Below are 142,757 nucleotides of genomic sequence, written 5' to 3' on the forward strand. Positions count from 1 at the left end.
TGGCCGTAGGGCTTCAGTTTGGGGACGCGGGTGAGATGGTTGGATTGGGGTAGTGACGTACACCACTCGCATAACTCGTTCACACAAATGAACTGTAGTTTTCCGGTGGTGTTTCAGGTATTCGGGAAAGCCGGGACTGTAGATAGAAATTGGTTCCTGTCACGTGAAGGGTGATTGTTTAGAAGGTAATGAACTCAGAGGTCAAGTGGGGGCTGTGAGCAGCAGATGGAAATTGGGGAAAATAATAGTAATGATGATGATGCCTATTAAACGCTCACCAAGTGCCGAGCACTGTTCTAAGCGCTGGGGTAGATACAAGGAAATCACAGAGTCTCACAGTCTTAATCCCCGTTTTACAGTTGAGGTAACTGAGGCCTAGAGAAGTGAAGTGGCTTGCCCAAGGACACACAGCAGATAAGTGGTGGAGCTGGGATTAGAACCCACGTCCTCTGACTCCCAAGTCTGGGTTCTTTCCACTAAACCATGCTGCTGCTTACATTAATTGTTCATATTAATGCCCGTCTCCCCCTTTAGACTATAAGCTCCTTACGGGCAGGGAACGTCTTCCAACTCTGTCGTAGTGAACTTGCCCAGGTGTTCAGTATAGCGCTCTGCACACAGTAAGCACTCAATAAATATCATTGGTGATTGATGATGAATCCCCATCTGCGTGGTTCTGCCCCCACGACAGCCGAATTAGCACTTGCGTGTACTTCTGGTTTTGTGTATATTAAATTCCTTTCCTCTGTCCTCTAGGCTCTGACTCCACCTCTAGACCGTAAACGCGTAATGGGCAGGGAACATGTCTGCTAATTCAGTTGGATTGTACTTTCCCAAGCGCTTAGTACAGTGCTCTGCACATAGTAAGCGCTCAGTAAATACCGCTGATTCAGTGATTTTGATTTATTCAATTATGTCTTCTCTCTGTGTCTTTTACCTAGGGTCCATGTCCCATTAATAATAATAATAATAATAATAATGTTGGTATTGGTTAAGCGCTTACTATGTGCAGAGCACTGTTCTAAGCGCTGGAGTAGATACAGGGTCATCAGGTGATCCCACGTGAGGCTCACAGTTAACCCCCATTTTCCAGATGAGGTCACTGAGGCACAGAGAAGTTAAGTGACTTGCCCACGGTCGCACAGCTGACAAGTGGCAGAGCTGGGATTCGAACCCATGACCTCTGACTCCCAAGCCCGGGCTCTTTCCACTGAGCCACGCTGCTTCGCTCCTTAGGGAGTAGACTCCTTGAAGTCAGTAACCGTATCCTTTACTTCTAATGTACATTGGCAGAGCCACGATTAGAACCCAAGTCTTCTGACTCCCACGTCTGTGTTCTTTCCTCTAGACCATAACGCTTCTCGTTGGATTCCTCCTCAATAGGATTACCTACTGGTCAATGCTTATTTGTTGTTTGTTTTTACCTGTGGTTCTGGTACAACAGTTTTATCTCGTTGTATGGAGTTATAAGTCTAGGCGTTTTGGAGTCTGGATGTCCACGTCCCGGTTGGGATCACGCTCCCAAGGGCGGAGACAAGTGCTCTCCTGGTGGGCTTTCTCTCTTTCCAGTCACGAGGCAGGGCTAGCTAGTGAAACCTGCGCTAGCCCTGGGAGATTTCTTTTGCCACGTTAGGGAGCCGAGATGACCTTCGCTTTTTCCTGATGGGTCGTTCTGAGGCCAGGCCTCAGTGACGTGAGAAATCTGAAGCCCGGGGTCGGTGCGGGGAATTGGGCTCCATCTGTTGCTCGCCCCCACGAAGGGGTTTGCTGGGCGATGCAGGAATCACCGTCCCGGCTGCCCCGCGTATTAGAATGCCGCGTCCGGCACCGGCCCACCACGGCTGAAGAGAAACGGGACGAAAACGATCACGGGAAGATACGTCCCAAGAGGAGAGGAGACTGAATTAAGGCCGTTTGGCTTAGAGAAGTGGAGGCTGTGGAGGTGAGCGGGGTTGGGATGGGAGAGAGATAGGGATAGATCGAATGACTGTTTTCAGGGCTCTGACGGGTTTTTAAGTGAGGGTATTCTGAGCAAGCAAGAGGAAGCGGGGTAAGACGAAACATATCCAAGTCTTGGCTTTGAGTACGATCGATGCTGGAATGGGCTAGCAGGGAGGCTGAAAAGTCTCCATCCTGATTGTCATTTTTTTAGAAAAGAACAGACCCTCTTTGTCCTGGGGACGCTAATCATTCACCCCTAGAGGCAGGGGGCTGGACCTGTTGACCTCATGAGGTTTCTACCAGTTCCAGGATTCCAGGAGTCTCTTGCTTGTGACTTCAGGTTCCAGATTGTTACAGTGCCAACTGTTCTTTGGGACTTGAGGCAGGCTGCTGTCCACCAAGGGAAAAGCAAAAGTGGACCGATTCATTCCTTGCATGAATATTTTGGGGTGTCCCTTCCCCAAGAGGGCAGCTGGCCGTCCTGGGCGTGACAGCCCCTCGCCGCTGATGCTTTCACTCGTCCCGCCCGAAGATGAAAATCTAGGCCTCCCTGGCCAAGGGGGCAAGTGAGTTGGTTGGGAAAGAAATCAACGCTGCCTTCTCCTAGGGCTCGGGAAATCTAGTGTTGCCAGTAGAGCTGGGGAAAGAAAGGCCCTGCCTGTTAGAGGGAAAGATCCTCCCTGTCTGTGGAAACGGGATCTTCCCCGGGCGGGGGGGGGCTGACTGGTCCCCGAGGGTCTGGTTGGTGGGAAAGAAAGAATTCTGGGATGAGTGTGGTGGGAGTCAAAGGTTCTTCACTGAAAATGTTGAATTTTGAGTCCTGCCCATGTGCTCCGATCAGTTCGAGTCTATCTGAGGGACTCCCTCTTCAGGAGAGTCTGAAATCCTGGAGAGTCTGGATTCTAATTCCGGCTCGGCTGCTTGTCTGCTGCGTGACCTTGAGCAAGTCACTTCACTTCTCTGGGCCTCAGTGACTTTATAAAATGTGGATTAAGACTGTGAGTCCCATGTGGGAGGTGGACATGGACTGTGTCCAACCCTAGTAGCTTGTATTTACCCCAACGCTTAATGCAATTCAAAAAAATAGAACCCATTTGCCCTCTGCCGGTCTCACTGGGGTCACGATGAAAGGGCAAGAGCTGGGTTGTGGAAGTTACCCATGGCCAGCCTAAACCTGCAGGATCACCCCACTTCTGACCCTGTCCTGCTCTCCGATCCACAGGATCCAGGATCTCGGGGAGCCAGTGGTGACTCAGCCTTCCAGAGGGAACAGCCGCCAGCCCCTCATTGTCACCCTCGCTCAGTCCGGCGGGAACTGGAACTCTGGCCTCTTCGGGGTCTGCGGAGATAAGCGAGTCTGTAAGAATGCCCCGTTTCCCATCTGTATCGTCAGTAGTGTTGACTTAACCCTCGCCGACCGCTGAACGCCGTAGTAGGAGCTTAGGAGAGAAGTCAGAGAAAGTGACCCGGTTCTTACCCTCATGAAGTTTGCAATTAGGTGGATTAACTCGCCTTTCAATCACCTTGCCCCCTTCTACCTCAGCTTGCTACTGTCTTACCGCAACCCGGTCCACGTACTTCGCTCCTCTAATTCTAACCTTCTCATCGCGTCTCGAGCTCGTCTATCTCACCGCCGATCCCTCTCCCACGTCCCGCCTCTGGCCTGGAACACCCTCCCTCCTCAAATCCATCAGACGATGACTCTCCCCCCGTTCAAAGACTTATTGAAGGCACATCTCTTCCAAGAGGCCTTCCCCGACTAAACCCCCCTCTTTCCCACTCTCTTCTGCTTCGCCCTGACTTGCTCCATTTGTTCTTCCCCTGTCCCAGCCCCACAGCACTTATGGACAAATCTGTAATTTCTTTATGTGTCTCTCTCATACCCCCTTTAAGCACGTTGTGGGCAGGGAATAATAATAGTAATAGTAATAATAATGGTATTTGTTAAGCACTTATGTGCCAAGCACTGTTCGAAGCACTGGGTTAGGTACAAGGTAATTAGGTTGTCCCAAGTGGGGTTCACAGTCTTAATCCCCATTTTGCAGGTGAGGTAACTAAGGCACAGAGAAGTGGTTTGCCCAAGGTCACACAGTAGACGATTGGCGGAGCCGGGATTAGAACCCACGTCCTCCGACTCCCAAGCCCAGCCACGCTGCTTCTCTGTGTCTGTTATCTTGTTATATGGTACTCTTCCAGAGGCTTAGTACAGTGCTTTGCACACAGTAAGCACTCAATAAATGCTACTGAATGAATAAAGTTGCCTTAAGCCACACTAGGAGAGCAATTTGGATTTCAACTCTGCCAATAGTTAACCCAAGGAAGAAAGGGGTGACATGAGATTCAGGATTATCTGGACAGGCAATTTTTTAGACAATAGATTTTGGACTTGTTCTCCTATTCTCTGTCCCCGTTCAGGGTGGGGATGACGGCTGCCTCGGTTTGTTCCTGCTCGGGGTGAATTACTGGGAAATGATCTCGCTTTCTGGGTTTACCCGAGTCAACCGCGTCTCTCATCCTGGGGGCCCCTGACAGGTTTCTGTGGTCTGTGCTGTCTCCTCTGTCTGGAGTGTGACCTGGCTCGACATTACGGGGAATGCCTGTGCTGGCCACTGCTGCCAGGTTCCACCCTGGCATTAAGAGTTGGCACCAGGGAGAGGCACAGAATAAAGGTAAGTGTGTTCGTGCTCTGTCTTTGGCTCTTAAAGGTGAGAGTCGTCGATACCTTCCCTTTACTTTTCTGTGCCTCAGTTACCTCATTTGGAAAATGGGGATTAAGACTTTGAGCCCCATGTGGGTTTCCAACCCGATGTGCTTGTATCTGTCCCAGCGCTTAGTATTTCATTCATTCAGTTGCATGTACTGAGCTCTTACTGTGTGCAGAGCACTGTACTAAGCGCTTGGAAAGTAAATTCAGCAACGTATAGAGACAATCCCTGCCCAACAACGGGCTCACAGTCTTGAAGTCTAGTATAGTATAGTTCCTGGCACGTAGTAAATGCTTAACAAATACCATAATTATTATTATTACCTTTTTATTTTGAAGAAGGGCAGGAGCCAGGGGAGCCAGAAAGGTTTAAAAATTTTTTTTTTTTTACAGATTCATTTTGGTGGCCCTGGGCTGAAGCGTCAAGCTTCTCAAACTGGGAAGTTGCAATCGTGAAGGCCGGAGTCCTGGCCGGAGGGCCAAGACCTGACCCAATCACTCTCAATCAATGATTTTTTTTAATGCGATTAGTTATGCTCTCACTGTGTACCAAGGCCCTGTACTAAGCGCGGGGGTAGATACCAGATAATCAGGTTTTACACAGTTCCCGTCCCACATGGGGCTCAGAGTCTTAATCCCCACGTTACAGATGAGGGAATCGAGGCCCAGAGAAATGCAGCGAATCTCAAGGTCAAAAAGCAGACGAGTGGCGGCGTCTGGATTAGAACGCAGCTCCTTTTGCTCTATTCGCTAGGCCACGCTGCTTCTCACGCAATTTACTGAGCACTCACCGTGGCCGACTTCTCGTCACGGTCTTAAGCTCCTCGGTTTGGGCCAGAAATAGTCTGAGGAAGGCATTTTCTTCTGGCTCCGAGGAAATCTGGCCAGGGCTTTATATCGGGGAAGTTTGTTCGCCCCTAGCCACCTTCCCCAGAGTGACTGACCTCGGGCCGGAATGGATATTATTCCCCTGGGAGTGCAGATGGAGGGGGTGGAGTAACCCAGAGTCACTGCCCCCACTGCTGCGAAGCACTGGGGGAGTTGAGATCCGGTATGCTTGTGCCAGCTGGGCTGATGCCGTCTATGTCGCCCTAGGGAACGCTGTGCGAAGACTGGATGGTCGTACATTGCTGCTGGCCTTTCGCTGTCTGTCAAATGGCCCGCGAGCTGACCTCAAGGGCGGCCCCCAAGCTGTATGAAGTCTGCTCCGCCCAGAGTTTAAAAAAGAGTCACCGCAGGAGCTGCAACTGGGCCACCTCTGAGGCCCTCTGAGAATGGGCATTAAAGAGATTTTTTTTTCAACACAGCTTGCGTGTAGCTCCTTTGTGTTGGAAGGGTGTTCCCACCTCTTTCCACCTTGATCTGCAAATTGGCATTAAATATTTTATTTTTCTCAACCCAGCTCGGGTGTAGCTCCTTTGTGCTGGAAGAGTTTTCCCGCCGTTTCCCCCTTTCGTCTGACCTTGAGGGGCAGGGTGGCGGTCGATCACAGGGAATCGGCAGACAAGCGGCACGGCCGAGCGGAAAGAGCTCGGGCCTGGGAGTCAGAGGACCTGGGTTCTAATTCCAGCTCCGTTGCTTGTCTGCTGTGTGACCTTGGACAAATCACTTTACTTCTCTGGACTTCGGTTGCCTCATCTATGAAATGGGGATTACAACTGTGAGCCCCATGAGGGACGTGGAGTGTAACCAAGCCTGATTAACTTGTATCTGTCCCAGCACTTAGAACAGTGCCTGGCACTTAGTAAGCGCTTAACAATTACCATAAAAAAACCTCTGAAATACCATTACTTGAAGCAACCTGGTGACGGTGTTGAGGCGGAGTCCTGAGAGGGATGGAAAAGGGGCTGGACCCGGGAATAGTGTTACTCAAGTACAGTAGAGATGATCTCGGGCCAGGGGACTCATTGGATGTGTCAGTGTCGGGTTGAAATAAATGGAAAGTTCCCAGATTCTCCAAACTCTCACTGACTCTCCGACAACCAGTTTGAGTGGGCGAGGTGAGGCTAGCAATGTGCGACTTCTCTAATGGTAATTTGGCACCGGGAATATTAGAAGGCTCTTAGTGTTGGATTTTCCCTGTGCTTCGGGACACGATTTCTATTAAAACTTCACCCACATCTCCTTGCCTTTCATAGGAGTTTCACAGAGGGTAATGAACGGGAGTTTGGTTCAGACTCGACACCGACCCAGACCATTTCGGTGGTGGCGAATTGGGCCTTGACCCGCCTCTCCCACTCCATTCCACCCTTTCCCCCCGGTCCCCGATCCCTTTCCCACAGAAGTCTGTTCCAGATTTCCTAAAGAGAGGGAGAGGCCAATCCTAGCAGGGGCATCAATATTTGACCCAAAAAAAGATGGGTCCATTCATACAACACATATCCTACTTAAGTACCAGACACCTCGTTGAGCAGGATTAAATGAAAATAAACCTTGTTTTATTGTTTCATGCTGAGACAGATTCCGTGGCCGCGCAAGCTTACAGTATGGAATAATGTACATTTTTGGCACCAGAGACTAGGCAGTTGCCTCCATCTTAGTTTCACTGACCCCACCGTATTGACAGACAGATATTTTGGTACACTGTTTTCTCCGGGACAGCTAGGGCAACCAGATTGGAGCGGGGAAGGAAGCTCTTCCCTGAAACTGTGCGGTAATAAACAAACCTACCATTTCATTAAGGTCCACAATCCCAAGCATTGGAATACAAGACCCTATAAGCACTTGGACCAACGGAGACCTGTAGATTATCAGAGAACACAGATGCTCTGTTGCTCGCCGTCTAGACCCTAAGTTCCTTGTGGTCGGGGATTGTGTCTACCGATTCTACCGTACGGAACTCCCCCAAGTGCTCGATACAGTGCTCTGCCCGCAGTAAGTACTCCAAGAATACCACTGATCGATTCCAAAACACAAAGCTTCTCAGCTTTGAAGGAAGGTGAATTGGAGGTGGCTTCTTTTTCTACCCGAAGGTAGTAATATTAATTGTGGTATTTGTTAAGCGCTCACTGTGTGCTATACACTGTACTCAGGACTGGGGCCGATACAAGATTATCAGATCTCACATGGAGCTCACAGTCCAAGTAGGAGGGAGAACAGGTATTAGATCCTCGTTGTGCAGATGAGGAAACTGAGGCAAAGAGATAAGTGACTTGTCCAAGATCACACAGCAGGTAAGTGGGAGAGCCAGGATTAGGACCCAGGTCCTCTGACTCAAACCTTGCTCTTTCCACTAGGCCATACCGCTTCTATTTAGGTGAGTTGGTGGCACAGAGTCGGAAGTGGAAGCTGGAGGAAATAAAGGTGGGGAGATATGAGAATACTTGGAGGAAGTCCTCCTAGAGAAGATGTGGCTTTCAGATTGGCTTTGAAGATGGGGCGAGCTGTGATCTGTCAGATTGGGAGGTGAGGAGGGAGTCCCAGCCGATCTAAATATGAGAGGACGGGAGCAACAGATCGCCAGTAGGATGGGTGAGAGGGAGGCACGTTAAGAAGCGTTTCTTCAGAGGAACTGAGTGTGAGCTGGGGGGTTGTGGGCGAAGAGAGGGGCTAAGTAGCAGGGAGAGGGGTGATCAGTGTATTAAAAGCCGTGGTTAGATGCAAGGGGAACGACTAGCCACCGGAGGTTTTTGAGAAATGGGAAGATGTGTGCAGAATGGCATTTTAGAAAAATGATCTAGGCAGCAGAGTGAGGGATGGACCGCAGAGAGGAGAGACTAGAGAGAGGGAGCTCAGCGAAGAGGCTGATGCAGCAGGCAAGCCGGGTCATGACAAGTTCAAACTGGGATATGACAAGTCGCAAAATTTCTCTCACTCATTCTCTTTCTCTGACTATCTAAAGCCATTTGTCTAGCTATACAGAGATAGATATACAATTTAGCTGTTTCGAAAGCAACCGGAGGGTCTGTTTTACAGTCGTCTGTGCCCACGTGAAGATCCCCTGAAGACCCACAGAAGCGTGCCGTTCGTTCAGTCGACCGAAGGGTCCAATTCCCAAAGTTGAGAGCCCTGATAAATGAGATCCTCTATCCCGGTCTTGAGAGACTAGGAACCTCTTTTGAACAGCTAAGATACGAAAGATTGTGTGAGCGAGTGTTTTCAAACTGTCCACTGCATTTGTGTCATAACACCTTCCCTCAGAAAGTCTCTTTTTTCTTCCAAATCTTAGTATTTACACATGAATCCATAATGTGATCCATGACCCCCTTTTTACAAACATTACACATATACATGTTAACTTGCTAAGTGTCTGCTCTGCTTACTCAAACGCCCAAGGCTTCTTACAAGTCCAGAGTAGAGCAGAGGTCCAGTTACTACTAAATTTTGGACGTTGCTGAGTTGTGTTGCCAAACTAATCTTTTGTGAGGAGATGGTTTTTTTTCCTCTCTTTCCTCTTTCTCTTTTCCTTTGGTTGGACCTCCTCTAAAGCAGTACTGGAAAAAGAGGAATCAAGCCCAGGTCTCTGAAACGCAGAGACGCAAGCCGGGAGATTCCGGCTGCCCTTGGCCAAACTCCAGTCCCAGCCCCGGCCCGGCCGACCACTCTCCTGGGCGGTTCTGGGATTTGGGAGGAGGCTGCCGGGGGCACCCCGGAGACAGCCCTCGGTGAATCTATTTGCCGGACTGCTGGAGGACCAGGTAGACTTGGTGTTTTGTTATTTCCAGTATTTTTTAAATGAAATTTCTGGGGAGAGCGAATAGAACCTGTGAAACCATTTTTTTTTTCCCAGCAGAGCCAAGCAAACTCACAGTACCACATCTGTGAGAGCAAACGACGCTCTCAAGCATTCCTCCCCACAGCCCTGTGGTTGAACTGGGAAATGGTGCCATCATGTTAGGAATGGCCAGGTGTCTCTGGGCCTCAAATGCCTTAGCCTTCCTTCCAGGTGCTGCCGCTGACTACTTGGGATCTGGAATAGGAGCCCACAGCCCCCTCCCCGGGCTGTGTGGGTGCACTGGGTGGGGGTGAGGGGAGCGGGGTTGTCTGGGAGGCTCTCTGAAGGCTGAGTCTGAAGCCTTTACACTGTCCAGCCGGTCACTGACTGGCAGGGCTCCTCGACTGAGGCGAGAGGCTGCCAAACACCGGAGACAAAAAGAGCTAGATGCTGTTTATGCCATTACCCAGGGAGAACCTCAAACTCCTAGAGATTCACAGACCACTTTCTCTTCCTCTTCCTCCTCCCCCTTCTTCTCCTCCTCCTCCTCTCTTCAAGTGTTTCCTCCTTTCTAGCCTTCACCGAAAGGGGACCTCAAGGTAAGGAGATGGGGTGAAAAGCCACTCAACCTTTGAGACGATTCTCTGGAGGGAAGATCAGAATAGAAGTAATGGCCGGAATGAGGGCTACACCTCCCTGCTGGGTCTCTCCTCATTTGCCCTGATTTCCACCATGGGTCCCAGAGCCCGCTTCCGGTCAAGTTCTCTCCCTTCTCGTAACCACGCTTGCTCTCAACTTCTGAACCTCAACTGGCAGGATTTCCCATGGTATTGGCTGGACCTCCTCATCTTAGGCCTGCAGCCTCCAGTTCCCCAAAGTGGGAGACCTCCGAGGCCCGGGGGGGCCAGGGGAGAGGGAGACCAGACCCGTGAGTGGGGCCAGATGGAGGAGGATAGGGAAGAGGGATGGAGGGCTGCAAAATGAAAGGGCGTTAGGGCTAAGGAACAGGGCTCGGGGAATCCGTGGTGGGGAGACGGCACAGACCCGGAACGTGGGTACCCTGGGAGTAAAATGGCGGGGGTGAGGGCATTCCAACGTTGAGGGACAGTTGGCAGAGCCAACCTGGCTCCCTGAAAGTCTCCCATGTTGTTTCTGGAAGGAAGGACAGGCTGATGAGTTGGCAGGATAAAAATGACCTTCCTCTCTTTGTGTCAGACTCAAAAGCCCAAAACAGAGCCGGGGGGGTGGTTCTTGGATAGTTCTTAATCTGAGCCGGGGGGACAGGTCGGAGGGGTTGGAGGGGACTTGAGGCTCAACCCCTTCCTCAATGGCAGAGTGCAGGAAGAGCAAATCCAGGGATGTTGGTTTGGCATCGAAAGTGGAGCTGGTGGGTGTCATAACGGGACCTCGTCCTTGTGGTTCCCACTTCTGAGGCCCAGGAATATTGGATCTCCTCTAGGATCTGCTCCCCTGGGTTCACCATCATCTCTGGCCTTCCTGGAGCATCACAAGGTCCCTTGTCCAGCCTGCTGCCTCCTCTGGCCACTATCCACTCCAGCTGAGAGCTTTTCTTCTCAGACTTCTTGCCGTTCACTAGTCTGTCGTTGGAAGAAGGTGGCAGATGCCCTTTAAGAGGAAAGAAAAGTTTTGAGCCAGTACGAGGCAGACTTGTAAATTATTTCCAAAAATCATTAGCTGGTAACAATTCAATCCCCACCCTGCTCCCACCAAAAAATCCGCAAAGGCCCCATCCACAAAGCCTATGATTCCGGGCACCCTTCTTATCTGTCAGCTCAGCTCGGCCTTCTGTTTTGTTGTTACAGGATAAAAGAAAAGAAGAACATCGACTTGCGGCCAGCACGTGAAAATGAAATAAAGGAAGGACATTGGACTTCAATTTTTTTAAGTTACAGTCTGATTTTATTTAGCCCGATGTCTTCCTTGCCCCAATCTCATGGGCGCATGAAATTTCTGCCAATGTAGGGTTTTTTTAGGGTAGGGTTGGACCGAGACATAGCCCTGTTGCCCCCTCCATCGTCTCCTCTTTCTCCCTTGCCGGAGATGGGAATAGTGGGATCTTCCAAAGGAAACGTGTGAACTGGACCAGAGAACACTTTGGAGTCTTCCTGGAACTTCCTTCCTTTCATCCTAAAATATAGGTGGGATTTTGATTCCCAAAGAGACATCTTTGGACTCCAAATTTGGGCTTCAAAATGATTTTACTCTAATGCCTCACATCTGGACAGCAGCAATGATCCATCTTAAGGGAATGGAGAAAGAAGGACAGGGAGGGCGAGAAAGAGGAAAAGAAACAGAGAGGATAATGGGGGAATGTGTGAGAATGAGGAGACAGAAGGGGAGGGAGAAATGAAGAGGAAGAGGGAAGGTATGAAAGAGGACAGGAAGGGAAATGTGTGAGAACGACAGGAGAGAAGGGGAGGGGGAGGGAGGAGGGAGAGGAAGAGAAAGGGAAAGAATCGGCGAGGACAAAATGTGTGAGTGAGGGGAGAGAGAATGTGTGAATGAAGGAGAAGGTGAAAGAGAGAGGGAGAGAGAATGAGGGAAGGAGAATCAGGCCCCCGAGCGGCAGGGTCCAAGGAAACTTGGATTGTCTGCGTGGAGTAACGTGGGTGTTCACAGTGCCTCTGTGTGATTAAAATCCACTAGAGCAGATCGTTAATCTTCTGAACGGTGACTGCCCCTGTGACTTTTACTGTCTGCCCATGGGCACCTGGGAGAGGGGATTAGTGGATGAGAGCAAAGGCCTGGGAGTCAGAAGAACCTGGGTTCTAATCCTCGCTCTGCCACATAGCGGCTGTGTGATCTTGGGCAAGTGACTTCACTTCTCTATGCCTCAGTTCCCTCATCCGTAAAATGGGGATTAAGACTAGGAGTCCTGTGGGGGCCTGAGTCCAATCTGATGAGTTTATATCTACCCCAGGGCTTAGTACAGTGCCTGGCACATAGTAAGTGCTTAACAAGTACCATAAAAAAGTGCTTGTGCAAGGTGGGAAGGGATGGCGTGGGGATGAGGTGGCCTGTCTACCTCCTCGTTGCACTGTGGTCCCAAGAGGGACTGCGCTCAGCAGAGTATCGTCACAACCCTAGGACAACCACCAGACTCATCTCCCAATTCTGGTGGGATTCTCCGTCTTGGGAAAAAGTTGTTGTAGGGCTCATGGGCCCTGGCTTGTGGGTGGGTCCCAACAAGAGGGCAGTTTGGGTGGCCAAATGCCCCTGAGATCTGAATGCTCCCCAGGCTAGAATGATTGATGAGAGGGTGGTCCCTCACCCCCTTTTCAGCACCCCCATCCACGTCCGACTATCATGCAGGTTGCCCCGCGAGAGTTGCTTCCATGCAGTCTGCAGAAAGGGAAGCAGGGTGGCCTAGTGGAAAGGGCATGGGCCAGGGAGTCAGAGGATCTGGTTTCTAATTCCGACTCGGCTGCTTGTCTTCTGTGTAACACTAAGCAGGTCACTTCATTTCTCTGGGCCCCTCTTTCCTCATCTGTAAAATTAGACCGTAAGCCCGTCAAACGGCAGGGACTGTCTCTATCCGTTGCCGACTTGTTCATCCCAAGCGCTTAGTACAGTGCTCTGCACATAGTAAGCGCTCAATAAATACTATTGAATGAATGAATAAAATGAGGATTAAATCCTCCCCCTCGCTGTGAGCCCCATGTGGGAAAAGGACTGTGTCCAACCTGATTATTTTGTACCTACCCCAGCACTTAGTACAGTGCCTGGCACAGAGTAAGCGCTTAGCAAGTACCATATTAAAAAAAAAGAAAAGAAAGGACGCTCTTTGCTAGGTTTGGGTCTCTAAAAGACAAGGGCAGTTTGAACTGTCATGGCACTTTTCATCAGAGAATCTGCCAGGCCTCCACTAATTTAGACTGTAGGTCCAAAGATTGGAATTGAGCCTAATTCTAGGTTCCGCATCAACTGCAGTGAAGTGCTCACACGATGAGGCTAGTAAATGTTGAATAATAATAATTAAACCTAGTGTTCATTCATATTAAGCCTCCAAACCTTCAATGTATCAGATTTTGCCACCTCATCCTAATTTACAAGGCCGCCGGTCTGTCTCTGGTGGCATATATCATTCTTTTTTTATGGTATTTGTTAAGCGCCTATTAAGCGCTAGGCACTGAACTAAGTCCTGGGGTAGATACAAGCTAATCAGATTGGACACGGTCCCCGTCCCGCATAGGACTCCCAGTCTTAATCCCCATTTTAGAGATGCGGCATAGAGAAGTTAAGTGACTTGCTCGAGGTCACACAGCAGACAGGTAGCAGAGCCGGGATCGGAACCAAGGTCCTTCTGACTCCTTCTGCACTAGGCCGTGCATCTTCATTGTACTCTGCATCCCCCGTTGATCTACTGGCAAAATGCCCCCAGACTAACTGCTCTGGCCCCCTCTCTTCCCTCAGAGGCCAAGCTCTGGCCAGCGAGGACTGTGCCATCTCAGCCTGCGCCCTCAGGGCCAGGGCCAAGGGAAAAGCCGCTCCCATCCCCGCCGACCCAGGACTTCCGGTGCCTTCCACGGATCCCCTTGACCAGACAGGAGCCTCGGGACTTCCGCTCTCCTGGACGGACCTCTGGGATCCCAACGCACACGAGTTGGCCGTGCTGGAGGCAAACCCCTCCCCTCCAGCTCTGGCCGGCAGCTCACCCTTCCCCTCCCTAGACCGATTCACCCACTGGGCCACCAGAGCGACCGCACGGCCTCAGGGCAGGCAGGCCACGCTCAGCCAGGGTGACTCACGGCTCAGGTAATTCACCTTTCTTGGCTTCCGAAAGCAGGGGCGGATTTATTTGCCGGGGAAGATCGGCTGGATGACCGGGATGGGGAGGGTCAGGGACGCGGCCTTCGCGTACGTGGGTTTTCTCCTGGGCTCCGTCTGGCCGGAGTGGGTGCCCCCTCGGTGAACAAACAGAGTGGTCATCTCCGCGGATGGCAGGCCGGCCTCTAGCTGGGAGGCCTCGGGGGAGGCGGGTAGGTCGAGCTTGCTGAGGGCGGTGTGGGAGCCGGACTGTTTTGGCGGGGGAGGGCTGTAGTTCTGGAATCTCACCGTTTTCACCTGCTGCAAGAAGGACAGAGAAGGAAGAGTGATGAGTTGGGGGAGGCGGGGGGGTGGTGAAGTTGTCTCTGGCTGCGTCTGAGCCCGGCGGCGGAGCCCTCTCGGGTCCCCTGGGCGGTGGCCGGTCAGCCCAGAGATGAATCACGTCTTTCCCGGACGTGGAGGGATGCTCGGGCTCCCACTGTCTGTGATACCCTTCTCACTGTACTTCGTCTATCTCACAGCTGACCTCTCACCCACGTCCTTCCTCTGGCCTGAAGCGCCTTTCCTCCTCGTATCCGACAAATACACCCCTTTTTCAAAACCTTATTGAAGATTATAAGCCCGTGATTAGACCGTGAGCCCGTCGTTGGGCAGGGATCGTCTCTATCTGTTGCCGAATTGTACGTTCCAAGCGCTTAGTACAGTGCTCTGCACCTAGTAAGCGCTCAATAAATACTATTGAAGGAATGAAGGCACACCTCCTCCAAGAGGCCTTCCCTCACTAAGCCCTCTTTTCCTCTTCTCCCACTCCCTCCTGCTCTGCTCTGACTCGCTCTCTTTATTCATTCCCTTTCCCAGCCCCACAGCACTTATTTATCTGTAATTTATTTATTTCTATTAATGTCTGTGTCCCCTCTGGACAGTAAGCTTGTTGTGAGCAGAGAACGTGTCTGTGATATTAGTTTATCGAATTCTCCCCAGTGTTTAGGACGGTGCTCTGCACACTTTAAGAGCTCAATATATATACAACCGATTGAAAGTTTTTGCCTGTCTCCCCCTGTAGCTTGCAAGCTCCTTGATGGCCCGCTTCTACTTCATTCTCCCCACTGTTTAATGGGTGTTCTGCCCTTAGAAGGCGTTCAGTAGCTACCACTGATTAAGGGGGTCTATTTGGGTTTGCTGCCAGTTTCTCCCCCTGGGAAGGAACGGTAATTGGCAAGTGCACAGGGACACACTCACACCTGCTCAATCGCTTCCTCAAACAGCTGAAAGCAATTTCCAGGGGAAGGCAATGGAGCATGTGTGGGGTTTCCACAGAGCATGAGAGAGGTGAGTGTGGGAAAGTTGCTCCCCTGCTCCGGTGGAGTCAGGTCTGGTTCAATCAGGCCTGGTCAGAAGAAAAGAGGAAGTTGGGCTGAGTAGGTTTGGGCCGGGCCCAGATATTAGTTCTTTCATTCATTCAGTCGTATTTATTGAGTGCTTACTGTGTGCAGGGCACTGTACTAAGCACTTGGAAGGGTTCAACAATAAACAGATTTATTCTCCGCCCACAGGTTTACAGTCTAGAGAGGGAGACAGACATTAACGGGGCTGAATGAAGGGAGCAAATCAGGGTGAAAGTAGAGGGAGAAGAGGAAAGGAGGGCTTAGGAAAGGCCTCTTGGAGGAGATGTGCCTTCAGTAAGGCTTTGAAGCGGGAGAGAGCGATTGTCTTAATTGTGCCGAGCCCCCCAGCGGAGCTGCTCGTTGCCCAGGCTACTCTGAATTGTGCTGCTTTTGCTCCGGGGAGCGGCTGTGGTCTTTATCCCACATCTGCAGTGGCTCAAACTGAATTCCACGGCTATTTTCAGCCCTCGGGCCAAGGGATGATGATGTCCCAGTGGGTGTTGGCTGCCATTTTATTCTCGCTTTCTCCCACCCTGCTCTGCCATGATCCAACACCGGACCGAAAGTTCCGGGGCCTCGGTCACTAGGAGCCACCCTCTGCAGAGCTCGGACCGGTCAGCCCGTCCCGGCAGCCTGCCCAGAAAGGTTGTTGCCACACCCGGGGGTGCGTGGAAAATGAAATGAGAGAAATCAGAATGTATCGCTCTTAGCCTAGTGGTTCCCGCCAAGGAGTCATTCATTCAATCGTATTTATTGAGCGCTTACTGTGTGCAGAGCACTGTGCTAAGCGATTGGAAAGTACAATTCAGCAACAAATGAAATAGAACAGCCAGCCCCACTAGGGAAGCAGCATGATCCAGTGGAAAGTTCACTAGAGGGCTAGAAGTCAGAGATTAGATTAGATTAGTCAGATTAGTATCCCAGCTCTGCCCCGGCCTGCTGCGTGATCTTGGACAACTCTCTCGGGGCCTCAGTTTCTTCGTCCATAAAACGGGGAGGAGATACCGGCTCCCTCTCCCTTTTAGACCGAGCTTCATCTGGGACAGATGATCTTGTGGATCTGCTCACCTCGTATCTACCCCAGCGCTTAGTACAGGGCTCGGCACCCGGTAAGGGCTCTCTAAATGTCACAGCGAAGAGATTCGCGAGGGGACGGGAGGCGGAATCCCAGTGTCGAGACTGGGGGAGGTCTCCGCGGCACCTACCTTCTCGCTGCTGTTTCTGGAGTTGTCCGGTTTCACCAGGATGGAGGGGGGCGCCGAGGCAGGGGGCTTTATGGGGGGCTCACTCTTGACCGGCGACCCTCTGGCTTCCAGGATGAGCGAATTGGCTGCAGAGTGGGTCCGGCTCTCGGGTCCTCTGGCCAGGAACCCGGCCACCAGCTCGCAGGGTAGAGAGAGCCTGGGGCCAACCTCGGCCATCGAAAGGCAGGGGGATGGCGAGGAGGCGTGCGGCCGGTACGGCTGGCACTGCTGGGGCCGCACGAGCACCGTGGGCTGGCGCCGCAGGGAGCCGGACACCTGGCTCACGGGCACGGAGGGCTGGACGGATCTCGGCAGCGACCCGGCTAAGGGAAGAATCACGACTCGTGTCAGGGACGCTGGGGCGCTTCCCGTTCTCAAGAAGGACCTGGCTTCTAATCCCAGCTCCGCCACTTGTTTGCTATTTGACCTTGGGCAGATCACTTAATGGCCTAGTGGTTAAGGCACAGGCCTGGGAGTCAGAAGGACCTGGGTCCCAGTTTCACCATTGGTCTGCTCTGTGGCCTTGGGCGAGTCACTTCACCTCTCTGGGCCTCAGTTACCTCATCTGTAAAATGGGGATTAAGACCGTGAACCCGTGTGGGACAGGGACGGTGTCCAACTGGATTACCTTGTATCTACCTCAGTGCTTAGAAAGGTAGAAAGCACTTCAGAAATACCCCCAAAAATAAAATAACGTGCCTCGGTACCTAAGACCGTGAGCCCTATGTGGGACAGGGGTTGTGTCCAACCTGATTAGCTTGGATCGAATCCAGCATTAGTACAGTGCTTGGCACATAGCCAGTGCTTAACAAATGCCATAAAAAAAAGAAAAACCTCATCTCTGACGCGGGGACTACTTGGTCAGCGGCTCAGCAGGTGCACTCGCCCTCAGCAGAAGCCCTTCCCCGCCTCTTTCTGCCGGACCCTCTCCAAGTCCCCGAGACCTAGAGGCCACTAGCAGAGGAAACTGCAAATCATCTCTCCAAGTTCTTCTGCATTCCTCCCACCCACCCCACCTTCACCCCCAGCAATGTCCAGGATCCTCCAAGCCTTCCCTGACCCTTCGTGATAGGAAGCAGGAGGAGGTTGAGAAATGGCTGGGGTGTGGCTGGGACATGGCAGGGACTCTCTCTGAAGGGCTGAGGCAGCACATCTCAACTCTAAACCAGTACCTGAATGGGAAAGTGCTGTGCTGTCCCAAGGAGAACTTCTTCCTTCCTCCTTCAGACAGGAACCAAGTTTTCCAGGGCCAAAGAAGGGACAGAATCTTAGGGCTGGGGCCTCCAGGCACGTAGCGATCAGGGATGGGTCGGCTTTGCACCCTGTCGCCATGCAAGTGTAAGCACAGTTGACTCAATGATAATTACGGTATTTAAGTGCTTACCATGTTCCAGGCACTTGTTTAAATGCTGGGGTAGATGGTAATAATAATGAGGGTATTTGTTAAGCGCTTACTATGTGCCATGCACTGTTCTAAGCGCTGAAGATACAAGGTTGGACACAGTCCCTGCCCTGTTCGAATCCCCGCTCTGCCAGTTAGCTGTGTGACTGTGGGCAAGTCACTTCACTTCTCTGGGCCTCAGTGACCTCATCTGTAAAATGGGGATTTACTGTGAGCCTCACGTGGGACAACCTGATGACCCTGTATCTATCCCAGTGCTTAGAACAGTGCTCTGCACATAGTAAGCGCTTAACAAATACCAACATTATTACATGGGGCTCAGAGACTTAATCCCCCTTTTACAGGTAAGGTAACCGAAGCACAGAGACATTAAGTGACTTATCCAAGGTCACAGAGCAGACAAATGGTGGAGTCGGGATTAGAACCCATGTCCTCTGATTCCCAAGCTCATGATCTTGCCTCTAGGCTAAACTGCTTCTCTAGCGGGGTGTCAGGTGGTGATTGCCCCTGGGAATTGTTCTCCGGGGGGCTAAGTCACTCAATCCCCCCAATTTCCTTTCCCTCTCCTCCCTCCCCTCCACCCTGGCATTTAGGCATGGTGGGAGTCATAACTAGTCCATACCACCCTGCTCTTGGGAGCCAGAACGGGGATCAGAGGTGGAGCCAAAATGTTGCTCTACCTTTGGCCTCCAGACAGCAGCGGCAGGAAGAGGAGGAGGAGGAGGGAGAAAAAGAGGGTGCTGACGGGGAGATTACAGTGGCTCCGCTTGGAGCTGAGCTCAAAGAGATCTGGGCGAGACTGGATATAAGACCACCCTGATAACGACGGTATCGTCGGCTCTGCTCCGTCGTACTTACCCTTCCTCATGCTGCTGCGCCCTCTCCGTAAGGACATCTGTGCTGGGGTTCTGGGCCCCGTCATGCTTCTCACCGGCGTCACCACGGCGGTCGGCACCAAGATGGACTTCGGGGCCCTGCTCTGCCTGGGGCCGCTGTCCGAGACGCTGCCCTGGGATGAAGCTGACGAGGCAGATAACGTCCAGGTGGCGTAGAGGGTGGGCGATCTGGAATCGGAAAAGCTAGACGTCTTCCTAGTTTCATCGGTTTATTTTTTTCAAGACGGAGAAGAGAAGGTTAGGGAAATAAAACTAAGTCCATTTATTCCCTCCCCACCCCCCCCCCATCAGCTAATCTTTAAACTCCTCAGGGAGGTTTTCTGCTTCATCCACTCTTGCCACACCCAGACCCATCCTGCCCATTCAGTCAAGATTTCAGGTTGGTCTAAGTCCATGTCCACAGAATGACCTAATCACTGTCCACCGTGTGGATTAGCCAGGGTCCACGGCTTAGTCTTGCACTGTCTAGAGCTTGGCTTCATCAGAGTCCCTAGCGTGGCCCAGCCAGGATCCGTAGCATGGCTTAGTCGGTGTCCGTAACACGGCTTGGTGCCCACAGCTCGGGCTTGTCGGCGTCCAGGCATGGACTGGCCAGTGTCTACGTTGTGGCCTAGCCAGGATCAGCAGCGGGGACTAGCCAGTGTCCACAGTGTGACCTAGCCAGTGTCCACAGCACAGCCTAACTAGGTCTCAGAGCACTGCCTGGCTGGGTGGTCTTTCCGGAAACCAGAAAGGGATGCCCCTGGAGGGAAATTAATGTAGCTCTGGGAGAATTGGCCTCTCCTGTGTTCCAAGCCAGTACCCAGTGCCCGTTCACGATGTCCCGTCACAGAGCCCACTCGCTGTATGGGCAGACACTGTTAGATTATTGCAGATCAGCATTTCGTTGGCAAGGAGGGAATTTGAAATCCTCTCCACCACCCAGCTGTTCACTGGGAGAGCGTGATCGTTCCCCCCTCCTTCCCCGGCCCATCCAGCAGCCGGCTGGAATGGTCTCAGCCTTCTCCGGGCCCCTCAGCCTCTGCTTGGCGTCTCTGGAATCACCTGTGGTGCTCAACCAACAGCCCTGGTGAAGCCAGTAGGACCGGGCTCTCTCCAAAGCAGCTCGGTCAGAAGCCTCTTGGACCACGAGATCTCTGTGAGAATGGGGAGTGCCTTGGCAGATGCTGAGGCCTGGGGGACTGCACGGCTCCTCGGAGCCTCCTTCCTGCTCTTGGGGGAGGGACAGAGGGAGAAGCAGATCCCAGACTGGCTCCAGGCTCACTGTCAAACGGTCGCGTGATCTCACTTTGGTCTCTCTGACACACTTGAGTGAGAATGGATATTTGTCGCTGATTGTCGGTGGTTTGCAATAGCCCAGACATCATCCCTAATGATCAGGGTTCTCAGTCTTGCATGCCGAGCCTTCCGGAAGGAGAAATCTGAGGCTTTCCCCAGTTCCTTCTCTTTGCTGTGGTTCTGCTGCTCTCTGTGCCAGGGGCAACCATTTCTTTCTGCATCTGCTTCTTGAGAAGATCCACAGGCTCCCACCTACCCCTGCCCAAGACCCCCAACAATCCTCTGTCCCCTGACCCGCTGGACTGTTCAATCCCCCACCTGCCAGGGAATCAAGGAGATGGGATCCTTCCTGTACAGGGCCTGCTGTAATAATAATAATAATAATAATGAAAATATCTGTCAAGTGCTTACTATGTGTCAAGCACTGCTCTAAACACTGGGGAAGATACAAGCTAATCAGGTTGGACACAGTCCCTGCCCCACATGAGACTCACAGTCTTAATCTCCATTTTAAAGATGAGGTAACTGAAGCGCAGAGAAGTTAAATAACATTCTAGCGTTCCGTGACGGGATTTGGATTGGAAAGTGAAGGGAAGGGCACCGAACTAACCGACTGAGTTGTATTGCAGTCTCCCAAGTGCTTAGTATGGCACTCTGCACACCGTAAGAGCTCAATAGATACCATTGTTGAATGATAGATTGAGGAAGAACTAGTCCCAGGGGCGCGGCCGAGGCACGGGTCGAGGAACGGAGCCGACTTGGGCCGGACCAACCAGCCCTCTCTCGGCCAAATGTCGATGCGGCTCTTAGGCGTGGTCTCATCGCCCCGAGCTCAGGGCCGGGCAGGATGCCAAGGAAAGCCCGAGTCGCCGGTCCGGTTCTGACACCGGTTCCCTTCCGTGTCCTTCGGCGAGTCGCTTCGTTTTCATAAAACTCAGCACTTAGCTGGCACTTTTTCGGTTTTGCCATCCAAGCACTTGGCCAAACTGCATTGAATAAGCCCCAGAGTCCCTGTACAAGGAGGCTTTTATCCTCCTCCTTTTCCAGGTGCAAAGGACAAGGAGACGGCGCATGCTCAAGGGTACGGGAGGGAAGGGTGTCCGGCCTACGATTCCAACCCGATTCCCCCCGGTGGCCCTCACAGAAGCCACGGGGCTGGCCCTTCCAGGAGAGAGTCGGGAGGGGGTCGGCCGGACCCGGGCTGGTGTGGGTTCAAAGCCACTGATTCCGAAACGGTCTTGGGGCAGCCAGATTGGTCATCCCCGAGCCCGGGTTTGGGAGTCAGAGGTCATGGGTACGAATCCCGGCTCTGCCACTTGTCAGCTGTGTGACTGTGGACAGGTCACTTCACTTCTCCGGGCCTCAGTTCTCTCATCTGTAAAATGGGGATTAAGACGGTGAGCCCCAGGTGGGACAACCTGATTACCTTGCATCTACTCCAGTGCTTAGAACAGTGCTCTGCACATAGTAAGGGCTTAACAAATACCAACATTATTATTATTATCCCTGTGGATCTGGGAGCTGCTAAACACACCGGTACTGAATCCGTCACCAGCCCAGCGGTTTAAGCATCCGGCCTCAGTCCACTCTGTTATATTTCATTCTCCCAAGTGCGTAACACAGTTCTCTGCGCACTCTAAGTGCTCAGTAAATCCCATTGATTGATTGAGAGCCAGTGAGAACCCGGGAGATCCTGTCCTGCTATTCCTTGGATCTTAGAGGTCCAGAGACCCCAGCGGGTCCAGCCGCATGAGGAAGGAGAGCAGAGAAGAAGGGAGACGGGAGAGGAAGATAGACGAGAGCACAAAACTGCTCCCGACCTAGCCCCGACCCAGCCAGGGTTCTCGACGCTCCTTCGGCTCAACGGCTCTGTCGCCAAGAGTCCGAGGGCACTGCCAGGGGCGCTTCTGGGTAGCGCGTTGCTCAGGGTGGAGTCTGCCCTTTTTCTCTGAGAGCCAGAGATTGCGTCAGGGACCGGGGCTGAGACGGCTTAGTCTGGGCAGCGGCGTTATTCAGTCTGTCGGCTCCTAGCACAGCTGGAGAACAGCAGGCTCAGCTGTTCCCCAGAGGGCAGCTGGATCACCGTGCACACACACGCACTGCGACCGTGGCAGATCCTTCCACAGACTAGATCATAATAATCATGGCATTTGTTAAGCCATTACCACGTGCCAGGCACTGTTCTAAGCGCTGGGGTAGATACAAGATAATCAGGTTGGACACAGTCCCCGTCCCACATAGGGCTCACCGTCTTAAACCCCATTTTACAGGTGAGGGAACTGAGGCACAGGGAAGTTAAGTGATTTGCCTTAGCAGACGAGTGGCGGAGCCAGGATTAGAACCCATGACCTTCCAGGCCCGTGCTCTACCCACTAGGCCGTCGATGGGCAGCCTTCTCGCCGACTAGAATCCAGCCCGCCCTCGGCAACCAGCGGACGTCGGTCTCTTGGAGAGGTCAAAACCGTCTCACCCACTGTTGGTGGTTGTCTGCAGAGTTGTTCTTTGGTTTGAAAGTGACACCTCTGATGGTGTGATTGTGAGTATCCCACTGCTGCTGCTGATGGTGAGATCCTTTGGTGTGACATACCGAGGATCTCTTGAACACCGTGCCCGCGGAAATATAATAGGGCCCTTTTCTGTCCCTTTGCATTGTTCGGACGCAAATGGTTAAGAGGGGCTAGGCATGTTCCATTATTGGCAGGAATTGCCATGGAGTTGTTTTGGCAATAGTGGTGAAGGCTCGACCTGAACCATTCACACTCTCTCGCCCAGGCCTTCGACGGCTCGTTCAATGGCCAGGCCCATGGCTAGTTCAATCAGTCAATCAATCAATCAGTCGTGTGCAGGGCATTGAACTACGCGCTTGGGAGAGTACAATATAACGATATAACAGAAACGTTCTCTGCCCACAATGAGTCTAAACAGGGAGACGGACATTAATATATATATAAGTAAATTGCAGATGTGAACATAAGGGGTGTGGAGGGGATCTCCCCATTTTGGGTGTCGGCTGATGTCATAGACAGTGGGGTTCTGCTTGAGGACTTGTTGTGGGCTCCCAGTAAAGAAGTAGCCTGGGCTCCCCAAGGGTCCAGTGACCTCCAGGGTGCCCTCCAGCCCCAGTGGTTTGAGGCATATTCCCCGAAGAGGCGTTACGGCGGCTACCCTGAGCAAAGAGGTGCTTCCCCTCATCCCTCTGGCACGAGCTAGGGTCAGAGGAGCTGGGTTAGTGACTGTAGACAGGGGTAGCACCTTTTGGGGCAGGTAGCAGAGCGTCGGGGGTGAGAAGCAGCGTGGCCTAGTGAGAAGCAGCACGGGCCTGGGAGTCAGAAGGACCTGGGTTCTAATCCCACTTGTCTGCCGTGTGACCGTGGGCAAATCACTTCTCTGGGCTTCAGTTCCCTCATCCGTAAAATGGGGACTAAGACTGTGAGCCCCATGTGGGACAGGGATGTGTCCAACCTGATTAGTTTGCATCTGGTGCTTAGAACAGGGTTTGGCATATAATAAGCGCTTAACAAATACCATCAGCATCATTATTATTATTATCAGGTAGAGCTAACCTGGACTGCCCCCCGTCCCTGGACATGGAGGGGTAAAGACCGCCCCTCGTTTCCGACGTTAGTGGGAGAGGCGGCCAAGACCCCCGTGCCTCCATCAGTACGGTCCAACTCTCAGAAGGTGAAGGGCACCACCACCGCCCCCCTCCCCTGTCACCGGTCACGGACATTCCTCCGGAAGCAAACCAACCTGAAAAGAGGGACGACGTAGTTTTGAGGGAAGATCCCGATTCTCCCGGTGACCAAGGACACACCCTTGAGCCAGCCCTCGTGGTACTTTCCTAGAACACGGATCCCTTCTCCTTTCTGCAGATCCAGCTCATCCGGGCCATGGGCCGAGAAGGAGTGCAGGGCCACGTACCTGGGGACAAACGGGATCCATCCTTCTCTGGGATTTATCGAGCGCTTACTCTGTGCAAAGCACGAGACTAGGCACTTGGGAGAATATAATAGAGTTAGTAGACACGGCCCCTTCCCTCAGGAGCTTACAATCTAGCTGGGGGAGACCGACAGCAGAATAAATCACAAGTTGGGGGAAACAAGTGAATTTAAAAGATTTGGACATGAGACCTGGGAGGTGGGGAGTGGTAGATCATTGCTTAGCGGGTTAAATGCATGGGTGCTGCAGTGGAGAGGGAAATAGGGTGGGGAGATAAAAGATTAGCCGGGGAAGGCCTCCTGGAGGAAATGTGGTGTGGGGTGGTACGGGTGAGAGGCAGGGCAGAGTATTTTAGCAAATCGAGAGCCCAAGAAGCACATTTTCAGGCTTAGTTCATGGATGCTGAGGGTCCCCCTGGTTTGTGATTGTACTCTATTCGTTTGTTATGGTTATTGTATTGTTACTTGTCTTATAAGCCACATGATTGACTTTAGTGTAGGGGAGCTGGGGAGGAGTGGACAGGTGATAGGTTGTTCCTGCAAGAACCTATATTTTTCAGAAGCTGGGAGCAGCCATCTCTGGAGGTGGAGTCCCCCAGTTCAAGATTTTTCAGGATTCCAGGAGGCTCCAAACTGTGCACTGTGAACAGCTGGCAGGGGTGAATTGGACAAGGCAGCTCCTTGCCACCCACCTCTAACGGTTCCTAAGTGACCGTCGTGGGTTTTCGCCTCCTGCCCGTTCCAGGAGGTAAGGGAGTTTGGTCTCCGTGACTTCCTGCCCCCCCACAGCCCCGCCGATCCGGGTCTCCAAGGGAGGCTGACCCAAGTCTTGCCCTGGAAATCTCTAAAAAAAAAAGTCGGAGGTGATGATCTGCCTCGGATGGCTTTGTTAAGCACAGGGGCAGGGGAATGGTTGAGATGACCCTAGCAGTCCTCCTTGGGGAGGGCCTCCTGAGGCTCTTCGCCTCCGCTTCCTACTCACATGTTAGCCGATATGTGTTGCTGGGAATAGGGGAGGGTGACGATTGCCGAAGAGGGTCCCAGGGGTCCGGAGGTGGAGTAGTACGCGGTGCCGACCTGTCAGAGAGCAACGGGGGAGAAGACGGTGAGGGCTGGCCTGGGACCCCCGGAGGGCTCGGTGCCCGCGTGGACCCAGCTGGAGGGCCACCCCAGGGACCCGCTGGTGTGGTAGTGGAACGGTCAGCGGGGAATCCAGGATGGGCAGCGAGGGGAGTCCGATCCATTGTTTCCCACCGAGAAAGGGCCACGCTCAGTCCCGATGGTCGCCGCCGATCAATCCATAGAGGATATTTATTGAGCATTTACTATGTGCGGAGCACTGTTCTAAGTCCTTGGGAGAGCACGATACAGGAGAATTAACGGACACGTTCCCTGCCCGTAATGACCGGTCCACACAATAAATGAGAATCGTGGTACTTGTTAAGCGCTATCTGCCGAGCACTGTACTAAGGACTCAGGAAGATACGATGCAGTCGCATTGGATACAGTTCCCTTCCCACGTGGGCCTCACGGTCTAAGGGGGAGAGAAAACGGGTATCGGATCACTGTTTTACGGATGAGGAAACGGAGACACGGAGAAGTTAGGGGCCCAAGGTCACCCGGTAGAGAGGTAGTGGGGCTGGCATTAGAACCCAGGTCTCTTGACTTCCAGGCCCATGCTCTTTCCACTAGGCAGTGTTGTTTGGCACTGTTTCCCCTTGCTCTTTGCTCCCAGCCCCCAGCTCTGGGATTAAAGGAAACCTGGTTGATGATCCCAATGGAGAAGAGAAGGACTGCAAGGGGGAAACAATTTTCTTTTCTCTCCACGGATACACCTGGCTGGGATACACCTTACGAAAGACCTCACGGTCGGCCTGTTTCTGATCGGCACTAACCAAACAAGGGTCCTCAGCCGGCTAAGATCAGGGGGATTCGCTGGACACCCTCTGCTGTGATCCACAGTTAGGCAGGAAGCTGGTGGGCCAGGATGGAATTCTCGTCCGTGCCTCCTGTTTGGCAGGGGAGTCCACCTGATTGACGGCAACTGCCCGGGGATGCCGGCTCCCCTTTCCACTCTGGGGCCTGCCCTGACGGTCACCCCCAGGGAGGAGAGAGGAGAGGGAGGGGACGACGACCTGCAACCCTGCGGGTGGGGTGGCCTAGTCACGGCAGGCCTCTTGGAGGAGATGTGCCTCCGGTAAGGCTCTGAAGGGAGGGAGAGTAATTGTCGGATACGTGGAGGGAGGGCGTTCCAGGCCGGAGGCGGGATGTGGGCGAGATAGATGAGATTGAGGTACGGCGAGAAGCTTGGCATTAGAGAATAGAAGTGTGTGGGATGGGTTGTAGTAAGAGAGTAGCAAAGTGAGGAAGTATCGGGAAGGGTGATTGAGTTTAAAGCCAATGGTTAGAACATCTGGAACAGACCTTGAGCGGGCCTTGAGCAGATCTTGGGCAGGCCTTGAGTGGCCACTCATCTCCCGACTGTGGCCACTCCAGCCAGAAGGGGACTGACCGCAATCTCTGACTTCAACTGGCCATCCATCCTCTGAGTGCTCCTTTGAACCCAAGCATTGGAGCGGAAGGCCAGAGCTCGGAGGAGCCGGAGACTCCCTCTGGGCCCCCTCCAGGGAAAGCCATTGGCAGGTGGGGTGTCATGCATTTTACATGACTTTCCTTGGCAACCACCACCCACCACTGAGTTCCAGCTGATTCTCAGGTGGGGGACTGCCCATGTTGGGCCAGATTTCAAAACCAGACTTTCCTGTGAAAGCAGCTCCTGAACCCCACCCTGCCCCGGGCATAAAGAGACCTTCCGTCCTCCTCGTTTCAGGGCTCCTTGTGTAGGGAGGGTCCATGGCCCTGGGGAGCAGGCCAGTTGGGGAAACCATAATGTTCATTACGTTCAGGCACAATTAAATATGCTCAGTAGGCTGTATGGGACCACAGGGACCGCAAGTTTGGTTTTTAGAAAGAACATCTGTGCCTGTACCGGGGTGATCCTGTCTATCCTCATCGTCATCCCCCTCGTCCCCTCAAGCACACTGAGGCTAGGTCAGGCTCAATAGGCTGATCTAATCTCTGGCTGGACTCTGGTCCTCCCTCCTGGGGCTTGACCGGGTCAGGCTGGACTCACGTCCAGGCTGCGAGGACCCAGTCCGTCAGTCCAAAATAGACACTTGCAGATGTGTCTATGGGGCTGGTGACTTCTGAGGGACAATTTGGCTAGTGAGCAGGTGAGTGAGGGGTAAGAGTAAGCTTGTGGGTGCTTCAATGTGCTGATGGATGCGTGTGTGTGTGTGTATGCTGGGTGTGAGTTCATGTTACCTTGCTACACAATGACCATGCTTGGCCTAGTGGAAAGAGCGAAAGACAGGGAGCCAGTAGATCTGGCCTTCTGTATGACCTTGGGCAAGTGCTTCATCTCTCTGGGTCTCGCTTTCCTCATTAAATCCCTGTTGTCCCTCCCCCTTAGACTGTGAACCCCATGTGGGACAGAGGCTGGGTCTGCTCTGACTATTCTTCCAGACTGTGAGCCCGTCTTCGACACTGTGAACCCGTTGTTGGGCAGGGATCGTCTCCGTTGCTGAACTGTACTTTCCAAGCGCTTAGTACAGTGCTCTGCGCACAGTAAGCCCTCAATAAATACGATTGAATGAATGAATGAACATTCTGCATCTATCCCAGCGCTTAGGGCAATGCAGGCGCTGAACAAATTTATGATTATTATTCTCTTTTGGCATGAATTCATAAGTCAAACCACACCAGACCCTCAATTCTGGATAGACTTCAACTGGGGAGTCGAAAGAGGGAGGGAGATGTGGCACTTTGCTCATTCGTTGGTAGATGGAGGTAGCCAGGGTGAGCGTTTGGGGTGCTGAGGGGACTTTCTGGCCCCAACAATGGCCATCTCGCTCATCTGACAATCCCTGCCGCTCCAGCTGGAAAGATGTCCCAAGGTTTGCATCTCGAGGCCGTGAAAGGAGCTCCCTCGACGTGACGGGAAAAGAGAAGGCGTCAGGCTTTGGGAGAAGCTGCCGCGGCTCTGCCGTGAGGAGGAGGGTGAGAGGAGAGCCTGGTGCCTTCTGGGGCCGGGCCAAGGAACAGCCTCATTAAATGGGTGACTAATCTCATGTTTGCAGAGATTATTGGAAAACTGATTAAACAGGATAAACTTCATTTAACACCTATAAATTTCAAAGGGTGTGTTTGAGCCTCAAATCCTCCCGATCCAGAATCTAAACTAATCTCTTAAAGAGAGGGGAGCTGTGGAAGGGCAGATAATACACATCCATCCTGCAGGTGTCCATCCTCTGCGTGCTCAGCCTCTTGGCCATCTGGCTAGCCCTGGGGAGAGATACTTGGGACCCTAAATGGCCCGAAGGAAGCCTGGGAGTTTCTGAATGGGCTTGTTTAAATTGCACACAGAAGCCAACTTTCCCCTTGCCCCTGTGCGGGAGAGAGAGGGAGACTGGCAAGGGGGAGAGAAGATGAAGAGCGGGAAAGAAAGACTTAGATCGGGAGCTCTATATGGGACAGAGACTCTGTCCATCTTTATATCTACCCCAGCGCTTAGAATGGTGCTTGAAACACAGTAAGCGTTTAAGAAATACCTTAAAATTTTCAAAAAAAAGGAGAGGGGAAGAGAGAGGAAGACAAGGAGAGAAAGAAAATAAGGGAGAGAAGGAATGAGAGAGAAAAGGAAAAGGTAAGAGAGACAGCTAGAGAGAAGGAAAAGGAAAGGGAGAAAGGACAGGGAAAGAGGGAGAAAGGGAGGAAAAGGGGCACCAGGTATGAAGTAGAAGTGAATGAGTAACAGATGGCAGAGTTTCTTCTGCCTGAGAACGTCTGTTTCTGTCCCAGGGATTAAAGCCAGGAAAAAGTGGTCATTTACTTGGAGCAAATGGGTCAAACAACTGGTTGTGCCCAACTCTGGGCTCACCCTGCTCTGGAGTCTCTGGGCTCACCCTGCTCTGGAGTCCCCCTGCTCCATCCCTGGGTGGATTTATCCGAGGGAGACTATGTCCGGCTCGCAGTCCGGAGGCAGGTCCCTTTGGAAAAGGGAGGACCCTGAAGTCTCTGACCCACAGTCTCCAGTCGACACCTACTGTGAGGGCGGGTACTGGGTATTCTACCTCTATTGCTCTCTTCTAAGCGCTTAGTACAGTAGTCATGTCATAAGCTCATCCCCCTAGACCCTAAGCTCATTGTGGGCAGAGAGCGTGTCTACCAATTCTGTTGAATTCTACGCTTCCAAGAGCTTAGGACAGTGCTCTGCACATAATAAGCTCTCAGTAAAACCCATCGATGATGATGATGAAATACTATTGATCGACTGATTGACTGAATTGACTTGCCACGTGGAGTTCCTGACGGGGCAGGAGGCTCTTTCTGAAACCACTGGGTTGTTTCCTGAAGCCATCAGAGGGTCGGGCCATTTTCCCTAAACCTTTTGAATGGTCTTTTCCGCAATGGTCTTTCTTTCAAAGGGGCCCAAACCCGGAATTCGTAAAGATCAACCATTTCTGATTGAGGGTTCCTGCTACTTCTAGTTTAGTGCTCATTGGAAAAACAAATCCATCAATCAATTGTATTTACTTAGCGCTTACCGTGTGCAGAGCACTGTACTAAGCTCTTGGGAGAGTACAGTAAAGCAATATTACAGACACATTCCCTGCCCATAATGAGCTTACAGTCTACCTGGGAAGACCATTCACAACCATCTTATTCTGGATCCAGCGGCCGGCTAGACCGGCAAGAGGAGAGATTGCTTGCCTACTCTTCCTTCTTTCCTAAGAATAATAATTATAGCATTTGTTAAGTACTTACTATATGCCAAGCACTATTCTAAGTGCAGGGGTAGATACAAGGTCATCGGGTCGACAGTCCCTGTCCCACATGAAGCTCAGAGTCTTATTCGCCATTTTATAGATAAGGTAACCGAGGCCCAGAGAAGTGAAATGACTTGCCCAAGGTCACACAGCAGACGAAGTGGTGGGGCGGGGATCAGAACCCGTGTCCTCTGACTCCCAAGCCCGTGCTGTCGCCACAAGGCCACGGTGCTTCCCATTCTTTAGGCCGAGCATAATGCCTGATTGCTGAGTCAACCCTGTAGCCCACCTGGGATTCAATAACTTGTTCTCCTTCCTAGTTAGACTGTGCACTCCATGTGGGAAGGACAGTTTCCGACCTGATTATCTCATATCTATCCCAGGGCTTAGTACAGTGCTCGGCCCAGAGTAAGCATTTAACATATACTATTGTTATTATTATTATTGTTATTATTATTATTGTTACCTGGCCCAGCAGTCTCATCGACGGTATTTATTGAGCATCTGCTGAGTCCGACCCATCAGCGTGGGGGAGTACAACAGAAATAAGATCTATCTTCCCGGTCCTCAAGGGGTTTTCGATCTAAAGTACTCTGGCTCTAGCAGGAGCACCACGCATTCTCTCTCTTGCTCTCTTACTTTCTCTTCCCCCGCCTTTCTACCTCTTTCTAAAATGTTTGGTTTGGAAGAGCAAAGCAAGGGTGAAGGAGTGGAAATGGGAAGGAAAGAAGTAAAAGAGGAAGGGAGAGGGAGGATGATTGTAGCAGGCCAGACGGGAGGTTTGAGCACTTATCCGGGAGGGCCAGGAAATGGGGAAAGTTAGAGACAGGGGAGAGAAACCGTGGTCATAATTGGGGGTTTAGTGGAAGGCTGCCTCCACCCAGTTGTCTTTGGTCATGGGGTCAGGGATCCGCCATTAATAAAGGGATGATCCCCACGGTCCTTTTAACCCTAGCTTATGTCCTCCTCTCCTTCCCCAGGTTCACTCTCTGGAGGAGCAGCAGAAGGCGCTTGAATAATCCACCTCCTGAATGATAGAGAGTCATCGTACGTAGAGATTTTCCTCCTTATACCCTGCCCTGACAGTCAAAGGAAGAGGCTTTTGGTCCAATCAATCCGCTGAATCCCCCAGTGATTCAGCAGGCCGGTGTTTTCCCCAGAAAACCGTTCTCCAGTGACATGGGGCTTCACAGGGCAACTCCTTCTCCCCAGGGGACCGTAGAGGACAGAAAGTCCTCATCAGAAGGAGGCGTGCACCCAGCTATCCTGAGAACGTCGAAGCGGCGACTGATCCCAAGAGGCTGGAGAAGTTAAATCAGGTGAAATGTTTCGGCGATTGCTACATCCGCCCCCACCTGGTGCTTTGCCAACTCAGTGGGTCATCTCAGTCTATATTGGGACCAGAGTAGCGGACCAGTCCACGGTTGGACTGTGCCTCTGGGGCCCATTCTGGGCTGGACCCCCGCACCCCCGGGACAGCCTACAGGGAATAACAATAATAATAATAATGATAATATTTGTTAAATAATGCTGGTATTTGTTAAGCGCTTACTATGTGCAGAGCACTGTTCTAAGCGCTGAGGTAGATACAGGGTAATCAAGTTGTCCCACGTGAGGCTCACAGTTAATCCCCGTTTTACAGATGAGGGAACTTAGGCCCGGAGAAGTTAAGTGACTTGCCCACAGTCACACAGCTGACAAGTGGAGGAGCTGGGATATGCTTACTAGGTGCCAGGCACTATACTAAACGCTGGGGTGAACGCAAGCAAATCGGGTCGGCCTGTGCCTCTGGGATCCACACGCTCCCAGGACAGCCCACGGGTAATAATAATAATGTAATAGTCGTTAAATGCTTACTCTGTGCCAGGCACTGAATTAAATGCTGGGGAGAATGCAAGCAAATTGGTTTGGACTGTGGCTCTGAGGTCCACTCTGGTCTGCTGGACCCAAATCCCCCAGGACAGTCCACAGGTGACAATAATAACAATAATAATAATAGTGATGATAATATGGAGAACTGTGGTGGTTGTTCAGCACTTACTATGTGACGAGAACATCAGGTTGGGCACAGTCCCTGTCCTACGGACTAAGAGGGGAGACCTTGTCTCTAGCCCCCATTGTAGAGATGAGGAAACTGAGGCATGGAGAATCGAAGTGACTCCGCTAAGAGCGTAGGCAAGTGGCAGAGCCGGGATTCCGAACCCAGGTCCCCTGACTTCCCAGCCCTGGGCTCTTTCCAAGGGCCCCGGGGACTAGGCCAGGCTCAGGAGGTGGGGCTCGCCAGGCCGGGCCGGATCGTTAGCGGTGCCAACTGGAACGGCCAACGGGGACCCACCCGACCATCCCGGCTCGCTCTCGCTTGTGTTCCCTCCCTGGTGGCTCGGGACCGTGAAACGGCTGTATTCTTCTCTCTTGCGATTTCATCAGCCTTGAGGTCAGATACGTCGTCGACTCGGTTTGTTGTGTCTAGGATCTCGGAGAAACGCAGACCTCGGGTGCAGCTTCCCAGGCGGGCCGTCCCAGGGGTGGGGTGGCTTCTTGGGGAGAGGGAGGCCTGCGTTCCAGCCGTGCTTTTACCACCCATTCGCTGCGGGTCACCAGGCGAGCTAACTCTCCCCTCTGGGACTCTGGGTCGACTATCACACCTACCTCCCCCCCCCCCCATCTCCCAGAGACGGTCCAACCATCGCCACTTCTTCAAACTTTGCCGAGGTGGCCTGCTGACCCCAGGTGTGTGGGCGAAGTGGGTAGCGAGAAGCAGCATAGTGTAGTGGATAGGGCACGGGCCTGGGAGTCAGAAGGACCTGGGTCCTAATCCCGGCTCCGCCACTTTGGGCAAGTCACTGCACTTCTCTGGGCCTCTGTTGTACTCTCCCAAGCGCTTAATCCGCAATCTGTAAAATGGGGATTGAGACTGTGAGCCCATGCGGGACCGGGACTGTGTCCAACCCAATTTGCTTGTATCCACCCCAGTGCTTAGTACAGTGCCTGGCACGTAGTAAGCGCTTAACGAATACCATAGTCATTATCATTACCCTATTCTCCCTCGGTGCTGTCTTTTCATTCGTTCATTCAGTCGTATTTACCGAGCGCTTACTGTGTGCAAAGCACTGTATTTAGCGCTTGGAATGACAATTCAGTAACAGATAGCGACAATCCCTGCCCAACAACGGGCTCGTGGGATGCAGTTCACGGAGAATCAAATCCGGTCTATTTTTTTTCCTTCCTCCTTAGAAGGTGTGAGGTCTGACCAGGGTCATCACACTAGACCGACTTCTTGGGGCCTTGTCCATCCTCGCCTCCCCGCCCCGGCCGGGTCTGGCAGTTGCGCCTGTCAGCCAGGACAGGCAGCTGGTCGGGTTTCCTGGCTCTCGGAGGCGGACGCTGGGAGAGCCGGTTCATTCGTCTTGACCGGTAAAGGGGGATGTTGAGATTAGAGAAGCAGTGTGGCTCGGTGGAAAGAGCCCGGGCTTGGGAGTCAGAGGTCATGAGTTCGAATCCCGGCTCTGCCACTCGTCAGCTGGGTGACTGTGGGCAAGTCACTTCACTTCTCTGGGCCCCAGTTACCTCATCTGTAAAATGGGGATTAACTGTGAGCCTCATGTGGGACGATCTGATTACCCTGTATCTACCCCAGTGCTTAGAACAGTGCTCGGCACACAGTAAGGGCTTAACAAATACCAACGTTATTATCTCTGTCGGTCCAGGGGCTGCCTGGGGTCACTCCCGGAAGTACCGTCTCTCAGAGCTGGAATTAAGGCAAGGATGGGGGAGGAATGCGCAGCTCAAGAGGCGTTTTACCCTCTGCTTCTTCCCTAAAGCAGAGCTACTTTCCTGCAGAACCTTGTGTGATGGTACTTGAGCACCTAGTACAGTGCTCTGTACACAGTAAGCGCTCGATAAATGCCACGGATTGATTGATGGGAAAGTCACGTTATAGTAATGCCGAACCAGAGGGGATTAATAGATCGGGGGTGGGTGGTTAGGAAGATTCCATCAGGGTGGACATTTCTCCATCCAGAGTCCTATATTATTGTGATATCTACCACTAGCAGAGTCACTCAGTGCTATCTTATAGTATTAATTCCTGAAAAGTAGCAAAAACACAAGGGAACCCAAAGTAGTATACAGCCCAGTTCAGTAAGGCTGAGGTAGAGGCCAGGGAAACCCACGCTCATTATCATTTCTTCCTACCCCTTGTCTGCTTGTGCATCGTGGGTGGATCGTGTTACTCAGAACAGGCTCATAATGAGGGAAGTACATTTCCTAATGCTTTCAGTCGTGACCATTGGTTAAGCGTTTACCCTATGCCAAACGCTGTGCTAAGCACGTCATCAGGCTAGACACAGTTCTGATCCCGGCTCCGCCCCCTGCCGGCTGTGTGTCTTTGGGTAAGTCACTAGGCCATGTTGCTTCTCACAGCGCCTGGCACATAGTAAGCACTTAACAATAAACCCATCAGTCATCTCTAAAAATTAATGAACTCCTCAGGACTCTTGTACATAAGGCTACTCAACTTTCCTCTTATTGATCAATCAACCAATCCATAGTATTTATTGATTTTTTTCTCTGTGCAGGGCACTGTACGCAGTGTCTGGGAAAGTACAATACACAGAGTTTGGTAGATGCAATCCCCGCCCCAAAGGACTTTTCATTCATCTATTCATGCATGCATTCATTCAGTTGTATTTATTGAGTGCTTACTCTGCGCAGAGTGCTGTACTAAAATAAATGAAATAAATGTTGGTATTTGTTAAGCGCTCACTATGTGCCGAGCACTGTTCTAAGCGCTGGGGTAGACGGGGGAATCAGGTCGTCCCACTTGGGGCTCACAATCTTAATCCCCATTTTGCAGATGAGGTAACTGAGGCACCGAGAAGTCAAGTGACTTGCCCAAATTCACACAGCTGACAAGGGGCCGAGCCGGGATTCGAACCCATGACCTCTGACTCCAGAGCCCGTGCTCTTTCCACTGAGCCACGCCGCTTCTCTAAGTCCTTAGGAGAGCACAGTCTATCGATAAACAGACACATTCCCTGCCCACAACAAGCTTACAGTCTACAGGAGGAGACGGACATGAAAATAGATTACCAAAGACCAGGGACCAGCTTTCTCTACCCCACGGCTCTCTCCCGACTCTCCGTCTCGGTATAGTGAGGGTGGGCTGGGGACAAGCCGCGGCCGGAAAGGGAAAAGGTTTCCCAGTCCCCCGAAGCTCTCTCTTGCCTTTGAAAGGTTGCCCAGTTCCCACTCTCCAGGAAGATTAACGGCAAAACCCCGTCACCCATACAAGGGACCTTGACAAGGGGTGGAATTCGCTTGGCTCTGGAAAGAGCTGGGGGCTTGGTGAGAGCCAGCAGGGGTGCAAGAGGGGATGACATCATTCGGACAGTTTTAGGCAGGCTATCAGGATAACTCTTTGGTAAACATAGGCTTTGCCCAGCCCCCGTTTTCTTTAGAGCTTTCATGTGATCCTGCACGGTAAGCCAGCTCCCTCAGAGGAAAATTATGTCAGTTATGTAAGGGTCGAGAGGATTTTTTTTAATGGGCTTCGTGTGGGGAGTTCAGATTGTGTTGAGCAGGGTATGGGGGTCCGGGCACCTGGCTTTTAGTTTCTCCTCACTCTCCTGCCCCATTCAATTGTAAGATCCTCCAGGGCCTGGAACTGGTCCTTTGCTTCTGCTGAACTCTCCATCGCGCTTTTACGGTGCTTTTGACTCAGAAGGGGCTCAGTAGATACCACTGATTGATTGCTTGACTGACTGACTGACTGAAGCCTCAGGGAGAGAACTCTGATTTCTTCATGAAGCCCAAGGCAGGATCACAAGTGGGGACCTTTGGAGTGGACCCAGGAGAGTTCTTGCCTCTGCTCTCACCCCAAGATGGCACCCCGTTCTCTACACTCTTGTTTGTCCAACCTTTTGGCGTAAGGTCACCGCACCCTAAACACCCCCATTATTGGACCGGACTAATGTCCTATCCATTCCTGAACTGCTTCTCCTCCAGCGGCACCCGGATGCTTAGAGGAACTGCGTGAGGGTCTAGCAGCGGTGTGGCCTAGTGGAATGTGACTCGGAGCCAGAGGACCTGGGTTCTAATCCCAGTTCTGCCTCTTGCCTGCTAGGTGACCTTGGGAAAGTCACTTCCATTCTCTGGTCCTCAGTTTCCTCAACCATAAAATGGAGATTAAATACCTGTTCTCCCTCCTACTTAGACTGGAAGCCTTCAGGTGGAACAGGGACTGTGTCTGACCAAATTAACTTGTACCTAGCCCAACCCTTAGAAAAACGTAAGACATATACTAAGTGCTTAACACAATACCATAAAAAAAGGTTGCCCTCCAGCCCGGACCTGGGAGTCAGAAGGTCATCTATTCTAATCCTGGCTCCATCACCTGTCTGATATGTGACCCTGGGCAAGACACCTCACTTCTCTTTGCCTCAGTTTCCTCGTCTGTAAAATGGGGATTGAGACTGTGAGCCCCACATGGGACAGGGCCTGTGTCCATCTCGATTTGCTTGAATCCATCCCAGCGTCTAATACAGTGCCTGACACACAGTAAGCATTTAACAAATGCCATTATTACTGTTATTATCATCTAACAACCTGATTTTCCCTCTAGGAACATATTAAGTATAATTGCAGTGGCCAACTTGTCTCTCTCTCTTTCTCTCTCTGTCTCTGTCTCACTTCTCATCTTGCCTTTCTCTTCCATAAGACTATAACCATCGCTACAAGATCACCTCAATGCACCATTCAGCCCAGTACAGGGCTTCAGCAGTGACACTGGGAGGCTTGGAGGAAGTGTACGATGTGTCCCCCTTGTTAAGGACGGCACATCCACCATCCCTAAGCTTTTCCTCTATGGTTGTAATTTTCTATCTAGCCACCCAGTCTTGACCACTCTTTCGTGAATTTATGCACATCTCTCTTTAAAGCGTTCGGCCTTTAAAGGATATTCTGGTTTCCAAGGCCCCAAGGGTCCTTCTCCAGGACCAGACTATGGACCTGCTTTTTACCCCACTCGGAACCTCTCCCGATGCGGCAGGGCAACCTGTTTTCTGCCGACGTGCTTTCTGAGTCTCAACCTTGGGTGAGCGAGATCTCATGTGGCATCAGAACAACTCTTCTCTTCTGTCTGGCCCTGCCTCTGGCTCTCCTTTCCTAGTAAACTCCAGAGAGACAAGGTTTGGCCTCTCCTTTCCTAGTAAACTCCCAAAGGATAAGGTTTGAGCTCTTCTTTCCTAGTAAACTCCAGAGAGACAGGGTTTGGGTTCTGCTACTCGTAGGGATCTGTGCCTTCCATATAAGGGAGGAAACTTCCCTTTCAACACTTGGGCCTCCAGGCAGGGAGGAGTGATAGGTTTCAGGCTTTGTGACAGAAGTCTAGACACCTAAGTGAGCTCTTTCCCTTACCCTCAGCAGGGGAAAAAAAATAACTGAGTCGCCAATCCCCAAATCTGGCAGAACAGGTGTCGAGGCTTTTACCTCATGGCTTCCCAGCTTATTCTCTCTCATCCAGGACCAAGCTGTGATGGCTATAAGCAATGCGGCTTAGTGGAACGACACAGGGCTGGGATTCAGAAGACTTGGGTTCTGATCCTAGTTCTGCCTCTTGTCTGTAGTGTGACCTTGGGCAAGTCACGTCACGTCTCTGTGTCTCAATTTCGTCATCTGTAAAATGTGGTTAACGTACCCGTTCTTCCTCTCCCTTAGACTGTGAGTCCCATCCGAGCTGATTGTAGTGTACCTACTCTGGTGCTTAGTACAAGGTTAAGCACATAGTAGGTACCATAATTATTAAATACCATAAAATACCATTAAATACCATAATTAAAATACCATAATTATTATTTTTAGTAGTAGTTATAGTAATCCACTTCTCAAGGTCGCATCTGGAAAGTTTCCAGTCCTGTACCAGTCACGACTACAGGAGGGAGAGTCAAGCAGAGGCCTACCCATTCCATTCCTAGCTTGGCCAGTGGCTAGCGAGTGGAAGGCAATCTGCTACTAGTCCAAACTCCCCTGTGCCGGGCAGCAGCGGCACGGGAGAGAGTCGAGGGCAGGGACTCGTTTACTGCGTGGAAGGAGGCAGTTGTCAACCACTTCCGTATTTTGACCAAGAAAACTCTAAGGGTATGCTACGAGAACAATTGCAGATGGAGGTGGGTTAAGCACTTTGTATCAAGAACCGTTCTAAGGGCTGGGGTCTACACAAGTTAATCAGGTCAGGCAGAGTTCCTGTCCCACGTGGGGCTCACAGTGGGCCAGTGGGTAAGCTTCTTTCGGGCAGGAAATAAGTCACTGCTTTCATCTGTATTCCTCAAACCCCTAGTAGAGTACACTGACCAAAAAGGGTGCTCAGTAAATGCTCCTATTACTATCGCTACTGCTACTATTATATACTATATATCGATCATTTATTTATATTATTGTCCACCTCCCCCTCTAGACTGTAAGCTCATTGTGGGCAGCGAATGTATCTGTTATACTGCTATATTGTACTTTATTGTCCAGCACTCTGCAAACAGTCAGCGCTCAATAAATACGATTTAATGATCCATTGAATGACTATTACTACTAGTGTTACTACAACTCTTCCCCTCTAGACAGTAAGCTAGTTGTGAGCAGGAAAGTGAGTCTACCAACTTTGTTGTATTTCTACTCTCCTAAGCACTTAATGTAGTACTCTGCACATAATAAGCACTTAATAAACCCCTGATAATGATGATGATATGACACAAAGGAAGAAGCTCCAAGGGGATTAAGTAAAGTTTTAGTGTTTTCCCAAATGCCCATCCTAGTTCCTGGACAATGGTTAGCTTGTGGATGCCAATCGCGGACTAGTGGAAAGAGCCCGGGCCTGAGAGTCAGAGAATCTGGGTTCATTCATTCAATCATATTTATTGGGCGCTTACTATGTGTAGAGCACTGTACTAAGCACTTGGAATGTACAATTTGGCAACATATTCTAATCTGGTCTAATCCCGGCTCTGTCACTTGTCTGCTTTGTGACTTTGGGCAACTCACTTCACTTCCCTGGGCCTCAGTTCCCCCATCTGTAAATGGGGATTAAGGCTGTCCCTATGGGACAGGGACTGTGTCCAACCTATCTTGTATCTACTCCAGCACTTAGTACAGTGTCTGACACACGGTAAGTGTTTAACAAATACCGTTAAAAAAATAAGGATCGTGCTATGTGTCCCCCAATACCTTTTCCCCACTCTGTCTCTTGCCTATATGGCCTGTGATGGAGAAGAATGAGAGCCAACTTTTGATAAGTTATTCTCCAATTCAGGTCTTCGATAGTGTGCATGTTGGTTTCTTGGCAAGACAACCCTGGAAGCAACCTGCTTCAGGGGGAATGACTTCTAAAATTGATGGAAGGGATTTTCCAGATGGGAGGGGAGCCAAGATCAGAGGGGTTGGCTAGCCTGGGGCCAGTAATTTCTTTGGAGAGGATTTTCTTCCTGATAAATTCATTTTAGGATCCAGTTCTGCTTGGGGCAAATTGAATACTTAGCAGTAGGCTTGCACGTGCGGGAAGAGGTTTGATGCGGGTGGCCACTTTCAATCAACCTGTCTATCAATCATATTTATCGATGGTTTACTGTATGCCCAGCACTGTCCTAAGCGCTTGGGAGAGTACGGTACAACGGAGTTGGTAGACGCATTTCCTGTCCACAGTGAGTTTACAGTCTAGAGGGGGAGACAGACATTTTTACAAATGAATAAATTATGGCTATGTACATAAGTGCTTTGGGGTCGAGGAAGGGGTGATTAAAGGGAGCAAATCAGGGTGATGGAGAAGGGAGTGCGAGAAGAGGAAATGAGGGCTTAGTCAGGGAAGGCCTCTTGGAGGACACGGGCCTTCAATAAGGTTTTGAAGGTGGGGAGAGTAATTGTAAACCTCCTGAGTAACTTTTCCATGGGACCCTGGTGACAGCTGGCATTTGGAGTTGCAGCCCCCCTCCCTTCCTCCACCGCTTCCCGGGCGATCTTATGACCAACCCCACAGCCCAGGCAACCAGGTGAGGAGAGCGACACGGAGCCATCGGAACCCCCGGATGGCAGCTGCCAGTCAGGCGAACTCCCCAGCCAATCAGGAAACTCACAAAAGCATGGAATCACATGGCCCAAATTCCTCGAGCCGATTCTGGAACGCTATGACTAATTTCTCTTTTCCCGACTTCTGATCGGTTGGAGTGAAAAGGGCTCAGAGTCACCATTAAGAACTGTGGGTTTGAGATTCCTTTACAGATAAGTGTGGGTTTGGGTCTGGGCAGGCTGGGTCACAGAGACCACCTCAGGGTCTGAGTCTGCAAAGGGCTGGCTGGAGAAGCCAAGACAAGTCTGATTCCTGTTGGCTTTGACCCTTCTTCAAAGCACGCAGTCACCTTGCCCCTTCCTCTGACTTCTTGCTACTCTCCTACTACAATGCAGCCCACATACTTCGCTCCTCTAATGCCAACCTTCTCACTGTGCCTCAATCTCGTCTATCCTGGCGCCGATCTCTTGCCCATGTCCTGCCTCTGACCTGGAACACCTTCCCTCCTCAGACCCTCAGATAATTGCTCTCCCTCCCTTCAAAACCTTATTGAAGGCCCATCTCGTCCAAAAGGTCTTCCCTGACTAAGCCCTCCTTTCCTCTTCTCCAACTCATTCATTCATTCATTCATTCATTCATTCAATAGTATTTACTGAGCGCTTACTATGTGCAGAGCACTGTACCAAGCGCTTGGAACGTACAAATCTGTAACAGATAGAGACAGTCCCGGCCCTTTGACGGGCTTACAGTCTAATCGCGGGAGACGGCCAGACAAGAACAATGGCAATAAATAGAATCAAGGGGAAGAACATCTCATTAAAACAATAGCAAAGACACTCCCTTCTTCACCCTCACCCTGACTTGCTCCTTTTATTCACCCTCCCGCCCAGCCCCACAACACTTATGTACGTATCTGTCATTTATTTATATTAATGTCTGTCTCCCCCTCCAGAGTGTAAACATCATTATTTTTATTATTAAACTTACTCTGGACAGAGAATTGTGTCTATTTATTGTTATAATGTACTCTCCCAAGTGCTTCCTATAGTGCTCTGCACATGGTAAGCTCTCAATTAATACGAATGAATGAGTGAATGAGTGAATTCTAGGGCCTACGCATCCTCTCCCTCCTTTTCTCCTTCCCTCCCTCCCTCTTTCCGTTCCTTCTTCCCTTCTTTATTTCAGTCATACTTCTCCACTTTCCTCCCTCTCTCCCTTCCATCCCTATCCCCTCTAAGTCCAAGCCCTCCCCAAGCCCCACGCCTGCTCTGCGTCACCTAGTCTGGTCCTCCTCTCTGAGGCTTCTTTCCACCCCTGAAGAGAGGTCAAAGAGGCTACCCAACCTGGGCTGTCCGGAAGCCACATCCATCGTGATGGCAGAAGCTCTGGCAATTGCTCTTGATGGGCTTTCTAGTGTTTACCCAAGAGTAATAAAAATGAATCAGCTGGAACCCTCCCCACGCAGAGAGGTTCACACAGTTCATCTGGCCCGGCCCCCGTGTTTCCCGGTTTATTCCTCCCAGTCACCTCAACGAGGTCTTCCAGACTTGAAAAACCAGGCCTGAGGGGCCGCTCCAGGCTGGATGTTTATGGCCCGAACCGTGCGTTCGAGTTGGATTCACCTCTTGGTCCTGTCTCGGGGCTGAACTCGGCGTGGAATTCCTTGGGGAACTCCCAACTGAGCCTGTGTACACCTGACAGCCCGCGCTCCGCTGCAGTCTGAGCGCTCGTGAGGATCCCTTGGGGTTTTTTTAAAGGTATTTCTTAAATGTTTACTCTATGCCAGACACTGCTGGGGTAGATAAAAGCTAGTCACATTGAGCACAGTCTCTGTCCCACATGGGGCTCCCAGTCTTAATCCCATTTTACAGATGAGGGAACTGAGACACAGAGAAGTGAAGTGACTTGCCTAAGGTCATGCAGCAGACAAGTGGCAGAGCTGGGATTAGAACCCAGGTCCTTCTGAATTCCAGGCCTCTGCTCTTTCTACTAGGCCACGCTCCTTCTCTGGTTAAAGTCCAGTTCCTCTCCTGGCACTTCCGGCTAGATTCAGAGTTCAACCCACCCAGGGGGCCGCCACTGACTCTAATATGTTGATAATTAAAAGCATAATGATGGCAGAGCTGGGTAAGCCGTTTCAGAGCTCACGATTGAGACCGAAAGTTTAATGAATCAAAGTAGTAACAATAATTAATGACAACACTTATTCTGTACTTACTATCTTCAAAGTGCATTATCAACATTAGCTAATTAATATACACAATAACCCTTGTTGGGTAAATATTCTTATCCCCATCTTTCAAATGAGGAAAACTAAAGCCCAGAGAGGTTAACTGTCTTACCCAAGGCCACACAGCTAGCTAAGTGGGTGATCTGGGATTGCGGTCTCTCAGACTAGTGTTTTACAAAGTGGTAAGCTCATTATGGCTGCGAGCCCGTCACTGGGCAGGGATGGTCTCTATCTGTTGCCAAATTGTCCATTCCAAGCGCTTAGTACAGTGCTCTGCATATAGTAAGCGCTCAATAAATGCAACTGAATGAATTAGGGGCAGGGAATGGGTCTGCTAATTCTGTTGTACTGTATTCTCTCAAAAGCTTAGTTCAGTGCTCTGCACACAGTGAGCACTCAATAAATACTATCGATCGGTTGGTTGATTCATATCGATGGCGGCCTCCTCATCTGAGTCCTAAGTCCGCGGGGGAGAACACCAGAAACTACTACTACTTGTCTTCGTCTTATGCCGTCGAGTCGTCTCCGACCCAAAGCGACGTCATAGATGCTCTCCTAGACCGCCCCACCTCCATCTGCAATCGTTCTGGTGGTGGATGCGTAGAGTTTCCACGGTAAAAATCCCAAAGTGGTTTACCACTGCCGTCTTCCGCACTGTAAACTTGAATCTCAGCCCTCGACTCTCTCCCGTGCCGCTGCTGCCCAGCGCGGGTGAGTTTTGACTAGTAGCAGATCGCCTTCCACTGGCTAGCCACTGTCCAAGCTAGGAATGGAATGAGTATAATAACAGTAATGATGTTGGTATTTGTTAAGCGCTTCTATGTGCCAAGCACTGTTCTAAGCTTTGGGGTAGATACAAGGTAATCGGGTTGTCCCACGGTGGGCTCACGGACTTAATCCCCATTTTCCAGATGGGGGAACTGAGGCACAGAGAAGTGGAGTGACTTGCCTAAAGTCCCACAGCTGATAAGTGGCGGAGCTGGGATTCGAACCCATGTCCTCTGACTCCCAAGCCCGAGCTCTTGCCACTAAGCCACGCTCTGCTAGGCTCTCCCTCCCGTAGTCGAGACTTACAGAGTGCTGGAAACTCTCCAGGTGCGACCCAGAGAGGGGCTACTGCTATTAGTAATAATAATAGTGGCATTTGTTAATCCCTTACTACGTATCAGGCCTGATAGCAGGCTAATCATGTTGGACGCGGTCCCTCTGCACACAGTAAGCACTCAATAAATGCTATTGAATGAATGAATGAATGAAATGCAGATTTTCCCAAGAATAATGATAATTAAGGTATCTGTTAAGTGCTTACTATGTGTCAGGCACTATTGTAAGTGCTGGGGTTGATGCAAGATAATTGGGTTGGACACAGTCCCTGTCCCTCAGAGGGTTCCCGGTCTTAATCCCCATTTTACGGATGAGGTAACTGAGTCACAGAGAAATGAAGTGACTTGGCCAGGATCACCCAGCAGACTAGGGGTGGAGTTGGGGCTAAAACCGAGGTCCTTCTGACTCCCAGGGCCGTGCTCTATCCACTAGGCCATGCTGCTTCTCTGGAGATGCCAGTCAGTCCCTTAGCTTGGCAGTCTGCATGGCACCGGAGTCTGCATGGCACCGGAGTCAGGAGGAATAGGTTCTAGTTTCAGCTCTTCCAATGGCCTGAGGTGCAGCGAGGCACTTCACCTCTCTGTGACTCAAGTTCCTCCTCCGCAAAGTGGAGTTAAGTTGTTCCTCTCTCTCGCTCTTAGATGTTGAGCCCCAGGTGGAACAGGGACTGCGTCCTCCTCAGCTTCTCAGTGTAGAAGCTGCCTTCGACACTGTAGACCACCTCCTTCTCCTAGAAACGTTATCCACCCTTGGCTTCGCTGATTCTTTCCTCTTCCGGTTCTCCTCATCTCTCTGGCCGTTCATTCTCAGTCTCCTCTGCAGGCTCCTCCTCTGCCTCCACCCCACTAACTGTGGGGTCCCTCAAGGTTCAGTGCTGGATCCCCTTCTATTCTCCATCTACACCCATTTGATCGGAGAACTCATTCGCTCCCATGGTTTCAACTACCACCTCTATGAGGATGATCCCCAAATCTACATCTCCAGGCCTGATCTCTCTCCCTCTCTCCGGTCTCGCATCTCCTCCTGCCTCCAAGACATCTCTACTTGGATGTTCTCCCGCCATCTCAAACTTAACGTGTCCAAAACGGAACTCCTTATCTTCCCATCCAAACCCTGCCCTCCCCCTGGCTTTTCCATCACTGTAGATGGCATCGCTGTCCTTCCTGTCTCATAAGCCCCTAACCTTGCCGTTATCCTCGACTCCTCTCTGTCCTTCAGTCCGTCATTAAATCCTGTCGGTCCCGCCTTCACAACATAGTCAAAATCCATCCTTTCCTCTCCATCCAGACTGTTTCCACATTAATACAATCACTCGTTCTATCCCTCCTGGATTACTGCATCAGCCTCCTTGCTGATCTTCTAGCCTCCTGTCTCTCCCCACTCCAGTGCCTACTTCACTCTGCTGCCCGGATCATTTTTCTACAAAAAGGTTCAGGGCATCTTACCTCTCTCCTCAGAAAACTCCAGTGGTTGCCCATCCACCTCCGCATCAAACAAAAACTCCTCATTATTGGCTTTAAAGCAGTCCACCATCTTGCCTCCTCCTACCTCACCTCACTTCTCTTCTTCTGTAACCCAACCCGCACACTTTGCTCCTCTAGTGCTAACCTTCTCACTGTGCCTCGACCTCACCTGACCCCTGGAGCACATCCTGCCTCTGGCCTGGAATGCCCTCCCTCCTCAAATCCGACAGAAAATTACCCTCCCCACTTCAAAGTCTTATTGAAGGCACATCTCCTCCAAGAAGGCTTCCTAGACTAAGCTCCCCATTTCCTCATCTCTCAGTCCCTTCTGCATTGCCCGGAATTTCTCCCTTTGCTCTCCCTGCCCCGGCCCCATGGCACTTGTGTAAATATCGGTAATTTATTTATTTGTATTGACGTGCCCCCTTCTACACTGTAATCCCGGTGTGGGCAGGGTTTGTCTCTCTTTATTGCCTAATTGTATTTTCCGAGCACTTAGTATAGCGTTCTACACGTAGTAAGCGCTCAATAAATACTATTGAATGAATGCATGAATGTCTCCTCTTCTCCGCTCCGAGAATGTAAGCTCATTGTGGGAAGGGAATGTGCCTATTTATTGTTGTATTGTACTCTTCCAAGTGCTTTGTCTAGTGCTCTGCACACAGCAAGTGCTCAGTAAATGTGATTGAATGAATGAATGAAAAGTTACTTTTTTTCAACCCAGAGCTTAGCACAATGCACTGACCCGCATTAGAAATGGCATTTTAACTACCATGACCCACATTAGAAATGGCATATCACTTCCATCACCAGTGTGGAAAGATGGGAGATGTTGTTCCATCATCAGTCAGGCACACATTTGGAAGACTCAATTCACAACATAGAGGGTGGGGACCCCAAGTGTGCACATTAAGGGGGTAGCTTCCTCAGGGTGGGAATTCTTTCAGTCAGGTGAAACATTGGTGGGCTTCGGTGCACTTTGAATCCAGCAGAGTTTCCCAATCTGGCAAAATTCTCAGAGACGAAGCAAACCCCTAGACAGCAGGATTTTGAAGTCTGACCGGGAAGAGGCTCTTTCTTTGCCTTGGGGAAATTCTTTGGAAACTAAAGCTCTACTTTAAAGCACTAGGGAATTTCTGCCAAAGGTTAAAACATAAGTTTCTCATGGAGGGGGGAGTGTGCTGTACTTTCCCGAATGTTTAGTACCGTCCACTCAGGAGGCATTCAGTAAATACCATTGCTAACTGCTTTAACTATCAATCAGGGGTATTTATTGAGCGCTGTGCCAAGCACTGTACTGGGAGAGTAACAGAGTTGGTAAACACATTTCCTGTCAACAACAAGCTTAAAGTCTAGAGGAGGCAGACATTAATATAAATAAATCACGGTGCCGCACGTATGTTCTGTGGGACTGAGGTACTATTAATCCAGCGCTTAGAACAGTGCTCCAGCGCTTAGAACAGTGCTCGGCACATACTAAGCGCTTAACAAATACCGTGATTATTATTATTATTACAATTAATACTATCACTACTTCTACTAGTAATAATTATGGTATTTGTTAAACGCTTACTGTATGCCGAGCACTGTTCTAAGCGCTGGGGTACATACAGGGTAATCAGATTGTCCCACATGGGGCTCACATTTTTTAATCCCCATTTTTACAGATGAGGTAATTGAGGCACAGAGAAGTTAAGTGGCTTGCCCAAGGTCACACAGCAGACAAGTGGTGGAGCCGGGATTAGAACCCACGACCTCCGACTCCCAAGCCCGGGCTCTTTCCCTTAAGCCACGCTGCTTCCACTCTTACTAATGTTGCTATTACTCTGACTGCTACTTCTAAGAGCGGGTTTAGTCTTTATTTTTTCTCGAGTTGCCCTAATAAAAAAAGTTTCATTTAAGTCTTCGTTGGGCATGTTTCTCCCTGATTGAATGACTCACCACGACTCCCTCCTCTGACTCAAGTGGAAGAACTTTCAATTTCAAAATGGGTGCAGGGGAGAGAGAGAGACTGAAAGAAAGATAGAGAGAGAGAGATGTGCATGTGGATGTGTGCTTATTTGGATCAAGTGTGTGTACGTGCGTGTTTATGTGTGTTTGTGTGTGTGTGAGATATGCACGAGAACGGGTGCCTACGTGGGCACGCATGTGTGTGAGCAGGCGTGTGTATTCCCCCCATTTTCACAGCGCTTAGGTCTTAAAGGGACTTTTAACTTTCTCCTCCTTGACTTGTTAAAAAAGGATTAAGAGCTCAATTAAGCTGCCTAATCCCGAGATACAGATTCATGTTTAAAAACAGGATTTATTACTTCTTAAAAAACCAGTCCCCACCAAGCTCTGGTCTTTCAAGTTTCTACCTGCGCTGCTAAAAATGTGCTTCCCCTGTGCAGTCTACCCAGCACACAATCCACTAATGACTCTGCTGCAGGCTCCGCTCTTCACTTCCTCCGAAGCACCTCCTGAGCCAAACCCTCTGCCCTAGTTCAGCTTCAGGCACAGTGGCAGGACTGTTCCTGTTTTCTTCATATCTTCATATCCCTCTTGGTAACCAACAGATGATCACTCTCCTCACCTTCAAGGATCTACTGAAGGCACATCTCCTCCAAGGGGCCTTCCCTGACTAAGTCCTTATTTCCTCTTCTTCCACTCCCTTCCGGCTCTGCCACTTGTCAGCTGTGTGACTGTGGGTAAGTCACTTCACTTCTCTGGGCCTCAGTTACCTCATCTGTAAAATGGGGATTAACTGTGAGCCTCCCGTGGGACAACCTGATTACCCTGTATCTACCCCAGCGCTTAGAACGGTACTCTGTACATAGTAAGCGCTTACCAAATACCCACATTATTAGTACCCTTACACTTGAATTTGCTCCCTTTTATTCACCCCTTCCCCAGCCCCACACTTGTGAACATATCCATAATTCATTTCCCCCTCTAGACTGTAAATTCGTTGTGGGCTGGGAATGTGCTAGCGACTCTGTTCCACTGTTATACTGTAGTCTTCCAAACGCTTAGTATCGTGCTCTGCGTAGAGTAAGTGCTCAATAAATATCATTGATTGGTTTCTGCAAGGGTCCTGCACATACCCTACCATCAGGATCACCTTCTCCTGTTTCCCTTCCTGCTCCCTCTTTCCAGGAAAGCAAATCGGTCCTGGCTTCCTACAAAATATATCTGTAACTTTATCCTGCTCCATCTCCTCTCTTTTACCCTCTCCCTCCCCTCCTTCGGGGAGCCCATCTCCTGCAGGGAGCCTTCCCTGATTGGGAATAAGGGAGAGATACTAATGATAATAATAATGACAATAATAACTCACTGTGGGCAGGGAACATGTCTGCCAACTCTGTTGTATTTTACTCTCCCAAGTGCTTAGTACAGTGCTCTGCAAGTAGTAAGCACTCAGTAAATATCGTTGATCGATAATAATAATAATGGTTTTTGGTAGGTACTTACTATGTCCCCCCTCAAGGTCGCACCTGGGGAGTTTTCAGTACTCTACCAGTCTCGACTACGGGAGGGAGAGTCAAGCAGAGGCATTTCCATTCCTAGCTTGGGCAGTGGCTAGTGAGCGGAAGGCAATCTGTTACAAATCAAAACTCCCGTGTGCCTGGCAGCGGTGGCAAGGGAGAGAGTAGAGGGTGGAGACTCAGGTTTACTGCGTGGAAGGAGACAGCGGTAAACCACTTCTTTATTTTCACCAAGAAGACTCTATGGATACACTACCAGAATGATTGCAGATGGAGGTGGGGCCGGGAGAGATGCGACCACGGTGTCGCTTTGGGTCGGAGACGACTCGACAGCATAAGACAAAACTTACCATGTGCCGAGCACTGTTGTAAGAGCTGGGGTAGCTACAAGATAATCAGGTGGACCAAGTCCCTGCCCCACGTGGAGCTCAAAGCTCAAGTTGGAGGGAGAACAAGAACTGAATCCCCATTTAAAAAATGAGGAAACTGAGGCACAGAAAAGTGAAGAGACTTGCCCATGGTCACACCGGAGACAAGAGGCAGATCCGGGATTAGAACACAGGTCCTCCTAACTTCCAGGCTCGTGTTCTTTCCACTAGCCCACACTGCTTCTGCCCCGAACCTCATCTAGCATTCTCTTCTCCCGAGATATCCCCGCTGAGTCTGACAGACGGGAAAAGGACAGAATCGGAAGCACAGATCCAAACAAAGAACTCCAGCCGATTAGAGAAAGAAACCGTGGTTATCCTGGGAGTGTGGTAGATGCCTGTGGCCAGAGACTGAACTATTTGAAGGCCAGGGGCTGGCCTTTCTGTGTGGGTGGAGGGGGGCACACCACCAATATTAAACAGCGACAAGCGACATCTGGGCGTTGTGCAAAACGTCTCCAAAGCAGAGTTCAAGGCCAGAGAAATGTCCTTACCTGCCCTGGAAGACTATTTGTGAAGTCCACCCTGTCTCCATTTTGGGCTGCCACAGACGGGTTACTGGAGCTGATGAGCACAGGCGAACTGATTTCCACGGAGTGGCGTCCTGGGGGTGAATGGACCATCCTGTTGAGGGTGTTTAAGGCTGTGGTGATGGAGAATTGCCTCGGGCTCTTCCTCCTTGACTCCACAGTGCCACAGAAAGTTGGCGATTCCACGACTTTGGCTCTGGGAGAAGAATGCCGTAGGGACATGCTCTTTGCGTGGGAAGATCGGGGGCTTTTGCCTTTCTCCAGCAGGTGTCTTGCGGTAAAGTTTGGCTGGGAAGAGAGAGTCCTGTGAGAAGTTTCGCTCATATCTGCCTCCGAGGAACTAAGGCAAGGCCTCCCTACCAGAGTTAGCTGAGTCGATCTGGTTTTTGTGCTTCTCCCCAGCTGGCAAGGGCAAGAGAGTTCAGCTCTGGGGAACTGCCTGAGGTAAACACGTGATTAACCCATCCACATCTCTCCGGGCACTTTCCACAACCCTGGGAAAGCGATTTTACCTACCTTCCGTTGCTACCTAGAACAACCGAGGGCAGATTGTGGTTCTCTGAGTGAAAATAATAATGACAGTAATCATGGCGTTTCTTAAGCCCTTACTATGTACCAAGCTCTGGGGTAGATAGCCAGAAAATCGTAGCAGTCACAGTGTCCCATGTGAGACGCACATTCTAAGAGGGCGTGAAAGACCTCGGCCCTGGAGGGCCCTTAGGATAGGAACACATGGAGGAAAAAACCCTCCCTCCGCAGTCACAGCCTGATGTTTTCCATCTTTTCACTCTGAATTGCAACAGAAAGTTCCCACATCACATCTCCTCAACACTGACTAGAATTTAGGATAGCCTTTGGGCCACTGAGAAACATTTGGATCCCCAGATAAGTTTTCTTCCTAATGCCTGGTTGGTCCCATGCCGACCTGGCCATTTTCTTAAGGGCCTATGTAACCGGCTGCTTTCAGCCAAAGGTCAAAGTGGAGTTGTGGTTTTAGTAAATCCTCCTTTGTTAGGATTCTGTCCAGACCTGGGCTTCGGCCCGTCCGGTTCTTTCGGGTTCTGAGGGAGGTGCCTACGTCTGTCTTTTACACAAGATGCCATGTTAAAGGCTCTTGGTGCCTGGGCACATAACATGAATCCTAAATGTATAATCAGGGTTTTAAGAGGATAGGAAATCTGGATGTTTTTGCCCACTTGTGGCCTGAACAATAACAATAATAATAATGATTGATAACTGTGGTTTTTGCTAAGTGCTTACTGTGTGCCAGGCACTGTACTAAACACCAGGGTAGATACAAGCAAATCGGGTAGTACACAGTCCCTGTCCCACGTGGGGCTCACAGTCTCCCTCCCCATTTTACATAGGAGGTAACTGAGGTATAGAGAAGTGAAATGATTTGCCCGAGGCCACACGGCAGACAAGTGGAGGACCTGGGATTAGAACCCATGACCTTCTGACTCAGAGGTCCCTGCTCTATCCACTACGCCATGCTGCTTCAGAAACAGCTCCTCGTTGGTTCCTGCCCCCAACTTCCCGATACAGCAGGTAGGGAAGTGCATAAGCTCCTATATTTGCCTTTTCAGCTTCTACCCAGGAGAAGTCCAAAAAAATCAAATTGCAATTTTTTTTTCTAAAAAGGGCAGAGTGGTTTAATGATAATATAATGATAATAATAATGATGGTATTTGTTAAGCGCTCTCTATGTGCAAAGCACTGTTCTAAGCACCGGGGGAGATACAAGGTGATCAGGTTGTCCCACGAGGGGCTCACAGTCTTAATCCTCATTTTACAGATAAAGGAACTGAGGCACAGAGAAGTGAAGTGCCCGAAGTCACACAGCTGACAAGTGGCAGAGCCGGGATTAGAACCCAAGACCTCTGACTCCCAAGCGCATGCTCTTTCCACTAAACGACGCTGCTTCTCTGGTTTAGGAGTAAGAGCCCAAGACTGGAAGTCGGAAGAGACATGTTCTAAACCTAGCTTGGCTCTTGGACGAGGTATTTATCCTTTCTGTAAAATGGGAACAAGATACCTGATCTTCCCCTTTCTCCGATTTCAAGACACGTGTGAGCAGGGAATGTGTTTACCATCTCGGTTGTATTGTAGTGTCCCAGACACTTAGTACAGTGCTCTGTACATGGTAAGAGCTCAATAATTACCCTTGATTGATTAATTGATTGGAACAGGGGACTCCATCCGATCTGATTATCTTGTGTCCAGCCTAGTGCTTCTCAAAGTGCCTGTCACGTAGTAAGTGCTTAATAAATACCATAATCGCATTTCTCAAAAGACAGTTTACCCGCTTAGAAAATAAATAGCTGGTTTTAATTACTTGACATGGCCTGGGTATTTCAAAAGTATATTTGTGGTTTTCAAGCCCATTCTCGTTTTAGCTCAATAATGACCGGAATCAAATTGAAGTCTTGATGTAGAACATTTTAGTTTTGAGTAATTTTTTAATTAGTCTCATGATGAAGCAACTACACAATTAACAGTAAATCTATCTTGTCATTTATGAGAACAAATGAGAGTTTTTTTAAATTGTTCTTTTAACCGTTGATGTGCCAGACAGTGTGGGGTATGGAAATGTCCAAAATGATACCAACCCAGGAAAACCCCGGGTGAGAGAGTTCAGGGGGCTGTTAACAAGCTGACATCTAGTGTCACTCTTCCAATTTCTGCAGAAATCTCGGGCATCCTTTTGATTTCCAAGGGCGAGCGAAACTGTCGCCATCATTGAAATCAGCGTTACGTGGGGCACCTTAAATATCTGTCATGATCAGTGTCCTGGGTATGTCTGCTTAGGGGTGGAGATCAGGGCCGGGTTCAAACAGTAAGCAAGCGGGGCAGTTGGCTCCGGGGCCTCATTAGAGAAGCAGCGTGGCCTGGTGGAAAGAGCCAGGGCCTGGGAGTCAGAGGGTCTGGGTTCTAATCCCGACCGCCACTTGTCTGCTGCGTGATCGCAGGAAAGTCACTAAAAATCTCTGTACCTCCGTTCCTTAATCTGCAGAATGGGGCTCTGATATCTGCTCTCCTTCCTACTTAGACTGTGAGCCCCTTGTGGCATCTGCTCGTCTTGTATCTACCCCAGTGCTTGGCACATAGTAAACGCTTAACAAATACCACAGTTAGTATTATCAGTTGGGGCAGTACTTAATAATAAAAAAACACGCACTTGTCAAAAGTGGCTCCCGTGTAAACAGCGACCTGGGATGGGAACCCAGTGACTTTGGAAGCGGTGTAGCTTAGTAGAAAGAGCACAGGATTGGGAGTCGATTAGGATTAGGATTGAAATGCCGGCTCCATCATTTGCCTGCTATGTGACCTTGAGTAAGTCACTTAGCTTCTCTGGGAGTTAGTTTCCCCATCAGTAGAATGAGGATTAAAGGCCTGTTCTCTTTTCCCCCTTAGTTGATGAGCCCTTTGTGGGACAAGGATTGTGTCAGATCTGTTAGGGTCATAATAAGCCCTTAACAAATACCCCAGTTAATGCTATTATTATCTGAATTGAATAGGATGAGACAGGGGTGCTCTGGAGAAACACTTTGTTTGAGAGGTCAAACGGATCTCCACCTGGTTTCCTGATTTTATACTGCTTAACCGTGCTGGATAACATAATGATGGCATGCAGAACATTGTATTTGCAGGCACTGTAACATAGTGATGTCATTTGGAATGCTGTGTACGCATTCAGCATAAATAGTAATAATAATGATGTTGGTATTTGTTAAGCGCTTACTATGTGCAGAGCACTGCTCTAAGTGCTGGGGGAGATACAGGGTCATCAGGTTGTCCCACGTGAGGTTCACGGTTAATCCCCATTTTACAGATGAAGTCACTGAGGCCCAGAGAAGTGAAGTGACTTGCCCACAGTCACACAGCTGCCAAGTGGCAGAGCCGGGATTCGAACCCATGACCTCTGACTCCCAAGCCCGGGCTCTTTCCACTGAGCCACGCTGCGTCTCTAAATCGAAGACACTGTAAGGAACCTGAGTGTGGGCAGGGAACGTGTCTACCAACTCTGTTGAATGTACTCTCCCAAGCGCTCAGTATAGTGCTCTGCGTATAGCGCTCAATGAATACTACTGATGATGAGGAGGTGGGGTATTTTTTCCCTGCTCATAGAAGCTGGCCCTAATGAAAACTGAATATGAATTTCCTTTTCACTCTTGGAACACTCTCCTACAAGCTGGAGCTGCATATGTGGCTAGAAGAGATGGCTTGTGAAAAGCAGTGTGGTTGAATGGATGGAACATGGCCTTGGGAGTCAGCAGGACCTGGGTTCTAATCCTGCCTCTGCCACTTGCCTGCTGTATGACCTTGGGTAAGTCACTTCGGTTCTCTGTGCCTCAGTTACCTCCTCTGTAAAATGGGGATTAAGACTGTGAGCCCCACGTGGGACAGGGACTGAGTCCAACCTGATTCGCTTGTATCTATCCCAGAGCTTAGTACAGCACCTGGTACATAGTAAGCACTTGGGAAAAACCACAGTTATCATCATTATTATTATTGTTACTGTTCAGTCCACAAGTGGGCAAAAACATCCAGATTTCCTATCCTCTTAAAACCCTGTTTATTCATTTAGGATTCATGTATCTACCCCAGGGCTTAGTACAGCACCTGGTACATAGTAAGTTCTTAACAAATTCCATTAAAAAAAAAGACAAGATGCCCGCAAAAGATTAACAGCTCGCTAGGGGAGGGGAACGTGTCTGCTAATTCTGTTGTATTGAACTCTCCCAAGTGCTTAGTAGAGTGCTCTGCACGTAGTAAGCATTAAATAAATACAAGTGATTGATTGACTGAGACTAGTTCAACACTCCAGAGGTCTATCCCGACTCTTCCTTGTCAGCTGTGTGACTGTGGGCAAGTCACTTCACTTCTCTGTGCCTCAGTGCCCTCATCTGTAAAATGGGGGTGAAGACTGTGAGCCTCACGTGGGACAACCTCATTCCCCTGTATCTCCCCCAGCGCTTAGAACAGTGCTCTGCGTGAAGTAAGCGCTTAACGAATACCAACATTATTATTATTATTATTATTATTAATGGCTATACGTCACACCCGGCCTCCAGTGCATCCCACAACAAGCAGAGACTCTCAAGGCTCTCTCTCCTCTGGAGAAAGGAGGTCCTGGGGCCTTGGCTGGCGGTCCAGCAATCTGCTGCACTTGGGGTTCTGTCGGCTGGCACTCACCTCCACAAACAGGATGGGGAAGATGCCCACTTTATCCCCGAGCTTGCCCTCGGCCCAGTTCTCATCAACTCGACTGATCACCGTGATGATGTCGTCCTGAAAGAGAGACGGGGTTGCTGTGGGAATCCCGTCGACTGGAAGCTCCTCGTGGGCAGACATCGTGTCGACCCACTCTGCCGCACTGAATTTTCCTGAGCACTTAGGCACTCAATAAGTGCCACTGATTGATTGATAGATGGACTGATCCTGCCTGATGGCCTGGTTTGGCTGGAACTTCCAGCAGATCAGCACCCGGGGAGCAGGTCGGCACTGGCACAGCCCACTGACCTCGCTGACCGTGGTGGGGAGATGAGAACGGGGAGGGACGAGGAAGCGGGAAGGACACGCACACAGCTTCCTGTGGTCCCCTTCTAAATTCACGGCTTATTTCTGGGGAAAAGCTGCCCTTCACAGAAAGTTCCAGAGAAGAAACTTTCTCCACAGGGAAATCGTTGAGAATGAACTTCATATTTAAGAAATACCCGCCCCACTCTACCTGTATACTGGAAATACCTCCAGTACATCTGTGTACTTGAAATATCCCCAATATCCCTGTATACCTGAAGTATGCCCGGTATGACCGTGTACCTGAAATACCCCTAATACACCCATATGCTTGAAGTACCAGGGGCCCGGCAAAGACCTGGGTTCTAATCCTGACTCTGCTACCCGTCTGCAGGGTGACCTTTGGCAAGTCACTTCACCTCTACGTGCCTCAGTTCCCTCATCTGTAAAATGGGGATTAAATCCTACTTCCTCCTACTTAGACTGTGAGCCCTGTTGGGACAGGGGCTGTGTCCAAGCTGATAATTATGTATCTACCTCAGGGCTTATTTCCGTGCCTGGCACATAGTAAGCACTTAGCTTGTACCGTGATAATGATGATAATAGCGACAATAAAGATAATGATAATAATAAGAAGAAGAATGATTATAGTATTTGTTGAGCATTTACTATGTGCCAGGCACTGAACTAAGCACTGGGGTAGGTATAAGGTAATTGGGTTGGACACAGTCCCTGTCCCTCTTAGGGCTCACGGTCTTAATCCTCATTTTCCAGATGAGGGACCTGAGGCACAGAGAAGTTAAGTGACTTGCCCAAGGTCACACAGCAGAAAAATGGCAGAACGAGGACGAGGACCCGGGTCCTTCTGACTCCTAGACCAGTGCTCTGTGTAATAGGCCTTGCTGACGATGCTTCTTCGAATAAGGCTCAATGTATGTAGGAAGGGATTGAGTATTTTGAAAGATGGTTATCTCCTTCTCAGTGACCCTTCATCTTGAAAATAACTGCACCTTTTGAAATTCAACCACAAAATAACCCATTTTAGATGCCCCAGCGGAGACGCCCTTAGATTGCTATTCAGATGCCAGGAAAGTCATGTAAACCCATATTTCATAGCATGAAGTACACTGATGTTATAAGATTTGAAGTGCCTCAAAAACTCAGGGGCAAAATTAGTTTCTATTGATGTCGGAATAAAAATCCTCTTTCAAACGAAACTCACAGTCTGAGGCACTAAGCTCCAGTGAGCTATTAGGAGTGTTTAATATTCTTTTATTTGATCTACTCAAAACACTTTGCAAAAAAAAAAAAGTACAAAAACCTGGGGGAAATAACTCAAGTTTTGATTTCTCCGAATGAATTTGAAAGTTTGGAGAATGAACACAATAAAGCCTAAATTTAGCCAGTGGAATATTCCGCATTCTGGGATAGAATTTCTGCTCCTGGGTTCTATGGGGAAATCCATGCTGTGGGCCCGGGGAAAAGCATTTTAGCATGCTCAAAATGCAGGCAGTCCTTGGACTTAGGCCTCAGTGGGTTTCTGTGAACCGTGCCTGAAATCCAAACGTTGCAATTTGGAACAGAATTGTTCAGGGGAATAGATTAGTTCCGATGAATTGGGGATTGATTCCTGAGCAGAGGTCGGATCCCTTATTTTTAGACGAATTTCCCAGAACTGTGTACTGAGTCAATTAGAGACGAGTAATATAGCAATGTATATGATTTGATATAGAGTACTATAATTAGCGTATTAATGTTGAGTCCGACCCTGGCCCAGCCTCTCTCACTCTGCACCCTACCAATCTCCATCCCAACCCTCCTGTAACTTTCCTTCCTTTTTCTCCCTCTATCTTAGCGTTTAGAACAGTGCTTCGCACATAGTAAGCGCTTAACAAATAACATCGTTATTATTATCTTGATTTTACAAATTATTTTCTCATTCCCTGCAACTCCTGTGAATCCCTCTCTGCCCTGTCCTTGGAGTTGGTGCCTCAGTGGAAGCCCTCCTACCCAGACTGTGAGCCCCACGTGGGACCTGGTGAGCTTGTATCTACCCCAGTGCTGGGCACCCGGTAAGCGCTTAACAAATACCACAGTTATTATTATTAGTGTTGCGAAACTGGAACCGACGTGTTGTAAAGCTGAAACTAGGTGCAGATATAGAAATGTGGTAAGTTCCGGTCTTCATAGCTCGAGACATTTCAAATTGAATCATCCCTTTACACCACTTAAATCCTGGATGATAGGATGAAGGAGATATGTTTCTTGTAAGAGACAGAAAGGTCATTTTAGCCTTATTCTCACTTTGTCTGCAGAGGGAGAGCGGGAGAATCGAGGGGAAGGGGGAGGGGGACTTGGCTGTTTAGGTGGCTACTGATCCTTTTTGTACCTGGCAAACCGGCTTTTAACTGGCCTGTCCCCTGCACTGGGTGACTTTACATCCTGTATTAAATCTCTCATCCCCGAGGCTCCTCCTCGGTGGTCCAGACATGATGGCTGTATTCAGAAGGAATTGGGAGGGTATTTGTTGGTATTTGTTAAGCGCTTACTATGTGCCGAGCACTGTTCTAAGCGCTGGAATGTGATGATTCTGGAGCAATTGGAGGAGGGCAGAGTACCCTGGAGTCTGGTGGAAAAATTGGGTGAAATTTGGCAAGATGACATCCATGTGGCATCTTCCCACTCTGTCGTGTGCTCTAGCCTATTGTGAGTAACGTCATGCGCATCCCAGAGGCCGGTTTTTCTGAGGAAGATTGCTAGTCACCCTACTTTCCATCAATCAATCAATGAATGGCATTTATTGAGCACTCACTGTGTGCTGAGCACTGTAGTAAGCCCTTGGGGGAGAGTACAATGTAACAGAGTTGGTAGACACACTTAGATCCTCTACTGTCAACCTTCTCGCTGTACCTTGATCTCATCTATCTCGCCCTCTCACCCACATCCTGCCTCTGGCCTGGAACACCCTCCCTCTTCATATCCGACGATTATTCTCCCCCACTTCAAAGCCTTATCGAGGGCACACCTCCTTCAAGAGGCTTTTTCTGACTAAGCCCTCTTTCCCTTTTCTGCAGGTCCCTCCCGTGTTGCCCTGACTTGCTCTCTTTGTTTGGACTGGATGAGATGGGTAGAAAGGGGATTTAGAAGGAGCTGGGAGGCTCAGGGAAAGCGAGACTTCCGTGTAAAATTCGGTGACTTTGAGAAGCGGCGTGGTCTAATGGACAGAGTACCAGCTTGGGAGTCAGAGGGTTAATCCCGGCTCCTCCACTTGTCTGCTGGATCGTCTCGGGCAAGTCACTTCTCTTCTCTGTGCCTCAGCTACCTCATCTCTAAAGTGGGGATTACAACAGTGAGCCCCATGTGGGATATAGACTGGAACCAACCTGATTACCTCGAATTTACCTCAGCGCTTAGAAACAATGCCTAGCACATCGTAAACACTTAACAAATACCTTAAAAACAAAAGAATCCCCATTTTGCAGAGGAGGGAACTGAGGCACAGAGAAGTGAAGTGACTTGCCCACGATCACACAGCAGACAAGTGGCAGAGCCGGGATCAGAACTCGGGTCTCCTGAATCCCAGGCCCGTGGTCTCTCCACCAGGCCTCACATCGCTTCCCGTGCAGGCCGTCAAGGAAACAGCCCTTCTCTTCTCCAGCGAACCCGCTCCGTGCAGTGAGTAAGCTGGATAACAAAGGCAACAAAGCCAGAAAGAAAACAAAACCAGATGGCTCGAAACCCAGGAGGGGCTTTGCGGAATAAAAACCTGTTTGCCGACAGAGGCTCCAGTGTTATTCCTGGGGATGTAAAAGCCTCCTTTGGAGAGTGATGGGGCGACGGATGGTGCAGGAGCAAACAGCACCAGATGCAGCGAGGAGAAGCATCGGGCTGCGGGGCTCATCCCTGAGTTAGGATGAGAGACTGTCTTGAAACTCTCAGCCTCTGGACGCCTTGGTTTTGAACTCTGTCCAGATGGCGTCTTTGGCTCTCCAACTGGGACACCCCTCAGTTCGACTGAAGGCCTGCTCTCTGCTTCTTTTCTGGTCCCTTTTCAAACAATTTATGCCCTAGAGGTCTGGGCGGGATGCCTCCAGGGAAAGAAACAAACTCCACAAAAAAACAACACATGGGGATTTTTCCTCAAGGAATCCTGCGCCTGAAGAGACTGGCTTTTTGGCAAGATGTCCCACCTCAGCAGATCTGCTGTTCAAAGGAAGAGTTGCCATCTCTCCCCACAAACATTTCTCTTAAGGGATAATAAACACCAGCCTGAACTGTCTCAACAGAGCTGTGTTTGGATAGCAAACTGCCAGGTATTGTAGGAGTGTCTTGTGTGGCTTAGCGGAAGGAGGGTGGGCTTGGGAGTCAGAGGACGTGGGTTCTGATCCCGCCTCCGCCACCTGTCTGCTGTGTGACCTTGGGCAAGTCACGTAACTTCTCTCTGCCTCAGTTACTTCATCTGTAAATTGGGGACTAAAAATGTGAGTCCCATGTGGGACAACTTGCTTAGAAGTGCTTGGCACATAGTAAGCGCTTAACAAATACCACAATGATTATTATTATATTTGACCACAGGGTCCAAGTGGCAAATCAGGAGTGGAGACAATGTGCACTTCAATACAAGTGGTACTCTGAGTGGCCTTGGACCCTGGAGAGCCTTGGACAAGTCACTTCATTTCTCGGGTTATCAGCTTTTTCCTCTGTGAAATGGGAATGATATTAATCCACCCCTACTTAAGTCACCTAAACAGACTAGCAGCTAGATGGATAGAAACCATAACTGCGACAACAGAAGAACCGTTAGCGAGGTTACAGATTGTAACAGAAGACAGTATGTTCTGGTGAAAATATATCCGTGAATCGGAAACGACTTGATGACACTTGATAATAAGTCACAGGAATAGGGTGCGGGGGAGTGAGGCTGTGCCTAGGTTTTCTCCTGCAAATGATCCAAATAACTGAGGCCCAGAAAGTTCTTTTGGCCTAAATTAGCCAGATATTTCAGGCCAGGCCATGACAGATTGCCACTTTGGGGGCAGAATCTGCCCTCTTTTTTCCCTGATCGGTGCCAATCAGGGGGCCGGTGGGGTGGGGAGGCATGGTTGTTATTTAAAATTTAGAGTTAATTCTCAAAGTTTCTCCAGATGGATTCTTCATGGGCGGTGGCATTTCCAGGGGAAGACTCCAAGAATTGACTTTGGAATTTGAAAAAAAAACTCTTCAAAGGGCTCCCGCCCCTACCTACCCCCCAGCCCCTACCCACTCCCCCGCCCTCCCAAGTGTGCTACTCTGCAGAGAAGGCCAAGTTCAGAAGAGATTGATTCGGAAAGGGACCTTGCTTGGCCCGGTTGGCGGAGGGCAGAATCTGTGAGAAAAGTCAATCCCTGCTGCCAACCTGGGTAGAATCGGTGTGAAGGGCCTTTGCGGCAAAGCCCAGAGCCTTCTGAAGCTCGGACTCTTTTCCCCTCAAGCCCGCTAACTGGCTGACCTAGCGAATCAGTTAATAGATCTATCAATTGTATTTATTAAGTGCTTACTGTGTGCAGAGCACTATAGTTAGCTCTTGGGATAGTATAACAGAGTTGGTAGACACGTTCCCTGCCCGCAAAGGGCTGGAAGGGCCAGATGGGGTGAGTTGGGGAGGACTTACCTTGAGAAACGTGAGGCAGCCCTCTCTCTCGGCTTTGCCCCGGTCTCTCAGGTCAAAGTTGTAAAGCGCTCGGCAGAGAGGGGGAGGCTGGGGCAGTTGCTTGATGATTTGGACGGAGCTGGCTGGGAAAGTGCCCCCGGTCCCGTTGACCTCCCCCTGGTACCAATTCTCGTCCAGTTGCCGTCGCAGGATGATGATGTCGCCCTTGTTGAACCGCAGGTCGCTGGGGTGCTGCCCTCGGTAGTTGCAGAGAGCTTTGGCACGGGGCACCTGCAAGGGGGTCAAATCGACACCTCGTTGGTCGGGGGCCCGTTTGGGGCTCAGACGGGGAGTGGGGGCTGGGGGCATAGCTGATGTCCTTTGAAATAGTAGTAATAATAATGGTACTCGTTAAGCACTTACAATGTGCCAAGCACTGTTCAAAGCACTGGGGTAGATATGACTTAATTGAGTTGGATACAATCCCTGTCCCCCATGGGGCTCACAGTCTTGATCCCCATTTGACAGATGAGGTAACTGAGGCCCAGAGAAGTGAAGCGATTTGCCCAAAATCACATAGCAGACATGTGGCAGAGGCGGCATTAGCACCCAGGTCTTTCTGATTCCCAGCCCCATTCTCTAGCCACTAATCCAAGCTGCTTTGAAAATCTAGATGGGCTGAGTGAGGGGTCGGGGTCGAGGCCTAGTGGAGAGAGCATGGGCCTAGGAGTCAAAGGACCTGGGTCCTAATCCCGGCTCTGCCGATTGCTCTGCCTATTGCTAGCTGTGTGACCTTGGGAAAGTCACTTAACTTTCTGTCCCTCAGTTTCCTCAACTGTAAGATGGGGATTCAATACCTGTTGTCCCTCCTACTTAAGACTGTGAGCCCCCATGCGGGACAGGGACTGCGTCCACCCTAATTAACTTGTAAATACCATTGATTGATTGGTTGATCAAATGCAATTAAGGACTTGGGAGATCAGAGTTGGAAGCCATGATCCATTCCCATAGTCCACTTGAAAAACAGAGATTGATCAGTTAGTTGATTTGTGGCAATAAGAATAACCATATTTTTTAAAAGAACTTACTGTGTGCTAAACACTGAACTAAGTGCCGGGATAGAGCCAAGATAATCAAGTCAAACATGGTCCTTGGCCCACGCAGGGTTCACAATTTGGTATTTATTATTTTCTGGGACTCAGTTCCCTCATCTGTAAAATGGGGATTAAGACTGTGAGCCCCATGTGAGACAGGGGTGTGTCCAACCTGATTATCTTGGATATACCTCAGCACTTAGTACAGTACCTGGCACATAGTAAGCACTCAACAAATACCATCATTATTATTATTCCTTCATCCCTCTTTCCCTCTCCCCTCCCTCCCTATCCTCCTCTAGACTGTAAACTCGTGTGGGCAGGGAATATGTTTGCTTATTGTTATATTGTTCTCTCCCAAGCGTTTAATACGGTAAGCGCTCAATAAATGCAAGTAAATGAATGAAAGAATGAATTTCTCCCTCCCTCTTTCTTTCTCTCCCCGCCCCCACCTCCCCTCTCCCTCCAGAGTTTGTCGGGGGGTGAGAAGAGAGAGGTTTCATGAAAGCCCTCCCTCCCATCCTCAAGCACCAGAGCAGACCCCGGGGTGTGACTCAGTGATAGGAAAGGCGAAAGTTCCCGCTGGACTCTGTGCAGTGTCTGAAAGCTGAAGAGATGGGCCTTTAATGCCCCCAGGCCTGTGGACCTCTGGGCCTCAGTCCAACCCAATCAAAGAACTTGGCTGGCCCCCCTCTACCTGCCAAGATTTTTGCCCAAAGACCTTTCCCCTTGGGGGCCACTTCTTCATTTTGAGAGAGGAAAGGAGGAAGACAGATTTGTTGGGAGTCGGGCCCAACAAATTCGGCTCTCCCACTTGTCTGCTTTGTGTCTTCGGGCCAGTCGCTTCACTTCGCTGTGTCTCAGTTTCCTCAACTGGGGATCAAGGACTACCCCAACTATTAGTAGAGTGCCTGGCGCACAGTAAACACTTGACAAATACAAAAAACAAAAACCCACCCAAACAAACAAACAAACAAGTTAAGGGCAGGGACCTCAGCTTCTTCCCAAAGCTGAAACCCCTGGGGGAGATAGTTCCCACCACCCTCTTGGAGGGGGCAAAGATTCCGCTGCCTCCTGGGTGCGGACGCGACCCCTCCCGCCCCCTGGAAGTGGATCATATCCACCATTGCCCCTTTGGAGTGGGCCCTGACCCCACAGTCCCCAGGGAGTGGATATCGCTGGAGAAATGACTCTGGCTGCAGGTCGCTGCATTTCTGAATGGCCCAGCTCCAATCGCACAGAATGCCCGGAAGTCTTGAAAATGCCTGAACTTTCTCATCCCCAGAGGGAGAGAAAGAATAGTAGAGCCACGTAAAGCTCCAGCTGCCTCCTCCTCCCCTCCTCCCCCAGACACGGACACGCGAAACCAATTACTGAAACTATTTTTAATGTGAAAGTCTTTTTCATCCATTTTATCTTAATTTTTGTTAGCCCCTCCCAGATTACTCAAAGTCCTATATTTATCCCGGCAGGGACGTTTCTTTCCCCTCTCAGGCTGAAGATAAAGTCTCTTGCCAAATTGAAGCGGCCAAACGTGTATTTTCATTTCAAACTTTGTTTTGCACTATTCCTTGCAACAGAAATGTTTCTAGAGGGCAGGCGGTTTGCACTCCTGGCCGAGAAACGTATTAGCATGAATTATTCAATTCGAAAATCCCGTTTACATCCAAGTCAGGAGCTGAGGAGTTTCAGATGGCTGATTCCACCCCTGTCTCAAACTGTTCTCTCCCGGGAATGTGGTTCTGAGCCCTAAATCACATTTTCCCCGAAGGGTTGTTTTTATCCATTTTTCCCGGCCGTGATTGGTGGGCGAGGCAGATGCTCTCTTCCCAAATTGCCTTCCCGGCGTCCTTCGTGAATGGCGGCTTTTAGAATCTGTTCTCTGAGCTGTTTGGAAGGGAAAGTGGGGCTTCGCTTCAGAACCAAGAGAGAAGCACCGCGGGAAGCGGTGTGCCCTAGTGAATAGAGCACGGACCTGGGAGTCAGAAGAATCTGGCTTCTAATTCCGACTCCTCCACTTGTCTGCTTGGTGACCCGGGGCAAATCACTTTACTTCTCTGTACCTCAGTTACCTCATCTCTAAAATGGAGATTTAGACTGTGAGTCCCATGTGAGACAGGGACTGTGTCCAACCCGATTGCCTTGTATCTACCCCAGTGTTTATAACAGTGCTTGACACATAGTAAGCGCTTAACAAATACCGTTATTATTGTTATTATTATTATCACTATTAGAAAGAGGCCAGATGGGTTTCTACCCTGTCTGGACTGGTTTTCCTACCCAACGGCCGTTCCAAAGAGGTCACGCTGAATCAGAGCGCTATCCTTCGGTTCAAAGGTGAAGCTGCCGATGGGATGACGGCGGCCGTGAATGGGCGTCTTTGAGGCAGGATCTCCTGCACGCTTTTCCAGTCCGCAGGGAACGAGTCTGCTGACTCTGTTGTATCGTTCTCTCCCAAGCGCTCTGCACATAGTAAGTGCTCATTAAATACTACTGATGATGACGATGATGCATAGCAGTGCACCAGAAAAGGCTTGCCATTTGGGCGAGCGTGGCTCCCTCAGTAATGGCTAGGAAGGGGCAGCTGAGTCCTTCTACCAGCAGGGCATATGCTGGAGAAGTGGTGGTGGTTGAGATGGAGCCATCCACACTTTCTCTGCTCTTTTCCCCCCATCTCCCTCTGCTCCTCCCCCTCTCCCTTCCCATCCCCCCGGCACTGTACTCGTCCGCTCGACTGTATATATTTTCATCACCCTATTTATTTTGTTAATGAGATGTACATCGCCTCGATCCTATTTAGTCGCCATCGGTTTTTACGAGACGTTCTTCCCCTCGACTCTATTCATCGCCATCGTTCCCGTCCGTCCGTCTCCCCCGATCAGACCGTGAGCCCGTCGAACGGCAGGGACCGTCTCTATCTGTTGCCGACTTGTTCGTTCCAAGCGCTTGGTACAGTGCTCTGCACATAGTAAGCGCTCAATAAATACTATTGAATGAATGGTCCGGCTCACAGTGCCCAGCGGCGGAGAATGGGAGACGGCTGGTAGGAGGGATGGAAGCAGCCCGTGGTTCTAGAACAGACTATCTCTGAGACCTCAACAGCAACAGATCTCTATGTGCCCTCACCTCTTTTTGGTTTTTTATTCGGATTTGCTAAGCTGTTAGTAGGTGTCAAACGCTCTTCTAAGTGCAGGGGGAGATACAAAGTAGACTGGACACAGTCTGTGTCCCACATGGGACTCACAGTCTAAGTAGGAGGGAGAACTGGTATTTAATCTCATTTTTACAGTTGAAGAAACCGAGGGACAGAGAGGTTAAGTAACTTGCCCAAGATCACAGAGCAAGCAATTAGAAAAACCACTATTTTATTTAATTATTCATTTATTCATATTAATGTCTGCTCCCCCTCTAGACTGAAGGCAGGGAGCGTGTCTCCTAATTCTGTTGCACTTAGTATCTGTTGCACTTAGTACAGCGTTCTGCACTTGGGCACCAAATAAGCGCTCAGAGGTCAGAAGCAGTGCGGCCTAGTGGATAGAGCACAGGGCTGGGAGTCAGAGGACCTAGGTTCTAATCTCGACTCCGCCACTTGCCTGCTGAGTGATCTTGGTCAAGCCACTTCACTTCTCCGCGCCTCCGTTTTCTCATCTGTACAATGAGGATTAAATACCTGTTCTCCCTCCTCCACAGGCAATGAGCTTCATGTCACGCAGGGGCTGTATCTATTCTGATTGTGTTCTATCTACCCCCAATTTTAGAACAGTGCTTGCTACATAATAAGCACTCCATTAGGAGCATCTGATTCATTATCTTGAAATGTGTGGGCAAGAGATGGAGAAGCCGGTCTATTCAGTCAGTCAAAGACGCGCGGATTCCGGGCAGTCAACCTCCATCCTGCTACCGTTTCTTTATGCTTCTAGGAGAAGCAGCGTGGCCTAGTGGATAGAGCAGAGGCCTGGGAGTCAGGGGGACCTGAGTTCTAATCCTGGCTCCACCATTCGCCTGCTGTGTGCCCTTGGGCAAGTCACTTCATTTCTCTGGGCCTCAATTTCCTCAACGGTAAAATGGGCAATCAATACCTCTTCTACTTCCTTTTTAGACAAATCACTAAACTCCTCAGTTACCTCATCTGTAAAACGAGGATTAGACGGTGAGCCTCACGTGGGACAGCGACTGTGTCCGACCCGATTATCTTGTATCTACCTCAGTGCTTAGACCAATGTTTGACATGTAGAAAGCGCTTAACAGATACCACAGTCATTTTTATTATTATTATTGTTATCATTATCACCGAGGATCTCCTCTGGGAGTGGCGGAGGAGGAAAAATGGCTGCTTCCCAGCAGCCTAACTGCTCTCTCCCCTCTTCCATCTCTTCCCTCTTTCTCCCAGAGCGTCTCCCAGGGCCGCTTCCAGATGCTCTCATCTCTTAATCAAGTCAGCGTAACCTCTCAGATGGGCTCCCAGCACGGGCACAGAAACCAGGAGCTGGAGATGTAAGACAGAGCGGTAACAAGGCCCTGTGGGAATGAAGCCCCTCCTCTCGCTGCTCACTTCAAAGGGAGCTGGGTGGGCGGCAGGTATATTTGGTGATGAGCAGGTGGTGTGTGGGTGGGGAAGAATACTGTGGGAAGGAAAGATCTCTTCCTTTTAGAGGGAGCTACCCCTCAGCGGAGCAGCTTGGCTCTGCTCGGATTTTTCCAGCTGCCATGGCGAGCTCCCCGCTAAGTGAGGAGACTGGGGAATGAGAAGTTCCTTCCAAATGGAGGGCTGTGGAAATGGGGTCAAAACCTTTCCCCTGAGTGGGAAGATCGGAGGCTGAAATGGCTCCACTTCCCCCCATGGACCGGGGTGGCTCTCCTGCCCCATCTGGGGATTGAGTGTCCTCCTAGAATCCAGCCCGTGTCCTTCTCTCCTCTCACGCCAACCTACTCCCTGGACCTCTATGTCGTCGATGTCACCGGCGACCCCTTGCACACGTCCTGCCTCTGGCCTGGATTGTCCTCCCTCTTCATATCTGACAGATGATCCCTCTCCCCACCTTCAAAGCCTTATTGAAAACACATCTCTTCCAAGAGGCCTTCCCCATCGAAGTCCTCGTTCCTCTTCTCCCACTCCCTTTGTCCTCACCCTTGCACTTAGATTTGCACCCTTTATTTACCCCTCTCTCATCCCCACAGGACTATGTACATCACCGTTATTGATCTATTTATATTATCGTCTGTCTCCCCCTCTAGACTGTAAACTCACTGTGGGCAGGGACTGTGTCTACCGACTCTGTTAAATCGTCCTCTCCCGAGCGCTTAGTAAAGTGCTTCGAAGCAGTGTGGCTTAGTGGATAGAGCACGGGCCAGGGAGTCGGATGGACCTGGGTTCTAATCCTGACTCTGCCACATCTCTGCAGTGTGACCTTGGGAAAGTCGGCCTCAGTTATCTCATCTGTAAAATGGGGATTAAGAGTGTGGGACAGGGACTGTGTCCAAGCACATTAACTTGTATCTACCCCAGCGCTTAGAACTGTGCTCGGCACATAGTGAGCACTTAATAGATACCATAATTCTTATTAAATACGATTGATCGATTGATGGATTGAGCCCCGTCTCACCCTGTTTCTCCCCGTCCCGTCACTGCTTTCTGAGGAGCGGTGGGCATAGAGGAAGGGCACGTGTGGATCAGAACCCGCTCGGTGGGTCAGAGACAGTGGTCCAGCACCCGGGAGGAAGTGGCGGGAAGAGCCGCCTAGCTCGAGAGGCCCGTTTCCAAATAAACTTAGTCCCAACATCATCCGGGCTTTCAATACGTGCCTTAGCAAGAGCGTAGTGAGTAAAGTCTGTTCTGACAGCGTGAGCCATGGAAGCCCAACATTTGCTAGTGTCAAAGAAAGCCACGTGATCCCCTGGGTGCGTGTATGTAGGCACGTGGCATCGGCACAGGCGAGAAGTGCAGCTCCAGTTTCCCTTCACGTGGGATTTTATGCAGGAGAAATGGGTTCACGTGTATCCTTCAAGGTGGGGCATGGGAACTCTAAAGGTTGAGACGGGATTTCAGCAGGACTCTGCTCTGGGGAATGTGAGATCTCAGTTCTCATACAGGCTGGGATAGCTCCATCTCTTAGGGGAGGGAAGTAATAATGATAATTATGGTATTTGTTAAGCGCTTACTATGTGCGGAACACTGTTCTAAGTGCTGGGGTAGATACAGGGTAATCAGATTGTCCCACGTGGGGCTCACTTTTTTTTTTAACTCCATTTTTACAGATGAGGTAACTGAGGCACAGAGAAGTGAAGTGACTTGCCCGAGGTCACACAGCAGACAAGTGGCGGAGCCGGGATGAGGACCCACGACCTCCGACTCCCAAGCCCTGGCTCTTTCCACTAAGCCACGCTGCTTCTCAAGTAGAGTGGCTATTTTTCTGGTTTTATACCGGAGGGTCCCGTTTTCCATGCACGTGGCACCAGACAACTTTAAGTGCGGAACTTTTATTTTCAATGTCCAGCCTCTCTCTGTCTCAGTTAATAACTGTGGCATTTATCAAGCTCTTACTATGTGCCAGACATCGTACTAAACACTGGAATAGATACAAGCTAGTCAGATTGGATAGCTAGTCCCACGTGGGGCTCACGGTCTCAATCCCCATTTTACAGCCGAGGAAACTGAGGCATAGAGAAGTGAAGTGACTCGGCCATCGTCACATAGCAGACAAGGGGCAGAGCCAGAATTAGAACCCAGGCCCTCTGACTCGCCGGCCCGTGCTCCATCCACTAGGTCAAACTGCTTCTGTTGCTGCTGAGTCTCTGAGCCCCACGGTTGGGGAAGGATTTGGGACTTGGGAGGGAACACACACGTGTGCGACTTAAGGGAAATGTTCACATGGATTCAGAAGGACCTCCACGAGATGTGGTATGTGATATTATTCCATTCCACCTGGTGCCATATGAGTTTCACTACCCATTTAATAATAATAATAATAATAATACTGATGGTATTTGTTAAGCGCTTACTATGAGCAGAGCTCTGTTCTAAGCGCTGGGGTAGACACAGGGGAATCAGGTCGTCCCACGTGGGGCTCACAGTCTTCATCCCCATTTTACAGATGAGGGAACTGAGGCACAGAGAAGTTAAGTGACTTGCCCACAGTCACAAAGCTGACAAGTGGCAGATCCGGGATTCGAACCCATGACTTCTGACTCCCAAGCCCGTGCTCTCTCCAGTGAGCCACGCTGCTTCTCCATGTAAATGTGAAATGGATATCTTCAACGCCATCGTGGCGAAGCAGCGTGGCCGAGTGGATAGAGCAGGAGCCTGGGAGTCAGAAGGACTTGAGTTCTAATCCCAACTCTGCCACACGTTTGCTGTGTGACCTTGAGCGAGTCTCTTCACTTCTATTGATGTATTGTACTCTCCCAAGCGCTTAATACAGTGCACTGCACACAGCAAGCACTCAATAAATACGATTGAATGAATGAATGAATGAAATCTGAAGCAGTAATCCCCAGATTCTCTGCAAGGAGATGGCTAATTCACAACCCAGCCTTGTTTCTAGCTGCCAAACCCAAGAAAGATGAAATAGGACTCTACTCTGGGCCTCTCTCTTCAGAGGAGCTTTGATGAATTTGGTGCTGAAAGGAAGTAGCATTTGGAGCCAGTCGTTTTTCCAAAATCAATATACTTTCAGCCACCTTCCTTTGTTCCCTAATCTAGCTCCCGGCTTATATTTTTAGGGAGGCAGCACGGGCCTGGGAATCAGAGGACCTGGGTTCTCATCTCAGCTCCACCTTTGGTCTGCTCCGTGACTTTTCTCCGTGACTCAGTTTCTTCATCTGTTAAATGGAGTTTAAATAGCTGTTCCCTCTCCCCTAAGACTGGAAGCCGTAAGTAGGGCAGGGACAGGGCCTGATCTGTTTGAACTGTTTCTATTCTAGCATTTACAATAGTGCTTGGCACATAGTAAACATAGTATATAACCACAATTATTATTATAATTAAAAGCTTTTTAGGTGGGAATGACCCGACTACAGAGATCCGCACCCATCCAGTTTCTAGAGAAGCTATAAAAACACACACCTAACCTGTTTCTAGAGAAACTATAAAAAACACACCCATCCTGTTTCTAGAGAAACTATAAAAACACACCCCTCCTGTTTTTAGAGAAACTATAAAAAGCACATCCATCCTGATTCTAGAGAAACTATAAAAAAAATACGCCCATCCTGATTCTAGAGAAACTATAAAAAAAATACGCCCATCCTGATCTTAGAGAAATTATATAAAAACACGCCATGTCTTCTAAACGTTCGCTTGTGGGGGGAACCCCAAATGAATTAATCTTAAGAGATATCTCATCCCCATTTCCCCATCACAGCCTGATTTTAAGGATTGAGGCCATGAAGACAGTTTCCTTTCCCTTGCACCTACTTTGTGCTGACCATCAGCACCATCCAAGAGGCCAATCAAGCAAAGAAAGAAAGGGGGAGGGCTGAGCTCTTAGAGCAAAGAACTTCATTTCTTCTTTTAATTTTTTTAATGGTTAGTGTTAAGCACTTACTCTGTCCCAGGCGCTGTATTAAGCACTGGGGTAGGTACGAGCTAACCAAATTGGACACAGTCCACATCCCACAAGGGGCTCACAGTCATAATCCCCATTTTACAGTTGAGGGAACTGAGGCCCAGAGAAGTGAAGTGATTTGCCCGAGGTTACTGTAAACCCGTCAAAGGGCAGGGACTGTCTCTATCTGTTGCCGATTTGTACGTTCCAAGCGCTTAGTACAGCGCTCTGCACATAGTAAGCACTCGATAAATACTACTGAATGAATGAATGGGGTCACGCAGCAGACGAGTGGTGGAACTGGGATTAGAACCCACCACCTCTGACTCCCAAGCCCGGGCTCTTGCCATTAGTCCATGCTGCTCCTCTAGACAGGAGGCTCATCGAGGGCAGGGAATTTGTTTATTGTTGTATCCTTCCAAGAGCTTAGTACAGTGCTCGATAACTATGATCGAATGAATGATCAAATAATCAATGTATTCTACCGAGTTCCCACTGAGTGTACTAAGCAGCTGAGTGCTCAGGGAAATTTCATTCGATCCTTTCAATTATTAGTTGGTGCATCCCTTGAGAGCCGGGGAGCATCTCTAATTCTCATTTGTGAATTCTTTCCAGTATTTAGTATGGTGTTATGCGCGTGGTAAAATTTTATCATGGCCTAGGGGAAAGACCACAGGGTTTGTTGTCCTAACTCTGTCACTTCCCTGCCCTTTGTGTGACCTTGGGCAAGTCATTTATAACTTCTCTGTGCCTCAGTTTCCTGATCTTTTAAATGGCAATTAAATAGTACTTCTCCCTCCTGCTTCATGATATCCATTGATCCAGTTTTCCTTGTCACCTGCTTTCCTTTTGTAATGCCAGATGATGGAGAGTTGACTTTACTGTTAGTATGGAATTTATTAAGAGCCAATGCCCAGTGTTGCGTTAAGCTGCGATATAGGTACGATAATTAGATCGGTTACAGTCTTGGTTCCACAAAAGGGTCACAATCAAAGATGTAGGGAGAACAGATATCTTATCTCCATTTTAAAGATGAAGAAACAGTCTCTGGGAAGTGCCATGCCTTAAATCATTCATCAGGCCTGTGACAGCTGGAACTCAAGCCTGAGTCTCTTGACTCTCAGACACATGTTTTCTCTACTTTGTTTTGTCTTTTAAAACACCTTAGGGTTCATTATAGGATAACGATTTAAGTTGGACAAACTGGCAATCCCTTCCTGATAAGGAGATGGGGAAATGTTGAACATTGGGCTGTAGTCTGGTTAAGGCCAAAAAAATTCAGGGAAGAGATTGGAAGAGGCGTGGATATGTGGCATGAATTTCCGAAACCCCTTTACGTGGATCCACGTGGATCTGGGGTTGATATTTGATCCAAGTTCCAGATATATCCCTGTTAAGTAAGATGATAATAATAATAATTGTGGTGTTTGTTAAGCACTTACTATGTGCCAGACACTATTGTAATCTCTGGGGTAGATAGAAGATCATCAGGTTGGACACAGTCCCTGTCCCACATGGGGCTCCCAATCTTAATTTCCATTTTATAGACGAGGGAACTGAGGCCCAGAGAAGTGAAGCGACTAGCCCGAGGTCACACAGCAGCAAGTGGAGGAGCTGGAATTAGAACACAGGTCCTTCTGACTCCCGCGCCCGTGCTCTATGAATTCAGCCATGTTTCAGCTGGGGTGAATGGCATCTTTTTGCTAGCCATGGTCAGATGGACTGTCATCTGGCCCAGAAGAGGAAGGGGAGGCTGCTGGGAGCCAAGAGGGTGGGTCCTGGGCCCAGAGGGGAAAGAGAGGCTACCCTAGGAAATTCTCGGGTAGCCACAAAACTGAGGACCAATTTGGCAACTTTTTAGCAGCCCTGTAAAAGCCAGTAGCGGAGGAGATTAAACGTAATAGCTGAAATGAGGTTCTTGATGATCGGTTACGGGAACATCGTGTTCAGAGGCTCGTTAAGCTGAGGGTCATGAGTCATTAGATTGTAAGATCCTCCTCCATGAATACTTATGGTATTTGTGAAGCGCTCACTATGTGTCAGGCACTGTATTAAGCACCGGGGTGGATACAAGCGAATTGGGTTGGACGCAGTCCCCGTCCCACATAGGGTTTACAGTCGTAACCCCCATTTTACAGATGAGGCAACTGAGGCCCAGAAAAGCAAAGTGACTTACCCAAGGCCACATAGCAGATAAGTTGGAACTGGGATTAGAACCCACGACCTTCTGACTTCCAGGCCCGTGCTCTCTCCGGAACATATCGGACCCAGCCCTGAAACTGAGAATGAATTCTCGGTAGTCCGTGCTCTCCTCGAACACCAGGGAGAGACCTCACATTAAGGAAAACTCCCGCTGTGGTACTCAGCCCTCTGAGTGCAAACCCATCCGCGTGTCCTGAGAACGTGACACCCAGGCAGATGCACCTGGCTGGAAGAAACTTCCGTAATTGGCCAGCAGCCTTCTAACCCAAACACAGAGTGAAAAATCCACGTCCCGGCCTGTCGGGGAGGGATTCTCCCCGCCACTGGCTTCTGTTCAGCCCTGGCTCCCATTTCACCAGCCTGAGCCCCCGACAGCACCAAACGGGAAGCAATTGAAAGAGGGAAACAGTTCATATGATCTCTTTCTGGTTGGCGGATGGTGACGCTCCAACTGAGCCGTTATTATTAGGGTATTTGTTAAGCGCTTACTGTGTGCCAGGCACTGTTCTAAGCATGGGGTGGGAAACTAGCAGATAGAGTTGGACCCGGTCCTTGTCCCACATAAGGCTTTCAGTCGCAGTCCCCCTTTCACAGATGAGGGAACTGAGGCCTGGAGAAGTGAAGGGACTTGCCCAAGGTCACGTATCAAGACAAGTGGAGGAGCCGGGATTAGAAACCAGGTCCTTCTGACTCACAGACCTCCTCTATCCATTCTCAAGCAATATTCTACAGTCCATTGCTTAAAAATAGATTATGATCAATCGCATAAATAAATAAGGTTATAGTAAAACTCTATCAAGCTACATTTGAAATGATTATTATGGTTATTATTATATAAATAATACAGTAGAGGACAGTCTACTGTCCTCTAGACTGTAAACCCGTTATGTGCAGGGAACGTGTCTGGTAAATCTGTTGTACCGATCTCTCCCAAATGCTCACTGCAGTGCTTTGCACATAGTAAGTGCTCAATAAATACTTGATTGATAGATTGATTATTGTATTTATCAATCTCTTACAGGGTGTCAGAGGCTGTGCTGTTCACTGGGACGGATTCCAAGCAATCAGATGGGAGACGGTTCCTGTTTCACATGGGATTCACTGTCGGTAAGAGATAGCGCGAGCAGATATCTTTATTCCCGTTTTACAGGTGGGTAAACTGAGGCCCAGAGAGGTTAAGTGCTAGTAGTGCCAGACCTAGGATTAAACTCTCATCTTCCTGACTCCTGAGTTTCCCAGATCGAGGCTCAACTCAGTGATATTTATTGAACACTTACTCTACGCACTGAATTAAGTACTTGGGAGAGTATAATTCAATAGAGTCGGTAGGAAGGCCTTAGAGTCTGGTGAGGGAGACATGTTAAAATGAATTTCCAGGACAGGAAGCAGCAACATAAGACATGTTAAAATTAATTTCCAGGAGAGGAAGAAGCAACATATAAGGATATAGGGATTGCACACGAGGGCCGCGGGCGTGGGGTGCGTATCAAAGTCTCAAGCAGAGATGGACCCAAGTGCGTAGGTGACGCAGAAGAGAGGAGGAATAACGTGGGGACTTGAGAGGCAAGTCAAGGAGAGCCTCCTGGAGGAGTTGTGATTTTAGTAGGGCTTTGAAGCTGAGAAGAGTGGCGCCTGCTCAGCTATGAAGGGGGAGGGAATTCCATGCAGGCGGGAGGGCGTGACCAAGGGGTTGATGGAGAGGGAGATGGGATCACGGTGCAGAAAGTATGTTGGTGTTAGAGGAGCCAAGTGTGTGGGCTGGGTTGTCGTGGGAGAGGAGCGAGGTTCCATAGGCTGGGAAGAGCTGAGTGTGGGGGGGAGTCGGTGGCTCTAGTACACGTGTTTCATTTTCTCCCAGAATATCCCCGGGCCACAAACGCCAGTTTCACCCAATATTTTCCTGGCCGCCCGGGCCCCTTCCCACCGTCCCCCATACCAAGAGAAGGCTAAGAGAAGACAAGCTAATAGTGCCCATCGGCTCAGAGACCACCAACATCACAGATCTCTAGGAGAGCCTCACAGAAGGAGCGAGTAGAGAAGCCAGAGCTTAGTGAATTTTGTCTGGATCCATGACCTGATTTCTTCCAAGCTTTTGCCCCGGGAAAATGGGCTATTTTTATCTGCAGTTCTCTCTCCCTCCAGGCATTTTGAAAGCCTCAGGATAGCATGTTGAGCCTGTGGCACATCAGAGCCCTCCCCGCCGTCCCCCCATATTCCTTTAGGATGGACTCCTGGGTTCAGCGGGGGTTCACAGATAAATATCCTCTGCTCGTTCCACTTTTAATTTGGGCTTGGCTAATTTAGATCCCAGCCCAGAATGTCAGTTAGATGAGATTACAAATTCCTGGCTTCGGATGATCGACATCTGGGGCCATCGTTTATCATTCATCTTGTAGCGAATGATTTCCATCCTTCCATTTCACCCATCCGGTCTTCCTCCTTTTATTGAGGTCAATAGTTTTCAATTCCAGGCTCCCTAATCAATCAGTGGTACCTATTGAGTGCCATCCGTGTGCAAGGCAACAGCCAGGTAACAGCCTTCTCAAAATGCATGTAATTTTCCATGGGGTATACAGCAGTTATTGTTTTGATACTTTATCCCAGATTATAACCACCTCATGACAGACAATGACCCAGTATCCCCAGGTTAAGCCACCTCATGGTATAATCACTAAGTTCAACCAGTCCTGATATTCAATCGCAAGAAGTAAGTGTTGCATGTAAATGCATTCGATCAATCAGTGGTATTTATTGAAAGCATCCCGGGGGCACTGTATTAAGCGCTTGGGAGAGGATAATACACCAGAGCTGGTGGAAACGTTCTCTCTCCACAAGGTGTTCCTCTGAACTGTAGTCCTCCCTAATAATAATAATTTTGGAATGGTTTAAGCGCTTACTATTTGCCGAGCCAGGTAGTAAGTGGTGGGGTATGTACAAGATGAGCAGGTCAGCTGTCTTCAATGAATCAATTCTCTCCCTTACCCTAGGCAGGTCCAATGGGGAGAAAACTCTCCCCCTTCTCCCGCCCCAATATCTCCTGCCTTTTCCCCACCAAGCGGCCTCCAGCTCTGTGGCTTGCCTCTGTGATTCGTCCAACTGTGAAGACACACTAAAGTAAGGAGTGATAGTGCTGGTATGTGTTAAATGCTTACTATGTGCTAAGGACTGTTCTAAGCACGGGGCTAGATGCAAGATAATCAGATTGTTCACAGTCCCTGGTCTCCCACAGGGCTCACGGTCTGAGATTCGGGGAGAACGTATTTTATCACCTTTTTACAGGTGAGGAAACTGAGGCCCACGTACCCAAGGTCCCACAGCAGTCAAGTGGTGGAGGTCAGGCTAGAATCTGGGTCCGGTCGGGTTCCACTAGGCCCCTGGCGTGTGGAGGGATGGCTAGGGTAAAATGATCGGGATTGTCAGCTATGCCCATTCGCGGGCTTCAGCCCTTGGATCCGGCCGGGCCCCTTTTTAAGGTGACCCCCAACTGGAGCTAATCGCAGAATGGGTTGCTGGAAGTCGGATCTTTCCACGGCAGCGGGAAGATATTCATTTACTAAATACCACGGCACTTCGGCATGTATTTTTAAATCATATACTATAAACTACTTATTTATCATTATTATTATTAGAATTATTAGAAGAGTGCTTGGCACATAGTAAGCACTTGAGTATTATTTTTATATTATTATATATGATTTAATTTCATATATACCCTATTATGTTATATAACAATAGTAGTACTTGTTAAGTGTTTACTATGTCCCAAGCACTGTCCTAAGTGCCGGGGTAGATACAAGTTGAACAGATTGAACCCAGCCCCTGTCCCACATGGGGCTCACAGTCTTAATCTCTGTTTTACAGATGCGGCAACTCTGTACATTAGAAAACAGGTCCTTCTGACTCCCAGACCTCCTCTATCCATTCTCAAGCAATATTGTACAGTCCATTGCTTAAAAATAGATTATGATCAATTGAATAAATAATGGGGCTCACAGTCTTAATCTTTGTTTTACAGATACGGGAACTGAGGCCCAGAGAAGTGAAGTGATTTGCCCAAGACACGTAGCAAAACTGGGATTAGAATCCAGGTCCTTCTGATTCCCAGGCCTATGCTCTATCTACTAAACCACGCTGCTTCTCTTCAATTTATTCACATTAATGTCGGTCTCCCCTTCTAGATCGTAAGCTCGTTACGGACAGGGAACGCGTGCACTAATTCTGTCGCAGTATACTCTCCCGAACACTTAGTTCAGTGCCCTGCGCATAGTAAGCACTCAATAAATACCACCGATCGATCGATTGATTGCTATATCTGTGGACGGTTGTGGGAAATGAATCGGCTCGGTCACCCAAGTATTTTCATGGAGACGAACCAGTCCGGTGTGAGCCAATCCTTGTCTTGCCCTCTCGTTTCTTCTACTTCTCATTTTTCTATCATGTATGGATGATCGATCTCCCCCGTTTTTGTCTTGAGACAGTGCCCCTACGCCTGTTGGGGCAGCTCACGGTGGTAGACTCCTCTTAGCCTTGTGGACGGTGCCCCTAGACCCGCTGAGGTTTAGCGCAGGGATGACTCCGTCTCCTTCCTTTAAAATTCCCACAGTCTCTGGTTCGGCGCCCACAGCTGGCTTTCAGTACATGTCTGCTGACTGAAACTTGGACCTGTCTAGCTGTCAACCTGAGGATCTGTGGGTTTGAAACTCTATCTGACCTCCGCGCTCCAGGAGGGCAGAGTCTCCCGGCCAAGAAGCAGATTGTCCTAAAATCGAAGTCACGGTGCCAGGGCTTGCAACTTCGGAGGCTGGACTTGGCCATCGTGGCAGCTCTTGGAGGAGAAGCCCGGATTTTCCAAAAGAATCCCCCAGCTCGGCTCTGTATCATCAGAGAGGCGGCCGGAGCAGGAATAGTAGAAACAGAAGCAGCAGCAACAAAACCGCTGTTTACAGCTGCCCGCTCAAGTCACAGAAAACTTCCACGCCCCATGGAGTCTCTGTGTAAGTGATACTTAATAATAACAATAATTAATAGTAATAAGTAATAATGATCGTACTCGTTGGCACTTACTACGTGCCCGCCGCCGTTCTAAACACTGGGGTAGATAACAAGGTTAGCAGGTTGGCCACAGTCCCTGTCTCCCATGGTATTCACACTTTAAATCCCCATTTTACAGATGAGGTAACGGAGAAGTTAAGTGACTTGCCCACGGTCACCAGGCAGACATACACATTAAGCGCTCAATAAATACGGTTGAATGAATCTAGCAGAGCTGGATTAGAACCCTGACTCCCAGGCCCGATACTGGTTTTTGGGAGCTGGATTCTGAATACCATGTTTTGAGCTCTCCTGTCGAGAAGGGGTTGGGAAATCAGGTTCCAGCATCCGAAGGGAAGGGATGAAAGTCCCGAAATAGAGCCGAGACACGGTGAACGAGCCGGGAGAAGCAGGACCAGGCCCGTGTTTGCCCCTGCGGAGGTTTGGCGAGACCCGGGTGGGCAGGGAGGGGTGGGTTATAGAGAGGCGACCTGGAGTCTTGTCAATGATTCCGGAATCCCAGGAGCGGTCGGAATTCTGAAGCAAGAACGGTGGACAAGCCTGGGTCCCGTCTCAGGACTAAGTACCTGGGAGGCGGAATTGGTTGTCGTGACAGTGGCTTGAGCAATTCAATTCAATTCAGTGATATTTACTGAGTACTTACTGGGTGCAAAGCACCGTACTAAGCATTTGGGAGCGTACAATACAAAATAAACAGATACATTCCCTGCCCACAGTGAACTTAAAAAGAAAACCAGTAGGCTACGGGAAAATCCCATGGAAACTGGAGAATCTACTTTGTCTCCACGTTTCATTTTGTTCATTTGTATTAATGTCTGTCTCCCCCACTCCAAACTGTGAGCTCTTTATGGTTAGGGAATATCATTATTTATTATTGTATTGTACTATCCCAAGCTCTTAGTTCAGTGCTCTGCACACTGTCAGCGCTCAATAAATATGAGTGAATGCATGAATCCTTCTCCCCACTCCTCTTCCCTACCTCCACCGACACACTCTGACGCCACAGCAGTTTAATCTACCTCAACGCGCTGCACCAGTGTTTATCCTAAAAGAAGCGTCACTGGACCTGTCCAGCATGTGGCTTTTCCGGGTCACCTGGCGGGCAATTGAGCGGTCCCCATCTCTGGTCCCCACCTGGAGTTACATCAGTCCAACCATTCATCTTCTCTTTATGCGGCCTGCAACACATCTTTCACACTTGAATGCTCCCCTGATAGCATTGTGTGGAATCCGCTCCAGCGTACGTGCCGCTCCCTGTTACAACCTTGTCTTTTCCTCGGTAGTGTTGTTGACTTACATTCCCACCCATCTGTCGCGGAGAGCAAAGCGGAGGAGTCGAAAGGTGTATCCAACCCCTTCCCAAATGACTTCTGGGATCGATTCCAGTTTCCCTCTTGGCTGAATGGGAATAACTGTGACTTTGGGCGAGCAGAAGCCGCTGTAGAATTACGTTCATACCTCTTCCACCGTGACCCCCTTAATTGTTTTCCCCATTTGCTTCGGTGCTGCCGGGACATTCTGTTTCGATTCTGTAGCTCCTCTGGTGTTTTTCCAACTCTCCTTCTCTCCTGCTGCTAACGTGCCAACCTTTTCAGAATCAATCTCGGGTATTTTTCAATCACCTTCTGAATGGTTTTGCAAAGCCCCTGATTCCTTGTTTTTTCCTCAGACTGTGGGCTATTCACACCATCATTTTTAGCATCTCTTCCATGACCCTTCGTTTCTTTCTTTCAAGTTTCCCTTACTCGCTGATGAGGAGATCTGTGCGAGGAATACATGGTAACCGTCGTCTGTTCCGATGCCAGGGTTGTATTAGAGATTCAGGGCACACGTCTATTTCCTTAGCAAAAATTTCTTGGCTAAATTGGCCCTTCCACGTGGGCTTCTGAGTTGTTCAGAGATCCAGTCATTCCAGCAATGATGATTTTTAACTGTGGACTCAAGATGAGGTGATTAAACTCTGGGTAAATAAGGCTCTTACGTTTTGCAGCGGCCTCGGCAAAGATTCTCTCCTTGTCTGTCAGCATTTGATGGGTCTGGTTCTGGATGATTCCAGTGGGAGTCAACCGGAACCGGAGTTCACAATGGCTTGAGGGCAGGGATTGTGCGTTTCGCGTCTGTCGTACTCACCGAGTGTTTAGCGTAGTGCTCTCCTCTCAGGAGGCACTAAAAAAAAGTATCTCTGATTGGTTGGAACTTTTTATAGTGATGTTATTGTTCTTTTTGGCACACCAAGTTTGTATTAGGTTCAAGTGCTTAATGCTTGCACTTGAATTTGCACCCTTTATTCACCCTTCCTTCAACCCACAGCACTTATGTCCATATCTGTGATTTATATATCTATATTAATATTTGTCTCCTCCTCTAAACTGTAAACTCATTGGGAGCTGGGAATGCGTCTGCCAACTCTGCTATATTGTACTCCCCCAAGCGCTTAGTACAGTGCTCTGCACACAGTAAGCACTCAATAAATACCATTTATTGATTGATGTTGGATAGTTAGTGGCTTCCTCCGAACTGGCCAGTTAAGGCCTTGTTCACTTCACTCTCATCTTCCTTTCCTAAAAAGCATCTTTGGTCATCTCTTGGACATCTGTACTTGGACACCCTGCTGACATTTTAAAGTTAACTTGTCCAAAACAGAACTCTTCACTTTCCCACCCAAACCCTGTCCTCCCCCTGACTTTTCCATCCCTGTAGGCAGCACCAGCAGCCAACGTGTCTCAAAAGTCCTTAACCTTGGCATTCTCCTCGACTCATCTCTCTCATTGAATTCACATATTCAATCTATCACCAAATCCTGACAGTTCCACCTTCACAACCTTGCTAAAATCCACCCTTTCCTCTCTGTCCAAACTGCCGCTATGCTGATCCAAGCACTTATCCTATCCTGCGTTATCTACTGCATCAATCTCCTTGCTGACCTCTCTGCCTTCCTGTCTTCTCACTCCAGACCATACTTCACTCTGCCGCCTGGATCATTTTTCTTAAAAAAAAATTCAGTCCTTGTTTCCCCACTCCTGAAAAAATCTCCAGTCATCACCTATCCACCTCCGCAACAAACAGACACTCCTTACCATTGATTTTAAAGTACTATGTCACCTTGTCCCCTACTATCTTACCTCGCTGATTTCCTCCTACAACCCAGGACACACACTTTACACCCCTCTGCCAACCCACTCAGCGAACCTTGAGCTGGTCTATCTTGTCACCACCCCCTCGCCCACATCCTCTCTCGGGCCATGAACTCCCTCCCGCTTCCTATGCAACAGATCACCACGCTCCTCACCTCCAAAACCTTCTTAAAAATCACATTTCCTCCTAAAGTCTTTTCCTAGCTAAGCCTTCATTTCCCCTACTCCCTCTTCCTTCTGTGTTTCTCACCCCACTTTCAACCCCACAACACTTGTGTATCTATCTGTAATTTGTTTTTACATCTTGTCTCCCCTTCTAGAGTGTAAGGTTCCTGCGGGCAGGGAACATCTCTATCAACTCTGATATATTGTTATAACACGTCTACCAACTCTGTTATATCTCTCCCAAATGCTAAATACAGTGTTCTGCACATGGTAAGCACTCAATAATTCAACTGATTGATTGATTGATTGATCTCTACCCTACAGCAGCACTGAAACCCTCTGAAACATAGAACACATTAAGGTTTTTGAAGAGCATCTTCTCTTTTTTCATTCATTCCTTCCCTTTTCTTGTTCTCTGCCTGGTGCATTGGGTGACACACTTGCACTATTTTCAGTGTACCGATTCCTCTGGCCCTCATCCACTGCTTTCTTTTTTCGGTGGCATTTGTTAAGCACTTACTATGTGCCAGGCGTTTTACAGATGAGGGAACTGAGAAATTAAGCGACCTGCTCGAGGTCACCCGGCAGACAAGCGGCAGTTCTGTGCTGCTCCAGATGAGACACGCAGAAGTTGACCTCTATTTCGGTGGCCTTTGGGGCCCACATTTGGCAGTCGGTTATTCAGTTTCCTTTTCCTTGTGTCTGGTGGCCGAGGCAGCCCTTCCACTTGAGCCAGACTGGTGCTGAAATGACATCATCCTCCCTACCAGTAAGGACCTTAGCTCAACTCCTTCGTGGTTCGGTTGGGACAACCAGAAAGTGCACTGAACTGGGCTTCACCCTTCACCAGTGTTGAGCAGGAAAGGACAGACTGTTGAGTCTGAAAAGCCACTGTCCCCCTATACCTGCGGACACACACTCCTACCCGTTGATTTCCAAATCATTTAGAAACACATTTGCATCCATTGGGAAATACACCTCTATCACTCTCTTTATTTTACATATTGACTCATACCCCTTATCCAATCATCTCTCTTGCCTCATGTTTCACTTTTCTAGACTACATTGGAAATGGGAAAAGCCCGATTCGAGGTACTAAACAAATACTATAAAAAAATGGGAGAAACAAGAAACCCAGATATTCGTGCTTCCCATATGACAAGCATAATACCCCAGTAGAATATTATTATCAGACTTAAGTGGCGCTCAAATATTGCTTCTCTAAAGGCCGTGTGAATTAAGTTGCCTTTTCTGAAATGTTTAGAGGTGGGTAAAGCATGAAAACACCGTCACACATCACACGCCTTACTAGAAGCGACCAAACCTCCTCGGAAAACAGGAACAGAATCATTAGGTCATTGATTTTCTCTCTCTCTCTCTCTCATTCCTTAAGGTGTCACTCCTGCTCCGATGAGAACAATATTAGGGATAATCTCCACCTCCTAGCCTGGGCCAGTTTCTGCAGCTATGGCTCCCAGTTCCCTGCTCAGACAGTTCTGCCCAGCACCTCCTGGCCTTTTTACTACAGATTGAAAACATAAAAGAAATAGGCATGCTGGGTTTGAAAAGGCTCTTGTGCCTTTTGAGAAACAGACTTGGAGAAGCCACAGTAATTTTTTATGGGACGATAAAACTTCCTATCTCCCTCTCTTTTTTTTTTTCCTTTTCTTTTATGGACCTGGGGAGACCCTGAGGGTTTCTCACTTTTCCTGAGGGATAGAAGAGCCTGGTTTTGGACATTTCTGTTACGACACCAGGGCATATGTTGGTATCGGTGGGCCCTGAGTGACTATAAACCCAGGAGTCGCTCTCCAGTGGCAGTAGCATAGCTTAGTGGATAGAGCACGGGCCTGGGAGTCAAAAGGACCTGGGTTCTAATCCTGCCTCGGCCATGTGTGTCTCTGACCTTGGGCAAGTCACTTAACTTCTCTGTGCCTCACTTACCTCATCTGTAAAATGGGGATTAAGACTGTGAGCCCCATGTGGGGCAAGGACTCTGTCCAAACTGGGTGGCTTATATCTACCTCACTGCTTAATACAGCGCCTGGCACATAGTAAGTGCCTACCAAATGCCATAAAAAAAAGTGGCAGAGTCAGGGTTGTAACTCAGGTCCTTCTGACTCCCAGACCCATATTCTATCCACCAGGCCATGCTGCTTCAATCGTTTTTAAACAGCAAGCACTCAGGACTTAGTATATAATAAACACTGAATGTCATCAATACTCAGTTGAGGTCTTCGCACAGGGGGATTCAGGACAGTGTTCTCCATACTGGAGGTTCTCGGTGTTGCTCTCTTTACATGGTGCTCGGTATTGTGGTCTGTATGCTCAGTATAGTATTCTGCATACCGTAGGTGCTCAATACAGTGGCTAAACCCAATAGGAAATGATGCCGACCTTGATCATTCCCCAACAGTCTCTCTAACCTGTTTCCCAGCTGTGATCAGAAGTATCAAAACTCTAACCCAGTTATGTCACTATCATCATCAAAAACAGTGTTTATTGAACACTTGCTCCATACAGAGCACTGTACTAGTGGCTTGGAATGTAGAATTGAATTTGTCCTCAAAGAGTGCCCAGTCTAATAGGGGAGATAAGTGGAAAAAAGCTGACAAACCTTCAGTGCAACTTCAGCTTACCACAGGCCCCAAAACATCTATTCTAGTAAGGTTTGCTCTCATGATATTGGACCACTGGAGTTTCTAGAGGCTTGTTTCCAGTTTGCTCAGGCAGCCAGGCAACTTTTTCCTTTAGTTTTTTAAATGGTATTTGTTAAGCACTTACTCCTTACCAAGCACTGTTCCAAGCACGGGGGAAAATACATATCAGTCAGGTCAGACACAGCCCCTGTCCCACATGGGGTGCACAATCTAAGAAGGAAGGAGAACAGATATTAAATACTCATTTTGCAGTTGAGGAAATTGAGGCCCAGAAAAGTTAACTGACTTGCTCAAGGCCACACAGCAGGCAAGTGGCTGAAATGGGGTTAGGAACCAGGTCCTCTGACTCCCAGGCCTTTGTTCTTTCCACTAGACCACACTGCTTCTCCTCTCAGGTCCTGAAAGGCCAAATCAGAGCTGAGCACAGCATAGGCCTTGAAGCTTTTGAGCTTGAACCATCCTGCAAAGAGCGAAAGCCCAGAAGACCAATGCAGACAGCAGTGACAGTGACACTATCTTGTCAAGAAATGGAAAGAAATGAATCTCTGATCTCCAAAGCATATGAAGACCATCTCTCTCCCCACTCCTGTCCATACTTCACTCTGCTGCCAGGATCATTTTTCTACTAAAATGTTCAGGCCGTGTTTCCCCACTCTTCAAAAACCTCCAGTGGTTGCCCATCCACGACCGCATCAAAGAGAAACTCCTTAAAGTCGGCTTTAAAGCACTCGATCACCTTGCCCCTCTTACCTCACCTTACTACTCTCCTACTACAACCCAGCCCACATACTTTTCTCTTCTAATGCCAACCTACTCACTGTACCTCAATCTCATCTATCTCCCCACTAACCTCTCGCCCACATCTTGCCTCTGGCCTGGCACGCCCTCCTTATCACAGCCAACAAACAATTACTGTCCCTCCACTTCAAAGCCTTATTGAAGGCACATCTCCTCCAAGAGAGCTACCCTTACCTCTTTTCCTTTTTTTCCACTCCTTTCTGCATCACCCCGACTTGTTTCCTTTATTCATCCCCCCTCCCAGACCCAAAGCACTTAGGTACATTCTCCGTAATTTATTTATATTAATGTCTGCCTCCCCTTCGGACTGTCAGCTTTTTGTGGGCAGGCAATTTGTCCCTTATGCTTTTATATTGTACTCTCCCAAGTGCTTAGTATAGTGTTCTGCATACAGTTAGTGCTCAATAAATATGATTGATTGATTGTTACGGAGGAGGCCGGGCCCAGGGAAAATCCTTAAGTAGCTTGTGTTTCTCCTGGTTATTGCTTGAGGGAGACCAGGGAATTTCGCATCCTTGAGGCAGCTCAAGACACAGCAGCATTTAGCTTTGTTAAGAGAATCGACAAGTGGATTTTCCCCTTATTGATGACGATCGTGAGTGGTCGCCTCTCTGCTCGTTTCCTGAAAATATATACGGTATCAATCCCAGGATCTCGTGGACCAGTATGCAGAGTATATCCATCATTCACCCACTATTCCAACCCCCTCTTGTGCCTCTGTTTTAAATCATAATCCTGAAATCCTAAAGTGAAGTGGCTTGCCCAGGGTCACACAGCAGGCAAAGCGGGTGCCAGGATTAGAGCCCGAGTCCTCATTCATAGCCATTCTTAGCACTCTTGTAGATAAATTTATTCAACTGTACATTCAATTATTTATTTTGACCCCTCAAGTTGTAAAAGGTTTATGTTTGTCTCTCCGACAGAATGTAAGCTACTGTGGGCAAGAAATGTGTCACTTTTTAGTTTTGTACCTTCCACTCAATACATATTACTACTACCAATATTACTGCCGCTATTACTACTACTACTAATAAATATACTATTGCTATTTATTAAGCGCTTACTATGTGTCGAGCACTGTTCTTAAGTGCTGGGTAGATACAGGGTAATCAGATTGTCCCACGTGAGGCTCACAGTCTTAATCCCCATTTTCCAAATGAGGTAACGGAGGCACTGAGAAGTTAAGTGACTTGCCAAAAGTCACACAGCTGACAGGTGGCGGAGCCGGGATTAGAACCCATGGCCTCTGACTCCTAAGCCCGGGCTCTTTCCACTGATCTACGCTGCTTCTCTACTTTGGCTGCTGCTGATGCTGCGACTATGCAGAGAGAGAAAAGCATGGGGAGGGAAAGAGAAGATTGAATTGGAGGAATTAACAGGCCCTCACAGAGCAGAAAAGCAGAAAGAAGCAGCCTGGGCTTGTGGAAAGATCACGGGCTTGGGAGAGAGAGGAACTGCGTTTTAATCCTGCTCTGCCAGTTGCTTTCTGTATGACCTTGAGCAGGTCACCTAACTTCTCTGTTCCTCAGATTCCTCATCTGTAAAATGAGTATTAAATATCTATTCTCTTTCCCTCGTAGACCGTGAGCCGCCATGTGGGACAGGGACTGTGTCCAATCTGCATTGAGAACATCTTGAGGAACAGCAAAACAAATACCATTTACAGCAAACAAACAAGAAAAGTGCCAACACAAACCATGATATCGGGACGGTGTGAAAGTCTGAGTTTCTCGTAGTGGATCAGTGGCAACCCAGTGGGGTAGTTTTTGTGTGGGCACATTTGATCTTTGACTAGCAGCCGGTTAGAGGATTGGGAAGAGTTCAATTCCCTCTAGATTGTGAGCACACTGTGGGCAGGAATTGGGTCTGGCAACTCTCTTGTACTCTCCCAAGCGTTTAGTACAGCGCTCTGCATACAGTAAGCACTCAATAAAAACGATTGATTGATTAATCGATTGATTGAATTGACACCTTCCTGATACAACCATTTAATCTGGCCCAGCAGGCTCCTGGTTGAGAAAATCTGCCTTTTGGTTAGTGAGTTCTACAGCATCATTCCATTCTTAATGAAGAAAAAAAAAGCCAATAAGGCCCATTTCAAGTTTGGTTACATTTCCTAAACAAGGACGGACCCAGACTTGTAGTGACAGTCAAGGAACTCCTGGACGAATCATAGAACTCACTTGGGTAGTCAAACTCCCGGCCTAAAGAACGACTTCTACCCAGAAATAACAAAATCGATACCGACTGTATGCATTTCACATAGACCACAGACCCGGCTCCCAAAGGAGCTAATTCTTTTGTAGTGTACTCTCCCAAGCGCTTTGAACAGTGCTCTGCACATACTAAGAGCTCAGTAAATGCCACTGATTGATCGATTGAAAGTTACTCTCCTTCTCAGACTGTGTACTAGTCGTGGGACGAGGACCCTGTCACATCTGATTATCTTGTATCTACCCCAGCACATAGCCCAGTGCTTGGCAGATTGTGAGTTTGTGACTAACTGTGACAGTTGATCAGATTCACAGCTCTCTGTGTAATTCTCCCAATATAGGCAGTCTGAGAAATGGGGAAAAGACATTTCCAAGAAAGGAAAAAGAGTTGAAAAACACATCCACTTTTGTTGTTCTCCTCTTTTTCACAGAGTCGATAACTCCAGCCTTGTCACAACTAACAAAACCATCAAAAGCGAGATTGCCACTCCATGTAATTACTCTCAAAGATCCAGCGGTGAGTTGTTTTACTATTGTTACACTCTTTATGAAAGCCAACTGAATCTCCCCGGGGGACTGTGGCTGGTTGGAGTGTAAAAATATACCTGATAGACCTCCTTCCCTTCGACATGGCTCGCTTTAAACCACAAAGCTGATTAGTTTGTGGTTCAGGGTAACACCGTCTCCCCTTAAGGAAGCAGGCAGATTCAAGAGCGAATAACATATCCCCCAAATTTCACCTAATCATTGACCTGGAAGGGATCCCCAAGAGGTCTTTGAGTCCCGGCCCCTACCTCCAATTACCATGACTCTGCCTCAAAAATCACTTCCATCTCCTCAACCAAGAGATTGTTGTGGGCAGGGAATGTCACTGTTTATTGTTGTATTGTACTTCCCAAGCGCTTATTACAGTGCTCTGCACCCAGGAAGCGCTCGATAGATACGACTGAATGAACGCATGAATGAGAGGGAGAGAGCGTCACACTGTTGGGGACAGAATAAGAAGAAGAGGAATGGTAAGGATGATTTGTATTCACGAGTCCCCCTCCCTTGGGCTCAAATTCATTTGGCTTGGCAGCAACGAAGACCGAGCATAATGATGTCATTTTTCAAACAAGGAAAAATGGAGCATTTCCACTGGGGAAAAAGTGGTTTTTGGAAATGATCGTCGAAGATAACTTCTTTGTAAATGTCTTGGAAATAGTCCCTGAGTGAACATTGAGCATTTCCCCCGGGGACAAAAGTGGATTTTCGAAATGATCGTCGAAGATAACTTCTTTATAAATGTCCCGGAACTAGTCCCAGAGTGAACAATGAAAATGGGTGCCCAAAATATTCTCCCTGGGAATCACATTGTGTTTAAGATGGTCCTTGGGAGCACGGACCGTGTCTTTTACTTCTGTTGTATGGGCGTGTGCTCCTGCACCCAGCATAGTGTTCTGCAAACAGCGGGGGCCCAGTAAGGGCTGCTGTTGACGACAACGGTGATGATGATGATGATGATGATGGTGAGGATGGGAAAGGAGGAAACCTGTCTATTAAATTTGACAGACCACTTGAAGGAACCACAGGGACCTGGAGTTGTGATAGCGGTAGGAGAATAGAAATCAGCCGGTTGTGGGCAGGCAACGAATCCGTTTATTGTTATAGTGCACTCTCCCAAGCGCTTAGTACAGTGATCTGCACAGAGTAAGCACTCAATAAATATGATCGACTGACTGTAGGAATGAATCGGTGTCAGCCCGAACACCAGTTTAAAACCTCAAACTTCCAGCAGCGGCCCGGTTTATGCTTACGGCGGCTAGCCATTCCACGGCTTTGCCTGCGAGGTCTAGGAGGAATGTTGTTTTAATTTTGTTTCCCGTTGGTCACTGATACTGAAAATTCTTTTTCCCGGTTCTTAGCCCGCCAGACTGTTCTGCCTTAGCCCCTTTCAGTCACCCTGCTAATATTTTCTTAAATGCTGATGGCTGTTTATATTTTCGACGCCTGTGGGCTTCCTATCTCACAATTCCAGACGTCTGCCGAGCAGAGCGCTGCACGCGTGTTAGGGCAAGGTGGACGGCGGAAACGACACGATTTATCATCTAGTTACAGTAGGGAGTTTTTTATCCTGGGGGGGGCCGTGGGTCAGGGCGGGTAGGCGGGGGAATGGGGGGTGTTGTGCTGCCTTTCCTAGCAGGCGTCACAGAGTGCGGAATGTACTTTTCTGGACAAGGCAAAGCCAAACCAGCTTGTCTGCTCTTGCTGCCACTGTATGTGAGCATTCCTGATGGGGTGGGGTGTTAGAGGCATCCATTGTATCTGGAGGCCCAGAACGGGGAATCGGTTCAAAATGAGATTCCTTAGAGGTGTGGCACCCTTAGATCTTGGGTCAGTGTACACATACGCGCTCAGACGGGCTATTCATTCATTCAGTTGCGTTTACTGAGTGCTCACTGTGTGCAGGGCACTGTACTAAGCGCTTGGAAAGTACAATGTTGGGGGTGCGTGGGGATGAAACGTTTCCGTGTCTTTGTGTCGTGTTTTCTAGAAGGGCTGGAAGGGGATACAGACTGAAGCGGATTCTTGTTTAACGTCCAGGGAAGAAATACACGCTCAGGATTCAAATGACAGGCCGATAAAATTACATCTCCTCCGAGAGGTTTTCCCCGATGTAGCCCTCTTTTCCCCAGTTCTCTCTCCTTTCTGCGTTGTCTATGAACTTGGATCTGTGACCTTTCGGCATCTGATGTCCCCCCCTCCTCTCAACTTCATTCATTCATTCATTTGTATTTATTGAGCACCTATTACTACTACTAATAATGTGGTATTTGTTAAGCGCTTCCTACCTGCCAAGCACTGTTCTAAGCACTGGGGAAGGTATAGGGTAATCGGGTTGTCCCACGTGGGGCTCACACTTTTAATCCCCATTTTACAGATGAGGTAACTGAGGCATAGAGGAGTTAAGTGATTGCCCAAGGTCACACAGCCGACAAGGGGCGTAGCCGGGATTCGAACCCACGTCCTCTGACTCCTAAGCCCGTGCTCTTTCCACGAAGCCACACTGCTCCTCAACTCTGCGCAGAGCACCGTACTCAGCACTCGGGAGAGTACAATATCACAATAAACAGACACAGTCCCTGCCCACAACAGCACTTAGGTAGATATCTATAAATTATATCTTATAAATTATTCATTTATATTCAGGGCGGTCTCCTCCCTCTAGACAGTAAACTCAGCGTAGCTGTGCCGTACCCTCCCAACCGCTTAGTATGGTGCCCTGCACACGGTAAATACCACTGATTGATTGACTGGATGATTGATAATGTCAATGTCTGGATTGACACAAACGTTTCCTTCGTGTTTAGGGGCTTACGCGGACTTCACTGGTCGCAAAGAGAAATCGGGGCCGCTTGGACCGGAGGTGTTTTCTGGACAGGGGTTTTTTAGTGGAACATTTTTTCCTGACTTGACTCTGCCCGGGGCACACCTACCTTTAAATGCCAAGCTAACAGGGGTTGCCCCGAGCAGAAAAGATGATTGTCTCCTTAAGCCACAACACCCTAACCTCTCTCAGGACCCAGCCCTTCCCGAGTATGCTTATGTCAGCATGTTCACCTGACGGGCGGAGAACGATCTGGTCTCTTCCAACTGCCAGTCTTGCTACCCTCTGCCTCAGACAGCCTTTAGGGTTCCTAGAGATGGGAGGAGCACAGGTATGGGGGACTTGAGGGAGGAAGCAAACCACCTCCTGCACTTCTGGGCAGCAGTTATCAAACTGGCTCCTGAGCCAATTAGAAGGTCCGTAGGAGAATGTCGTCTTATATCAATTCGTCAATCACTTTCGGTGATTACTGTGGGCAGAGCACTGTACCGAGCGCTTGGGAGAGTAGTGTTGGTAGACCTATTCCCCACCCACAGCCAGTTTTCAGTCTCCAGGTGATTTGTAGAAAAAAACCCTCCCCATCTGCACATTCCCCCCTGAAATCTTTTCAGTCCTCTGGAGTTCAGTTGCATCAGAATGTCTGACGGGAGCACACGTTCCCCTGGGCTGAACCAGTAAATGGGTCAGATCACCACAGGGCTGGGAAGAAATCCATGACTCCTGCAACTTCTTTTGAACCGATGATAGATTTGTCCCGCCAAATGGGGGCTTCGAATAACCGCAGAGGGATATGTCTGAGAGACCTCTGTGACTGAAATACTTGGGGTTCCTTGGACTGCAGCCATAGACCCGAAACCCGCCTCCCCATCCCCGGCCCTTGTCTTGTTGGGAGAGCCTCTGGGCTGGGCTGCAGGGACCACCGCAGGTAGAGGGGACGGTTCTGCGATGACCCCAGGAGCTGCCCCTGCTAATCCCATCAACTCTGAATATACGAAGGACGGTGATATTTATTCCCCGCTGAGTCGGGAGAGCCGGTCAACTTTGGCAGCCGAAAGAGGACCGAAATCAAAAATAACTCGGGTGTAGCGATACTTTTCTTCCCTCTAGAGCTCGAATGTTCCTCGTATATGATCTCGCATAACCTCTGTAGCACCGGCTGGTGGGGAAGAGGCAGGTGATATTGTTTTCATTTTTCAGAGGGGGATACCGAGGCTCAGAGAGGTCAGGGTCCAGCCCAGGTAGCAGACCCTCTGGCTGCTTGCTTTATTGGTCGTAACTGTTTCCAGCAGGTGATGGATCTTCTCTAGGGAGCCAAGCGGGAATATTTTCTGTTCTGACTCGCGCCGACTTCCATTAGTCTTGGAGGAGGAAGATCTATGAGACCAAAGTTTTGGCTGACAAACGATCCTGGTGTTTCAAAACTACAGGCTCGGTTTAAGTTGGGGCAGGAAAAACAGGAAACGAAAACCCTTGTAATTGCAAATTCTTTCGCTTTGTGACCAAGGAATCCAAAGGATTGTGCAGGAGAAGAGAGGAAGAGCTTAAAATCGAGGCAATGAATCACAGTCTCTCCTGTCCAGGTCCAGCCCTCTCAGATAATTTTTTTTTTTTTTTAGATTTGCCCGGAGAGAAGGGAAAGGAAAATTGGAGACGGCCTTTCAGTCAACCCATCATTGGTATTTATCGAGTGCTTACTGGGTGCAGAGCACTGTACTAAGCCTTTGGGAGGGTACGATAGTGTTGGCAGGCACAATCTCTGCCCTTGGGGAGTTTGTAGACAAATGGGGGAGCTAGACATTAAAATAAATTACATGTAAGGGAAGCAGTCGAGTATTTTACTCTCCTGCACTCTGCCCCTCCGCTAACCCAGAAAACTAAATAATTAATTGATTGGCGGTTAGCTCCAAAATTCTGCTCTACTGTTCTTAGGGGCAGTTTGATGGCTTCTCTTACTCTTCCTTGGAAATTTGACTCATCTGCTACTTGGGAATGAGGAAGAGGAAGAGAAATCTGAGGGGATGACAATTTTCTGGAGAGGGGTACAACCCGCTTTATAAAAAGAAGCAAAAGAGAGGTGTTTTTTAAACTAGCATTTGTTAAGCACTTACTGTGTGCCAAAGCACTGTACCTAGCGCTGGGGTATATACTTCTACTCTAGTTAGAATCTGTGTCCCACATGGGGCTCGCAGTCATAATTCCCATTTTACAAATGAGGCAGATGAGGCCCAGAAAAGTTGCCCAACATCCACAGCAGACAAATGGTGGAGCCAAGATTAGAACTCAGATCCTCTGGCTCCCAGTCTCTTGCTCTGTCCACCAGGCCACGCTTCGCAGCCTTCCCGCCTCTCATCCCTGGAGCTTGTTCACACTGTAAATAAGCCTCCTGTGCGTAACTCTGCAGCCTTCTATTCCTGCCTCTTTCCTGCCTGATTCAGGCTCATCGCCTTGGTAACCAATTAAAATACATTTAGGTGTTGAGCAATTCCGCCCCTAATCTGATAAAAACAGGGAAGCCGGATGAGCAGAAGACAGGCGACTTTGGGCTTTCTTTTCACGTTGGCCTCATTCCCCTTGCAAATGAAGACTAGACAGCGACGAGGGTCCCCTTTCTCCTTCCTCTCCCCCCTCCTGAGCCCCCCATCTCTGGAGCAACTAGCCGCGAGGTGTTACCACCTCCGAGGGACGGGGCGGACAGGCCATCCGGAGGACAAGATAGTTGCCGTGTTCCTCTTCGTTTCCTCCCCTTCGAAATGGGCGAGGGAAACTGGTCCGTCCATCTCTTGCCTGAGGTTCCTGTTTATTGTCCTGGTTATTCGAACTGTCTTTATTCCCAACATCATGGAAGCTGGAGGTTTAGTAGAGCCCAGATGAGGAAAACCAGAACTTCCTCTCAAATAATAACATTTCTAGCAATTTCAACTCAACTTTCAACTCAAATTTCAGCTCAGTTTCAGCTTTGTCTCAGATGCCGAGAGATTTCTTACTTTCCTCATCCGTTGTCACTTGAGGGACGATGTTCTGGACATGGTCTGGGTGGTTTGAAGTCTTTTTAAGGAGACCTGAACTGACTATTCATTCAATAGTATTTATTGAGCGCTTACTACGTGCAGAGCACTGTACTAAGCGCTTGGAATGTACAAATCGGTAACAGATAGAGACGGTTCCTGCCCTTTGACGGGCTTACGGTCTAATCGGGGGAGACGGACAGACAAGAACGATGGCAGAAGGGGTTGAAAAGTTTGATGTCATAAAGATAAGAACATCGTCCGACAGCCCACCACATCTGGGGTTGTGATGTTCTAACTTTGCATCTAATCACGGCTCTGTCCTCAACATATCCTGTCTTTCCAGCATCCGGCTCTAGGGTTTTCGGGAATTAAGTTGCTAATTAGCAATCAGTTAACATACCAGACCCTCTGCAGTTCAGAAATTCAGGTAATTAAAATGTGGTGAAAAATGAATGATGCCTCTACTATTTCTAGCCTTTACTACTCTGTTAGGGGTTATGAGTTCCATTTGGTCTTTTGAAAGAAGAATTTCCTTTAAGACTGGCTGGTGCCTCAGTCAATCAATCTATCAATCAGTTTGGGAGAATACAGTGCAACAGATTTGGCAGTCACATTACCTGGCCACGACTAGAAGCAGTGTGGCCTAGTGAATAGTTCACAGGCCTGGAGTCAGAAAGACTTGGGTTCCGATCCCGGATCTGCCACATATCTCACTTGTCTGCTGTGTGACCCTGGGCAAATCATTTGACTTCTCAGTGCCTCTGTTATCTCATCTGAAAAATGGGGATTAAGACCGTGAGCTCCACGTGGGACGTGGACTGTGTCCAACCTAATTAGGTTGTGTCTACCTCAGGACTTAATATAGTACTTGCCACATAGTAAGTGCTTGACAAATACCATTAAAAATGTTTACAGTCTTGTGGGGGAGAGAGACATTATAAACAAGTGATAATATATAATTTAACAATATGCACATAAGTGCTGTGGGGTTGAAGGTGGGCATCAACTGCATTTCTTGAGCACCTCCGGGGAGGCCAAAGCCCCGAACTAAGTCACTGGGAAAATAGAACAGAACAAGAGACACCGTCCCTGCCCTGAAGTGCATACAAGTACTAGGAAAAACAGGTGGGAATAAATGGCTTACAAATAAGGGAACAGGGAGAAGGCTATTTAACACGACTATTAGAAATAGCGACAATAATGTCAGTATTACTACTATTATTATTATTATTATTATTTAGCATGAAAAGATTTAGGATCAGGAGGCCCCAAACTCCAGATGTTGCAATTGACTAAGCCATCAGCGCGACACAGGGTGATCTTTCTACGCAACGACAAATCAGTCAGCCAGTCATATTTATTGACCGCTTACTGCGTGCAAGGCACTGTATTAAGCGCTTGGGAGAGTGTACAATGTAACAATATACAGACCGATTCCCTGCCCACACCAGCTGGCGTGTTGGTGGCGCACTGGTCTCTTCAGGACTTTTCTCACCCAAGGAGAGGATCTTATCTATCCTGAATACTCAGGACAATCTCATCCTCCACAGAGGAGGAGCTCGGGCTGTGTGTTTGTCGGGAAATAGTAAAGAGCCTCCCTCTCTGGGCCAGGGACGTGGGGCAGGGTGACGCAGCCGCAAGACCGCTTGGCAACGGATTACGCTTAGCTGATGGTGCGCTATTTGGGGCTGAGGCTGAGGGGGATGGAGTGGTCAAGGGGTGTGGGGTAGTTAGGGGGGGCTTCGGGGCTCAGGACCTCTTACAATCCATCACACTCCCCACCTTCAAAACCCACCTAAAATCACATCGCTTCCAAGAGACTAAGCCCTCATTTCCCTTCTCACCCTCCCCTCTGTATCAACTGTGAGCTTGGCGGTTTACCCCTCAAGCTCTTCGGTACTCCCCCCAGCCCCACAGCAGCATCACGGCCTAGTGGAAAGAGCACAGGCCTGGGAGTCAGAGGACGTGGGTTCCGATCCCGGCTCTGCCAGGTGTCTGCTGTGTGACCTTGGGCAAGTTACTTCACTTCCCTGTGCCTCAGTTACCTCCTCTGTAAAATGGGGATTAAGACTGTGAGCCCTATGTGGGAAGGGGACTGTGGGCACCCTGATTCGCTTGTGTCTACCCCAGAGCTTAAAACGGTGTTTGGCACATGTTAAGTCCTTAACAAATACCACGTTTATTATTATTAGTAGTCTTGTTTATGCTGTCGAGTCGTTTCCGACCAATAGCGACACTACAGACACAGCTCTTCCAGAACGCCCCGGTAGAGTACAGACTGGTAGAGTATTGGAAACTCTCCAGATGCGACCCTGAGAGGGGATTATTAGTAGTACTTATGTAAATATTCTTATTATACTCTATTATTTCCCCTTACTCTAATCTATCTTAATGTCCGTCTCCCCCTACAGACTGTAAGCTCCACGTGGAAAGGATCACATCTACTAACTGTATTGTACGGTATCAGTCGATCAATGGCATTGATCGATTGATTCCATAGGGAACGTGCCTGTTGTATTGTTACATTGTACTCTCCCGACCGCTTAGTACAGTGTGCTGCACACAGTAAGTGTTCAATAAATACGATCCATTGATGGATTGATTAACGGGGTGAGTTGAATGCTCACTCTGTACAGACCACTGTACTAAATGCTTGGAAGAGTACAATGCAAATGAGTTGGGAATAATAATAATAATAATAATTATGGTATTTTTAAATGCTTACTATATGCCAAGCACTGTACTAATCACTGGGGTAGATACAAGGTAATCAGGTTAGACACAGTCCCTGTCCCACAGTGGGGCTCACAGTCTCAATCCCCATTTTACAGATGAGGTAATCGAGGCACAGAGAAGTAATAATAAAAAATAATAATGTTGGTATTTGTTAAGCGCTTACTATGTGCCGAGCACTATGTTCTAAGCGCTGGGGTAGACACAGGGGAATCAGGATGTCCCACGTGGGGCTCACAGTCTTCATCCCCATTTTACAGATGAGGTCACTGAGGCACAGAGAAGTGAAGTGACTTGCCCACAGTCACACAGCTGACGACAAGTGGCAGAGCTGGGATTCAAACTCATGACCTCTGACTCCAAAGCCCGTGCTCTTTCCACTGAGCCACGCTGCTTCTCTAAGAAGTGACTTGCCCACGGTCACACAGCAGAGAAATGGTGGAGCCTGGATTAGAACCCACGTCCTCTGACTCCCAAACCCCTGCTCTTGCCACTAGGCCAGGCTGCTTCTCATAGTACCTTGTCAACCAATATCAGTACCAATATGACTGGTAATTTATCTTCCCAAAGGTTTAGTTCAGGTCTCTGCAAAGAGTAAATAAGCACCATTGATCGATCGATCGATTGATTGATTCGGGATAACGCTAGGGAAGGGAGGGGCCCCCAACTTTCTCCCTGGAAAGACCAGCTGGATGGCTAGTGGGACTTCTCAGATCGCAGAGGGACTGTAAGCTTCTTGTGGACAGGGATCGCCTCTTCCACCTCTTTTGTACGGCACTTTCCCTAGTGCTTATTACTGTACTCTGCACATAGTAAGTGCTCATGAGAAGCAGCATGGCCTCATGGATAGAACATGGGCCTGGGAGTCAGAAGGACCTGGGTTCTAATCCTGGCTCCGCTACCTGTCTGCTGTGTGACCCTGAGCGAGTCACTGAACTTCTCTGTGCTTCGGTTACCTCGTCCGTAAAATGGGGGTGAAGACTGTGAGGCCCGTGAGGGGCGGGGACCGTGGCCAACCTGATTAGCTTGTACCTACCCAGTCCCTTCCCCTCTCAGGGTTGCACCTGGAGAGTTTCCGGGCCCCTTATCAGTCTCGGCTATCGGAGGGAGAGTCAAGCGGAGGCCTATATCCATTCCATTCCTAGCTTGGGCAGTGGCTAGCGAGTGGAAGGCCATCGGCTACAAGTCAAAACTCCCCTGTGCTGGGCAGCAGCAGCGAGGGAGAGAGTCAGGGGCACAGACTCGAATTTACTGCACAGAAGGAAGCAGAGGTAAAACACTTGCGTATTTTTGCCAAGAAAAGTCTATGGATCCAACTACCGGAACGATTGCCGATGGAGGTGTGTCCGTAGAGTCGCTATAATAATAATAATAATGATGTTGGTATCTGTTAAGCACTTACTATGTGCAGAGCACTGTTCTAAGCGCTGGAGTGGACACAAGGGAATCAGGTTGTCCCACGTGGGGCTCATTTTACAGATGAGGTAACTGAGGCACCGAGAAGTTAAGTAACTTGCCCAAAGTCACACAGCTGACAAGTGGCAGAGCCGGGATTCGAACCCATGATCTCTGACTCCAAAGCCCGCGCTCTTTCCACTGAGCCACGCTGCTTCTCTATGGGTTGGAGTCGACTCAACAGCACAAAACAAGACTCGGTCCTTAGTACACTGCCCAGCACAGTACAGTACCTTTTCTAGGAAGCACTTAGAAAATCCTCTAAAAAAACCCATCGATTGATTGAATTGGAGTAAGACTAGGTCACAGTTACATGCTCCTCTTTGGTAACATCCATTTGTTGAATCTCCAACTTTGGAATCGGGCTCTTATGGGAAGAGAAAATTCAGGCTTAGCCCTCCCATCTTTTGGAGAGTCTGACCCAGGGTGGATCTGGGGCTGGGTAGCTGCAAATTTAGAAGTTAGTTAAGGAACTTCCTTCGTTTCAAGGGGAGGGCTAAAGATGAGGCTCTGAAAACCAGTTTTAGTAGTATTTGTTAAGCGCTTACTATGTGTCGAGCACCGTTCTAAGCACCAGTGAGTATTTGGCGAGCTGATATTTTTGTCAGAAAAATTAACTTTATATTGGAATTCAGTCTTCCTCAGTTCAATATGCCGAGTTCCTGCCTCTCGTCAAGCTGACCGGCCCTTACAAACACTCCCGCGGGAGGACTAAGGCGGGCGTTTTACCGACGAATGGATCGGCGTTTCCTGCATTCTTGGGGTTAGCCATTGGCGAATGCCTTTTCCTCAGCCCAGGCTGCTCCTCGGAGAGTGGTGCTCATCGACCAAAGTGCCTAGGAATAAAGTGACTCATCCCAGGGCTATTTCTATCCCTAGTTGGCTTTATGATTAGCAGAGTGGAGTGTTCCTTATCTGCCTTGGCTATTTAATGACATGATTCACGAGTTTGTGAAGAATGGTTTCATCATCGGGACTGCGCCCGTGAACCCGGTAGTTGATCTTGGTGGAGAAGGAGCAAAGGAGACAGGAAGGCTGGGAGGTCCAAGGCCCTGTTACTGACTGCGTCTGATCCGATGATCTTGTAATAATAATAATAATGGTTACGCACTTACTATGTGCCAGGTACATGCGCTGGGATGACTACAAGTGGGGTGAATACGAGCGCTGGGGTGATTACAAACAAAATGGGTTGGACGCAGTCCCTGTCCCAAGTGGGACTCACAGTCTCAATCCCCATTTTATAGATGAGGGAACCGAGGCAGAGAGAAGTGAAGTGATTCTCCCAAAGTCACACAGCAGACATGTGGCGAAGCCCGGATTAGAACCCATGACCTTCTGACTCCCAGGCCCGTGCTCTATCCACTACACTACACCATGCTGCTTCTGCTTGTATCTATCCCAACTTTTAGTACAGTCCCTGGCACATAGTAAGCACTAAGCAAATACCTCAGTTTACTAGGGATCGAATTTTTCTGACGGTGACCGCGTGTGGATAGCATCGTGACCTAGTGGACAGAGCAAGGGCCTGGGATAATAGTATTATTATTATCTGTCAGGAATCTGGGTGCAAGTCTTGAGTTCTATTTTTTTTAATGGATTTTGTTAAGAATAATGATGTTGGTATTTGTTAAGCGCTTACTATGTGCCGAGCACTGTTCTAAGCGCCGGGGAGGATACAGGGTCATCAGGTTGTCCCACGTGAGGCTCACAGTTAATCCCCATTCTCCAGATGAGGTAACTGAGGCTCAGAGAAGTGAAGTGACTTGCCCACCGTCACACAGCCGACCAGTGGCAGAGCCGGGATAAGTGCTTACTATATGCCAGGCTCTGTACTGTAAGCCAGGATAGATGCGAGCTAATCAGGTTGGACACAGTCCATGTCCCACCCGGGGCTCTCAATCTTAATCCCCATTTTACAGGTGAGGTAACTGAGTTCCGGAGAAGTGAAGCGACTCGTGCGAGGTCGCTCAGTAGGCGGGTGGCAGAGCCGGGAGTAGAATCCAGCACGACTACTCTCCTGGGCCCTTTCCAGGGCTGCAGGAAAGTCCCTGCTGGGGGTGGCAGGACAGGTGGAGTGTGATCGAGAGAGCTGTCAATCCTGCTCAGCTCCAGCCTGGCACACCCCAGCCCACACCCCACCGTGGCACTGCCAGCCGTCCTTGGACCCGAACACAATTTCCCTCAGGGGCTCTACTGGTACAGGGGGAATCACTCTCTCCCACCCCATCCACACTTCCGTTCCACCAGCTCTCCCTTGAACCCTGACCCCGGGGAGCCGAGGAGAGACGGGGCAAGCAGAATCGATGCCGAAAGTCCCCTATTCTCCACCCCATCTCTCGGGCCAATCCCTGCCCCGGACAAACTCGAGACGAAGGGGGTTGGAAATGCTCTCTGGGGCCTGAAGGCTGAGCAAACCCATGACCTCCTTCAGGAAGCCCCTTGCTTAGGGAAAGAATCGGCTTGTCAGAGAAGCCTTCCTTCCGTGGAAAAGCTACATAGTAATGATGGTATTTGTTAAGCGCTTACTACGTGTCAAACACTGTTCTAAGCGCCGGGGGAGATATAAAGCAATCAGGTTGTCCCACGTGGGGCTCACAGTCTTAATCCCCATTTTACAGATGAGGGAACGGAGGCCCGGAGAAGTTAAGTGACTTGCCTAAATTCACCCAGCAGACAAGTGGCGGAGCCGGGATTAGAACCCACGAGCTCTGACTCCCAGGCCCGGGCTCTTTCTGCTCAGCCACACTGCTCCCTCACTACTGTGGAGATGACACACCTCGGGCCTCCTGACCTGTAATCCTCTGGGGTGGAGGAGGTAAGCCGCGTGTGTGTGGATGGGGGTGCGTGTGTGTCCTCTCACACCTGCCCCGAGCTTGGTGGAGTTGATTCTCCATCACCGGATTCCTTGGGACCCCCTCTTTCCAAGGAAAGACTACACGGAAGAGCATTGACTAGAGAAGCAGCGGGGCTCAGTGGAAAGAGCGCGGGCTTGGGAGTCAGAGGTCCCGGGTTCTATTCCCGGCTCCGCCTCTAGTCAGCTGTGTGACCTTGGGCAGGTCACTTAGCTTCTCTGTGCCTCAGTTACCTCATCTGTCAGATGGGGCTTAAAAGACCGTGAGCCCCACGTGGGACAACCTGATCACCTCGTATCCCCCAGCGCTTAGAACAGTGCTTTGCACATAGTAAGCGCTTAACAAATACCACGCTTTATTTATTCTGGGGATGACAGACCCCGGGCCTCCAAGACCCTTAATCCTCTGGGGTGCAGGAGGTAAGCCGGGTGTCTGTGTGTGGTGTGCGTGTCCTCTCACACCTGCCCAGAGATCTGGTGGAGCTGATCCTCCGCATACCACTGAGTTGGATTCCTTGCCAGTGACTTCGCTGGGTTCCTTGGACACCCTCTTACTAGATAAAGAAACGGAGGCATTGAGCAAAAGAGAGGGAGAGTCTAAGCGTTCCCAAATGTAGGAGAATCAAGAGCCTGGGAATGAACCTGGGCTTCGGAGTCCGAGGTCATGGGTTCGAATCCCGGCTCCGCCACTTGGCAGCTGTGTGACTGTGGGCGAGTCACTTCACTTCTCTGGGCCTCAGTTCCCTCATCTGTAAAATGGGGATTGACTGTGAGCCTCACGTGGGACGACCTGATTACCCTGTCTCTACCCCAGCGCTTACAACAGTGCTCTGCACACGGTAAGCGCTTAACAAATACCAACATTATTAGAATCAAGGTCTCTCTGACTCCCAGGCCCATTGTCTAGCCACTAGGCCGTGCTGCTTCTCACTTATAGAACAACACTAATAATAGCTTTAATAATAGCCGTTGGCACCGAAGCATGAAAATAAATAGCCTACGCTCCCAGGAGCCTCAAGGAAATCAGAGACTCAGGGCAGTGAGTCTCCGAGAAACCTAATATCTGCTGCTACTTTGCGTGTATTTTCACCACGCTCTGAGTCTGTGAGGAACCGCTGAGAGTGTCTGTGGCACAGAGGTGCCTGGGTTTAATCAGTCGGTGGCATTTATGGAGCACCAACTGAGGGCGAAGCCCTGTCCTAAGCTCTGGGGAGAGTACGACAGAAGAAAGACACGGGTTCCTTGCCCTCCAGGAGCTTACAACCTGGCTCAGCGTCGATTCATTCATTCAATCGTATTTATTGAGTGCTTACTGTGTGCGGAGCACTATACTGAACACTTGGGAGAGTACAGTGCGACAGTAAACAGTCACATTAGCTTACAGCCTCGCCCGGGGGGAGACAGACGTTAATAGAAATAAGTAAAATGACAGATACGTACCTAAGTGCTGTGGGGCCGGAAGAGGGGAAGACCAAAGGGAGCAAGTCAGGGCGATGCAGAAGGGAGGGGAAGATGAGGAAAAGTGGAGCTCAGTTGGGGAAGGCCTCTTGGAAGAGATGTGCCTTCAGTAAGACTTCGAACGGGGGAGAGTCGTTGTCTGTCGGATTATAAAGATTGGGCTGGGGGGTGGTGAAGGAGATTGATGTATACGGGTACGGTCAGTACGAATATGGTGGACCAGAGAAAATGGTTGCAGCCTTGAGGTTTTGGAAACTCGTCAGCCAGGTCGATCAATCACTCAGTCAGCGATATTCACTGAGTCCTTACTGTGTGAAGAGCACTGCTGTGTGACCTTGGGTAAGTCACTTCACTTCTCTGTACCTGCTACCTCATCTGTAAAATGGGGATTGAGACTGTGAGCCCCACGTGGCACAACCTGTTTACCTTGTATCTACCCCAGCGCTTAGACCAGTCTTTGGCACGTGGTAATAATGTTGCTATTTGTTAAGCGCTTACTACGTGCAGAGCACTGTTCTAAGCGCTGGGGGAGATCCAGGGGAGTGAGGTTGTCCCACGTGAGGCTCGCAGGCTTCATCCCCATTTTACAGATGAGGGAACTGAGGCCCAGAGAAGCGAAGTGACTCGCCCACAGTCACGCAGCTGACAAGTGGCAGAGCCGGGAGTCGAACCCATGACCCCTGACTCCGAAGCCCGGGCTCTTTCCACTGAGCCGCGCCGCTTCTCGCCGCCTTCTTCCCCTGCGCCACTTCCCCATCTCGGAGGACACGCTGGGTAGTCACGACCCCACACAACCTTCGTCAAGTCAATGGCCATCTCACGGAGCTATTTCAGGGAGCGATATTTTAGCTCAGAGCGAAAGGTCCGAACCGTCCCGGGGCGTCTGCCCGGCGATAAGTCCCAGACATACCATCTGACCCGATTCCCTTCCCCCTCCGTCAGCTGCGTCGCCAGCTGGCTCCGCCGGCTCTGCCCCCCAGTGAGAAGCGCGCGGGGCTTCGACCCTGAGGAGCAGGTGCGTTTCTAGCTGGGATCGGGGAGGGAACGATCGGCCCGGGCGGTGCTGAGCGGGGAAGATTCCAGATCGCAGACGTTGGGAAGGGCTCAGGGCAGGAGGGGGATAGAGCAGACGGCGAGGGGAAGGGAAAAGGTGAGGCGAAAGGGAGCTTCCCGAAGAGCGGTTGAAAAACGGCACCTTTCTCGGTCAACCTCGCCACTGTTGTGCATCAAAGAGGACGTCTGGGGAGGTGAAGTTAATGAATGAGTTTTCTCTCAGAAGCAGATAGCGCTTGGCTGGCGGTCCTCCCCGCGGCCTGTGGCCGCAGGCATACGGGTGAGGAAGCGCAGATCTGAATCCTGCTGACGGATCATCTGAAGGCAAAGACCGAACCGGCGACCAGGATTTCCACAGGCCCCTCGCTGACAGTTGATGACTCCGAGTTAAACGGGGATTTTCCTGGGAGGCGCGGAGGGGACGGACTGAGCTAGAGCCAATTCAAGGAGGTCATCAAGGCCAATCAGAGAGGGAGGAAGGGGAATCCTGTTTCTTCTCAGGCTGGATTGCTGACTTGAGAAATACCTTCAACTTAGCCGGGGTCCCTGGGAAGAATGAAGGCCGGAGTCCGGAAGACTCGAGCCGACGGGGAGCAGTTCAGTGGGAGTGATTCTGATGCCACCAGTCAACCTGGCAGATCGACCGTATCCTGTGGATACTGGCCACTGTCTCGTCCCGGCTGAGTTTAACGCAGTGGTCTTGTGGGAAAGAGCGTGTGGTGTCGCAATAGCTTTTCACTACCCTGGGCTGGCACGATAATCGTAATAATAACGACGGTATTTGTTAAGCGCTTACTGTGTGCCAAGTACTGTTCTGAGCTCTGCGGAAGATACAAGGTCATCAGGTTGCTTACGGTCTTCATTCCCATTTTACAGATGAGGTAACTAAGGCCAGAGAAGTGAAGCGGCTCGCCCAAGGCCACGCAGCAGACAGGTGGCGGACCCGGGATTAGAACCCACAGCCTCTGACTCCCCAACCCGTGCCCTTTCCACTAGGCTACGCTGCTTCTCTGCACACTATTAAGCAGGGCCCATAAATATACACCCTGACAAGACAGCCAGCTTGGGACTGAGCTCTGCTCTTTTTTTTTAAAATGGCATTTATTAAGAGCTTACTATCTGCCAGGGACTGTACTAAGCACCGGGGTAGATAGAAGCTAATCACACTGGACACAGTCCCCGTCGCACACGGGACTCACGGTCTTAATCCCCACTTTAGAGATGAGGTAAGTGAGGTACAGAGAAGGGAAGTGTCTGTCTTGCCCAAGGTCACCCAGCAGACAAGTGGTGGAGCTGGTATTAGAACCCAGGTCCTTCCCGGATCCGGGCTCTGTCCACTGGGCCACACTGCTTCCCATGCTCTTTCCTGTGACGCCGGTGGTGAGGGATTGACGGACCTACTTTCACGGCAGACCGAGGTGAGTGAAACGCTCTCTTCGTCTAAAATTCTAGGTGCCCTCCCTGGGGGTGGGAGGAATCATCTTACCCGCGTTGGCACCCTGATCCTCTCCCACCCGCCTGGCGCCCTCCAGCTTCGCGTGTTGACGTCGGCACGGCGTGCATCTCGACGGGGCAGCAGCGTTCTAAAATTACCTTGGGATAAGGGAGAGAGGAGTGTCCAAGCGGATTTGGGGGGGAACCTAAGGGGAGGAAGCAGAGAAGGCAGAGAGGGGTGCTGAGTCGATCCCAGTTTAAATCATTCGGCTGCCTCTTCTCAAACGCTCAGATAAATGAAGTCATCGGGGTGGTTATTTAGTATCCTGGAAGGTGTGTTTGTAGCAGATGTGTTTGCGGAGATGAGCGTGTGGAAAAGCAGCGTGGAAAGAGCACAGGCCTGGGAACTAGAAGACTTGGGTTCTAATCCCAGATTTGCCACTTGCCTGCTATGGGACACTAGGACTGGTCACTTGAACTCATTCACTGTACCTCAGTATCCTCATCTGTAAAATCGAGATTAAATGCCGATTCGCCCTCCACCCTAGATGGTCAGTCCCGTGTGGGCCAGGGACTCTGTCCCACCTGATTATCTTGTATCTAACTCAGCCCTTTCCACAATGCTTCCTCAGTACTTAACAAATACCCCCATGACTATTACTGTAATTGAACACGGTGCCTGGAAGAGCTCCTTCGTTTCCTAAGGGGTCGCATTTCCTCCCTCAGAATGTATTCTTCTCTCTGAGTTCACCCCCAGAATCATAAGGGATAATAACACGGTGCCTAGCATCCCCCTGCGAGGACCATTCTTCCTCTTTGCTCGTAGAAAGCCCTGAGGCCTCTGGCAGCAGCGATAAATGTTAAACAATACTAGTCACGGTGATGATAACCCTCCCGGCCCCTCTCATCGAAGGGCAACGAGTGCTTCCCAAACGTGAATTAGCCAAGTCTCCAACCACCTCTCTGTTTGCATTGTCTGTTCCCCCATTTTACAGATTGGGAAATTGAGGCCCAGGGAAGTGAAGTGTCTTGCCCCAGGTCAGACGGCAAGCTCCGCATAATAGTAATGACAGCCCTTTGCGTTTATCTGTTACCTTTCTTCTAAGGAAATCAGAGTCTGTGGTGAAGATTAGTGCTGGAAGGAAGCAGGCGGCAAGTATTATTATCTCCCTTTTATAGCTGGGTAAACTGAGGCACGGGAGTTGAGGGATTGGGTTCTCAGGGCTCTCGGAGAGTCAGTGGTAGAACCGGGCGTGACACTTGGAATTGCTTTGACCCATTCTCAGGAAAATCTCAATCTCTGTTGTGACCCACGCACTTCCATCTTCCACAAGCACTTGGACTGTAATAACAATAATAACAACAGTAACCATGATAGTAAAAAATAATAATAATTATGGTATTTGTTAAGCTCTCATTATGTGTCAACAACTGTACTAAGCTCTGGGGTAGATTCAAGATCATCATGTCCCACGTGGGGCTCGCGGTCTAAACACGAGCGAGAACAGATAGTGAATCCCCATTTTGCAGATGAGGAAACTGAAGCCCAGAGAAATTAAGTGACTTGCCCTAGTTCACAGAGCAGATCAATAATAAGGATAATGTTGGTATTTGTTAAGCGCTTACTATGTGCAGAGCACTGTTCTAAGCACTGGGGTAGATAGAGGGGAATGAGGTCGTCCCACGTGAGGCTCACTGTCTTCGTCCCCATTTTACGGATGAGGTAACCGAGGCCCAGAGAAGTGAAGTGACTCGCCCACAGTCACACAGCTGACAAGTGGCAGAGCCGGGAATCGAACCCCTGAGCTCTGACTCCGAAGCCCAGGTTCTTTCCACTGAGCCACGCGACTGTGAGCCCCATGTGGGACGTGGACTGTATCCCACCTGATTACCTTGTATCTACCCCAGCGCTTAGAACATAGTAGGTGCTTAACAAATACCATAATTATTATTATTATTGTTAGGTAAGTGGCAGAGCTGGAATCGGAACCCAGGTCCTCTGACTCCCAGGACCGTGCTCTCTCTACTTGGCCTCGCTGCTTCTCACGCTACTGTAGGAATCTTTGGAAGGAAGGGGGCCCTGCGGGAAAGGAATGACGGCCACGGGGCCAGGAGCAAGCTTGTTCTTGCTCCAAACTGAGAGGCGGAAGGTGAGGGAGTGGGGGCGGGCAGAGAAACGAAGAGGAATGTGGGGAATCCAAGGAGGAGAATTGCTGTGAAACAAATTCCGGTCCCTTGCCCTTCTCGGCGTTCGGAAACACAAACGTGAGGAGGTTTCTCGGCTCAGTTTCCCTCGGGACTGGAGCTGGGGGGACTCAGGGCAGTTCAGGAGAATCCCCACCCACTGGATCACGGCCCTGATCCATCGAGGGCTTTTATGGAGCGCTCGTTGAGTGCAGAGTGCAGGCCCTGGGGAGAGCGTAACAGAAGCAACATCTGAGCATGGCCTGGTGGAAGGAGCTCGGGCCGGGGACTGGGTTCTAATCCCAGTTCTACCAGTTACCTTCCGTGTGATCTTGGCCAAGTCATTTAACTTCTCTGGGCCTCCGTTTCCTCATCCGTAAAATGGGGATTCAGTGCCCGTTCTCTCTCTTACTTCGACTGTGAACCCCAGCAGGACAGAGATTGTGCCCACCATGATTATCTGGTCTCTGCCCCAGTGTACGTAGTAAGCACTTAGGACATGACACAGCTCTCGTCGGCATCCACCACGGTCTCTGCCCTCACGAAGACGGTGGTCTAATGAGGATCTGACACATTGGCCAAGGATTCCCTGGGTCGTCGGAAGTCTAAACCGCGATTCCCCGTGTCCGACTGGTTGTCCGGAGGGAAGGTGGGAGCTCAGGGAAGAGGATGATCCCACTGCCACTGGGTGCATTTCTCTGAGAATGAATGAATGAATCGATCAATCAGTGGCATTTACTGAGCACTTACTGTGTGCAGAGCGCTGTACCAAGGGCTTGGAAAAGTATCACACAACAGAGTCGGTAATAATAATAATGATAAGAACGATATTCGTTGTCCCAGGCACTATTATAAGCACTGGGGTGGCTACAAGCAAATTGGGTTAGACGCGGTCCCTGTCCCACATGGGGCTCCCAGTCTTCATCTCCATTTTGCAGATGAGGTGATTGAGGTCCAGAGAAGTGAAGTGACTTGCACAAGGTCACACAGCAGATAAGTGGTAGGCAGGTTCCCGGGACCTGAAATCTCTTTGGCCAACCCTCTGGTGGTGTCTCCGAGAAAGGGACTCCCCCGGGACAGAAGACAAATTGCAAATGGCTCCCTAGCCCTCGGAGCGGTCCCGATCCCTGATCTTTTGCCATCAGGGATGTCTCCCGGGTTTTGGAAGGTGGCAAGCCCAGGCTGGGGTTGGGATGGAGCTCTAACCTGGGTCTGGTGAAGCACCTTTTTTCCAGAAAGGAGGAGAATCCCTGCCTGACCTCTGGACCGTAAGCTTGCCGTGCGCAGGGAACGTGTCCGCCAACTCTGTTGTACTGGACTCTCTCAAGCACTCAGTACGGTGCTTGGGGAAGCAGCGTGGCTCACTGGAAAGAGCCTGGGCTTCGGAGTCAGAGGTCGTGAGTTCGACTCCCGGCTCTGCCGCTTGTCAGCCGTGTGTCCGTGGGCGAGTCGCTTCACTTCTCTGGGCCTCAGTGACCTCATCTGTAAAGTGGGGATTAACTGTGAGCCTCACGTGGGACAACCCGATGACCCTGTATCTCCCCCAGTGCTTAGGACGGCGCTCTGCACCTAGTAAGCGCTTAACGGATACCAACATTATTATTACAGTGCTCTACATACCCAGTAAGCGCTCAATAAATACCACTGCTTGATTGATCTGATGGAGGAATGGGAGGAACGCCTTACCACCGTCTAGACGGCGTGAACCCTCCCGGAGAAGCGGTGTTGCCTAGTGGATAGAGCACGGGCCCGGGAGCCCGAAGGGCGTGGGTTTAATCCTGGCTCCGTCACTTGTCTGCTGTGTGATCTTGGGTAAGTCGCTTCACTTCTCTGGGCCTCGATTCCCTCATCTGTGAAATGGGGATTAAGACTGTGAGCCCCGTGTGGGACGGGGACTGTGTCCAAGCTTATATCTACCCCAGCACATAGAACAGTGTCCGGAACATGGTAAGCGCTTAACAGTTACCAGTATTATTATTATTATTATTACTCACCAACTTCCACAAATCCACCGCTGGATTTGCACCCCTCTTCCCAGTTCCCATCCCTGCTCCGGCCCCCTCGAGGTAAGCGAAGAGCCAGGAGGAGAGTAAAGCAACTTCAGCTCTTTGGAGGGAAGGCCCTCTCCAGAAGTCCACACGCTGGGGCTTACTGAGAACATTGCCGTGAGTGAGTTTGAGCGTCCCGGAGTGACTACACCTTGCGTGTAGTCAAGGTAGAATTCCCCGTCCTCCCTCTTTCACCACGAATTGAGAAGCAGCGGGGCTCAGTGGAAAGGAGCCCGGGCTTGGGAGTCCGAGGTCATGGGTTCGAATCCCGGCTCTGCCACTTGGCAGCTGTGTGACTGTGGGCAAGTCACGGAACTTCTCTGGGCCTCAGGGACCTCATCTGTAAAATGGGGATTAGGACTGTGAAGCCTCACGTGGGACAAACTGATTACTCTGTATATCCCAGCGCTCAGAACGGTGCTCTGCACATAGTAAGCGCTTAATAAATACCAACATTATCATTATTATTTGCTGACAGAAGGAACCGTGCTGTTGGAAATCTCACTCCCTTTGGTTCCCTCCCAGCTGCTCGGCCCGCTCCGCCGGAGCACTAATGTATCCGTTTATTGTTGTACTCTCCCAAGCGCTTAGGACAGTGCTTTGCTCACAGTAAGCGCTCGAGAAATGCGACAATGACTATGTTTTCTCTCGGTACCGTGTAAGCCTCTCGGGACTTGCCGTCGGACCCAGCTCGGGGTATCACATCACCTCGGACAAAAGCTTGGGCGCTTCTGAGGTGATCTCCTCATCAGGAAGGCAGCGGGAGCCACCAGAAAGAGCAGAGGACTGGAGTCAGGAGACCTGGCTCTTTTTTTTTAAATGATATTCATTCAGTAGTATTTATTGAGCGCTTACTATGGGCGGAGCACTGTACTAAGCGCTTGGGATGTACAAAGCGGTAACAGAGACAGTCCCTGCCCTTTGACGGGTTTGTTAAGCGCTCACCACGTGCCAGGCACCGTTCTAAGTACCGGGGTAGACCCAGGCTAATCAAGGTGGACACGGTTCATGTCCCGCGTGGGGCTCCCCATTTCACAGATGAGGCAGTCGAGGCTCAGAGAAGCAAAGTGACTTGCCCGAGGCCACACAGCAGACAAGAGGCGGTGCCGAGATCGGCACCCAGCTCCTCCTGGCTCTCGGGCCCGTGCTCTAGCCATTAGGCCAAGCTGCTTCTCAAATTGTAGCTTCTGGTCCCAACTTTGCCACCGGTCCCCTGGGTGACCTTGGGCGAGTCGCTTCACCTCTCTAGGCCTCAGTTTCCTCAGCTATAAAATGGGAATCGGGCATCCACTCTCTTAAATTGGGAACCCCATGGGGGAGAGGGACTGTGCCCCATCTGATTATCTTGCGACTATCCCAGGACAGTGTTTGACCCACGGTAAACACAAATAAATAGCTTCATCACATATTACGTTACGGATAAATCCACAGTTCTTCCGTTATATCCTTCCAAACACTTAGTACAGTTCTCTGCACATAGGAAGTGTTGAATAAATGCCGCTAATTATTCCGTTGTCCTATAAGGGGACACATCTTTGTCCAAGACCAGCCCCTTTCAAAATGACCCAGGGAGTCATTTGTCCCAGGGGCACAGTGGGAGTCAAACGCTTAGTACACAATAAGCACTCGATAGATACCCGAATTGTACTTTCCAAGCGCTTTGTACAGCGCTGTGCCCACGGTAAGCGCTCAAGAAATACTGCCGAATGAACGGATACCATTGATTGAGTCAACACAAACGCTCGTGCGCAAGGCAGGAATCCCCACACTGAAATGGGGGTAGAGAGATACGGATAACCAACGTGTACCGCGACCGTCCATGCAGATGGAGCGGTGCCTTCTTTTCCTTTCTGCGAGCAGTTGGTCAACCCATAAGGCAGGCTCATCCGCGTCTGCAGGCACATCTGCTCCACCCGATCCTCGAGGTCTGATTAAGTCTCCGGCCAACCCCCTCCCATAGCCTCTCCCCTCCCGATCTCGATTGGGTCGGCGGGCTCAGGAGCCCAGATGAGATCGTGGCGGAGCTTTGGCCCAGCCGTATCTGGGATTAGAAGTGGGGATGTTGGATGAATCCGGGCTCGACCCAAACGCGGAACTTTCCCGAGTTGGGACGGGCGGGGGGGAGGGTAGTTTGATTTCGATGCTTCTCTGTTTATGGGTTTGCTTCGCGGGCCACTTAATCCTGCCAGAAAGGCAAGGGAGGACCCAATAGCTCGTAGCAAGTTATAACCAGGAAGATTTTCCAGCCGGTCTCAGAGGGCGCGCTAACATTAGGCTTTTGCGGAGCTGGTACAGACAACTGAGTTCGACTTTCCCGTGTCCGAGGGACGTCCCGGATCGCTGTTTATGCCCGGGGCACTGATTCTCTATTGCCGGAATGGCTCCGCTTATCCGATCGATGGTGTCTGCTGAGCGCGTTGTACGTGCCGAGCACCGCAGTGAGCGCTTGGGAGAGTCCGACAGAGTTAATAGGGGCACGCGTGATCCCTGCCCGCTGGGGGCTTTGGCAGTGGGAAGAGAAGCAGCGTGGCCCGGCGGAGAGAGCCCAGGCCTGGGGGTCAGGAGGACCTGGGTTTCTAATCCCGGCTCCACCACTTGTCTGCTGTGAGACCTTGGGCAAGTCACTTCGCTTCTCTTTGCCTCGGGGGGCTCATCTGTAAAATGGGAACGAAGACCTTGAGCCCCATGAAGGACAGGAACTGCGTCTAACCCGATGAACTTGCGGAGAGGCAGTTCGGCTTAGTGGGCAGAGCCCGGGCCCGGGAGTCAGAAGGATCTGGGTTCTAATTCCGGCTCCCCCACACGTCTGCCGTGTGACCTTGGGCAAGTCACTGCGCTCCTCTGTGCCTCGGTTAACCACGTCTGTAAAACGGGGATAAGAGCGTGGGCCCCAGGAAGGACGGGGACTGTGTCCGACCCGATTGACTTGTAACGACCCCAGCGCTTAGAACGGTGCGTGGCGTGGAGTGACCGCTTAACGAGCACCATTATTTTTATTGTTATTATTACTGTATCTACCCCACCACTCAGAACGGTGCCTGCCACCTAGTAAGCGCCGAACAGATACGGTCATTATTATTATTACCGTCATCAGCCGGGGCTGCCGGCGTCTAACCAGCCAACCAGCATTGAGATGGAACCCCCACGAAGCCGGCTCTTACCCCGTCCATGTGGGCTCTGGCGTCGGAGACCGGTCTGAAAGGGCTCGGCTGTCCCGCCCTGGGGTCGGCGGCTCCTCCTCTCCGGCCGCCGTCCTGCGGGGTCAGCACCCCGGGCCTCCGGAAGGAGCCCACCCGGCCCGTGCCCTGTCCCGACCGGACGCCGTCCAACAGGCGGACCAAGAGCAGGTTGGCCGGGAGCTCCTCGATGCTGCAGAAGACGAGGGTCCGGCATTCCGGGCACCTCAGCTCCTTCCGGGCTTTGAATATCCTCTGAAGGCAAGGCTGGCAGAAAGTGTGCTGGCACGGCAGGACCTTGGCGGTGACGTCCAGCTTCTCCAGGCACACGGGGCACTCCAGGAGAGCGAGCAGGTCCAAATCATCCATTTCGTCTCAGCGCTCCGACCCCGAGCCCGACGGGGGCCCCCCGCATGGTACTTCTCCCGGGAGCCGTCGGCTCTTCAGGGCTCCGGACCCGGAGCAACCTTCCTGTCGGAAGGGAGAGAGAGAGGGAGGGAGAGAGGCAGAAATGTGACTGCTCTGAGACGGATCCCACCTACATTGCCAAGCCGGTGCCTCATAAGGCAATTTCCGAGCGTCTACTTTGTTCCTGCTTCCAACTTGCAAGTGACTCATTGTGATTCAGAGCCAGCGGGTACCGTGTTCCGTCTCCAGCCTGCCGCGGGGATCAGAGGGCCGCAGGATTCCTCGGAGCCCGAGCTGGGGGCCTCCGAACGAATCGAATCCGGCTCCCTCTCGGTCCTGCGGCGCCAGACCGAAAAGCGAGGGTCTGAGGGCTCTGGGCCTCGTGGCTTGTGTAAGTATAACTTGACAGTCTCTTTGCTTTAAGGCGTTACCCCTCCTGACATGTTTAGTTCCTCTCCCCCTTTACGTGCTAAGTCCGGAGCCTCGATGATCCCGCCTCAAGGAGACTCACAGACCGAGCGCTGCTGGTCTCCCGGCGGAATCCGGCCCTGATTCGGGGTCCCGGCATTTGGACTCTGACCCGGGACGCTTCCCCGCGGTGATCTGAGTCCAGCCCTCCGGGACGCGCTGCCCATCACGGTGGGCCGGGGAAGCTCGGACTCTTTTAGCTACTTTGACAGCAGTTTTTAGTTGCAACTGAAACCGACAGGAATTCCGGACTCAAGCCGGGACCTGCGGAGACAAGCGCGGGTCCCCGTAGACGGGCGTGTGTCTGCGTGCGTGGGCCGGTCCCAGCCTGATCCTAAGGCAGACTACCGGTCAATCAATCGGTGGTATTTACTGAGCGCCTACTGTGTGCAGAGCACTGTACTAGGAGCTTGTGAAAGTACGATATCACACTGTAATAGAGTTGGTAGACGCATCGGTCGACTACTAGAACTCCTGTCTCGACGTGAGGAAGGCAAGCTACCGCCTCTCAACCCTCTCAGCTTGGACTAGTAAGTCAGTTGATTGTATTTGCTGAGCGCTTACTGTGTGCAGAGCACTGTACTAAGTGCTTGGACGAGTACAATATAGCAATGAGCAGACACATTCTCTGCCCACGGTGAGCTTACGGTCTAGAAGTGGAGAAGAGGATAGAGCCCGGGCCTGGGAGTGAGAAGGACCTGGGTTCTAATCCCAGCTTCACCACTTGCTGCGTTACCCCGGACGAGTCACTTCACTTCTCTCTGCCTCAGTTTCCTCATCTGTAAAAGGGGCCCCGTGTGTGGAACATGGATTGGGTGCAACCCGATTATCTCATCTCTATTCCAGTGTTTAGTAGGGGTGTCTGGCACCTAGGAAGTGCTTCACAGATACCACGAAAACACAGAAAAAACTAATCTCCGCGGTGGCGAGGAGGCTCCACGGGCAACGCCGAGGCTCGGTCCAGCCCTATTCACCAGCGCCTCGCTACGGGACCCTACAAAACGGGGCAGTCCTTAAACCCAGAAGCCGGCTCTTTCCCCAAGATTTCCAAAAACCTGGCGGGCGGGTTCACTCTCGCAAATGCCACTGACCTTGTGCCTGTGACCTCAGCAGGGCCCTTCCAGAGCCGGGCTGCTCCGCTCGGTCGGGGGATAACAGCTTGCCTTCTTTTCTCCCTCTCTCCAACTGCAGCCCTATTGAAGAACTTTAACTGCCCTTGCAGTATGGGACAGGTTTAGCTGGATCAGCTTACTAGCTCTGCCCCGTTAACGCTTGTGCTGCCAGACTGCGGCTTTCCAGCGGGTGGCCGGATGAGGAAGGATCGTCTCTGCTGGCGGCGGTGACTTCTCAAAAAGAGAGGTGTCCTCTGGGTTTGTTTGTTTGTCCGTTAGGGTATTCGGTAAGCGCTCATTATGTGTCAAGCCCCGTTCTGAGCTCTGGGGGTAGATACAGGCTGATCAGGTTGGACCAAGACTGGGAAACGCGAGATTGGGGAGCCAAGAGTAAATGAAGAATATCTGGGCCCCAACTAGATGAAAATCAAGTTGAGCGCTGGATTCTCTTTTGGGACTTTGAGAAGATAATGAACCTTTCAGTAATAGTAGTTGGGGAATGTGTTAAACGCTTTTTTGCCGACAAACATTGTATTAATGGATGGCCCAGATAAATACAAGGTAATCAGGTCAGACAAAGCCCCTGTCCCACACTGAGTCTAAGGGAGAGGGAGGAAAGACATTGAATCCCCATTGCATAGATGAGGAAACTGAGGCACAGAAAAGTTAAGCGACTTCACAAGTCGCACGGCGGGCAAGCGTGGGGCTGGGATTAGAACCCAGGTCTCCTGCCACCCGAGCCCTTGAACTACCACTAAGCCACACTGTAAACAAGGCAGCACATTCATCCTATTCATTTGGAGGCTTGGGTCATGTTTTCTGAAAGCAGAATACGATAATTATTATTAATCACCACAATAACCAGTTGATTCTCCCCTATCCTGAAGGGCATTTAAGGTCAGCGCTGGGTGACGGCTGGAACCCGAGCCTTAGACATCCGCCACCGTCTTGGAGGATCGATAAGCAGATGAACTAAATAAATGATTCGAAGCACGCCGTCACCTGAGGACGTGAGGCTGACTTAGGCAGGTTGCGGCGTGAGAGTTATAACGAGCCCGTCGGAGAGGGAGTCGGATGAGCGGATTCCCCCGGGGCCCAAAGGGAAAGGGGTGAAGGGCCTTCAGAAGTGGGGGGACCTCCAGAAAGATAGAACGGGAAAGACGGGAAGGGGAAGGCATACACACACATACAAACACCCGCACACAACGTGGCCTAGTGGATAGAGCACGGGCCGGGCGGTCAGGAGGACCCGGCTTCTACTCCCGGCTCTGCCACTTGTCTGCTTTGTTACCTTGGGTGAGTCATTTTGCTTCTCTTTGCCTCTGTCACCTCATCTTTGAGCCCCGTGTTGGACACGGACTGTGTCCAACCCGATTTGCTTTTACCTACCCCAGCGCTTAGTACAGTTCTTGGCACATAGTAAACGTTTAGCAAATACTATTCCAAAAAAATAATAAACATGAGAAAAATGGGGAGGGGGAAGAGAAAAGGTCAGGGTGGATAAGGTGGGTAGGTGAACCAAAATTGTCGGGACAGTCACATCTGGGGTGTTGTTCCATCCTCTGGACTCCTTAGGAGTCCACTCTGGGCCAGGGTGGTGGGAGGGGATGCCCTCAGTGACATATTTTGACAGGGATGCGGCAACAGAGAGGAGGAAGAAGAGGAGGCAGGGTAAAAGGAGTGGAGGGGGTGGTACTGCCGGTTGCCTCTTCCTCTTCCTCCCCTTGAGCAGGAGCACGAGAAGCCGCTCGACTGATTCGAACGGTTCTGCCGAGGCTCGGGGGCTGCGGTGAAGAGTTCCCGTCAGCGGGGTCCCTCTGGTCACCCCGCTCGGAGTCATTTGGGTGGAGGGACAGAGCTCCGAAAGGAGAGACTGGCTCTCTACATCTGGCTCCCTTGGTTCCCTTAAAGATGAGGGAATGGGAGGTGTTGCTATGTGGACCGTGTGGTAAAGGGAACTGGTTGGGTAGAGAGGTTTGTTTTTGGGTCCCTGGCTTGTCCCGCCTTTAGGGAAAGCACCTGGATGCGAGTTCCTCCGAGACCAGACCCCGGGCCCTGGCTGCTGTGGCTCCTCTTGCCACCGTGGGAGCCGCTTGGACTAGTAGTGGAAAGAACCCGGGCCTGACAGCCAGAGGACTTGGGTTCTAATCCCGGTTCCGCCAAGCGTCTGTTGAGTGATCCTGGGCAGTTCGCTCCATTTCTCTGTGCCTCAGTTTCCTCATCTGGAAACTGGGGAGTAATCCTACTCCCTCCTACTTAGACTGTGAGCCCCATGTGGGACAGGGACCATGTCCAACCGGAATAACTTATATCCACTCCAGCGCTTAGAACATTGATTGACGCATAGTAAAAACTTAACAAATACCATCCTCCTCCTCATCATCATCATTTATAAATATTTCTGTGTCTGTCTCCCCTCTTGGAATGTAAATTCCTTGTGGGCCCAGGAAACGTATATAGCATCCCTATTGCGCTTTCTCAGATGGATAGTACAGCCCACTGCGCTCAGCGTGTGCCCAATAAATACTGCTGCTGTTACTATAGCAACTAGTACTGATCAATCAATCATTGGTATTTATTGAGTGCCGACTGCGTGCGGAGCCTTGGTTTCCTCCTCATCAAACAGAAACTGCTCACCATTGGACTCAATCACCCTCACCCCTCCTATCTCACCTCGTTATTCTCCCTCTTCAACCCAGCCCACACACTTTGCTCCTCTTAATGCCGACCTCCTCACTGTACCTGGATCTTGTCTATCTCGCCGCCAACTCTTCGCCCACGTCCCGCCTCTGGTCTGGAAGGCCCTCCCTCCTCAAATCTGACGGACAGTTGCTCTCCCCCACCTTCAAAGCCTCACTGAAGGTACATTTCCTCCAAGAGCTAAGTGCTTGGGAGTGTACAATACAATGCCGTTGGTAGACGCGATCCCTGTTCTCAAGGAGCTTATACTCTATCATCACCACTTCTCCCTTCCTTCCTCGCCTCCTTCTGCTGGGGAAGGAGCATGGCCTAGTGGATGGAGCAAAGGCCCGGCAGTCAGAAGGATCTAGTTTCTAATCCCGGCTCTGCCACCTGTCTGCTGTGTAACTCTGGGCAAGTCACTTCACTTCTCCGTGCCTCGATTACCTTGTTTGTCAAATGGGGATTAAGACTGTGAGCCCCACATGGGCCAGGGACTGTGTCCAACCTGCTTAACTTGTATCTACCCCAGTGCTCAGAACAGTGCTGTTCAAGCCCATCTCCATTACTGTCCAGCCAGGCTCCTTGAGAGAGGAGGGGCAGGGATTCTCAGTCCTTTCCGAATGGTCGCTGTTGGAGATGACACATAGCAAGCACCTAACAAATGTCATCGTTATTATTATTTTCCTTTCCCTTTCCTGCTCTTCCCCTTCCCTCCCAAACCTTTTGCCCCACCCCACCTTTGCCCATCCCCAGGCTTCATCCTCTGCCTTCGATCATCACCCCGTTCTCCTCTCCCAGCCCTATCTGGGCTCCCTCTGCCCCGACTCCAACCCAGAAGCCGAACAGAGTAACACAGGCAGGACCCTGAAGCTGAAGAATTGGGGCAGAGCAGGACCTGAAGCGAAAGCTCTGCGGCGGTTGGCCCTGGATAACCCCAGGCCCTAGGGAGAGATGAGCTGATCCCGGAAGCAGGAAGATGGTGGAAATTTGGGATTTCCCCTTAACTAACCTCACTGCAGGGTGGTTCATCCTGAAAAAGAAAATAGCTTAGCGGGGTGTTCAGAAGTTTCTTTAGTGGAAGAGGGCGAGAGTTGGGCTGAGAGCAGAGCATTTTTCCCTTCTGACCCGGGCCAACCCCCCACCAGGAGGGTGAAGAGGTGCGGTGTGGCGATGGTCCCGTGAGCACGTCTTGAACTTCGGGAGGCCCGGCTCTCTGCATTCGGGGCAAATCTTAGTACCATGCTCTGCATGCAGTAAGTGATCAATAAATACCATTGATGATGACGATGATGATGAAGTCAGTCATCTCCAACAGTGACCATTAGGGAAGGACTGAGAATCCCTGCCCCTCCTCTCTAAAGGAGCCCGGCTGGACAGTAACGGAGATGGGCTCGGCCAAGGGCTTTGAACGCCTCCCGGCAGTGTTACCAATTCAAACAAAGACCGGTCAGGACTGTACCCAAATCCTCTGGGTTCTACCTTTACAACATTGCTGAAATCTGCCCTTTCCTTTCCTCCGAACTGCTGCCGTGCTAATCCAAGCACTTCTCCTATCCCGCCTTGACTACCGCGTTAACCTACGCTCTGACCTCCCTGCCTCCTGTCTCTCCCCATTCCAGTCCATACTTCACTCTGCTGACCGGATCATTTTCAAACAAAAACATTCAGTCCTTGTCTCCCCACTCTTCAAGAACCTCAAATGGCTGCTCATCCACCTCTCCATAGAACAGAGATTCCTTATCATTGATTTTAAAATGCTTAATCAGCTCACAGATCTCCTACTGTAGCCCAGCCCGCACACTCTGCTCCCCTAAAACCAGCTCACACACTATGCCCCGATCTTTTTTTATCTCGCCGCCGACCCCTTTCCTACATTTTCCCCCAGCCTCGAACTCCCTCTCCCTCCATACACACCAGCGCGCCACTCTCTCCACCTTCAAAGCCTTATTAATAATAATATAATAATAATCATGGTATTTGTTAAGTGCTTTCTAGGTGTCAGGCACTATTATAAGTGCTGGGATAGATACAGGGTTATCAGGTTGTCCCACGTGGGGCTCACAGTCTTAATCCCCTTTTTACAGATGAGGTAACTGAGGCTCAGAGAAGTCAAGTGACTTGCCCAAGGTCACACAGCAGACGAGTTGCGGAGGCAGGATCAGAACTCACGTCCTCTGACTCCCCAGTCCTCGCTCTTTCCACTAAGCCACGCTGCTTCTCACATTAAGGTCACATCTCCTCCAAGAGGCCTTCTCCGACGAGGCCCTCTTGTCCCCAGCTCCCTCTCCCTTCTGCTTCGTCTATGCACTTGGCTCTGTGACCTTTGGACACTTGATATTCACCCACCCCCAACCCCTCAGCACTTACGAAAGTACATTTAAATTAGATATTAAAAATTACTTATTTATTCATAGTAATATCGGTCTCCCCCTCGAACCTGTAAGGTCACTACGGGCAGGGAACATGTCGTCTAATTTTGTTGTACTGTACTCTCCCGAGTGCTTAGCATAGTTCTCTGCATGTAGTTAGAGTTCAATAAATGCCATGATCGATTGATTAATCCTCCCTTTGGAGCTGCTCCTGGGGTTATTAATGCCTATTGCGGCTCTCCCGGGGAAAGCGGGCACGGGTCCTGGGCACCCTTACGGACTCATCCGTTCCCAGGAATTTTTTTGCCAGAGTCAGGGCTCAGCACCACCCAGCTGGGCAGCTGCTTACTCAGCCCAATGGAGGAGAGGTTGTGTTGTTGGCAGAAGGCCCCGTCATCCCTCCCCTTCCCATGCCACAATCGCCTCCTCCCCTTCAGTGCTTAGAACAGTGCTTGGCACATAGTAAGTGCTTAAGAAATGCCATTGTTATTATTATTATTCTGCACCGGAAGAGAGTGTGACCTAATACCTCCTTTCCACATACCCCTAATATCTCACCGAAGGTGGTACAAGTGTAATCTCTTCCTCCCCACCCCCACCTCAGCTCCAACTCCATCACGGAAGGGGCACGCGATGGGAGAGGAAACACCCCATTCTAGACTGTAAGCTTGTTGTGGGCAGGGACCGTGTCTGTTATATCGTTACATTATACCGTCCCAAGCGCATACAGCCAGTGCTCCATAAATACGATTAACTGATCGACCGCACTGCCTCTACTCCCAGGCTGGCCCACTCAGAGATGGTGAGGCTCAAGCCCAGTCGATGTGGCCAAGGAGAATTGTTGACCGCAGTAAGCCGCAGAGGTAGAAAATCCAGGAAGCACTCAGTGAATCCCATCGATTGACTGATGGGTTGAGTCACGGCTAATCCTCTGCCTTCTGCCAGTCAAGTCTCAGTTGTTGATGAATTCCCGATGAATTCAATCACTCGTATTTATGGAGCACTTACCCTGTTCAGAGCACCATCCTAAGAGCTTGGAAGAGTCCAGTACTCTCGGTGGATACGATCCCTGCCCACTAAAGGACTTACTCGGGAAAATTCTCCTCCTCAAAAGTCACCGGCGGAAGACACCATTAAATCTTACTCGGTTTAGGGCAAGCCCATGCAAAAGCAGACAGTTGGGCTAAGCTGTTGCGTAACTGTTGCTCCATAAATTTACCCAACGATGTGGAGAAGTTGTAAAAGGCATCTTTCTCCTAAACGAATGAGGGAGCCAAGATCACATTTTTCCCAAGTCCCACCCCTGGAGAAATAGAGATCTATAGAGTGTTGAAGACGGTGCTGCTGAGAGTGAGATGTGATGTGTCGGCGGGACAACGTGGCCTAGTAGAAAGAGTGTGGAACTCGAAGCCAGGACTTTCGGATTCTAGCCCCAGCTCAGTGGCTGGCCTGCTGTGTGACTTGGGGCGAATCACTCAACCACTCTGTGGTTCTGCTTCCTCATCTGCAAAATGGGAGGAAATACTTGCTCTCCCGCCTTCTAAGATGATGTGCCCTGTGTGGGACCAGGACGGTGTCTGATCTGATGATCTGGTTCCTACCCCAGCACTTGGCACAATCTATGTGCTTTATAAATATGATGCATTAAAATACGACTGACTTACAATCTTCCCTAAGACAACTCTGGTGCAATCCAAAACCTGCTTCTTCCTTCCCTCCTCTTCCCCTCCCTTTAAGTCATCTTAGGATCCTGGCTGTCATTTCAGTGGTACCATCTTTCTTCACTTGCCCCTGGGCAGTGTGAGGATAAGGGTGGTCCCCGAAGGTAGGCACCAATGGGAGACGGGGAGAGGGCTGGCAGGTGTGCCACTTGTGGGTTTTTTATGGTATTCAAGCACTTACTAGATGTCAAAAATTGTTCTAAGTGCTAGGGAAGATACAAATCAATTAGGTCGGACATAGTTCCTGATTCGTATGGACCTCGCAGTCTAAGTAGAAGGGAGAAGAGGAGAACTGAGGCACAGAGAAGTGAAGCCACTTGTCCAAGGTCAAACAGCAAGCATCTGGCAGAGCTGGGATTAGAACCCAGGTCCTCTGACGCCCAGGCCCGTGCTCTTTCCACTAGGCCAAGAGCAATCTCCACACTTCTGTCCCTCGTCTCTACAGGCGCTACTAATTGCCCTCTTCGTGCCCGTGATGTCGCCCTCCCCCGGTGGCTCCCCACTGTGGCCACGGTTGCTACCTACCCCCTGGGCCACTCCTGGCAACCAGTGCGGCGGGGATTGGAAAAGAGTTGCTGTGGGCAGGAGGGGAGGAATGGGCGTGTGCCTCTCATCCATATAGAGCTCTCCCAACCTTCACCCCCAGGAAATACCAGTCCTCAATTCCCACCCTCCCCTTCTTCGAATCCCCAAACCGCCCACTTCCCGAAAGACCGGCCTTTCCCTTCACCTAATGTTTGGGGATGCCCCTCCCCGAGGACCAACGCTCCCCCCAAGCTTTTTAAAAGTTCACTCATGGTCCAGGAGCCCCATACATACCCAAGGTGCCCCAAGTAGAGACCAAGGTTCATCTCAGTTCCCGTCTCTTCCTCGTCCCGATGCCCTACGGGGACCGCTTTCCAGAGCTGAAACCATCTAATATCGGCGGCGTCGAGATGGTCTATTCCATCAGGGCTGCATTGGCTTGCGGGGACCTGCCCTTTAGCAGCAGAGGGTTAACCCGGTCGGCCTGTGACCTTTGCCGTGATAAACGCAGAGAGGGTACTCCGATCTGAAACGATGTGGTCGGCGCGGACATTTACAGATGAACCGGGTGGTTAGAAATGGACTCTGAGCTCACTGAGGGGTTTACTCCTACTCTCAAACGGGAATAGTTTCATAGCAAAATCCAAACCAACAGGGAAACTGGGAGGAGAGGGGGCGGGGAGGGAGAAGGAGAGTGATGAGTGAAATCCCGAGGAAGCCCTCAAACCAAAATACGGTGTCATCAGGAAGTGGAGCGGGTGAGATTCTCTTTAGAAGATGAAGAATGCCTAGAGTCCTAGAGTCCAAGGGCAAGGTGACAAATGAACTCTTATTATCGGATTTCAACAACACGTGGAGAATCCCTTCGAAATCATAAGTAAGATCTCGCCAAAGCCTTTTTCCTGGCCAGCTTGTTTCTAAAATTCTAAAAGCGAATCTCGAAAGCTATTTGCTCTGTGCTGTGTCCTCCTTTTCCTCCTACAAAACTGCATTTGGCATTTCAGAGGCAGCTTCCAGGAAGTAGGCTGTGAACGTAGGTGGAAATGGAAGAAAGTTCTGCGTAGGGAACGGTAGGTAGCTCAACTGGAGTATTCCTTCAGTTTCCCGGGACCAGGGATGGCCCCGGGGCAAGGGGCTGGGATTCTGATCCAGCCTCAAGAAAGCCTGCTGAAATCAGCAGCATCATCATCATCAACATCGTCGTGATTCTCTTCATCATCATCATCATCGTTATTTATTGAGCACTTACTTTAATATTCACCCCATCTCCACAACACCTATGTCATATCCTAATACTAGGCTGCAGCATGGCTTAGTGGGCCTGGGAGTGAGAAGGACCTGGGTTCTAACCCCAGCTCCACCACGTGCCTGCTGTATGACCTTGGACAAGTCATTTAGCTTCTCTGCACCTCAGTTACCCCATCTGTTAAATAGGGATTAAGATTGGGAGCCCCATGTGGGACAGAGTCGGTGGCCAGCCTGATGATCTCATATCTATCCCAGTGCTTAGAAGAATGCTTAACACATAGTAAGCACTTAACAAGTGTCATTATTATTATTATCTGTTATTAATGTATACTTCCCCTGTAGACTGTAACCTCCTTGTGGACAGAGATTGCATCCTCCACTCTATTTTACTGTACTCGAAGCAGCATGGGGTAGTGGATAGAGCGTGGGTCTGGGAGTCAGAATAGTAATAATAATAATAATATTGGTATTTGTTAAGCGTTTGCTACGTGCCGAGCACTGTTTTAAGTGCTGGGGTGGATATAGGGTAAATAGGTTGTCCCACGTGGGGCTCACGGCCTTAATCCCCATTTTACAGATGAGGGAACTGAGGCACAGAGAAGTTAAGTGACTTGCCCAAAGTCACACGGCAGACAAGGGGAGGAGCTGGGATTAGAACCCATGAACTCTGACTCCTAAGCCCGTGCTCTTTCCACTGAGCCATGCTGCTTCTGGGTTCTGGTGCATCTCTGCCACTTCGTTCAATAGTATTTATTGAGCACTTACTATGTGCAGAGCACTGTACTAAGCGCTTGGAATGTACAATTCGGTAACAGATGGAGACAATCCCCGCTCATTGACAGGCTTACAGTCTAATCGCTTTTCTGCTGTGTGACCTTGGGCCAGTTACTTCACTTCCCTGTGCCTCAGTTACCTCATCTGTAAAATGGGGATTGAGAGTGTGAACCCAAGAGAGACAGGGACTGTGTCCAAACTGATTTGCTTGTATCCACTCCAGTGCTTAAGACAGTGCCTGGCACATAGTAAGCGCTTAACAAATACCATTATTATTATTATTATTATTACAGTGCTCAGCTCACAGGAAGTGCTGGATAAATACTGATTGATTTACTGACTGATTGTCTGATCACTGATCATGACTGATTGATTGATCATTTACTATGTGCCGAGCCCTGTATTAGGGTCCTGGTAACCTAAAATGCAAGTGAAGGCAAAAGAACAAAAAGTAAGAAACAAGAGTTAGGAACAAGAGTAAAAGCAGAAATACAACTGCTTAAAACCAAAGGAGGAAAAAGAAAATGGGCTAATCCAACAGATATTCCCACGAGGTCTAAGGATAGTGTTGGTATTTGTTAAGCGCTTACTAGGTGCCGAGCACTGTTCTAAGCGCTGGGGGAGATACAGGGTCATCAGGTTGTCCCACGTGAGGCTCACAGTTAATCCCCATTTTACAGATGAGGTCACTGAGGCCCAGAGAAGTGAAGTGACTCGCCCACAGTCACACAGCCGACAAGCGGCAGAGCCGGGAGTCGAACCCATGACCTCTGACTCCGAAGCCCAGGCTCTGTCCACTGAGCCACGCTGCTTCTCTAGCTGATAGGAACTCGTGATCAGGAAGATGGGAAGTAGTTGGGGAATGTCTCCAGGAGGAGGTGAGTTTTTACCACAGTTGATGGTGTGGAGGATTGGAGAGAGGAGGGAGTTCCTTGCAGGGAGAAGGTCCTGCACAATTTGTTGGAGGAGGGAGAGACGACAAGAATGACATACAGTTTGGAGGTTTGCTGGGGAGGAGAGGCAAATGTGAGCTGGGGTATATTGAGTCAGGAGAACAAGATGGTAAGGGGAGGGGCAGGTGGGTTGAGTTTGGAATCCAAAGGTCGGAAGTTTCTGGTTGATGTAGAGATGAATGAGGAGCCACTGGAAGTGTTTGAAAAGGGGAATGATGCTTTCTGAGTGATATTTTAGGAAGACGATTCGGGCAGCAGAGTGTAGGAGAGACTGAGAAGGGGGAGAGGCTGGGAAGGAGGGAGGCCGGTAAGATTGATGCAGTAGATCCAGCAGGGAGGCATCCAGGTCTTGGATTAGGGTGGTGACAGGAAGGGTGGAGAAAAAGGCGCAGATCTGGAAAATACATGGAGGAAAAAGCAGAATTTAGAGAAGGATGAAGGTGAGAGGTGAGACGATGGAGAAGGATCAAAGATGACTCTGAGTTTGAGGACTACTGGGCCAGGTGTTTTTTGCGGACCTCGTTGGGAAGGTTCTGAGGAAAAATAGATCAGGGACGGAAGATGAGGATAATAACATGAATCGAGGTACTCGTTAAGTTCTTACCATATGCAAAGCACCGAACTAAACTCTGGGGGTGATTCAAGATACTCAGGTTGGACACAGTCGCTGTTCTGAAAAGGGCTCGCTGTCTAAATCAGAGGGAGGAGGATATAATTCCCCTTTTATAGGTGAGGTAACCGAGTCCCAGAGAAGTTGCGTGACTTGCCCGAGCTCACCCAGGAGACAAGCAGCGGCATGAGAAGCAGTGTGGCCTAAGTGGACAGAGCGTGGGCCCGGGAGTCAGAAGGACCCGGATTCTAATCCTGGCTCCACCACTTATCTGCTGTGTGACTGGGGGCAAACCATTTCACTTCTCTGTGCCTCAGTTCCCTCATCTGCAAAATGGAGATTAAGACCGTGAGCCCCATGGGACACGGATTGGGCCCAAACTGATTATCCACCCCGGTACTTAGCACGGTGCCCGGCACATAGTAAGCGCTTAACAAATACCATTTAAAAAATGGCAGAGCTGGGGTTAGGACCCAGATAATGTCATTTATTATTTCAATTAAATTTTAATATCAAAACACAATGCCAAATGCTAGATTAGGTACAAAATAATCAGATCGGACACAATTCCTTTCTCCCATCAGGCTCACAAGAAGTAGGGAAAGCAGGTGTTTAATTCCCAGGTTCTAGATAAGAAAACTGAGTGCAGAGAGGTTCTGTAATTTGCCCAAGGTCACACAATAGTCACGTAGAAGATCTGGGATTAGCTCTCTGGTCCCTTGACTCGTTCGTTCATTCATTCATTAATTCACTCGTATTTATTGAGCGCTTACTTTGTGCAGAGCATTGTACTAAGCACTTGGAAAGTACGGTACAGCAATAGAAAGAGACAATCCCTGCCCACGACGGGCTTGCAGTCTAGACGGACTCCCAGTCCCAAGGCCTTTCCACTAGGTCACGTTGCCTCGTAGTGAGTGGTTGAACGACTCAAGAAATGGAGCATAAAAGGAGAAGAATAATAATCGTATTTAAGTGCTTACTATATAGCAGGCACTGTAGCAGATGGATATAAGCAAGTCAAGTTGGACACAGTCCCTGTCCCACGTGGGGCTCACGGTCTCCATCCCCATTTTACAAAGGAGGTAACTGAGGCACAGAGAAGTGAAGACAAGTGGGAGAGCTAGGAATCGAACCCCTGACCTTCTGATTCCCAGGCCCAAGCTCTTTTCACTGTGCCGTGGAGAGCAGAGGGCTGAAGAACGAACCTTGGGACACCCAGAGTGAAGGCGTGAAGAGGGGACGAAAAGCCGACAAAGGAGACTGAGAAGAAGCAGTCACAGAGGCGGGGAGAGAACTGGGTCAGAGAAGCCAAGCCTGAAGAGCCTTTCTAGGAAGAGGGAATCAGCGGAGAGAAGCAGTGCGGCCTGGTGGATAGAACACAGGCCTGGACGTCAGAGGACCTGGGTTCTCATTACGGCTCCTCCGCTTGCCTGCTGTGGGACTAAGTCGCTTCACTTCTCTGCTCTTTAGTAACCTCATCTGTAAAATGGTGATTAAATCCTCTTCCCTCAGATTTAGAATGTGACCCCCTCGTGGGATAGGGACTGTGTATCTACCCCTGAGTTTAATACACTGCTGAGCATATTATTTCTTGATTTATTTTTTTTTAATGACGTTTGCTAAACGCTTACTCTGGGGTTTTGGTGGTGGTGACTATTTGAAGGGGATCGGGTTTCTACTTTTCTTCACATGTTTTGAGAAGTAGTGTGGTCTCGTGGATGGACCACGGGCCTCGGAGTCAGAAGGTCCAGGGTTCCGATTCCAGCTCCGCCACTTATCTATTGTACGACCTTGGGCGGGTCACTTTCTTTCTCTGTGCCTCAGTTATCTCATCTGGAAGATGGGGATTAAGACCGTGAGGCCCATGAGGAACTGGGACGGTGTCCAACCTGATTAGCGTGTACCTACCCTAGTGTTTAGTAGAGTGGTTGGCATGGAGGAAGCAGGTGGCCGAGTGGCTAGAGCATGGACCTGGGAGTCAGAAGGACCTGGGTTCTAATCCCAGCTCCACCCATTTTGACCTTGGGCAAATAACTTCTCTCTGCCTCACTGCCCTTCCTTGAAAAATGGGGATAAAGGCTGTGAGCCCTCTGTGGGAGAGGAACCGTGTCCAACCCGATTATCTTGTATCTTCCCCAGTGCTCAGAACAGTGCCTGGCCCACTGCAAAATTAGCAAAATATTACTATTAAGTGCTTAACAAATACCATTTTTTAAAATGAAGACTACTTGATAGGAATGAGGAAAATACATACATTCAAGTAGAATAAACTGGAATTCATTAATTTTTTAAAAGCTTTTGTTTTAAAAATGATGGTGGACAAAGTCTGTCTCTTCTTTCCCAGCCCTTGGGTATCCGTAATCGAGAGGTCTGGATACAGTGAAGAGGTGAGGCATTGTCAAGAAGGTGTGCTTTGTTTTGTGTGCCAAGTCCAAGCCAAATTAAAGGCTGTGTGTGTGTGTGCGTGTGTGTGTTGTGTGTGTATATTTGGGTGTGTACTGAATTGGGAACAGTTTACAGGCCTATATTGCAGGAGTTAATGTTCAATCTACCTACCTCTAGAGAAGCTGCATGGCTTAGTGGATAGAGCCTGGAGTAAGAAAGACCTGGGTTCTAAATCCGACCCCGCCGCGTATCTGCTGAGTGACCTGGGCGAGTCACTCAACTTCTCCATACCTCAGTTACCTCATCTGTAAAAAAAAAAATAGGGATTAAGACGGTGAGCCCCGCGTGGGACAGGGACTGTGTCCAATCTGATTACCTTGTGTCTACCGCACCGCTTAGAACATTGCCAGGCACATAGCAAGCACTTACCGAGTACCGTAATTATTATTATCATTACAGCTCCAGCTGGCAATTCCAGCTCGGCCTCATTATCGGCAACAGGCTTTGCTTGAATGGAAAAACAGGTGTGGGCTCAGTTCCTGGAGAGAGAGAATGGACAAGCCCAAGTTGGTCTCAACTTGCCCCTCTGCACTTACAAGCTGACAGCTGGCAGAAGGGGGGAAATCCCTGAGACTGAAAAAGAGGGGCAGCCGGAAAAGAGGAGCGAGTTTTGCAGAGAGACAGTTTCCCTCCAACGGCATCAGGAAGTCCCCGCGGCTGGGAGGCAGGAGAGCGGGCACGCTTCTTGGAGTCGGAGGATCTGGGTTCAAATCCCAGTTCTGCCGCTTGTCCTCAGTGGGACACCTTGGGTCAGTCACTTCTCTGAGCCTCAGTTTCCTCGTCTGTAAAATGAGGATTCAAAACCTGTTCTCCCTCCTACTTACACTGTCGAATCCCGGTGGGACAGGGACTGTGTGTCCAATCTAATTATTTTCGGTCCACCCCAGTGCTTAGTATAGTGCTTGGCACATAAGAAGTGCTTAACAAATACCATTATTAGAGTTATTTTCTGCCGGTAGTGGAGTTCCTGGTTCTCGTAGAGTGTGTTTGAAGTCATTGTTGTAAATAAGCATTGTAAAATCACCCTTCAGAAGGTCCTCAAGAGAAAAATACATAGAATTAACATTCTTTCCTAATTATCTTTCCTATATGGGGTCACGTATTCATTCATTAATGAGCGTTTACTGTGTGCAGAGTGCTGTACTAAGCACTTGGGAAAGTACAATGCAGCAATAAAGAGAGAAAATCCCTGCCCACATTGAGCTCACAGTTTATTCCACTTCTCACCCCTTGCCCCTCAACTCTCTCACAGTTCTCCCCCAGTCTGGCCCACCAGAAGCCCCTTACTGACTCACCTGTGATATCTGGCCACAGGCAAGTAGATACATGTTGTCAGGGAGAAGCAGCATGGCCTAGTGGAAAGTGTACGGGCCTGGGAGTCAGAGGACCTGGGTTCTAATCCTGCCTCTACCACTTTTCTGCTGCATATCACTTTGCTGTGCCTCAGTTACCTCCTCTGTCACATGGGGATTAAATCCTCCTTCTTCCAATTTAGACCGTGAGCCTTGTGTGGGACGGAGACATAGTAAGCTCTCTAGGGGCAGGGAACATGTCAACTGACTCTATTAAATTGTAAAGCGGTGCTCTGTACACAGTAAGTACTCAATTAATATGATTAATTGATTACTATAGTAAGTACTTCACAGATTCCATTAAAAAGACAAAAAAGTGATAGTATTGAGGGTCGTGATGGAGTAATAATAATAATAATAATAATAATAATTATGGTATTTGTTAAGGTCTTACTATGTGCCAAGCACTTTTCTAAGTGCTGGGGTAGATACAAGGTAATCAGATTGTCCCATATGGGGCTCACAGTCTTAATCCCCATTTTACAGATGAGTATATGGCCATTCGCTCAGTTTTACAACAGACAGTTGGATTTTCAGTTAACCTGTCCCGTCAGGTTCCAATTAAGCAACGGATGCCTTTGTAATAATACTAATGGAGTCCCTGACCCACATGGGACTCACAGTGTAGTTAGTAAGAAGGAAGGAGACTAGGTATTTAGTTACCCTTTTAAAGATGAGGAAACTAAATTCAGAGACGATAAGTGGCATTCTTAAGGTCAAGCAGTGGAGACAAGAATAGAGAGCGGGTTCTTTTGACTCCCCTTCTCAGAATCACGTTTGGAGAGTTTCCAGTCCTCTACCAGTCTCGACTATAGGAGAGAGAGTGGAGCAGAGGCCTGGCATTCCATGACTAGCTTGGGCAGTGACTAGAAGACCATCTGCTACAAGTCAAAATGCCCCTGTGCTGGGCAGCAGCGGCATGGGAGAGAGCGGAGGGAGAAGACTCAGGTTTACTGTGCGGAAGGAGAAAATGGTAAGCCACTTCCATATTTTTACCAAGAGAACTCTGTGGATCCACTCCCAGAAGGATTGCAGATGGAGATGAGGTGTTCTGGGAGAGATGTGTCCATGGCGTCGCTGTGGTTCGGAGAAGACCCGACGGCATAAGACAAGACCTTTTGACTCCCATGCCTGTCCTCTTTCCAGTAGGCCACGCTGCTTCTTTATGTCTGGTATTTTGATTTTAGACATCCAACCTCTCTCCTGCCACCCAGTCATGGAACTCAGAAGTGGTGTCCATATTTCTAGAGGCTTGAGAAGGGGACAGAAAGGTTCTGGAACAGCAGAGGGGGTTAAAGTTCCTCCCAGTGACAATGCTCTGGCTCCCGCAGATTTCCGCAAAGAGACTGAGTGTCCGTACTATCCCATAGGAACTCAGCAGCATGGCCTAGTGGAAAGTGCCCAGGCTTGGAAGTCGGAGGATCTGGGTTCTAATGCCAGCTCTGCCAGTTTTCTACTGTGTGACCTTGGGTAAGTCACTTAACTTCTCAGTGCCGCAATTTCCTCATCAGTGAAATGGGGATTCCATAAAATCCTGAGCACTGTACAAGTACTGGAAAAGAGTACAGAGGTGAGAATTATTCGTGGACCTATTTGTTAAGTGCTCATTAGGTGCCAAACACTGTACTAAGAGCTAAGGTAGATATGAGATCATTAGATAGGACTCACAGTCTAAGTGGGAGGGAGAACAGGTATTGCATCCCACTTTTAGACACACGAGGAAACTGAGTCGCAGAGAAGTTAAGCGACCTGCCCGAGGTCACACGGCAAGCGCGTGTCCGGGCCATGATTAGAACCCGGGTCCCCTGACTCCCCAGCCAGTGCCCTTTCCACTAGACCACTTTACAGCGGCCCCCCATCAGTTAGGAATCTATTAGACACCTGCTGATATTTGTGATTGTTGAACAAACGCACCGCTCTTCTTCGCCTCACAGAAGTTTGGGGACTTCAGCTATTTTTAGAACTTGGGCGGCAGAGAAAGCGACTGTCGGTTCTCAACAGTGACAAATTACAGCTCCGAAGCCAGCAGCTCGTCCACCCATCCACCTACCCACACACCCCCAAACAAATCCACCACCCTCTCTGGCGAATGCTCTAAAAAATCCCAGTGAGGAGCAGGACACGCTCGCCGAATCACTAGACTTCGCTGCTGGAGTCCAGCAGCAGTGGACAGATGGACAAAAGTGACCGCTCCGTTTAACTTGTTCTCCCACTACCTGACACTCAGGATGCTCTATCTGCCTGTCTCTGCCTGCCATTGCCCACTAATAATAATAATAATGATGGTATTTGTTAATCGCTTACTATGTGCCAGGCACTTTACTAAGCGCTGGGAAGGATCCCAGGAAATGGAACTGGACGTAGTCCCTGTCCCACGTGGCGCTCACAGTCTCAATCCCCACTTTGCTCTTGAGGTAAGTGAGGCACAGAGAAGTGAAGTGACCTGCCCAAGGTCACCTAGCAGACAGGTGGCAGAGTCAGGATTAGAAACCATGACCTTCTGACTCTCAAGCACGTGCTCCATCCACTATGCTACGCTGCAGCTCTGGCCACCTCTCCAGGCAGAGCCCGAGTCTCCTGGTCTAAGAGGCCACCACCCCGTTAGAAAACACCAAGAGGGGGTCGGTCCGGTTGCGGGATGAAGCAGGGCTCAGTAAGAGGAGGGGGAAAAGACGGAGGAATTAACATTAATGACAACTGAGGTATTTGTTTAAGCGCTCACTATGGACCAGTCACTGTACTAAGCACTGGGATGGACACAAGCAAACCAGATTGAAGAATCCCTGTCCCACAGTCTTAATCCCCATTTTACGAAGAGGGAAATGAGGCGCAGAGACATTAAGTGGGCCCCAAGGTCACACAGCAGACAGGTGGTGGATCCGGGATTAGAACCCAGGTCCTTCTGACTCCCCGGCCTGCGCCGTTTTCACTAGGCCACGACGGTAGCGGTGGGTGGGTGGGATTGGGGGAAGCTACATTTCCCCTGTAATCCAGGGAGATGGACAAGAGGGAAAGCAGCCTCAGGCACCACCCTAGCCCCAGCGACGGCAACTCGGTGCAGAGTTTGAGACTCCGTGGCAGGGCCCGTCGCTACACCCCTTCAAATGATGCCCTGGCCCTGGCGCTCAGCCCCACAGATACGGCAGCTCTGGCCCTCTGTAGTCTGTAAACTCGTTGCGGGCAGGGATTGTGTCCGTTTATCGTTATACTGTACTCTCTCGAGCGTAGTACAGTTCTCTGCACGCAGTAGGCGCTCAGTAACGCCATCAACTGACTGACTGACTGACCGGGCCCCAGCCCCCGGCCCCCCACTCAACCCCACCCTGGCCTCCGAAACCCTGGGGCAGGATGGGTGGAAGTGGTCCCAAGATGGCAGGTCACAACAATAGCTCTGAGGAGAAAAAAGACAAGCCGAGGCAGGATTTGTGGCTTAGTGGAAAGAGGATGGGCCTAGGGGTCAGGAGACCTGAGTTCTAATCCCGGCTCTACCATTCGCCCGCTGCGTGCCTATGGGCAAGCTGCGTCTCAACTTCTTTTAAAATGGGGATGGAATGCCCGGTCTCCCTCTCCATTAAACTGTGAGCCCGGGTGGGACGGGGACTAGCTGACTATCCTATATGTAGCCCGGTGTTTGGCACAGAGTAAGTGCTTAATGAGTACCACTATTATGCGTCTGATTATACTGTAGTCTCCCGAGCGTATAGTACAGTGCCTCTGCACACGGTAAACGCTCAATAAACAAATGCTGCCCTGGAGGCTGGGAGGAGTAGGCTTCCTGCCTGATCGCCAGTGATGGACTGAAAGAGTGGACTTTCAAAGAGGGGTAGCAAAGGTGAGAAGCGGCATAGCCTAGTGGGTAGACCACAGGCCTGGAAATCAGATGGACCTGGATCCCAATCCTGGCTCCGCCATGTGCCTGCTAATAATAATAATTATGGTATTTGTTTAGCACTTACTGTGTGCTAGGCACTGCACTAAGCACTGAGAAGCAGCGTGGCTCAGTGGAAAGAGCATGGGCTTTGGAGTCAGAGTTCATGAGTTCAAATCCCAGCTCTGCCACTTGCCAGCTGTGTGACTGTGGGCAAGTCACTTAACTTCTCTGTGCCTCAGTTACCTCATCTGTAAAATGGGAATTAAGACTGTGAGCCCCACGTGGGACATCCTGATTCCCCTGTGTCTACCCCAGCGCTTAGAACAGTGCTCGGCACATAGTAAGCGCTTAACAAATACCAACACTGGGATGGATTCAAGCAGATTGGGTTGGACACGGACCCTATCCCTTGTGGGTCTCACAGTCTTGATCCTCCTTTTACGGATGAGGTAACTGAGTGAAGTGGCTTGCCCAAGGTCACAAGTGGCGGAGTGGCAGAGCTGGGATTAGAACCCAGGCCCTCTGACTCCCAAGCCCATGCTCCTTGCACTAAACCACGCTTCTCCTCTGCTGCGTGACCCTTTCCGTGCCTCAGTTACCTCATCTGTGAAATGGGATTAAGACTATGCGCCCCATGAGGGACATGGACTGATTAGCTTGTATCTACTCCAGAGTTTAGTACAGTGCCCGGCAAACTGAAAAGAGCTCAACAAATATCATAAAAAAAGTTTCACGCCAGCAGAAACATTTTGGGAACCAAACTGGGAGGGCTGATTGCATCAACAAGGGCAGGGAATAAGATTCCAGAGATGCAAGAAACGTGATTTTAGGGTCCTGAGCTAGGGGCCATGCAACTAAGACCTTCTGGGAGGAAGTGGGAGTAAAATGGAGCCTTGGGAATAAAAGCTGCAGAGTGGATTCATTAATCTCTGCTACACCTCACCTGGAGTCACCTCGCCGGGAGTCATAGTAACTCGCAGAGGAGCGGGACTCCTGAGAGACGAAGGTCCACTGCTGTTTGGTGGCTATTTCAGTGCCCTGAGTGAGGGATTCTTTGTGAGAAGAAACATCGGTCTGCCAAAATCGGGGAATGGGATGTTGAGCGTGAATGGGAGTGAGATTGGGCTCAAAGACCGAATGGCTGTGAGTTCAGTCTCAAAGGTGTAGACCGAGTGGTCGGTTGCGAGATCAGCCTCGAAGGTGTCGACCAAGAGACGTCTTTGAGTTATTTTTCAGAGTGAACCTCGAGAGCATCTCGCTAGTGGTAAATTGGGCCATCCCCAGCAGAAACATCTGGCCTTCTGAAAGCACCGCGGTCAAAGAAGAACGCTTCTCAGATCCTGAAATAATTGCTCTTCGGAAACAAGCAAAGAGAGCAGGGTGAAGAGCTCGAAGCCCTCCAGCTTCACTTCTCATGATTGCAAGTCAGGAAACGTTTGGCTTTTATTTTTGCTCTCAGGGTTGTTCCAGAATCTCCCGGTAGAGATCTCTGGAGGCTAGCAGTGGAATTTATGAGAAGATTTCTCAGTTGACTGTAATTGTATCTCCAAATGTAAATCATCAAGATTAATTAGGGCACCCTCCATATAAAACCCCATGTTGGTCCGCAGTATCCGGAGAGTACGTGTGGAAAGTTCTATTATTACAATAACTTTTATTAGTAGTAGTATTAATAATAATAATAACAACAAAAATTATGGTTTTTGTTAAGCACCATTATGTGCCCAGCACTGTACTCGGTGCTGGGGTAGAATCAAGATAATCAGGTTCCACATGGGGCTCACAGTCTAAGTAGGAGAGGGATCAGGTGTTGAATCCCGATTTTGCAGATGAGAGGATTGAGGCACAGAGAAGTTAAGGGCCCAGAGTCACACAACAGGGATAAGAACCCAGGTCCTCTAACTCCCAGGTCCTTTCTTTTTCCACTAGACATATTACTTCTCATAACCTGGAAGCTGAACCCCATGCCCCACTTGCCGGAGAATTATTGATTTTACAGCCCCGTCTCCCACATCTCTCTTGGATTCAAACAGATCAGACTATGAGCTTTCTACAGTCACGAGTGAATCAATCAGTCAATCATATTTATTGAGCACTTACTGTCTGCAGAGCACTGTACTAAATACTTGCGAGAGTAAGAATAATAATGTTGATATGTGTTAAGCACTTATTATGTGCAGAGCACTGTTCTAAGCCCTGGGGTAGACACAGGGTAATCAGATTGTCCCACATGAGGCTCACGGTCTTAATCCCCGTTTTACAGACGAGGTAACTGAGGCCCAGAGAAGTGAAGTGACTCGCCCACAGTCACACTGCTGCCAAGTGGCAGAGCCGGGATTAGAACCCATGACCTCTGACTCCCAAGCCCGTGCTCTTTCCACTGAGCCGCGCCGCTTCTCTAATAACAGAGTAGGAAAGCACACTCTCTGCCATCGACGAGCTTGCAGTCTAGAGGGGGAGACAGACATTAATATAAATAAATGAATAAATCACGGGTAGGTACATTAGTGTTGTGGGGTTGAGGGGTAGGGGTGAATAAACGGAGCAAATCCAAATGCAGGAGTGATGCGGAAGGGAGTGGGAGAAGAGGAAACGAAGGCCTCGTCAGGGACGGCCTCTTGGAGGAGATGTGTCTTCGGGAAGGCTTTGAAGGGGGGACGGGTGACCGTTGGTCGGATATGAAGAGGGAAGGCGTTCCAGGCCCGAGGCAGGACGTAGGTGAGAGGTCGGCTGCGAGATAGGAGGGATCGAGGTACAGTGAGTAGGTTGGCGTTAGAGGAGCGAAGTGTGTGGACTGGGTTGTAGTAGGAGAATAGCGAGGTGGGGTTGGAGCGGGCAAGAGGATTGAGTGCTTTAAAGGTATCTCCGTGGCCCAGATTGACACAGCCTGTTGGCTGTCTATCTGTCCTTCGGGTGTCTGACTGGAAGAGTCCTGGGTCTCCGGCCCCCGCGAGCATCTAATAATAATGTTGGCATTTGTTAAGCGCTTACTCTGTGCAGAGCACTGCTCTAAGCCCTGGGGGAGATACAGGGTAATCAGGTTGTCCCACGTGAGGCTCACAGTTAATCCCCATTTTACAGATGAGGTCACTGAGGCCCAGAGAAGTGAAGTGACTCGCCCCCGGTCACACAGCTGACAAGCGGCAGAGCCGGGAGACGAACCCGTGACCTCTGACTCCGAAGCCCGGCCTCTTTCCACCGAGCCACGCTAAGAGTCCGGGCTCTCGATCTCAGACCTCTATGGACTCCTCCCTGGCCGGCAGGAGCGTGGAGCACCCCGGACAAGATCTCCGGTTAGGTTCTCTGGACTGCTCAGCCGGACATTCAGCCGGCGGTTCTCTGCTCCTGGAGGAACCCTCTCTACCAGGACTGGATCCCTTCTCTCTGACTCCCTCACCGGTGGGGTCGGAGGGGAACTCCTTCCCATTTCCCCTTCCTGGGTCTCGTCATTCCCGCTCCCCGGCTATTCCCGCTCTCCCCTTAGGCCACCATCTCGTTACAGACCCCTAATGAGGCTTTCTGGGATCCTCTCCTGGTTCCGTCTGAAAGCAGCGCCAGGGAGAGTCTGCTATCAGTTCGTTTCTCGAATAATTTCTCCGCAGTTGTGAATGAACATGCTACCCCCTCACTTCTCAGTCCCTGAATTTCAGAAACCCCCATCTCTCCCCACCTCCTTCCACTAAAGTTGCAGTTTCACAAAGCCTCATTTCTGCTAATAATACTTTTATTATTCTCCATCTAATGACAGCTTTGTCTTGGGGGCGCTTATGAGAATCTCTATTGCTCATCTTAAATGACACACAAAGAGAGGATCTGTCATTCTTCTTTTCAAGTCCCCCTCTGTATTCCATGCACGCCCAAGCGCAAACACTGCGGCACCAGTGTCCCCGCCCCCTCTCCCATTCCCTTTTCCAACTCCTACCTGCCTCCCCAGACCTCCTTCAATGCAAACTGCCCTCCCGTAGCTCCTCAGTTGCTTCTCAGTAAAGCTCTCCTTACCTTTTTCTTTAGGACTCTTCCACACCGGAACTTCATCTTCCTGCCCACCCTGCTGGATGGTGGATGTTTTTCGGTCACGACTGCATTTCTAGACCCTCGGGAGCCCCGCGCGATTTTACCAAGAGTCTGGGTTGGGGGGGGTTTGTCAAAGGGGGCATAGATTTTGGCAAGGCCTCAGCCTCACCATCTTCTCGGGCCAAATGGTGGAACCGAGGTGCGGAGGTGCTCTGGAAGGTCGAGACTTTTCGAAGATCGAATTTTCCACAGGATGGCCTTGGAACCCTTTGCTTTCCCCAACTCCCTCATACATCAGTCATCAACTCTCTCCTTCAGGGGCTCTCACAGTCCTCCTTGCCAAAAGCAAGTTCCTTTCATTCCATTCTAAATTCCTCTGCTGAGTGGCCGCACTACTCTTTACTCATCTGTGATAATGATGTCTTCGGTTTCACTTCATTTTCCCCTCTAGACTGTAAGTTCATTGTAGGTAGAGAATGTGTCTGCTTATTGTTGTACTGTTCTCTCCGAAGTGCTTAGTACGGTGCTCTGCACACGCTAAGCGCTCGATAAATACGATTGAACGAATGAACGAATGAGTGGCCACCGTACCAAGTGTCAACTTCTGGAATTCACACAGAGACTCATAAATTCTAGAACCGAACCTTTCAGTTTTGCAACTCTTTTTCCTTCTGTGGCAGACGATTTAGTGAGATTCACTCTCTAAAATGCAGTGATACTAACTCTGACCAGATCGCTAATGAGAGCGATGTGAGCTCTAGATTGTAAACTCATTATGGGGAGAGAATATGTCTACCGAATCTGTTGATGTTTACTCTCCTACTTGCTCGGTACAGTGCTCGGCACACAGTAAGCGCTCGGTGAATACCACTGACTAATTTGTTGATCTCCTACCGAGACTCATCCACTGCGGTACTTCATCATCATCATTCCCGTCCACCCATCAGCTAGCTCCTTCCAGTCTTCTAATCCCCTTCTTTGACTGAGCGTCTCCTCTATGGCTCTGCGTTCATGCCCGTGCCATCCATTTTAGACAGGTTTATCTTTGATCTCCGCAGCATCCAACACCGAGCCTTTTGCAGGAAGTTGTTCTTGGGAGGTGGTGATGTCGGTAACGATGACAATGAAAATGGTGATGAGGGAGTCTGGATCCACAAGTCGTGCCGAAGATTGGAGGTGGGAGATGCTGGGAATTGGCTTGGGAGGGATGGTGATAGAGCAGGGGTAGGGGGGCATGTTTGAGAAGGAAAAAGCTAGTGTGTGTGTGTGTGTGTGTGAGAGAGAGAGAGAGAGAGAGAGAGAGCGAGAGAGAAATGGAGATAAAGAAAGATAAGTATATAGTACAGCATATAGTACAGACCAACATTGAGTATAGTGCCTGGCACATAGTAAGTGCTTAACAAATGCCATAATTATTATATATATAGAGAGAGAGACAGACAGAGAAAGGAGAGACAAAGAGACACAGAGAGAGGCAGACAGAGAGTAAAAGGGGTTGAGGCAGGGACCATTGCTTGCTAAAATAAGTTAGTCTTATTTCGGAGGAAGAGTTAAGGATCTGAGGGGAAATAATATGGCCTGATGGAAAGAGCATGGACCTGGGAGCCAAAGGACCTGGTTTTTAATTTCAGCTCTGCCACTTATCTTCTCTGTGACCTTGGGCAAGTCACTTAACTTCTCTGTGCTTCAGTTACCTCCTCTGTAAAATGGGGATTAAGACTGGGAACCTCATGTGGGACTTGAGCTGTGTCCAACCTGATTAGCTTGTATCTACCCCAGTGCTTAGTACAGTGTCTAGCACAGAGTAAGCTCTTTTTGGCAGGGAGGGGGGGGTCTATTATATTTTTACACTGTACTTTCCCAAGCGCTTAGAACAGTGCTCTGCACGCAGTAAGAGTTCAATAAATATAATTGACTAACTGATATAGTAAGTGTTTAACAAATACCAATAAAATAATAGGAAAACCTCTCTTGGGAATGATTCTTTCCAGAAGGCAAAAGGCCTGCATTCTAATAACAATAATGACAGTGATGATAATAATAATAATAGTAAAATAAATATAATTACCATTATGGCTTTTATTAAGCACTTACTTTGTGCTAGGTGCTGGGAGTGACACAATCAATAAATCAATGGTATTCATTGAGCACTTACCATGTGCAGAGCACTGTATTAAGTACTCGGGAGAGTACAGTATAACAGAGTTGGCAGACATGTTCCCTGCCCGCAGTGAGCCTACAGTCTAGAGGTTATTAGATGAGATCCAATCCCTGTCCTACATGAGGCTCACAATCTATCTTATTCCTATTTTACAGCTGAGGAAGTTGAAGCCCAGAGAGGTTAAGGGGGTTGCCCAGGTTCCACAGCTGGGGAGCGGTGGAGCTCGGAGTATTTACTGAGCACTTACTGAGCGCGGACCACTGTACTGAGCACTTGGAGTAGTGGTTCAGAAGCTACATGTGCATCCTCTGGCCTCAAGGAAGGTCCAGTGTAAGGAGGGAGGCTGGCATAAATGAACAAAAAGTAGCGGGAGCAAGAGGAAGAACCGGAATAGATACAGGAAGCGATAAATAAATAAATATTTCATAATGAAATAAATGGAAAAATAATTGAATAAACCTGCAAATGTACCTACATAATAGGGGCAGAGGATAGGGATAAATTAGTAGGTGCTGAGAGAAGCAGCGTGGCCTCATGGATAGAGCATGGGCCCGATTTTAACCCTGGCTCCTTCTCTCATCTGCCGTGTGACCTTGAGCAAGTCACTTCTCTGTGCCTCGGTCACCTCATCTGTAAAGTGGGGATTAAGACTCTCAGCCCCGTGTGGGACATGGTCTGCCTCCAACCCGATTAGCTTATATCTATCCCAGTGCTCAGTGCTGTGCCTGGCACATAGAAAAAGCTCAACAAACACCATTAAAAAAAAGAGAGAGAAACTGTTAAGACACGACCCCCCGAGCCCCTTGATTCTATTTATAGTGATTATGTTGTCTTGTTTTTGTCCATCTGTCTCCCCCCGATTAGACTGTGAGCCCGTCATTGGGCAGGGATTGTCTCTATCTGTTGCCGAATTGTACATTCCAAGCGCTTAGTACAGTGCTCTGCACATAGTAAGCGCTCAATAAATACTATCGAATGAATGAATGATACTAGGGTGTTGTGAATTCAGCTGGGAGGACTTCCTGGGGGAGGAGCTAACTAGAAAAAGGGATGAGACTGTAGCTGTGGCTATCTTTTTCATTGCCCTGATTTGCTCCTTTTATTCATCCCTCCTCCCCGCCCCACAGCACTTATGTCCATATCTCTCATTTATTTCTATTAATGTCCTTCTCCCTCTATAGACTGTAAGCTCACTGTCGGCAGGGAATGTGTCCGTTACATCGTTAAATGGTATTTTCCCATGCACTTAGTACAGTGCTCTGCACCCAGTTAAGCTCTCAATAAATACGACTGACTGACTGACCGCGCTCTGCCTTGGCTAAATGGACTGACGATTTCCAGAATCCCTAGAGAAGCTCCCGCCCGTGTGTCCTCTCGGCCCAATTAAAGGACTGACATTCCTTTAGTTGTCAATTCGTGTCCTGCCTCGGAGCCTTAGACGATGAACTATCTCTAGAGCTTTTCCCCTTCAAACTCACTTGTGCTGCTTCAATTTATTCAGGGAACGAACTCAGGAAGCACACTCCCTCCGGAAACTTGTTATTAAAACAAACTCGACAGATATCCTGCTTGCGGGTACCTCACGCTGGGAATAAAATGAACTCAAATGGACAGAATCAGTCTCGACAACGGCTCAGCTGCCACACGACACCGTATTTGAGTTAAAATGGGCAAAACTATGGAGATTTTGCGAGTCCTTACAATTCAGCGACCAGTCTTTGGGAGGGGAAAATCTTTACCTCACTGATAGGTTCACCTTCTAAATGAAAGAGAGAGAAAGTGAAGGGGGACAAAAAGAAAGAAGCGTGAATATTGGATAAACAGGCAGAAGTTCGAAGGCAGCAGATAAACTGGAAAGCTGTTCGAAAAAAAGCAGGAGGTAGACTACAGGGAAGTGACTGAGAAAGAATTTTGCCACGAGATTTTGGAGAAGTTAATCCCGTGGTATTTCCCAATTCAACTTAAACACGTTTATAGATGAAACCACAGAAATAGGCTCTGAAATTGTATCCATAAGTACAGCTCTGTGAAAACAGTAAATGTAATTTTCTTTTTTTTTGTTGGTATTTGTTCAGCGCTTACTCCGTGCAGAGCACTGTTCTAAGCGTTGGGGTAGATTGTCCCAAGTGAGTCTCACAATCTTCATCCCCATTTTACAGATGAGGGAACTGAGGCACAGAGAAGTGAAGTGACTTGCCCACAGTCACACAGCTGACAAGTGGCAGAGCTGGGAGTCGAACTCATGACCTCTGACTCCCAAGCCCGGGCTCTTTTCCACTGAGCCACGCTGCTTCCCTAGCCACGCTGCTTCCCTTTTGAGAAGCGGCATGGTCTGGTGGATAGGGCACGAGTCTGGGAGTCAGAAAGACCTGGGTTCTAATCCCAGCTCCAACACTTGTCTGCAGGGTGATCTTGGGCAAGTCACTGAACTTCCCTGTGCCTCGGTTACCTCATCTGTAAAATGGGGATTATGATCGTGAGTCCCAGGTTGGACACAGCTTGTGTCTGCCCGAGAGCTTAGTACAGTGCCTGGTACATAGTAAGTGCTTAACGAATACCGTAAAAACCCCATAAATATCACCTCCTGACACTCCAAAGAGAGAGGAGGGCTCCAGTTCTTTGTGCTTTTCTGGACCGTGAGCCCGATGTGGGCAGGGATTGTGTCTCTTTATTGCTGAATTGTACTTTCCAAACACTTAGAACAGTGCTCTAATATATGAATATATTTATGATACCATTTATTGTAAACACTCAATATATTCGATTGAATGAATGAACGTTTTTAGTTAAGCTGTGTTCCCGTGTTCCCAAACTAAGTTCTGCTGAATCGATTCCATCCACACGGCACATTCTCACAAACGCTTCTCGTAGATACCCTCCTCTCACAGCTCCTTCTCCTGTACAACTAGGGAGTTTTCGTGAAAGACCAGGCAGGAAATTCCATTTTCTATTTTGCCGACAGGGGCTCGAAATCTATGGGGTTTAGGAAGCGGCAGATGGGGGTTTCTGACTCAGCTCTCATCAACACGATCCCTCCTTTCTGTCCTGGAGATGAGAAATAGTAGTAATGGGGTTTATTAAGTGCTTATTACTGTGAACAGAGGGCTGGTATTTTACTTTGTCAAGCGCTTACTACATGCTCTGCATTCATTCATTCAAATTTATTGAGCGCTTACTGTGTGCAGAGCACTGTACTAAGAGCTCGGAAAGTACGATTCGGCAACAGAGACAATCCCTACCCAACAGTCGGCTCACAGTCTAGCACCCAGTAAGAGCTCAATAAATGCATAAATAAAATAAATTATAATGCTAATATGTATAATATAATAATAATAATAAATAGAAGCAGCACGGCTCAGTGGAAAGAGCCCGGGCTTGGGAGTCTGAGGTCGTGGGTTCTAATCCCGGCTCCACCACTTTTCACCTGGGTGACTTTGGGCAAGTCACTTCACTTCTCTGTGCCTCGTTACCTCATCTGTAAACTGGGGATTAAGAGTGTGAGCCCTAAGTGGGACGACCTGATAACCTCGTATCTACCCCAGTGCTTAGAACAGTGCTTAACACGTAGTAAGCACTTAACAAATACCATCGTCATTATTATCATTATGAATAAATACGACCGAATGAATAAGGTCTGGGAGAGAATACAGAGGTGGGAACGTGTCACGTTCCCTGTCCCTCACAGGGCTCACACGAGCTCGAATCTTGGAAACAACAGACCATTCCGATCAACCACGGAGACGCTCATTCGCCTCCTTGATCTCGCAGATGTGCTTGATGATTGCCTCGGGTTTATACTACCTCCAGTTATCACAGTTGTGGGAGTCTGGAATGTGAGGGGGAAAAAAAAAATCCCATCAACAACTGCAGGGAAAAATAGCCCGCAGCGGCCATCCACGGAAAAGTGTGGACGAGTACACATACCAAGCCGAAATATCATCTGGGTTTAGCCGGCTGATGACTGGTCACAGAAGGCCCGGGCCGACTCTATTGACCTTGATTTCTATCTTGTCCAGCGTGGAGCCGTGCCCAGATGGGTATCCTGTGAGTGCTCGCTTGGACAATGACCAACCACCTGTAACTGGCCTCGGTTCAACTCGGTTCCAGTCCAACAATTTAGTTTGGCTTGAACCTGTAGAGTCGGTTGTTAATAACTCAGTCCAGTTGTTTAGATGTGTAGTGGTCATTAAAGGGAATTTCAAGAAATATTTTGCTTCCCAAGGTTAAAAAAAACCCCGCCGGCCCTTTCTTTATAAAGATAATTCCTGCTTTTTCGAGTAATGCTTTAATTTTTCCAAAGTGCTTTTGCATCAGTGAACTTATTTTATTTTCAGAGCATCCCTACGAGGTAGGAAGAGGCGGATGCTAGAAACAGTACTAGAAGCAGAGTACAGCCTCCCTTATAAATGATCTGTAACCATAATACCATTCTGAGATAATTTATAGATACGCATCTATAAATGATATGTTATCAATTATTTCTTTATATCATTGTCTGTCTCCCCCTCTGGACTGTAAGCTCACCATGGGCAGGGAATATGTCTACGAACTCGGTTGCATTGTACTCGCCCAAGCACTTAGTACAGTGGCTCAGTGGAAAGAGCCCGGGCTTGGGAGTCAGAGGTCATGGGTTCGACTCCCGGCTCTGCCACTTGTCAGCTGTGTGACCGTGGGCAAGTCACTTCACTTCTCTGTGCCTCAGTTACCTCATCTGTAAAATGGGGATTAAGACTGTGAGCCTCACGGGGGACGACCCGATTCCCCTGTATCTCCCCCAGCGCTTAGAACAGGGCTCTGCACATAGTAAGTGCTTAACAAATACCAACATTATTATTACAGTGCTCTGCACACAGTATAGGCTCAATACGTATGATCTGATGGATCGATCGATACTCAGTTTCAGATAGGAAAGCTGGAAGCAGACTGTTTACGTAGGTAC

At 49.7% G+C, this 142,757-nt stretch overlaps 2 protein-coding genes and 2 non-coding genes across 6 annotated transcripts; 3 read left to right on the forward strand and 1 right to left on the reverse strand.

Moving 5' to 3' along the window:
- The first annotated feature begins 2,295 nt into the window (after window positions 1-2,295).
- Window positions 2,296-5,951, forward strand: PLAC8L1 (PLAC8 like 1). The gene is made up of 4 exons (XM_007666395.3): window positions 2,296-2,507; window positions 3,164-3,300; window positions 4,474-4,610; window positions 5,741-5,951. The coding sequence occupies exons 1-4, from the start codon at window positions 2,377-2,379 to the stop codon at window positions 5,915-5,917; spliced, it is 582 nt and encodes a 193-aa protein (XP_007664585.1). The 5' UTR covers window positions 2,296-2,376; the 3' UTR covers window positions 5,918-5,951.
- Window positions 5,952-7,056: 1,105 nt separating this feature from the next.
- On the reverse strand, window positions 7,057-121,000 carry SH3RF2 (SH3 domain containing ring finger 2). 3 transcript variants are annotated; one of them, XM_039910239.1, is made up of 11 exons: window positions 120,685-121,000; window positions 111,091-111,576; window positions 60,496-60,765; window positions 54,522-54,617; window positions 49,290-49,613; window positions 25,213-25,307; window positions 24,043-24,213; window positions 18,977-19,209; window positions 16,678-17,039; window positions 14,085-14,387; window positions 7,057-10,925 (listed from the first exon to the last, which is right to left on the reverse strand). In XM_039910239.1, exons 2-10 carry the CDS (start codon window positions 111,472-111,474, stop codon window positions 14,115-14,117), a joined length of 2,208 nt encoding a protein of 735 aa, XP_039766173.1. In that variant the 5' UTR covers window positions 111,475-111,576; window positions 120,685-121,000; the 3' UTR covers window positions 7,057-10,925; window positions 14,085-14,114. The 3 variants fall into 3 exon arrangements, with proteins under 3 accessions (XP_039766173.1, XP_007664584.2, XP_001512137.2); XM_007666394.3 differs by lacking the exon at window positions 120,685-121,000 and adding an exon at window positions 113,073-113,170 and having other exon boundaries at window positions 18,977-19,182; XM_001512087.4 differs by lacking the exon at window positions 120,685-121,000 and adding an exon at window positions 113,073-113,170.
- On the forward strand, window positions 37,936-38,073 carry LOC114807094. Its single transcript, XR_003755147.1, has one exon. It is a non-coding gene; the product is annotated as a small nucleolar RNA SNORA7 (small nucleolar RNA).
- On the forward strand, window positions 48,359-48,491 carry LOC114806785. The gene has a single exon (XR_003754847.1). It is a non-coding gene; the product is annotated as a small nucleolar RNA SNORA7 (small nucleolar RNA).
- Window positions 121,001-142,757: the final 21,757 nt, after the last annotated feature.

The sequence above is a fragment of the Ornithorhynchus anatinus genome, chromosome X1 (genome assembly GCF_004115215.2).
Source record: "Ornithorhynchus anatinus isolate Pmale09 chromosome X1, mOrnAna1.pri.v4, whole genome shotgun sequence".
NCBI classification, from domain to species: domain Eukaryota; kingdom Metazoa; phylum Chordata; class Mammalia; order Monotremata; family Ornithorhynchidae; genus Ornithorhynchus; species Ornithorhynchus anatinus.

Bases quoted from the DNA above. Each gene is read 5' to 3' on its own strand.
- PLAC8L1 (XM_007666395.3), top strand. From the start codon at position 2,377: ATGAATATTTTGGGGTGTCCCTTCCCCAAGAGGGCAGCTGGCCGTCCT. The intron at 2,508-3,163 runs GTGAGTTGGTTG...TCCGATCCACAG, and splicing joins CTCCCTGGCCAAGGGGGCAA to GATCCAGGATCTCGGGGAGC. The intron at 4,611-5,740 runs GTAAGTGTGTTC...ATGTCGCCCTAG, and splicing joins GGGAGAGGCACAGAATAAAG to GGAACGCTGTGCGAAGACTG.
- SH3RF2 (XM_039910239.1), bottom strand. From the start codon at position 111,474: ATGGATGATTTGGACCTGCTCGCTCTCCTGGAGTGCCCCGTGTGCCTG. The intron at 60,766-111,090 runs GTAAGAGCCGGC...ACCCCCTTGCAG, and splicing joins CCAGAGCCCACATGGACGGG to GTGCCCCGTGCCAAAGCTCT. The intron at 49,614-54,521 runs GTGAGTGCCAGC...CTCTCTTCCCAG, and splicing joins TCCCCATCCTGTTTGTGGAG to CCAAACTTTACCGCAAGACA.